This window comes from Salvia splendens, chromosome 21 (assembly GCF_004379255.2).
Source record: "Salvia splendens isolate huo1 chromosome 21, SspV2, whole genome shotgun sequence".
In the NCBI taxonomy this organism is placed as follows: domain Eukaryota; kingdom Viridiplantae; phylum Streptophyta; class Magnoliopsida; order Lamiales; family Lamiaceae; genus Salvia; species Salvia splendens.
Window position 1 is genome coordinate 21334904 of NC_056052.1, and position 143636 is coordinate 21478539.

At 39.5% G+C, this 143636-nt stretch overlaps 10 protein-coding genes and 1 pseudogene across 17 annotated transcripts; 7 read left to right on the forward strand and 4 right to left on the reverse strand.

Annotated features, from left to right (window-relative positions):
- Positions 1–4534: 4534 nt before the first annotated feature.
- Positions 4535–5673, forward strand: LOC121784371 (benzyl alcohol O-benzoyltransferase-like; the record flags this gene model as incomplete). The annotated part of the gene is made up of 1 exon (XM_042182519.1): positions 4535–5673. A coding segment is annotated over one exon (957 nt), but the record flags the coding sequence as incomplete, so codon positions are not given.
- Positions 5674–6168: 495 nt separating this feature from the next.
- LOC121783629 (benzyl alcohol O-benzoyltransferase-like) lies at positions 6169–10027 on the forward strand. The gene is made up of 2 exons (XM_042181763.1): positions 6169–6631; positions 8932–10027. Exons 1-2 carry the CDS (start codon positions 6194–6196, stop codon positions 9835–9837), a joined length of 1344 nt encoding a protein of 447 aa, XP_042037697.1. The 5' UTR covers positions 6169–6193; the 3' UTR covers positions 9838–10027.
- Positions 10028–18066: 8039 nt separating this feature from the next.
- Positions 18067–19750, forward strand: LOC121784373 (annotated as a pseudogene).
- Positions 19751–20567: 817 nt separating this feature from the next.
- Positions 20568–23179, reverse strand: LOC121783195 (glutamate decarboxylase-like). The gene is made up of 6 exons (XM_042181188.1): positions 22944–23179; positions 22613–22817; positions 21801–22216; positions 21467–21720; positions 21305–21357; positions 20568–21224 (listed from the first exon to the last, which is right to left on the reverse strand). The coding sequence occupies exons 1-6, from the start codon at positions 23027–23029 to the stop codon at positions 20739–20741; spliced, it is 1500 nt and encodes a 499-aa protein (XP_042037122.1). The 5' UTR covers positions 23030–23179; the 3' UTR covers positions 20568–20738.
- Positions 23180–29182: 6003 nt separating this feature from the next.
- Positions 29183–30148, forward strand: LOC121784374 (MADS-box protein FLOWERING LOCUS C-like). The gene has a single exon (XM_042182520.1). The coding sequence runs from the start codon at positions 29183–29185 to the stop codon at positions 30146–30148; it is 966 nt and encodes a 321-aa protein (XP_042038454.1).
- A 5667-nt stretch (positions 30149–35815) lies between these two features.
- On the forward strand, positions 35816–41491 carry LOC121785418 (aarF domain-containing protein kinase 1-like). Of its 7 annotated transcripts, none has more exons than XR_006046956.1 (11): positions 35816–36032; positions 36122–36205; positions 38436–38571; positions 38847–38930; positions 39019–39069; positions 39375–39422; positions 39614–39734; positions 39856–40036; positions 40659–40718; positions 40798–40913; positions 41289–41491. XR_006046956.1 is itself a non-coding variant. In XM_042183837.1 (10 exons), the coding sequence occupies exons 2-10, from the start codon at positions 36186–36188 to the stop codon at positions 40826–40828; spliced, it is 732 nt and encodes a 243-aa protein (XP_042039771.1). In that variant the 5' UTR covers positions 35816–36032; positions 36122–36185; the 3' UTR covers positions 40829–41078. The 7 variants fall into 7 exon arrangements, 1 of the variants encoding a protein (XP_042039771.1); XR_006046954.1 differs by lacking the exon at positions 41289–41491 and adding exons at positions 36813–36953; positions 37050–37120 and having other exon boundaries at positions 39856–40718; positions 40798–41078; XR_006046953.1 differs by lacking the exon at positions 41289–41491 and adding an exon at positions 37050–37120 and having other exon boundaries at positions 36122–36953; positions 39856–40718; positions 40798–41078.
- LOC121785417 (isocitrate dehydrogenase [NADP], chloroplastic-like) lies at positions 41387–44906 on the reverse strand. Its single transcript, XM_042183835.1, has 16 exons — positions 44742–44906; positions 44241–44284; positions 44024–44133; positions 43900–43937; positions 43737–43814; positions 43607–43660; positions 43417–43518; positions 43178–43269; positions 42991–43094; positions 42769–42837; positions 42565–42680; positions 42407–42441; positions 42118–42260; positions 41885–42007; positions 41662–41751; positions 41387–41572 (listed from the first exon to the last, which is right to left on the reverse strand). The coding sequence occupies exons 1-15, from the start codon at positions 44788–44790 to the stop codon at positions 41670–41672; spliced, it is 1239 nt and encodes a 412-aa protein (XP_042039769.1). The 5' UTR covers positions 44791–44906; the 3' UTR covers positions 41387–41572; positions 41662–41669.
- A 17990-nt stretch (positions 44907–62896) lies between these two features.
- Positions 62897–66718, forward strand: LOC121783911 (homeobox-leucine zipper protein HDG11-like). Its single transcript, XM_042182097.1, has 11 exons — positions 62897–63038; positions 63180–63299; positions 63394–63511; positions 63635–63826; positions 63897–64310; positions 64410–64502; positions 64566–64775; positions 64851–65034; positions 65108–65373; positions 66188–66277; positions 66348–66718. The coding sequence occupies exons 2-11, from the start codon at positions 63187–63189 to the stop codon at positions 66687–66689; spliced, it is 2022 nt and encodes a 673-aa protein (XP_042038031.1). The 5' UTR covers positions 62897–63038; positions 63180–63186; the 3' UTR covers positions 66690–66718.
- A 6333-nt stretch (positions 66719–73051) lies between these two features.
- On the reverse strand, positions 73052–79143 carry LOC121783173 (UTP--glucose-1-phosphate uridylyltransferase). Its single transcript, XM_042181157.1, has 21 exons — positions 78983–79143; positions 78819–78866; positions 78357–78448; positions 78099–78189; positions 77459–77519; positions 77305–77382; positions 77174–77224; positions 76984–77057; positions 76562–76634; positions 76415–76472; positions 76235–76281; positions 76095–76160; positions 75225–75257; positions 74503–74555; positions 74288–74363; positions 74144–74200; positions 73927–74010; positions 73738–73836; positions 73559–73663; positions 73398–73469; positions 73052–73313 (listed from the first exon to the last, which is right to left on the reverse strand). The coding sequence occupies exons 1-21, from the start codon at positions 79063–79065 to the stop codon at positions 73287–73289; spliced, it is 1428 nt and encodes a 475-aa protein (XP_042037091.1). The 5' UTR covers positions 79066–79143; the 3' UTR covers positions 73052–73286.
- A 2208-nt stretch (positions 79144–81351) lies between these two features.
- Positions 81352–84025, reverse strand: LOC121783447 (protein REVEILLE 1-like). Its single transcript, XM_042181516.1, has 7 exons — positions 83929–84025; positions 83650–83815; positions 83194–83319; positions 82993–83104; positions 82847–82908; positions 82302–82673; positions 81352–82211 (listed from the first exon to the last, which is right to left on the reverse strand). Exons 2-7 carry the CDS (start codon positions 83659–83661, stop codon positions 81645–81647), a joined length of 1251 nt encoding a protein of 416 aa, XP_042037450.1. The 5' UTR covers positions 83662–83815; positions 83929–84025; the 3' UTR covers positions 81352–81644.
- A 48195-nt stretch (positions 84026–132220) lies between these two features.
- On the forward strand, positions 132221–138291 carry LOC121783406 (autophagy protein 5-like). Of its 2 annotated transcripts, XM_042181465.1 has the most exons (8): positions 132222–132513; positions 132762–132886; positions 133533–133599; positions 134307–134396; positions 134896–134983; positions 135846–135977; positions 136798–136926; positions 137807–138291. In XM_042181465.1, the coding sequence occupies exons 1-8, from the start codon at positions 132388–132390 to the stop codon at positions 138130–138132; spliced, it is 1083 nt and encodes a 360-aa protein (XP_042037399.1). In that variant the 5' UTR covers positions 132222–132387; the 3' UTR covers positions 138133–138291. The 2 variants fall into 2 exon arrangements, with proteins under 2 accessions (XP_042037400.1, XP_042037399.1); XM_042181466.1 differs by lacking the exon at positions 135846–135977 and having other exon boundaries at positions 132221–132513.
- The last annotated feature ends 5345 nt before the right edge of the window (positions 138292–143636 follow it).

Consider the following 143636-nt stretch of genomic DNA (forward strand, 5'->3'; position numbering starts at 1 on the left):
CCCACATGTGTTTGATTAGGTCTTCTTGTAGCTGAATGTGGGTTCGGGTATCGCGCATTTTGTGTCTTGTCTCGATCCTCTGGCCAACCGTCGTATGCTCACCTCAGCGTGGGGGAGACCTCGCTGTTGAGCTTCCGGCTTCATCCTCGTCGTAGAAGCTAGCCGCCCTCGACCCTTCGTCGACTATAATCATGTTGTGTAAGATAATACACGTGAACATGATGCTGGCTATATTATTCACGTACCACAGCCGAGCCGGGGCCTTCACAATGTTGAATCGAGCTTGAAGGACCCCGAAGGCTCTTTCGACGTCTTTCCGCGCAGACTCTTGACGCTGCGCAAAAAGAACCCGTCTCGGGTCGTGCGGGTTGCTGAGCGTCTTCACGAAAGTCGACCACCTTGGGTAGATACCATCGGCGAGATAGTAACCCATGTGGTATGTAGTTCCGTTGACGATGAAGTCGATCGCCGGTGGTACACCATTCATCAGATCAAGAGGGGGTGACGAATAGAGCACGTTCAAGTCGTTGTTGGATCCGACAACGCCGAAATATGCATGCCAAATCCATAGGCGGTAGTCGGCGACCGCCTCAAGGATAAGTGTTGGGCCGCCGCCTTTGTGACCGCTTAAGTGTTGCCCCCTCCAAGCAGTCGGGAAATTCTTCCACCTCCAATGCATGCAGTCAATGCTGCCAAACATTCCGGGAAAGCCATGGACTGATTTGTGAAGACGAAGCAACCGTTGGCAATCATCAGTGGTGGGTACCCGAAGGAATTCATCCCCGAAAGCTGAACGAACGCCCTCGCAAAAATTCTTTAGACAAAGGATTCCAGTGGACTCACCGATATGCAAATACTCGTCGAAGATGCCGGCCGTTTGCCCAGTAGCGAGTTGTCGGATGGCACACGTACACTTCTGCAACGGCGTGACACTTATTCAACACGTGCGGACAATGTGTTGACAATTCGCATAAACAAGCGCTTTGACATGCGAAAACGGCGCATGAAGTAATCTGCCGGAAACCGTGGCTGGTCGGCAAAGTAGTCGGCAACGAGCCTTTCGTGGGCTCCCTCCCAGTCACGATGGATGTAGCGGCGAGTTGATCTAGTTCGTTGAGGAGGAGGAGCAGGAGTATTCGCCGCGACATATGCTTCGTAAGCGGCACGATGTTGTTCGTAGTATTCTTGTTCTTCGCGCTCCGCTTCCGCCATAAGATGGGTGAAATCCATTTGAGGTTTTGAGTGAGGGATGAATGTGTTGATAGTTTGTATGAGAATTATGAATGAGAGATGAATGAGAGATTATTTGATGTGATAAATGGATGATGAATGTGTGTATTTATTGATGATTTTGGGGAAAAAAATCAAAAAAAAATCAAAAAAATTCAGAATAACAGGCAAAAAAACAGCCATATTTTTGGGATTTGGAAAATATTTTTTTTAGTTTTTATCATTATTTAAAATTAAATAACGAATTTTAAATAAAAAAAATATTCAAAGGCAACGGCTATGCCGTTGCCCAATCGCGTGCCGCCACGTCGCCTGCTCGCTGACACGGCGCGAGCGCAGCGGCGGCGAGCCTCGTCCTTGCCGTTGGCACGGACGGACGCGGGGCCGGCGTCCACCGTTGTGCATATTTGTTTTACTAAAATTTGATTTTTTTTTCTTGGTTTCTAATTTGATGTCCATATTTCTATTCATCTTTGTTTTGGGTTTGAGCATTTTGTACTTATCAAAATATTTTTATAAATTGTATATTAAAATGTATGTTGTCCATTATTAAACTATTTTTTGGACGAAAGAATAATTTTTTATTGACCACAGTACTCACTTGTGTAACTATCCGTCCCACTTACGCTACCCGAAGCACTTTTTTTTACATTCGTTTTAAGAAGCTGATACAAATAAATAGTTAAAGTAAATAGAGAGTAATGTAGGAGAGAGAATATTCCTATGCTCTATATTATTCTCTCTCTTACTTTACTTTTTCTTTATTTTAATTATCTAGTAATATTATTTTTTTCAAAATGATCGTGAAAATGATTTGTACCAACTAATATAGGACAAATAGGCAATCTGCAACGCTATCTCTTATTCGTCTCTTAACCGTCTCATCTCTTAACTATTCATGGACCCCACTGCACTTTTCACTCCATCTCTTAACTAAGAGACAAAACCTGCAACCCTCCATATCTTATCTGTCTCTTAATCATCTCATCCCTTGACTATTCATTCAATTTCATTTTTTATTTTTATTTCCAACAAATTCAATTAATAAAAGCACACTTCATTAAATAAAATAAAATTACAACTTAAAATCCTAAAAAAATACATAATTAAATTTGTGGCAAAATAAATAAAAAAAGACATAATTTAAAATATAATTTTATAGAAATTATAAAAACTACTCCGCCGGCGAATCATCCCCCGAGAGAGACAGTGGAGGCAGAATACCAAATTGTCCCGCCAGATACACAATGCCGGCATGATGGGCTTGAAATTGGGCAGGCGTCATGCGGGAAGTGTCCGCCATCGTCGCGGTGAAGTACATGGACATTAAGGAGGAGGGCGGCCCTTGGGAGCCCGCCTGGCTTGATTCACCTTGGCCCCTCCTCCCTCTATCCGCCTTCGCCGCCTTGGTCCCTTACGGCCGACGGCGCCCACGGGAGGACCCCCCGGCATCGTCTGTTGTGTCCTCAACCTCCTGCGAGGCAACCTCTTGTGCGGCGCTGCCCGAACTGCCCCCACTAGAAGAGTATTGGGCACCTGCCGTGTGCTTCGTGCGCTTCGAGGTCGAGCCCGAGCTGGACCGGACACCGTCGGCCAACCTTTCCTCGTCTTTGACAGCCTCCCAAACATCGACATGTCTGAATTCTTTACCGGTGTCGTCGAAATAGATTCGCAAAGCCGATCTCAGAATGTCGGCTCCTGTGGCTCCGCTTTGGTAATGAGCCGCTTCGTTCTTGTAGATGCCGCGGAATTTTTTGACCTCTCTGTCGACTCGGTCAAAGTGAGTGCGGAGCATCTTCAATGTGCGGCAGCGGGACCCCTTCGGCTTAATCTCGTTGTAGGCCTCAGTGACCTTTTCCCAAAAAGCACTTCCGGGTTTGTTGATTCCCAACAATGGGATCATACGAGACGCTGATCAAAGCGTTGTACACAGTCATCGTGTCCTTGCGGCTATACGGATAGCGGCCTACATCGTCCTCCTCCTCGACCGCCTCCTCCTCTTCCTCCACGGCGTCGAACGCCCTGGAGTTTCCACCGCCTCGTCCTCCTTCCGGAGTGGGTTCTTCCGGATAATCCTCCCTAATTTGGGATAATCCCTGCGAATACCTCGGGGCAGAGGGACGAGCGTATGCATCAACATCAAAATGGGGTGGTTCGTACCCCGCCGGTGTCGACGAGCCCTAGGTGCCCGGCGTCGACGAACCGGAACCGGAACCACCCAAGACATTGTACATACCCCCCAGTCGCCAAACGCGTTGATGTCAAATCCGCCGGAGCCGCCACCGCCAGAGTTTCCGTCGCCGGACATTTTGTGATGACAATTGGAGAGGTTAGATGAAAATTGGAGAGGAAATGGAGATGATTTGGGAAGAATAGATGTGTATTTGTGTGTGAAATGAGGATGAAATAAGAGTATTTATAGAGTAAAAAAATAAAAAATAAAAAAACTGTCGAAAAAACGGTAATATTACCGTTTTCGTTTTTTTAATTTTTTTTATTAAATTCAATTTTATTTAAAAATATTTATTGCATCAGCGTGACGAAACCCACTCGCTGGCCGGCGAGCGGGCGTCACGCGTGGCGCTAGCTCGCGCCACGTGGTACGTGGCGAGCCAGCCCGCAAGACATCTCGGTGGGACGGGCGTCTCGGCGAGACCGGGACAAGACGGGGCGCTGCCCACGGGACGCGTTGCGGGTGGCCTAAAGTGTTTTGAATGAAATAAGTATCACTCTGATTTTACCTCCCCTGTCTTGTAGGCGTATGGCCAATCAATATCAATATTATTCATAAATGTTTTTAAGTTTAATTAATAACTGTAAGTAAAATTAAAAAATCAGCAGCCACAGCTATCTAATTTGTATTAGTGATAAGATGATTTTGGACCACATCTTGTCGTTTTTCGTACTTACAAATCCATTTCAGTTTTTACTATATTCCTTTTCGAATTACGATTTAATATAGTCTATATATTGCTGTAGTTGATCACTTTCTTCAGTTTTTCTGTTTGGTGAAAATTTTAGGTACAAATTAAATGGATTATTATAATGGAAACAGGGTTACAAAATATCTTTACAAATTATTAACTGTTCTTAATGAACTGCTTAGCGGAAAGGGCATGTGAGCAATTTTTTGTAGGTATATGATAATTTTATGGTTATAGTTGTATTTGATATAGTAATAACTAGTGTAAATTACTTAATTTACACAACACACCATTGATTTTTTTTCTATATACAAACATAAATTTTAAAGTCAAGAGTCAGGAAATTTAAGCTCGAAACTTTTGACCTTAGGCATTAATCATTCTACCACTATCGTTTGCAGGTCACGCGCCTCAAATGTGGAGGCTTTATCGTTGCCCTCCGCCTCAATCACACGATGAGCGACGCCGCCGGCCTAGTCCAATTCATGTCGGCAGTCGGGGAATTCGCCCGCGGCGCAAAAGCCCCATCCATCCCACCCGTGTGGGACAGGCACCTCCTCAACGCGCGCGACCCGCCGAGCGTGACCTGCACGCACCACGAATACGACGACGTTCCCGACACCAAAGGAACTCTAATCCCACTGGACGACATGGTCCACCGCTCCTTCTTCTTCGGCGCCGCCGAATTCTCTGCCCTCCGCAGCCTCCTCCCTCCCCACCTCCGCGGCTGCTCCGCCTTCGAGCTCCTCACCGCTTGCCTCTGGCGCTCCCGCACCATCGCCATCTCCCCCGATCCCGAAGAGGAGGTCAGAATCCTCTGCATCGTCAACTCCCGGAGGCGCTTCAATCCGCCGCTCGCCGCCGGATACTACGGCAACGCTTTTGCCTTCCCCGTCGCGATATCGAGCGCCGGCGATTTATCGAAGAATCCGCTGCCCTACGCGCTGGAGCTCGTTAAAAAGACGAAGGCCGATGTGACGGAGGAGTATATGAGATCGCTGGCGGATCTGATGGTGATTAGGAACCGGCCGCATTTCACGGTGGTGCGGAGCTACCTGGTTTCCGATGTGACGCACGCCGGATTCGGGGAGGTGGATTTCGGGTGGGGAAAGCCGGCGTATGGTGGTCCGGCGAAGGGCGGCGTAGGGGCGATTCCCGGCGTTGCGAGCTTTTATATTCCGTTTAAGAATAGTAAGGGGGAGAATGGGGTGGTGGTTCCGATATGCTTGCCGGCGAATGCTATGGAAGTGTTTGTGAAAGAGCTCGAGGGGATGTTGCGAGGCGGCGAGGAGGTTGCTGATCGGAAAACCGGAGTGTTCATTGCGTCGGCGCTGTGAGGTTGTGCTTTTTGCTGCTTATGTTGTACTATTTCCTTTATCGACCTTTCTATTTTACCAGTAATTATGTAACGTGTTTAAAGGGATTGGGTGGTTGGATAAAATTTTAAGAATGTATTGCAAAAGGATTATATGTATTGTACAAATAAAATAATTTATAATAACATTACTATTCAGTACAATTATCTTCTTTAGTGTACCACACAAGGCAATAGCTAGCTTCTCCATCATCATTAGGAATTGCATTTAGGGTTTAGGAATTGCATTCATCACGATGTTATTGCTTGATTCGATCGGCATCATCAATGTTAGGAATTTTAAGTTGAAGATAAGAGAATCAAAGAGAAAGATAAGGTGAAAATGGATGGAGAGAAGGTGAAAATGAATGATTTAAAAAATAAATACATTTAATTGTCTTTAAGTCGAAATAGGTATTCCGTATTGTAGAGGAAATAAAGTTGACTTTAACTATTCAAAAATTTGTTAGGCATTATTAACGGTACCACTAATTTGTTAGGCATTACATAGATTTATGACTCTGGTTAAGCATTATCCCAAAATAGTTAATTAGCGCCGCTAAATTTAAATTACCCAACTTAGACATGTCATTAATGCATAAACTCAATAAAAACTGAAATATACATCTCCATAACACACTTCACTCTATCACACACGCATGTAAAACAAGCAATACGAAAAGAGATGCAGACAACTATAAACTTCAATGTGGTTAGAAAAAACCCAGAGCTGATCGCTCCGTCAAAGCCAACGCCTCACGAATTCAAGGCCCTCTCCGATATCGACGATCAAGAGGGCCTCCGCTTCCAAATCCCGGCTATTCAATTCTATCGGAGAAGTCTCTCCTCAAAAGAGAAAGACCCCGTGAAGGTGATCCGCGACGCCATAGCCAAAGCCTTGGTTCCCTACTACCCTTTTGCCGGGCGGCTGAGGGAGCATGCTAACCGGAAGCTGGTGGTGGAGTGCAACGGAGAAGGGATAGTTTTTATTGAGGCTGATGCTGACGTGTCACTGCACCAGCTCGGTGATTCCCTCTATCCGCCCTTTCCATATTTGGAAAATCTGCTTCACCATCTCCCAGCCACTGCGGGAATCATCAATTCTCCTTTGTTACTTATTCAGGTAGTTTTTTTTAAACTAGGGTCATGATTTAAACTATATCTGCACATTGCAAATTAAATCTGATTCATTAGATTTCCATATATGTTAGAAATGAGTCATTCTTCCCTTAAAAGGAGAATGGGTTATCTACCGTAGATTAATCAGGATCACCAATGTGTGTATGTGGGACAAGAAGGGAGTTTCAATACGCATCCGCAATGTGTGGGTTGAAATGATCATCAAACTTTCACACTTGCAACAAATAAAACTATCACCTACGTGAATCTACTCTGATATCATATTAGATTGGTCACTCACCCTCATAAATAATGTTATAAGGGAAGAATTATCGACTCATATATAATTTGGTGACGTGGGATAAAAAGGGGTTTCAATAAAGGTCTTCATGTAAAAAATAATGTTAACATAATATCAAATGGATTAAAACAAATAAATATCAACTTGCTTCATAAAAAATATCGATTTGTTTTTATTATTTAATTTGCAATTTATAGTAAACGAAATCTTAAAAATATCAACTTGCTTCATAAAAATATCGATCTATCAAATCTTAAAATATAATAAACGAAATTTAATTTGCAATTTATAGTAAAGATTCGATTTGCAATTAATTACACCTCTTTTTAACTAACAATAGCAACCATTTTTATCATTTCCTATAGCAACCAATTATTTAGAGGCATATCAGACGTGGGATAGAGCCATTATAGGCATGGGGCCAATGGATCCTGGATATGTATCTATTACTCCATTTAGTCTCTCCTAAATACTTCATTTGTTCCGTGAAAATTCAAGTTTTTATTCTCTTAGTTCGTTCTTTAAAAATATAACTTTTAATTTTAGAAAATTTAATTTTCTCTAATAAGATTGAACCTAGTTTCGCTAGCACACTTTTTATCTTTCTCTTAATTTATCAATTTTGCATTAAAACTCATGTCATTCAAATATTTCTATTTTTAGGAGACGAAGATAGTATTTCACATTTTACATTTCACTAATTCATTCTACTCACAATGAACTAATACTCCATCCATCCCCTAAAATAGAAACTCTTTCCTTTTCAGTCCATCCTTAAATATGAAAACTCTTTCCTTTTCGGTCCATCCCTAAAAATAGAAACTTTCTCTTTAAGCAAAAAAATTTTTCTTATAAAGTGAGACTCATTTTCCACTACCACACTTTTTCTTTCTATCTCTCTTTTATTTTCTGGTTTACTTCTTTTTTTTCCTATGAACCTACACACATTCTTTAATTTTCTCTTATTTTTCCTGTGTTACTTCTACTTTAATTATACACCACTTATATTATAAGATTTTCAATTATATTTTTCTACTTTACTTTTATTTTTATTTTACATACCTCAATCATTTATTTTCTAAGTTACATATACTAATTTTTTTTTAATTTCAGGCCCATCTTTTACACATACTTTGAAGAAAAACTTTCAAACGCATAATTTTAATGACAACCATCATATAAATTTCTAAATTCCATCACTCATTCTTGTACTCATTCTGTTCCTTAAAAAGAGAAATTTAGAATCGGCACGAGTTTTAACACAAAATTAGTAAAGTATAGAGAGATAGAAAGAAAAGTGTGTTAGTGGAAAATGAGTCTCATCTCATTACAGAGAGAGAAATTTCCTTAAGTAGAAAATTTTATTTTTTAAGGGACGGACCAAAAAGGAAAGAGTTTCTATTTTTAGGGCTGATGAAGTATTATTTTCTTGTTACTCTTTTCTATTTCACGTTTCCCTATACAATCATATAATAGATACTTTCGACGTTACTAACGCTATTAGACATGGGTCACTCACCCCTTAAAAGGCCTTATTAGGGGGAGGGTTATCCACACTTATATAGAGGAGCTGAGATTATTACCAAGTCGATGTGGGACAAGATTTAAGTATTTTAACACGCCCCCTCACGTGTGGGCCGGAATGACACATCGGACTTCCATCACGTGGGCAGGCAAGAGAAGTGATAAAGAGATAAAATCCATCATCGACTTGGGCATGCTCTGATACCATATTAGACATGGGCCACTCATCCCTTAAAAGGTCTTATAAGGAGGAGGGTTATCCACACTTATATAGAGGAGCTAGGATCATCACCAAGTCGATGTGGGACAAGATTTAAGAGTTTTAACAGACGCCAGAAAATACTCCACAATGTTTGAAAGTGACTTAGGCCAATAGCTTCAAAATTCTGACTCCGTCCCTGACACTGCATAGATTGATTCAAACTTTGATACTTGTGCCTTTAACAATTTTATGATTTATAGATAAATGATGTATGCAGGTGACACGGCTGAAATGCGGGGGGTTCGTGTTTGCCACCCGCCTGAACCATACGATGAGCGACGCCGCCGGACTGGTCCAGTTTATGTCCGCGGTCAGCGAATTTGCCCGCGGACACGCATCGCCTTCAATCCAGCCTATTTGGGAAAGGCATCTCCTCAGCGCTCGTAACCCTCCGGTCGTGACTTGCACGCACCACGAGTATGGTGATAGCACCCCATCTGATGAGATCAACATGGTGGACCGCAGCTTCCTCTTCACTCCCGTCGACATCTCCGCCCTCCGCCGCAGCCTACCACCGCACCTCCGCGACTGCTCCAGCTTCGATATCGCAACAGCATGCACTTGGCGGTGCCGCACAATCTCTCTCTCGCTAAACCCCGAGGAAGAGATCGGACTCTCGTGCATAGTGAATGTTCGGAAGCGACTCAATCCGCTGATCCCGGAGGGATACTACGGCAATGCTATGGTCTACCCCGCCGCCGTCACATCGGCCGGGAGATTATCGACAAGTCCGCTGCAGCACGCTTTAGAGTTGTTGAGAAATGCGAAATCACAAGCAACGTGGGAGTACGTAAAATCAGTTGCGGATTTGATGGTAATGAGAGGGCGACCGTGTTTAAAAACGAGAGGGATTTATCTAGTGTCTGACGTAACGCGAGCTGGGTTTGGCGAAGTGGACTATGGGTGGGGCACGGCGGAGTACGGTGGACCAGCCTTATGTGGTATTGATCTAGTTCCCGGAGTCGTGAGTTTTGCTCTACCATATATGAATGCAAAGGGCGAGAAGGGAATAAGGCTCACCATGTCCTTGCCGCCAAACGTCATGGACAAATTCATAAATCAGGTTCAAAAGGCCTTGGTGGATGCTCGCAAAAGCTTGGTTATTAGAGAATCAGCGTTGTAATGTTACTAAGTCGTATCTTAATTAGTCACAGGGACAGTGCGTCCTCACATAAAATAGGCCGAGACTCCAGATAGTATAGTAGGACCCGTTGTATTATTGAAAGTAAATATTTGTATTTGTATCTGATGCACTGTTTATTACCACTAAAAATACTTGCAAGCATACAACGTAGATCTAGTATAGGTAAAGATGAGTACTGGATATCAAACATATGAAATAAGATTGCAACTTGCTATCATATACTAAGCGTCATATACTATCTAGAGACATGATGTGTTTGGGCTTGATTAATTAAACTAGACATAAATAAATAAACAAATACTCCCTCTGTCCCTGAATAGTATGAACTATTTACTTTTTTAGTATGTTTCCGATTAATTAAACTAGACATATACTTTTTTCTCTCTAATGAGGTTGAACACATTCTCCACTAACAATACTTTAAAAACTTTTTCTTTCTCTCTCTCTTACTTTTCCAATTATGCATTAAAACTCATGCCTAACCAATTGTTCATACTCTTTGGGGACGGGGGGAGTAACAAAAAACATAAAAATAAATAATACGAAGCAGGAGAATGAATGTTGAATTTTAGGATCCAACTACTACGACCTAGTGATGATTAATCGCACAGAACCTTTACCTTTATGTGTCTCTAGGATTATTAGGAAAATCGCTACAATAGAATAAGCCCTCTCGAGAGAGAACCTACCCAGTTGATTAAATTCTAATTATTGAAGTCTCATTCGAATATTTAGAATCCAACTCCCAAAAGCTCCTAAGAACTAAGTCCTCACTAAGGTATCCCATCTCTCGAGTGCAGATAATCTAAGTGTTGATTGTTCTCTTAACCACGAAAAGCTACTTATCTTTGGATTGATATAGCTAAACGATCATTCAATGTCTGTATATTCAATCGTTCGTAAGTTTGCATGCAAATTATAATCAAAATTAACGTAGACTGATCAAGAGGATATCGACCGACTGATCAAGGCGACTCCTAAAGCTCTATCTACGTGTCGTCAGATGTACGAACCAGATAGGGAACTTTCAAAGCCTTAACCCACTATACTATTAACTAGTAAAGGGAAGTAATGGTCGAATCCCACAGAGATTAAGGTTGTTTAGCATGTGTCACGGAAATTTTGGGATGGCTGCTGTCACGCAAACTATGTGGGTTAAAATTTATCCTACTTGACTGGTTGACAAAAGAAAAGGTTCTAACTGATCAACTGGATTTAACTATGTGAACTCATGACGGAACTACTACTACTACTCCTAATTGATCAACTGGACTCGACAAAAGCGGAAGATACACTGCACAAACAGAAAGGTAATGGGGACCACTTTTTATTTAATGCGCTGGCAAATAAAGCTGAAAAGAGAAAAGCAACAGACGCTAAAGGTGACAAAGACCTGCTCTACAAACTAACTACGGATGTCTTCTTTCCCAAACAAACAAGCTAAACTAACAAATCACCATGGCAGATCGAAAACAGAGCATGTAGCATAAAACGGAAAATCAACAATTTAAAACCAAATCCATGCAATTTCAACCGATTAAACATCAGATCAACAGTAACCACTCCATTTCCATGCATATCCAAACACATAAATATAACTCCAACGTAAATCAAACCCCAAACAACTAAATCTAAGAAATCGAACAACGATTAAAACACTACGAACCTAGACCTAAGCAATCTGACGATAATTAAATGGAAAGAAACACATAAAATGCATAATCAAACTCGCCAACATCAGATCTAACCGAAACTCCTACAAATAACTTCATTTCAACAATTCTTTCACAAAAATCTCAGATGCGAACAGCAACTTGACAGCTCAAATAACCACATCCAACTGAAAATGTACTTGCAAAGAGCTTAAACTAAGGAAACTTGAAAATTACAAAAATTTAAGAGCATGTAGCTAAGAAACAGAAATAAAGCGACTAAAGAATAATTGTAACGGCTCCTCGGAGCTTGAGAACATCAAACGAACAGCTGATTCTTGCTAACTAGGCTCTCTTCCTCCAAGTAAGGAGGTAGAGAGTATGCTTCCGGTGGAACTCATTCCTTCTATCCTCCCTTCTCCATGTTCGTATCTCTCCCCGGTGTAGAATCTGGAACTGAGTGTGTGTGTGTCGAGATTTTGAGGCTCTCCCTCCTTCTTTTCCTTCAGGTTCCTCCTCCTTTTATAGGACGGCTGCAGCTCCAATCCCTAGGGCATACCCTCCATAATTTGGCATTAATACGAAGAAGACAACTCTGCATTATCTCTCCTCTTACTCATCATTCGCATCTCCATCATTAGTAGGTCCTCTTGATCAATCAGCACGGCTGCCTGGCATGGTCACTTCATCTTTCGCCCACTTGATCAGTTTGCCCTTCTTTTTGACCATTTTCCACTTATACGTTCACTTAATCAAGGTGCACCTACTGTTCGGTCAACCTGCTATTCTGCACACTAAAGTTTAACTTTTCTTGCATTATCACCCCAAATTCAGCATATCAACCACTATTAAAACTATGCATGAAACGAGTCTTATCAACCATAGATCAAAAGTTGGCCAGAAAAAAGAATAATAAAAGCACAAGACCAATCAAAATAATCACAAGAGCTAGGAAAATGTTCAATTCAATAAATCAAAACGCGTTCGTAATAGTCTTCACCAAAAACCATACAAAAGATGTTTAACTACACATAGACAAGTAATAAAAACAATAAAAGTACTAGACATAAAAGAAATTGATAAAACCCAAGGTTGAATCTTCAATCCTCAGTCTTCTCTTGCCTGGATCTGCAGAGCTCCGCTCCGATGGAAGATGGAAGAGTTATAGTGTGTTGAATATGGATGGAAGAATTTATGTGCGGAGAAGGATACTCTGAAATAAATGTTATGAATTAGGTTATGTGGTATTTATAGGCTAGAAAAAAGGTTTAGACACGGTAAAAATTGTCCTCCAAGTAATAGAAAAGATATTATTTTCGAGTCCTCCACTTAATAGGAGAGATTTGACTTCATAATGCAATAATCTCTTTACTTCCTTGAATTTTCGCTTAAATTCCCGTCAATTTTGACTGCACTGCGCAACGTTCGTAGAATGATCATAACTTTCTCCACAGAACTCGGATTGAGACGTTCAAGGTATCTACGTGAAGATCTTTCTAAGATGAAGAGAATGGCATGCATTAATAACTTATTGACTTCAAAAAATGCTGGGAAAATCGGCTTGAACTGAGGCTACTACACCTTGGCCATTTTGCACCTTTGTCATTGACGAAGCCACACTAGGGTCGGGGCACGGGACGCCCCCCCCCCTCTCCCAAGAAATTTATTTCTACTCCCCCTCCAAAAAAAATTATTTCTACGTACATTCAAACTAGTAAAATTCAATCTCGGAGGTGGAGTTGGCTGTCACAATTGGTTCGTGTTCACGGAGGTCGATTCTCTATTCATAGTGGGATAAGATATCCAATTGCCATAATAATGTTTTATTATATACTTTTACTTCAAAGTTTATTTATAAATAAATAAAAAATATTCCCTCCACCTCTTTAAAATAGATCATATTTGCCATTTTGGGATGTCCCTTAAAAATATACCAATTTTATTTAAGGAAACTTTTTTCTCTTTAATGAGGCGGGTCCCACTCTCCACTAACAATACTCCAATAATTTTTCTTTATATTTCTCTCTTACTTTACCTATTGTGTATTAAAACTTGTGCCGTTTCAAATGTTATCCATTTTTAAGGGACGGAGGGAGTATAAAAATGATAATATCTCCTTCCGTCCCATAAAAAAGTCTTCTTTTTCTATTTTGGTTCGTCCCACAAAAATAGCCATTTTCTATTTTTGGTATGTTTTTTCTCTCTTATAAGGTGGACCCCATTCTTCACTAACATTACTTCAATCATTTTTGCTTTCTACATCTCTTTTACTTCACCAATTTCATATTAAAACTCGTGTCATCCCAAAGTCTCTAGTTTTCTGAGACGGAGGGAGTATTTCTTAGTAAACATATTCTCAGATACTCCCTCCGTTCTCTAATAATTGTCTGGCATGGGTGTTAAGAAATGTAAAGAAAAGTGAATTAAAAAAGTTAGTAGAATACGAGTCTCACTTTTATATATTAATTTTATAATAAAATGTTGTTGAAATGAGTTAGTTTAATGTGTGACTTACTTATTATTTATGGTAAAAAGTGAAAGTGGTCAATTAATAGGGAACGGGTAAAAATGGCAAAATCGAACAATTAATAGGAGACATAAGGAGTATTATATTCCAAGAAATTATAATCCCAAGAATCATAATTTCAAGAATCGTATTATTTTCACAAAATTCATTCTCTTTTACATATCTCGAACAAGTCTACTTATAAATTTTATTTTATTAATTTTTTATTATTTAAAAAATATTTGCATGATTAATACTCTCTTCGCTCACAAAAATATTCTCATTTGTAAACAGCATGATTTAATGAAAAATTAGTAAAGTAAGAGAAGATGAGAAAAAGTAGATAAAGTAAAATAGATGGGGAGAAAAAATAAGTAAAAGTAAGGAAGAGAAAATAAAAACTAGAAAAAGTATGAAAGAGAAACTTTCCAATTTTAAAAATAAAACTATATTTAGCTGATATCCCAAAATGATAAAATATGACTAGTTTTTATAGACGGATGGAGTATTTTTTATATACACGGGTTTTGTATATATTTAAGGCATAGATTTGGTTCGTTTTAAATGTCAATCATGCAAATTATGTTCTTAAATTGCATATGTTATACATTTTGGTATTTTGACGTATTTGTTGATAAATGATAGAAAAAGACAAAAAAAAAAGTTGAATTATGTAGTCTTCAGTCTTCTCTTGCCTGGATCTGCAGAGCTCCGCTCCGCTCCTATGGAAGATGGAAAAATAATATGTGGAATATGGGATGGAAAAAGTATAGAGAGGGGGAGGATTGAACGCTCTAAGATGAATATTATGAATTAGGTTATGGGGTATATATAAGCTTGAAAAAGATTTAGAATTGGTAAAAAGTATCCTCCAAGTAATGGGAAAGATGGTAAATTCGAGCCCTCGAAATAAGAAAAGATTTGGCAACAATTTTTTTCCTTCCTTAGTTTCTGCCTAGTTTTGATTGTATTGTGCGACATTCGTAGAATGGTCATAACTTTTTCCACAAAACTCCGATTTAGATGTTCAAGGTACCAACGGGAAGTTCTTTTGAAAACAAAGAGAATGATATGTATTAAGAACTGATTGGACTTCAAACTCGCTGGCAGAATGGGCTCTAATAGAGGCTGCTGCACCTTGACACTTTAGCACCTTTTTCTGTCTTTTTCTATCATTTATCTACAAACACGTAAAAATACCAAAATGTATAACATATGCAATTTAAGAACATAATTTCCATGATTGACATTTAAAACGAGCCAAATCTAGGCCTTAAAAACATGCAAAACCAGTGTTTATCAATTTTATAAAAAACAATTTAAATATTATTTCCATGTCTCTTGTTGGAATATTGCTTGGTCAAATGACTTTGACTAATAATAAATATTACAAGACATTTAATTTTGTGAAATTAAATACAATAGCGTCGATCTACGTTCCGGGTAGATGACCGTAGTATATTCATTTTCTCAAATCCGATTCCGGGTGAGTGAGAAATAATATATTAAAGTTGGTCACAATAAAGCTAGAAATGAGTTATGGGAAAAACTAAGGGATTAATTAACTAAGTGTTAATTATCCCACATCGGGGATGATAAACATCTTTGATGAAATATTTAATAAGATGAATTATTATGTATAATAATTATAGTGGAATAAGACGGGTGACAGAACCAACACGCGCGCACATGCGCGCGCCGCCGCCCGCCCGCCCGCGAGCTGAGCACCGTGCACCGTGCCCTTTGTGTCTTGGCAATTGGTCTTTGGGTTGTTCTTTGGAGCTAATCGTTGAGCGTGGTTCAAGCCACGCTTGTTCTTTTTAGACCACCCCAAACTCCACGCTATCCCCAACGGATCCTCGTCCATGTCATGGTCCCCGACGCATAGACAAAAGGTCCCCGCTGGCGTGTGCCTTGGATCTTGGCAATTGGTCTTTGGGTTGTTCTTTGGAGCTGGTCGTTGAGCGTGGTTCAAGCCCCGCTTGTTCTTTTTAGACCACCCCAAACTCCACGCTATCCCCGATGGGTCCTGGTCCACGTCATGGATCTCGACGCATAACGGGAGACAAAAGGTCCCCGTTGGACCCCGACGCACAACGGGAGACAAAGGTCCCCGCTGGACCCGGACAAATAACGGGAGACAAAAGGACCTGACGGTCTATGGTGTATCTCGTCGTGTAGTGTGTCCAGATGCGTCGTGTCTCTTCAGCTCCCAACGGCTAGTGCACCAGTCAGTAACCCCGGGCGGTTACGATCAAGGGTCTTGATGACAGACATCATGTCTGTTGACTCCAGCAACCCCTGCGGGTGGATTAGGCCCATAAATAGGCATGCATCCATTACATTCTACACAGAACATACACAAGCATTCTTGCATACACGCTCTCTCCCTCTCTGCATAATCTTCCCCGTTGAAGCTCTGCCCCCGCCTTACTCCCGTTCGCCGGAGCTCTGCTGCTAGCGTTGCTGCTACTTCAGAGACGAAGCCGTTTTATCTTTGGGGACGACACGCCAAACCGAGAGTACTACCGGGGCGTATCTCGTCTTGCGAAAAGAGAACTCCTCGACTCGGCTTACCGCTTTCCACAGAATTTTTTCGTGTAATTTTTCAGTTGTTTCCGTGTAATCTTCATTGTTTGATTTTCCGTGTAATTTTTTCTTCCGCCAAGTTTGTATCTCAAAATTTCAACATCTCCGTCACTGGAGGTTGTGGGCTTTGCTATTTATGTTGTACTATTTCCTTTATGGACCTTTTCATTTTACCAGTATTATGATATGTGATATAAGGAGTGAATGGAATAAGATTCTAATAATGTTTTGGAAAAGGATAATCCAGAGTGAGGGATCACAGATGTACGCATGACGTCTTATTCAGTTTGACTAAATTAATAAATTTTATAGTAATATGTGTACTATAAAATAAAATATGGTATACTATAAATCATAATACTCCCTCCGTCTCAAGATAAGCGACTCACGTTCCTTTTTGGGACGTCCCAAGATAAGTGAGTCATTTCCTTTTTTGGTACTATCTCTCTTACTTTTTCTCTCTACTTTATTCACATTCCACTTACTAACAAAACTCCATTTCCTTAAATTCCGTGCCGAGAAGTTTGTGCTCACTTATCTAGTAATATGTGTACTATAAAATAAAATATGGTATACTATAAATCATAATACTCCCTCCGTCCCAAGATAAGCGACTCACGTTCCTTTTTGGGACGTCCCAAGATAAGTGAGTCATTTCCTTTTTTGGTACTATCTCTCTTACTTTTTCTCTCTACTTTATTCACTTTCCACTTTACTAACAAAACTCCATTTCCTTAAATCTCGTGCCGAGAAGTTTGTGCTCACTTATCTTGGGACGAAAGGAGTAATATATATTAAAAACTCAAAATATTAAAATGTTACACGTACTGTTTTTAAATTTTTTACATATACTAAACGTGTTAATTGCAAAAATATATCGCAAAAGTGTTAGCAGAATATTTTACACCAAAACATTTTGCGAACCCCCTTACTTGCACGTAGCAACTACTCATTCATAGTATTAGTGCTCGCGGTCCCCTCCTCGTTGCCCAAATGCCACGAGAATAGAAAAAATATCGTAAGTTTGCAAGTAATTGAATTTACAATGGTGTTTCGTACTCTTCCATCACACCATAATTCATCCGTAGTATTATTTTTAGGTCATTCCACTCATTTTTATTTATGGAGTATAATATAATTATTTTCTCTTAATTCTCTCTTTGACTCTTAAATTTTTATTCTTTCTCTTACTTATTGTATTCTCTGTTCACTTTGATTTTCTAACATCATTTTGTTAAATTTTGTACCCAAAAAAACGTCGAAGGGCAGATTGTTTTTAATTGATTTTAAATATTAGAAGCAAAGCATTAATAGTTAGTAGAATTTAAATCACATACTCCGTATTTAAAACATGCCATTCATGATTCATCTCTATGCTCTATAAATACTGAAAATATACTTCTCCATAACGCACTTCACTCTCTCACACACACGCATGTAAATCAAGCTACACGTAAAGAGATGCAATCAACTATAAACTTCAATGTGGCTAGGAAAAAACCAGAGATGATCGCTCCGGCAAAGCCATCGCCTCACGAATTCAAGGTCCTCTCTGACATCGACGATCAAGAGGGCCTCCGCTTCCAAATCCCAACGATTCAATTCTATCGGAGAAATCTCTCCTCAAAAGAGAGAGACCCCGTGAAGGTGATCCGCGATGCCATTTCCTACGCTTTGGTTTACTACTACCCTTTTGCCGGGCGGCTGAGGGAGCACACCAACCGGAAGCTGGTGGTGGAGTGCAACGAAGAAGGGGTGGCTTTAATTGAGGCTGATGCCGACGTGGCACTGCAGCAGCTCGGTGATTCCCTCTATCCGCCCTTCCCATATTTGGACAAGCTGCTCCACCACCTCCCGGCCACTGCGGGAATCATCAATTGCCCTTTGTTACTTATTCAGGTACTTCCATGAGTAAGACGCTTTTTTTTTACACAAAATTTAAGAAAATGGTATTTAAAAAGCTAGTAGGAGATAAAAAAAAATAAAAATAAGAGAAAATTATTATTTTGTTAAAAAAGAAAATGGTGTGACAAAGCAATTGTGTAATCGAGATAACCAATGTTGCGTTGGCTACGTCTACGGACAGAAACGGATAACAGATTGTATTTCCAGTTCGGCTAGCGGCAAACTATACAGATTCAAGGCATACTAACAGAAAATGACTTGATAAAACTTTTAAAAATGAGCAACCGTTTATAATTGATGAATGAGGAATGCAGGTGACACGGCTGAAATGCGGGGGGTTTGTGTTAGCCACCCGCCTGAATCATACAATGAGCGACGCGGCTGGGCTGGTCCAGTTTATGTCCGCGGTGGGCGAATTTGCCCGCGGAAACGCATGGCCTTCAATCCAGCCTGTTTGGGAAAGACACCTCCTCAGCGCTCTTAACCCACCGCGTGTGACATGCACGCACCACGAGTACGGCGACAACACTAGTACTAAAGGAAACCACGCCCACCTGACGACAACAACATGGTGGACCGCAGTTTCCTCTTCACTCCGGCGGACATCTCCGCCCTCCGCCGCAGCCTACCACCGCATCTCCGCGGCAGCTCCAGCTTCGAGATTGTGACAGCTTGCACCTGGCGGTGTCGGGCAATCTACCTCTCGCTAAACCTCGAGGAAGAGATCGGACTCTCGTGCTTAGTGAATGTTCGGAAACGATTCAATCCGCCTCTCCCGGAGGGGTACTACGGCAACGCTGTAGTCTACCCCGCCGCTGTCACAACGCTGTAGAAATTAACTACAAGTCTGTTGCAGCACGCTGTGGAGCTGTTGAGAAATGCGAAATCACAAGCAGTGGAGGAGTACGTAAAATCAGTTGCGGATTTGATGGTAACGAGGGGGCGACCCTGTTTCAAAACGAGAGGGATTTATCTAGTGTCGGACGTGACGCGGGCCGGTTTAGGCGAAGTGGACTATGGGTGGGGAACGGCGGAGTACGATGAACCGGCCTTATGTGGTATTGATCTAGTTCCTGGGGTGGTGAGTTTTGCTATACCGTATAAGAATATAAAGGGCGAGAAGGGAATAAGGCTCACCATGTCCTTGCCACCAAATGCCATGGATAAATTCATAAATGAGCCTGAGACGGCCATGGCGGCTGCTTGCATAAGCTTGTTTGTTAGAGAATCGGCTTTGTGATATTACTAAGGTTGTCATTTTAATAACTCACAAGACCAGTGTGTCTCACACAAAATAAGCGGAGACTACAGATAGTAGTATGACTAGTCCCCAGAGCGGATCTCCTACTCCACAATTGCTGCATCATTCCTACTCCACACTCACATGTTTTTAAAATAATCTTATAAACATATAAGTGATGGTTAAGTGATGGTGGGATTATTTTATAAACATGTGAGTGTGGAGTAGGAATGATGCAACAATTGTGGAGTAGGAGATGCTCTCTCGACTAGTCCTACTATTGAAATTAAATCTTTATATTTGTGTGTAAGTTAAATATATAATGATATTGAATTGCATGATGTACTTTTTTGTGTGCAAGGCGAGTTTGGTAGAATTGTAATGAATAAAAAAATTGGGGAAGTTTCGACTTCTTCAACGAGTACTTACACGTCGTTGAGAGTTGAGACCACCGGTTGCAAGTGCTTGAAGTTATTTTGTTCTGTTCTGTTCTATTCAGTTCATCATATTAGGCATATACCATCAGCCACAAATGCTCTCATTTGAAGATAATGCTAGAAGCGGTCGTCGACTTCCGTTTCTGGATCAGGATACATTGTTTGATGTCCCCAGATCAACATCGATATAAACATGCAATCGCTCGATCATATGTTAGTTAGTAGTAGTAAATTTTTCAGATCAGGAAGTAAGGCAATATTCAGAACCACGTGATGTTCTTTCGATTCTTGTAGCTCGATTTCGCGTTCAAGTTCTTAAAATTACAAGTTATTCTGAATTCCGAATTCATCACAGCAAAGGCAGCTAAATGAAAAATATGTATCAAATCAACAAATCGGCGTTTTCATGGTATATTAATCAGAACATAATTGATATAAGTAGATGAAGGGGTACCGCACACACAATTCACGTTACAAAAAAAAAACAAAAAAACAAATAAAATAACTGAAGCAGCCAATTAATAAAATTGTGATTTCTTCAACAGTGCAACTTAGCACACTCCGTTAGTCCTCTTCTTGTCAGCAACAAACTTCCTCCACGCCGCCGTGATCTCCCTCTGCAACTCGATTACATTCTTCTTAACTGTTGGCGCATGGTGGTTGTTCTCCTCCACGGCCACGGCAGTGAGCTTCGCTGTGACCCTGGCGGGGAGGGTGTCGAGCTCATGCAGGACCTTCTCGATGTCCATCACCAGCCTCTCCGCCAGGGTCCTCGAGAAGTCCTCGCGGATCACCACACGCAGCACAGTCACGTGCTGGGCGTCAGCCGGCATGGTATAGGCGGGGACGATCCATCCAAAGCGGCGGAGCATCTCAGAGATCTCAAACTCAGTGTGGCGGCTGCTGTCCTTGAGGCTAAACGCCACCAAGGGCAAGCCCTTGTCCTTCGACACGATGTTGAACCGCCCGGTCTTCTCCAGTCCTTCCTTCAGCACCATTGCATTTTCTTGGCAGTTCTCCATTATATTACGGTACCCCTGTTCACAAATTCCCAATTTTTCAACCATTTTGTGATATATTTTTCATCTTATGTAACAATTTTTGAAAAATGTCCTACCTCATTGCCTAAGCGGATGAGTTGGTAATATTGAGCAATAACTTGACTCGAACCTGAAATACATAACAATCAATATCATACTAACGTGGAGTTCGAATATGCATAATCTAAACCATACAGATATAAATAAATAAATAAATAAATAAAGAAGAAAAAAAATACCTTTGGAGAAATTGAGAGTGAAAGTGGGTTGGTCAGCACCAAGGTAATTAATATGGAAGATAAGTTCCTCAGGTAAATCTTCTTTGCTTCTCCAAATAGCCCACCCAATTCCTGCATAAACAAGCCCATATTTGTGGCCACTCACATTAATACTCTTCACCAATGGCAATCTGAAGTCCCACTCCAATTCTGGGTACAAAAATGGTGCAATAAATCCACCACTAGCTGCATCCACATGGATAGGTGTGTCCCATCTGCATATATATTATTACATCAAACATAAGAATCTTTATTTCCCTATCCTTTTTAGTATGTATAGGTTGCAATAACTTACCCTGTATGTTTGTTCTTCTCAACTAAGAGATCATTTAGGCGCTTGACGTCTTCGAACTCTCCGTTGAGGGTGGAGCCGAGGATGGCGGCCACGCAGATGGTGTTCTCGTCCACCATTTCGACGGCCTTCTCGGGATCCATGACGTAGTAGCCGTCGCTGAGCTTGACTTCCTTGAGCTCGACTTCGAAGTAACGAGCGAATTTCTCCCAGCAGACTTGGACGTTGGCGCCCGTGACGATGTTGGGCTTGTCGAAGGGCTTGCCGAGCTGCTTCATCTTGTTTTGCCATCTCCTCTTGAAGGCGAGTCCCGCGAGCATGATGGCCTCTGATGAACCCACCGTGCCCACGCCCACCGCGGCCTCTCCCTCCCCCAGCGGGGCATTGAACAGGTGCGCTATCATGTTTACGCATCGGTTCTGCCATAAATATTTTACATTTAGCGATACTGGCGGCAGTTTGGTAGGAAAGATAGATAAAACAAACCATGATAACAGAGCATTTTACTACCTAATTAAAGTCAAATAAAAAAATAAAAAAATAAAAAAGTCTAAAGCATAGGTCACGGCCCAATTTTTTCTTCTAATTCACAAGTGTTTGGCATGATTTCTAATATGTTGATTCGCATTTTTCTAATTAGTAGTATACTAAACCTTGCCCATTTTTCTTCTTGTTGATTCCCAAAAAAGTCGAGAATCATTCTTAGTTAATAATAGGTCTAGTTGAACATTTTTAACTCAATATGTAGCTTAGAATCCAACATTTATTTTTTTATATAGAAAAAAAAAGAATAAGTAAAAGATGAAATTACTAACCTGCAACTCAGTTGTGACAGGGTACTCATCCATGTCAACGTAGTTTTTGTTGATGGCATCCATAATAAGCTTGTCACACTCTGGCTCCATCCATGTTGTCACGAACGACGCCAAATTCAGCCTCGGATTCCCATCGAGCATGAGCTCGTCGTTAATGATTTGATACGCTGCCTCCTTTGGGATCGAGTTCTCAGGCATCTGAAACCTACACGCGTCATTCAGTATATAGTCGATCAATATAATAACCTTTGACGTCAGCTTTTGTATTAAACCATGAAGCGCAGTTAAGTTGAAAATACATTATCTGTATAGATATGCACTAATAAGTTACCTAGGGAGGGAGTTGCAGACATATCGGGAGGCGAAGGTGGAGTGGATGGAGACGTCGGTATTCGAGGCTGTCTTTGAGAGAACCATTGTTGAGTAGCAAAATTGAAAACACAGATGGAATAGTATAGATTCTTTTTTTGGTTGTAGAATTGGAATGGTTTTGGAGATGGCGGCAGTTGAGTTTATATAGTGAGAGGAAATGGGCAATTTTGGAAATCACTGCGTTTACTATTCAAATTCAGCTTAAGAATAATTTTCAACCGGTATGTGGGAAAGGGGACAACTTACGCAGCTGCAATACTCCTTAGCATTTTAAACCTCATTTTTTGCTCTTCCTAGTAATACTTTTATTTTCAGTTGACTTTGTTTTGAACCAAGAATATCAAAATAAAAATTAATCTGCACATAAGGAAGATTTTTATTTGATCTAATCATAGCTTAGGAACGTTTACTTTTTATTATTAATAAGATTCATAGTTGACTATTTTTCTTCTTATTGTTATTAATTTTTTAAATCTATCTTCTCAAATATATTAATCGAGTAAAATTAATTCAAACGTAAAAGTCATTTGTGATGTCTCAAAATTTTAATCTTTACTAATAAATAATATTTTTAATATGTATTTAGGGTAATCCTGGAAGTAAATGCTGCTTATAATTTTAGAATTTCAAGTTATGTAAGAAAAATAGAGGTAGTGTAATGTAATTTTGAGATTCTGCAAGTCAGACTTCGTGTTCGTTCAATATAGGTTTTGTGTATTAACCAAAGAAAACGCGTGGTCTTAATTTGAGACCAGTCAAATTGTAATTATATAAGCGACTTTTTTCTTCTTTTCCATGGCAAGAAAGAGGAAACGGTCTAGTCTCTCACATGTATGAAAAGTTTTCTATTTTTATTATACATATATATAGCTTAAAACTGCAATATTAAAATATAAGGAGAAAGCATTAAAATTAAGAATATAAGATTATTAAATATCGCTGGACATAAATATTATTGCACTCTCTCTTTCTAACAACTTTTTTTGTTAGACCAATAAAAAATTTGAATCCCCTTAAAAATTGAATTTTATAGTTGTACATATATTTACGCCTACAACTGTAGACTCAATTAATTATTTAGCCTCTTATTTCAGGTGTGTAATATTTATTAAATTATTTCGAAACTGACTAAGATATGAAATAAAATATAAAAATATAATATACCAATACTTATTACGTAGTAGGTACAAAAAACATACAACTACTACGTGATGATTATTTAAATTGATTTGGGTACAAAAAACATACAACTACTACGCGACGATTATTTAAATTGATTTGGGGACGAAAGTAGAGCATGTCCATAAGATATAACATAAGATACTTTTCGAAAGTAACTTTTTGTTATTAACTTGACATATCTTACAACTTTTGTGTCCAAAAGTATTGTAAAATTAATAGAATTATATGTACAAGTAGGCCTATCTCCAAAGAAAATAGAACACGTCTTTAATTTTAAAACTATGATCATATATCCAAATAAAAACCAACTCCAGTAGTTAAATATTTTTGTTTTGGCGATAATGATCGAGTTCTATATATTTATTAGGTCTCAAAACCTAAATTAGGATCTAATCAGATAGTAATTTTGAGACTTAAACTACAACATAAATAAATAACGTCCACTGCAAAGATTTAACTGTTTGTATATTATTCGTATTTGTTTGTTATTCCAGTAATAGAAAACAACGGATAAAACATAAAGGGCTGGCCGAGGACTCAATTACAATAAAGAAAAAATATTAATAATCCTAGTGCTAAAAGATTATGGCGAACCCAAAAAATGGGCAATTGGCAATGGCGGCCTTTAGCCCATGCCTATAGAAACAAATTAAATACCACTATTCTTATTTATAGTGTAAAGATTTTATCATCAAATTAAATAGTACTGTAGAAAAGTATCTTATCAAAATCTTAAATTACAAATAAATTCTGAAAAAATATAGTCCCTTCAAAAACTTTTACAATTTCGTAAGGTTAGGTAATGTAGAAGGAATAGACGAAAAAAGACCATATAAAGAAAGACGATGGAGAATATGTAAAAAAGGATATAAGTCGGTTTTGTAGAGCAGTTTGATTCTAAATCCATCGAAATGTGGAAATGCAAAAAGAGAAGCATATTTTGTGAGTAAAACAATGGGTGGCTTTCCGCGTGACTTGGCTTGGTGCACAAACTAACAATAAATTGTAGTAGTATATTTATTCAAATTGTATACTAATTTATTATTTTTTATTTATCACCAAGATTTTTCCAACTAAACAAAAATTATCAAAGGATATTGGATTTTTTTAATATCTCAATTCATCTTAGTAAATATTACAAGTAATAAATTAATTTTGATAATAGTTATCTATTTAAGCTAATAAAAAATCCATATGTATTTTTCCCCGGCAGCGGCTGCTCGTTGTCTGATTGAGGAAACGTTCAATTTGATTTGGTATGTGTAAAATAAAAAGTTGATTGCAGACATCAATTTCTGGCGTTATTGGTGGAATCAATTTAAAAGGTGTCAAATTCGGAAGGAGCGCATGGAAAAAGTCGGCAGGGATTTGGACTTGACTTTTGACGAATTGTGGAAGAGAGCATAAATCCAAAGCGTTCCCACGGCCAGGGGATGAGATCATCCACAACGTTGTTCCTGTATCGTTCCTTAATCATTCCTTAAACTATTATTTGTAGGTCTCATTATGCTTTTTTACTTTATTCCTTAACTAAGGGACGGAACCTGCAACACTCCGTTCCTTATCCGTTCCATAACCGTTCCTTAAATTACTATTCATTCAATTTCATTTTTTATTTTTATTTCCAACGCAATTCAACTAAAACAAACACACTTCATTATATAAAATAAACTTACAATATAAAATTAGTAAAAAAACATAATTTAATAATTTCCTAAAAACATTCTTAAACTGACAATCGGTCGTGCAGGAACTGACAATCGGTCGTGCTTGGCCTCTAGAGAAATTCGTCGGTGAAGGCTGCCCGGACGTCTTTGCAGAATTTGAACAAGCACATTCGCCCAGTGGTGTCTCCGATGTGGAGGTATTCGTCGAACATGTCGGTCGTTTGTCTAGTCGCAAGCTGACGGATAGCTGCAGTACATTTCTGCAGCGTCGTGTGGCTAGGACGGCCGACCGCGTCGAACTCTTCCTGGAAGAACTCTTCCCGGGCTGCCAAAGTATTTGCGATGTGGAGAAATAGCGGTTTCCCCATGCGGAAACGGCGACGGAAGTACGTATCTCCCCAAACCGGGTTATCGCAGAAGTAGTCGCGTACTAACCTTGTGGCGGCTTCCTCCCGGTTACGATGGATGTACGTACGGGAGCGTCGTTGGGGCGGCGCGCCTTCCTCCGCCTCCCGTTGTCGATCTTCTTCAAGTGATTGTTCCATTATTTGACACATGTGTTCAAAAGGATCCATTAGTTTGATTAAATTTGGGAGAAGAAAAACAGAGTTGATTTGAGATGAAAATTGGGGTGGAAATAGAGAGGATTTGAGAGGAATATATGTGTGTTTGTGAGTGAAATGAGTATAAAATTGGAGTATTTATAGAGTAAAGAAATATAAAAAAAATTGGCCTGGGAGCTCGCCACGTCGCCTCGGCGCGTGGCGGAACGTTCCGTGCAGCGTCTCGCGGCCGCGAGTCACGGGACGAGCTGGGCACGGGCTGGCGACGGAACGGGTGTCTGCAACGCGTTTCTCCGCGGTTTCGTTCCTCTGGAACGGAACGCGGGCCGGCGGAGAAACGCGTTGTGGATGCTCTGAAAAGTTCATTTCACACCCTATCTCCATTTAATATTTTATATCTTGCTCATTCTTCTATCTCATAGTCCATCCCACAATTCATCTAAATTTCACATCAATATTATTTATATATTTCATTTTAATTATTGGTGTCAAATAAAATAACCAAAAAGATAAATTGAAGACAAAATATATTACTACTTCCGTCCACAAAAAATAGACTAATTTTATCATTTTTGGTCGTCTACTAAAATTAACCAATTCTAAATATAAAAACTTTTAAACAAATACTAACCCTACACATTATTCTAAATGTGGACTTAATAATTCACTAACACTACTTCCACCACTTTTTACTCTCTCTTATTTATCAATTACGCATTAAAACTCGTGCCATTAGTAATCGTAATAATTAGTAGCTAAGAGAATACAGTTATAAGTTTATAGAACAGTGAACGATCTGATATAACTTGTTGGCATTTGAATTAATGATGAATCAGATTTCTGTCGTTTGTTGAGAAACAAAGTAGTGCTGCATCAATTGCTCCATCTGGTATGATTTTCCACGGCGTCGCCACCAACTCCTCCTCAATCTGGCCAGAGGATTCCGCCCATGTCCGCCGCCTCATCGACTCCTACGAGGCATCAGAAATTGATTGCACTTATTTCTTGCAGCCATTCTACCCTATATTGTATGATGTGGCAACTGGTAAATAATTTAGGAGTAGGATTAATATTGGTTGCCACACCAGATTAAATTAAATTATAAATTCAGTATTTATTTTGAAGCAAATCAAAATTTACAACCGGTGTGATACAAGGGCTTTATTTAATCAAATCACTTGTATTTTCTAAATTCTACTGTTTTTTTTACATTGCAACTGAAAAATTACGACAACAAAATTGGCTGTTAATTCACTGATGGATGGACTTTTTAACAACAAAATGCAGCCCTGCATAAGTGAATATAACACTTCTTGATCAAGCGTGATAGGCCTTAAAAAACCTCACACACACACTCCATGCCATCCTCTCTCTGTTTGAGACATAAACTTTAGAAATTCTCTTGTTATAATAAAATTTAAGAAAAAATATAATTTTTTATGACAAACTTTGTCTAAACCTCACCGTTGATTCTAACAACATATGTTACACGTAAGTGAACAAATTATTTTATAGTATTTTATTAGTGTTTTACATGTTAAAATATATTTATATTCTCTTAGACTCGGTTTGGTACACAAAATTGGAATTGGAATTGGAATTGGAATTGGAATTGGAATTGGAATTGGAATTTTGTGGAATTGAATTGGAAGGAATTGAATTCTAACTAAATTCCAAATCCTACGTTTGGTAAATTGAAGTAATTGATATGAAATTGAATTTGAAGAATTTGTGCACACACATTGTACACACACATACTCAAATACACACACTGCACAATCTACACACATTATACACAAAATACACATACTGCACACACAAGCTATACACAAAATACATATACTGCACACATACTATACACAAAATGTGTGTGTAGTGCGTATTGTGTATTGTGTGAAATGTGTGTAGTGTGTGAAATATTTGAAGTATGTGTAGTTTGCGAAGTTCGTGTAGTGTGTGTAGTGTGTGAAATATGTATATTGTGGGAAATGTGTGTATTGTGCTATGAGCATCTCCAACAGTACTGCAAAACTTAAAATGCAGTAGAAAAATACCTACAAACGTACTGCAAAACCAATCCTATTATAGGTTTTTGATGGAAAAAATACCTATCTTTTGGTTTACATTAAAACTATACCAAAAACCATTTTTATCTTTAGATTTTGATTTATTGCATTCAAGTAATTGATAACATCCAAATAAAATATGATAGGGTACATATCATATGAAATTTGTAAATTAATATAATTTTAAACAATTAAATGTGATATAGTAATTAATATCATTATTTCTTAATGTTTTTGCTATTTTCTTAGACTTTATTATAGTGTCATAGCATTATTTTTAAAATCATCATTAATTTCAAATATTAACTTTGTATTTTACTTTATATCATTAAATTTATATTAATTTATCATATACTATTAGTATAAGTATTATTTAATTATTAGTGTAAAACGTGACACTACACTTAAGATATGTACATTAAAAAGAATTTAAATATTTAATTATAATATTATGTTATACTACATTTACTTAATATTTTTAATTCTTTTTATAAATAAAAATCTGAAAAAATAAGAAAAGAAATACTCTAATAAGTATAAAGCGTACTAGTATATTTTATGGAGTACTTAGTTAGTATGGTAAGTAGAGTCAATATTTATGGTAACGGGAAAAGTAAATTTCCGTGTGAAACCCTATATATAAACGACCTCATAGCTTTGGATTTAAGCAGAATTGAAAACCATTCTCTCTGTTTTTCAGAAATCTCAGAAATCAAAACGATGGGACGCGCGAATCTGAAATTGCAGTTTATTGAGAACAAGAAATCACGGCTCCTCGCTTTGAAGAAGAGAAAGGAAGGGTTGGTGAAGAAAGTCGAGCAACTCACAACTCTCTGCGACGTTCCCGCCTGCATGATCATCCGCGACCCCACCACCAACTCCACCTTCATCTGGCCGGATGATTCCGCCCAAATCCTCCGCCTAATCGACTCCTACAAGGCCGATCCCGGCGCCGTTAGGGCTTTCGGGGTGTCCGATTTCTTCAACCAGCGGCAGGGGAATGCCGAGGAGGGACTCGTGAAGAAGAATGCGGAGGCCGAATACGGCACCTGGGACGATCGCCTCGACCGTATGGACGAGTCCCAGTTGCGGGAATTGAGCGGCGCCGTTCGCGCCAAGGCTGAGGCATTGCGGTCAAGAATCGATTTCTTGAAACGGGAGGAGATGATGAAGGAGGAGGAAAACAGCGATGATATGCTTGATTTGGAAGACATTTTTTATCAAGATGAAATCTTGCCGATTGCTAATGCTTTGGCTGCGAACGCCAGTGCTCAACTTCCGGTGCCGGACTTCTACTGCCCGCCGCCTCTGAATCTGGCGATGATGGAAAAGGAGAAGAACAACGACAATGTGGTGCTTGATTTGGTCGGTTTTGAAGGGTTTGTGGATCAAGATGTCAGCTTTTCTATTGCAGATGTTATGGATTTTGCGAGGGCCAATGCGCCTCTGAATCTGCCGCAAGATTACACCTTTTCTGTTGCTGATGTTATGGACAACGGTCAACTTCCGGTGCCGTTCGTTGATCACAATTATCTCAACTACGGCTACTGCTCTTCGATGGATGGGAATCAGAATGTGAATTGGTGTGCCCTAAACATGGATCAAAATCTCAACGGCTCTTCAATGGATGTGAATTGCTCTGCTGGGGATGATGGTGGTGACTTAGCTAGCTATTTTTGGCACTAGATGCTGCTGCTGCTGCTGCTGCTAATTGTGGAATCCCATTTTTTATTTCTTTTCCTTCTGTGGATATTTGCCACTTTGGAATTTTGTCAATTAACTGTATATGATGGAGTTCAATGATAAATGTATGTTGTTGATATTAAACAAGGCAATTGCACTGTGTTTTACATTATCGTTCAACTATATATAAAAAGATCCCAACTTTGAATTTTTGGTTTTAATATCGATGTCAAGTTGACAAGAAAGAATAAACCTTTGCACAAGTACAATACTTGAATCTGTTTATGGTGTGGTTCTCTAAGATTGATCTCTCCGTCTAGAAAGAACGTTCGTCTATGGTGGATACGCGTTGATTGGTGTGATTGTATCGTGCTTGGTCGCCTACAAACTGATCAAGAAAAGGATGTTGCAGAAATAGTCATTGCATCTGAGACTAGAAACTGATCAACACCACTGCTGCTTCCCACACATTGAACTGCATGACTCCGGCCTCGACCAGTCTCTGATCGATGCTCTGCCACTCTTTCACTACAAAGAAAGACATGAAGGAGCCATTTGATTGTGCTGTTGTCTCTCATTTCTTGACAAACTCAAAAGGTGTCAAATTTGGACTTTTGACAATTTGTGGAAGAGGGCAGAAATCCATTGTAATTCAAGTTGAATATCAATTGTTTAAATCACTAACTATATTTCTAGATGTGATACTATTCCCCTCATTCTACCCAAAACAACATTTATATATGCATACAATAATAAATACCTTAAATAATTTCTGTTACTAGTATTTAATAATGTTAAGTAAGGTCAATTACCTTCAACTGCGATTCAATTGGCGGTTAACTGTTAACCTCAAAGTGAGTATGTGAAGAACGAACCTACGGTTGTGATGATCGAAATGCAAATTAATGAAATGACAACATGCAAGGAAGAACACAAGCGAATTACGTGGTTCGGCGTAAGCCTACATCCACGGGCAGAATCTGGTGTGTTTCTTTATTGATCACTCGAGAAATTACAAACATAAGAGCACTCAAAACTCTCAAGAATTTACAAGATGGAAAACCCTCAACTCGCCCGAAAACTTCTTGCTTCGAGAGCTAAAAACGCACAGCTGAAAGATAACACTTCCTCTCTTGAATTCTCTCTCTATCACTTTTGATTTCTGTTGTTGTTGGTTCTGGAATGAATCGCAACTCCCTTAAGAAGTATCGATCAAGAAAACCGCCGAACAGCTTCCTTTGCCGAACAGCTTCCTTTGCCGAACAGCTTCCTTTTGCCGAACAGCTTCCTTTTGCCGAACAGCTTCCTTTGCCGAAAAACGGTTATAACCGTTTCCAACGGCTAGTTCCTGTTTTGGTTCCCAACGGCTATTTCCTGACTTGATTCTTCCACCAGCTCAATCCGATCTTGATGAGCTCAAACACTAACAAATCCTCCACCTTTGAGCAATCTAAGATCCATCACCACCAGTTCCACCTTCCTTCCCATACTTACAAATTTCGGACCACCCCAACCAAATCCAAGCAATGTCGGAACTTGGATCTTGGTAGGGCTTTAGTAAGTGCATCAGCCGCATTGTGCTCGGTGCTGACCTTCTCAATCTTCACCGCACCCTTCTCAACCTCATCTCGAATGAAATGCAGCCTCACGTCTATATGTTTGCTGCGTTCATGATATGTCTGATGTTTCGAGAGACAAATCGCGCTATTGCTGTCGCACTTGATCACAACATTCTCTTGCTTCACCCCAAAATCACCAACTATACCCCTAAGCCAGAAGCTTTCCTTTACTGCCTCAGCAAGAGCTATATACTCTGCCTCCGTCGTCGATAGAGCCACCACGGATTGGAGATTAGACTTCCAGCTCACCGCGGAGCCGAACAAGGTAAATATGTACCCAGATTGTGAGCGCCTATTATCAAGGTTAGCTGCATAATCTGAATCGCAAAACCCAATAATGCTATCCTTATCTCCTTCATTCTCTGATTTGAACATTATTCCCAGATCACTACTTCCTTTGAGATACTTGAGAATCCCTTTCAAAGCCAACCAGTGCTCTCTTCCCGGACAGGACATGTATCTGCTCACCACGCTTACCGCATGAGAAATATCAGGCCTTGTGCATATCATCATATACATCACACTCCCAACTATGTTGGAATAAGGTATCTGGCTCATCTCTCTTTCTTCTTGCTGATTTCTGGGACATTGTGATTTGGACAGCTTAGTCTGTTGTGATAGTGGAACTGAGGTTGCTCTACTCTTGTCAATCTGATATTTGTGCAGTACTTTCTGAATGTAGCCTTCTTGGGACAACCACAACACCCTCTTATCTGCATTTCTGAATATATCCATTCCCAAAATCTTGCTAGCACTCCCCAGATCCTTGATTTCAAATCCCTTTTTCAATAAGGCTTTCACCCTATCTAGCTCCTGTCTATCTGGTCCAGCAAGCAAGATGTCGTCTACATATAATAGCAAATACACAGCAGGTCCCTCAGACTTTGATTTGAAGTAGACACAACTATCATATCTGGAATTTATAAATCCCATACTCTGCATATGTTCATCAAACTTGATATGCCATTGTCTACTTGCTTGCTTCAAACCGTATAGACTTTTCTTTAGTAGACAAACCTTATCTTCACTCCCATGTATCACAAATCCCTCTGGCTGATTCATGTATATAGTTTCCTCAAGCTCTCCATGAAGAAAGGCTGTCTTCACATCAAGTTGGTCCAAAAACCAACTTCTTTGAGCAACTATAGCTAGCAAAATTCTGATTGAGGCATGCTTTACCACTGGAGAAAATACTTCATTATAGTCTATTCCCTCCTCTTGTGTGAACCCCCGAGCTACAAGCCTAGCCTTGAACCTAATCTTGTTCCCAACCTCCAACTTTTTCTTGTATATCCACTTACAACTCACTGGTTTTTGTGTGGAAGGTCTCTTCACAAGCACCCATGTCTTGTTCTTGATCAGGGACTGTATTTCATCTATCATAGCCTCCATCCACTGCTTGCTCTCCTTAGAACTCATAGCTTCCTTGAAGCTTGAAGGCTCTGCATACTCTATGTTTTCTGCAACACATAGTGCATATAGCAAGTATTCTTCTTCACTGTATCTTGTAGATGGTTTAGGGATTCTTCTGACCCTATCTCTGGCTAGAACATAGTCACCCAAATCCTGCTGCTCTTCTTCAGGGTTCAAGACATCAGCATCTGCTTCTTCTTGTTCACTATGATTTCCCATCTGCTGTTCAGGCTCAGCAACTCCATTCTGTTGGGGATTAGATGGAGATGTCCTATGCCTCTTCATACCTTTCTGCTTGCAGAAAGAATCAAACTCCCCACTCAGAAATTCCAGCCCATTATCAGTTCTTAAACACTTCAAAGAACACCCTTTCTCCACCTCCACTTCCCTACACCACTCCTTGAATTTCATGAATGTCTCTGACTTTTCCTTCAAGATAAACACCCATAATTTTCTAGAAAAATCATCAATAATGGATAGAAAGTATCTACCTCCACCCAATGAAGCTGGTGTAGCTGGGCCCCACAAGTCACTGTGGGCATAGTCTAGTGGTGACTTTGAGCTGTGAATTCCTCTTCCATAGGGCAGTTTCTTACTCTTTCCGAGCACACATTGCTCACACAAACCCAACTGCTCATTGGGATTTTCCAGCTTAATCAGCTCCTTCTTGGCCAATTCTTTAATTCCAGTTTCTCCCAAGTGTCCGAGTCTGAGATGCCACATTCTTAAGTCTAATACCTGCACCAGATTCACAGATCCAGTAACCACACTTGCCTTTAGATAGTATAGGCTTCTCTTTCTCTCAGCCATCATAACAACATCACCATTCTTGACGATGTTCATAATCCCATCAGATAATATGCAATTATATCCTGCTGCATCCAACACTCCAATAGAGATCAAATTCCTCTTAATCTCTGGAATAAACCTCACACCAGTGAGTAACCTGATGGAGCCATCATGAAGTCTAAGCCTAATGGACCCAACTCCTCTGATTCTGCATATCTGGTCATTTCCTAACAAAACTGATCCAGCTGCATTCTTGATTTCCTCAAAATGACTTCTAGTTGGACACATGTGGAAGCTACATCCAGAATCCATGATCCATGGAAGTTCTTCCATGTCCTCAGTCACACACAGAGCCTCCGGGACCACCAACTCTTCTGCAATATCAGCATTGTTCTTGCCATTCTCTTCCTCGGCCTGCTTCTTCTTCCAAACCCAACAATTCTTCTTTATGTGGCCTGGTTTCTTGCAGTGATGGCATGATCTGGTCTCTTTCCAGTCAGCTGTCTTGTTTTTCCATGGCTTCTTCTGTGACTTTCTTTTCACATTCTTCTTGTGATCAGCAACACTCAGACTCTCAGACACCATTTCAGTGGACTTTGGATTAGATTTCTGGATTTCCTTGAGCTTTAGAGCAGAGTACACCTCTTCATATCCAATCTTGGACTCTCTACCAAGAAGTATAGCATCCTTGAAATGCTCATAACTTGGTGGCAAGGAATTCAACAACATCAGAGCCTTGTCCTCATCTTTAATCTCTTCATCAATGTTCTCAAGATCATCGATGCATTTCCCAAATTCTTCGAGCTGTTCCAACACACCTTTTCCATCAGCAATCTTGAAAGTGAGAAGTTTCTGCTTCAGGTGCAGCCGATTTGCCAAGGATTTGGCCATGTATAATGACTCCAACTTGGACCAAACTCCAGCCGCTGTCTCCTCCTTTGAAACTTCTCTGAGGACTCTGTCATTGAGGTTGAGTATCAAGGTACTATATGCCTTGTACTCTCTGTCTTGAGCCTTTGCCTTCTCCTTTTCATCAGGCTCGGGCTTCTCCTCCTCATTACTGCCTCCACCATTTAGGGTTTCCCATAAACCCTGTTGCATCAAGATTGCTTTCATCTTCAGCCTCCATAGGCCAAAATCATTTCGGCCTGTGAACTTTTCAACATCAAACCTTGCTGCAGCCATTATTCAAACAGGTTGAGCGCCTTCTTGAGGAAAAAAAACAAAGAAAGAACTCCCAAAACTTTATGCCTTCTCGATCAATTCAGTGGACGAATTTCCCACAGACGGCGCCACGTTGTGAAGAACGAACCTACGGTTGTGATGATCGAAATGCAAATTAATGAAATGACAACATGCAAGGAAGAACACAAGCGAATTACGTGGTTCGGCGTAAGCCTACATCCACGGGCAGAATCTGGTGTGTTTCTTTATTGATCACTCGAGAAATTACAAACATAAGAGCACTCAAAACTCTCAAGAATTTACAAGATGGAAAACCCTCAACTCGCCCGAAAACTTCTTGCTTCGAGAGCTAAAAACGCACAGCTGAAAGATAACACTTCCTCTCTTGAATTCTCTCTCTATCACTTTTGATTTCTGTTGTTGTTGGTTCTGGAATGAATCGCAACTCCCTTAAGAAGTATCGATCAAGAAAACCGCCGAACAGCTTCCTTTGCCGAACAGCTTCCTTTTGCCGAACAGCTTCCTTTTGCCGAACAGCTTCCTTTGCCGAAAAACGGTTATAACCGTTTCCAACGGCTAGTTCCTGTTTTGGTTCCCAACGGCTATTTCCTGACTTGATTCTTCCACCAGCTCAATCCGATCTTGATGAGCTCAAACACTAACAGAGTAAAAATTACTGCTTACTGTTTTCTTCCGCTACGGAAACCAAACCCAGTTTCCAGAGAGGAGGAGACATGGAGGTTTGAAGTTAAGGGCCAAAACCTCGCTTTTTGTGCTCACCGCCGCCGGACTCGCCTCCTACGGCTCCTCCAACTCTGCCAATACAACCAATTTTCCCCTTAGCTTCTTAAACGGCTTCGTTCGCTCCTCCCCTCTTTACCGTGAGGATCTGCTTCACTTCCTTCTCGATTTCTCCTGGTTATCACTTTCATTTTCTCGATTAATGCTGCTACAAATTTCAATTTTTCAGATCACCTGTTGCGTGCTTTACTACAAGTACTCATTGCACGGTTTACCAGCTGATTCCGACGAGTATGGATACACACTATCTCAGGTCTTTAAATCTACCGCTATTTTAGGCGAATGTTTAGCCCTGTTTCTTGATTTTCATCCTATATTTTTATTTTACTTTCAAGTTAACTCCGTTTGATCATGTGATGCTAATAGTTCAGTATAAAATTTTGCTATTATCATCTAGCCATGGGGTTTAAGTTGCAGTGATATCAACTCGTGTTGCCAATCAATATCCGTAGAGCATGAAAATGTTGAGAGGGATTTCTCTGAAGCATTCCAATGCAACTCTAATCTATCATCTTCCATTTACCCGTCTTTACTTTTGGCAATACTGTGCTGTTCCTGTCATATTTACATCCCGTGCTGAATTCAATGTTATATACCGGCAGTCATGTCATGTTCCTCGTCATTAAGTATACTTCGTGGCGCTATTTCTGCTCTTGGTAGTTCCCCTATTACTGTTGTCCGATGTTTTCTGCTTCCTGGTTTTGTATCTGTTTTTTTCCAATGAAAATGATGGTGGAAAAAATAAATAATTAGAGTGTATCTGCATAGTTTTTAATGTTTTAAATTTAATTTCATCATTGTTATCATTTGCATTGAGGAAAGTTTCTTGTGTTTGATTAATGTTTTGTGGCAATTTAAAGATCCATCTAAGATCAGCTAGAAGGATCCAAAACTTATGTGACACCAACAAAGGTTTCTATGTAAAGGCTGGCCAGTTTGTTGCTGCAGCACGACAAGTTCCTAGAGAATATTCGTCTACACTTTCATCTTTACAAGATCAGGTTTTTAATTGTCATATTTCAGTTCTTTTAACCAACTTTTGTGGTCTTCTGACTGTTTAATTGGAATTTATGGTAATTCTCATACTGATGCTTCAGGCAGTTCCATGTAATTTTGAAGATGTCTAGGAAGTTATAGTAAAGAGTCTGGGGAAGGACATGTCAGAGATGTAAGTTTAATTTACTTATAAACCATTTAATGTCCTGGCCAGGGTGTGGGTCTAAAATTTTTGACACTTCTTGTACCTGTTTCTTCTTGGTATATCCATTGTTGGATCTAAAATTTAAGCATATCATGTAAAGTAGATCATACGCAGCTTTCGTTAATTAAGTTTGATTAAAATTCATCATTGGTTGCTAAATGATTAATTCTTCTAATCTAAGACTTTCTCAATAGTCTTGAATTGTCATTGAATATATTTATGTCCAGTCACAAGTTTTCTGTACAGTGAACAATCTATTGTTTCCTTTTTCTTGTTGTAATGTACACGAAACTATTAGTCTGAGGGTTATTGTACAAGTAAAAAGTGCACTTCAATTCAACTCTTGAAATTACTGTTTCATTATGTGGCAATTATTCCCCCTGGTAGTCTATTTGGTCTTAAAGCCTTCTTACAAGCCCCCCCCCCCCCCCCCCCCCCCCCCCCGGCGCGCGCGTCTGTTTTTGTAATGGAAAATGTAGAGAGCGTTGCAGAAAAAAGAGAGAAAAAGGGGAAAGGGGCCCTTTAAATTATAGTACCAAGTTTCTAATCATCACCATTTCTTTTCTTTCCCCTGTCTTCCCCATCACTTTTAATCACCAATTACCATCACTCTCAATGGATGAACTGCTACATGGTGTTCAACACCTGCAGCGGATGATCAGAGCTCTTCAAAACTGGTTCATCTCAATTATATTAGCCACAACTTTTTCAATATGATAATGAGCTGTGCCCTCAGTTTTATTTTCTCTGGCTTTACATAAATCTCCACTTGTATAACTCAATAATTCTTCGAAACTGTTTTAAGTCTATAATCCAAGCCACAACCAAAGAAGTTTTTTGATGTGTCAGACTTCATGCGGCAAGATAGCAAAAACAAACCTGATAAAATTCAACATAAAAAAATATGCCCACCTAACTATATTTGCACCAGCTCGACAGCAATCTTCGCTAGTGTCACTGGTTACCAAGAATAGTTGATCATTAATTTACTGGTACAGTCATTCTGTAAGTTTTGATAGAAAATCCAGACGAAAGAGACTCATCCCTGTTGTCGTTAGACTTGTAGATTCATCGCATTGTGTAATAGAAAATAGCTTTATGCCGTGACCTCTTAGGTTATTACACTAAAGTTTATGTAGTTCTGTTCCTTTCTTAATCATAAATTTTCCTTAGGCAAATTAGAGAGGAGTGCTCATATATGTGCAGAGAGGAAAAGAGTAAAGACATCATTTATCATAAATGAAGATACTTAAAGACAGCTATCCAATTGGAACGAATGCAGAATTTGGTGGCAAAATGAGCCAGTTCTCTGGGCAGTGTGGTCTAAAACATTAGTTACTGCATTTTCTAGTTGTTCCCGGAGTACAGGTTCTAGTGGATGGTATCAGAATTTACAAAGTCTATTGCGTCTGAACTTGGTGAGTGTACTATCATGGTGAATTTTGTCATCAGGCATGCTCTGTGATTCTTCTTGGATTATTTTAATTTCTTATAAACTTAGCTTAGTATCACCATCTTTATGTTTGTTCTTTTTATTGGACTATGCCGTATCTAGCCATTTTCATTTTTAACTTAACGCTATCAAAACTTGTTCCATCACAAGTTTTGGGGCCTTCAAAATGCGTGCTTGAAATATTTTGCACCCTCGTTGCGCTTAAATGATTGAATGGTTTTCATTTCTTGTGTTCTATAGATTTCATTCAAGAGGCTAAAAACTCAGAGAGCAGCAAATAATTTTAAAAGCAACAAGCTGGCCAAGTTCCCTTATGTTTATTGGGTAAAATATATGCATTTCTTTCTTGAGTTAATCAATGCAAAAGTTCCTTCTTTCATCTTAGATCTCACTGTCATGGTTATAATGACAGGATTTCGCATGCAAGAAGGTGTTGACAATGGAATTTTGTGAAGGACATAAGGTATAGCTACCAGGCTAACTTTTTTAGATCCCCCCACCCCACCCAAAAAAGAATGTTTAAAACGTGAAAACTAGGAGGAAACAGTCAGCTAAAGAACTTCACTTGTAATGATTCAGTATCCTCATAAAATCTGTCGAATGCATAAACATTTAAAGACAGATCTATTTGTGCTGGTTCGACTACTTTCTTTTTATTAATAATGGGAATCTCTGCATAATATGTGAGTAAGTATATTTCACATGCACTGAAGCATGATGTGCTGATTACTGTGAAGCTACTGGTAACTTGAATTTCATTGGTTTCAGATTGATGATTTGGAATATTTGAAGCGAATGGGAATCAATCCACTTGAGGTTGGTTTGTGGGAGACATGTCATTTGACATAGTTATTTTCCTTGACTCCTGGGCATGCCTTATGACTGTTATTTCTATATAGCTGACTGATTAGACTTATAAGAAAATACCTGTTGATCAGTTTTAAGAAGCTGGTATCTTCAATGAATAAGAGACTCTCATTCTTTTATTCTGTTTTGCTCGACATTAGGTAGCCAAAACCCTCATAGATGTCTTTGCTGAGATGATATTTGTTCATGGTTTCCTCCATGGGGACCCGCATCCTGGAAACATATTAGTTTCTCCAGATAGGCACAATGGCTTTTCTTTGGGTACAATTAAGCACTTCTACTTGAAACCTTTCTTTTTGTAGGAGTGTTATTTTATCATATATGTTCTTAGTTTAAAAGTTGACTTTGCATTTGCTTAATAAATACATATATGTACATGTAGTCATTCTGGATCATGGGATCTATAAACAGTTACCTGAAGAATTCAGAAAGAGCTATTGCCATCTCTGGGAGGCCTTAATTAGACTTGATTCACAAAAAATACAGCATCTGGGTGAAACCTTTGGTGTTGGGAAGTATGCCAGATATTTTCCTGTTATATTTACTGGAAGAACCATTAATAGGTACTCTCTATGGCTTCCTCCTTTCATTTGTTTTTTTCTGCCAGGGATGAGAGTTCTGCTTCTAAGTTATTGTCACCATTTCCTCTTTGCATTGGATGATGGATTTATCCTTACATACCTAAATGCTCATGTTCTGAACTAATTGAAATAAGTTGAAACTGTCTTTTTATGGCTTTCTTGCTTTTGCTTCCAATGCTAAGTGCACTGATTATATGTGGATGTAATGCTGATTCTGTTTAAATAACTGAAGTAAATCAGTTCTTGGGAGAGGAATGTCGCCTGAAGAGAAGGAACATTTAAGGGACAAAGTGAAATCTTTAAAAATGGAGTACATCAATTAGATCAATTGGGTGAACTAATATTCCGGTTGGATATTTGACAGCTTATTTTGATTGCGACCTTCATTTTGTCTCTCATTCATCGACAATAAATGACATCTGATGGCATCTAGTTATAAGACCTAGAAGGATATTTGTGTACTTGATTATGAAAGTTGCAATTTTTTAAAACTCAAGTCCAAAGATGCTGATACTGCAACAATGTTTATGAGCTCTTCTGCACTTGATTCAATCATTATATATCTTGTAACTCGTGGTGAATGAGTAAGTTTGAGATTGTGCAGTGTACGTTGCATCCAGATTGAAGACGAGTATCAGATACATTCAGCTGAGGGTAATTCTGGGTAAGGCAGTTTAGAATCATTATGTAGTTTGCTTAATATTGGGAAGACAGACATATAGTAAGATGCTGTTGAACCTCAGGTATTATGGAGTTCATAAGCTACGTGGATGAAAGAGGACGCTCGTTGGCTACAAAACTGAGGCGGTTGATGTATCAAATATGGAGTTTAGCTCCCATTCCCTTGTCAAATTGAGAGGTGACTGTAATTTATCACATTCCTTATAGAATTTGTAGCATCGAATGATGTTGGTGGTGGTGGTGATTATGGGTAGATGCTAAATCTTGTTGGACGCCAATTTTGGTTCATAATATTTTTGGGCAAAAAGTGGGGAAACATCAATTCATTATGATTTACTAGTAATCTTTGTATTAGATTAATATGAATAATACAAAAAAAAATGCAAACAAAGTGTATTTGATTTAGCCAATAGTATGCACACGTACGTACAAGGTGGCATATGCAACATTTAGTGGTCCTAAGAAAATCCAAAATTCACTTTCAATGAAATGGCATGTCTAAAAAGGCTAATCTTTTATTTGGATAAGAACTTGCTAACAGATATTTATGCAGGAAGGAGCACATATTTCTGAGAACAGATGAACATGCAGTGATTTTTGCCAATCTGAGTTTAAACTATCACAATTATACCAGAAAAGACATGCCAAGAATTTAAACAAGTTCTCTCGAGGTTTTCCAATTGATGAAGTGTAATGAGCTGTTTTGATGTGTTTGGAAATACATCTGAACAATAAAAACCCAGTGCAGCATGAAAAGTACAACTCTTACATAAAATGGAAGATAAATTATTGAAAAGTAGCTGCTGGTTAGATGCGTCCCGGATGGTCAATCTAGACCTGCAGTAACATACAACGTCAACAAAATGTGAGGCTTGGCATTGAGTAATCATTAAAAACATATCAAGATGTGGCAATCATGAACATACAACAGTGCTTAGGATGAAAGTTTAGCTTTAAGCTCATCAGCGACTGCATCAATGAACTCTTCAGTGTTGAGATAATGGTTTCTCGCCAACCTAAATTGTTTGGGGGATACCAAGGAGTGAGCAAATTGTTTGGGGATACCAAGGAGTGAGCAATATGATATGATAATCTTGAAATGAGGCAGCTTTATGATTTGAAATGTGATGTGTGAACATCAATGCTTACTTGGATCCATGGATGATGAGGGCAAGATCCTTTGTCATCTTTCCAGATTCAACAACACCGATACATGCTGCTTCTAGCTTCTCAGTGAACTCCAAGAGTTTTGCGTTGTCATCCAACTTGGCCCTACCAAATTTGGTTACTTATTATACTCCAGAATTCAGAAAAGAACTGTTGTAACAAGTAAATTCATGGACAAGAACTAGAGTGGAAAAGAAAGAATAAACTTAAATCACCTGTGTGCAAGACCACGAGTCCAAGCAAAGATTGAAGCAATGCTATTTGTACTGGTTTCACCTCCTTTTTGGTGAACCCTGTAGTGGCGTGTGACAGTTCCATGGGCTGCTTCAGCCTCAATAGTCTTGCCATCAGGGCACATCTGGAATGAGTGTGACACAATATCTTCTCAGTATACAAACTTGCAACAAATACACAATAAAATGCATGCCAACTAATGTGGTTTGCTAATGCAAAAGGCTAAGACTTGAAAATAGATAGCAACTAATAGAAGAGATCTAAACATACCAAGACTGAGGTCATCAGCCCAAGGGATCCAAAGCCTGTGAAATGTGATCAAATAAAGTGTAAATGGCTTGCAGAGTGATACATACTATAGAAGAAGAAAACATCTGTGTAATCTATATGTCCACATTGATAATATTTCAGGTTTCTGATTTACACACCTTGTGCTAAGAAGTCACTCTGCACATCTCCATCATAGTTCTTGCAGGCCCACACGTAACCTCCATCACTCTTCAGAGCATACGCAACCATATCATCAATGAGACGGTGCTCATACCTTAAGGTGTTGCATTAAACAAACTAACAAATCAGTTGCAAAAAAAAATGTTAGAATCATATGATAAGAATTAAGCAGAGATGCCCACCATATTCCAGCCTCCTCGTACTTTGATCTCCATTTTGATTCATAAACTTCTTGAAATATGTCCTTGAATCTTTTTCAAGCCAGGGAATAACAATTAAAACATCAAACTGGTAATATATATGACAAGTTTCTAGTTTGGAATGGTAGTGTACAGTTTGAAAGAATGAAACACAAGGACATATGGTAGAAACCATTCACAATATTGAATAATTCAATTCCTTACCTGCCATCATATTTCTTAAGAATGGTGTTCTTGGTGCTAAGATATAATGGCCACTTTTTCAGGTATGCGGTGTTCATTGAAGCCTCGGCAAAAGACCGAATTGACTAATCAACAATCTTACAAGTCAGTCACCAATAACAGCGCCGTTCTAAATCAAAACTGCATCAACAAATCTGGTAAAACAAACCTCATCAGTGTTGTACATTGACAAAGCAACTCCGCCTTCACCAGTGAAATTGTAGACCTCTAGTTCAGTCGTTTCACCAGACCCTTCTGGCACTGCATATGGACCAAATGTAATTTATATTGACTGACAAAGAGAAGCATAAAAAATTACAAAGGTAAAAGACATTTTTTAGCATAATATGGACAAAGAATACATTAGCGATAGAGATTAAATGTAAAATCAATAAGAAAGGGGCATACCAAACACCATTTTAAGCTTTCCAGGTCCTTTAAATACAGCATCAGTGGCCTTGTACTGATCTCCGAAAGCATGCCTCCCAATGCATATCGGCTTCGTCCACCCTTAAGCCAGTCCCAAGTATATTAGCGCAACCAAGTCACAAACTAAAAAACTGCTGAAAAACAGAATAAAAAGATTTCAGCTGTGTACCTGGGATGAGTCTGGGAACATTTTTGCAGAGAATTGGTTCTCTAAAGACCGTGCCTGCATGGAGGTCAATCAAAATCATCAAAAGTTCAAAAACATAGTTAAAAGTAAACATTGATTCAAATTTACTCACCATTCAAAATATTCCTGATTGTACCGTTTGGACTCCTCCACATCTGCTTTAAGCCAAACTCCTTAACACGAGCTTCATCTGCAAACATAATGCTTATAGTATGATTTTCTGAACAAATCTAGATTCTACAACAAAGGATCTAAACAACTTCAACCCTACTTACCAGGAGTGATCGTTGCACACTTGATCGCCACATTGTACCTGCAAATTAGAACACATAGACAGCTGAAAACCTAGTAACAAAACACCGCATCATCCAAAAAGGACATATCATATAGATCACATACTTAAGAGTAGCTTCTGCACTCTCAACGGTAACTTTATCATCGGTGGCATCACGGTGAGTAACTCCAAGGTCAAAGTACTTGATATCCAACTCCACGAATGGGAAAATCAACTACAGTGAACATATAAAACGAGATTATGCTACCAAACTATCAGATTTTTAGTCACAAATAAAAATGTATGACAAATTGAAGATAAAGATGAAATCTTTTTCCACACCTTGTCTTTGATAAATTGCCAAATAACCCTTGTCATCTCATCTCCTGAAAACGCACAGATCACAAAAGAAAACAATCAATTGTTTCAGCATGGTATAAGAACAACAGTCACATCATATCAAATCCGAAGAATCACAAGACATAGTTCCAGGAAAAAACACCAACAACGGCGGATACTCAAAATATCTAAAGTTTGAAAACAAGTTTTTTACTCATAAAATCAATTGATAAAAACATAGATTCTCATAGCAGATTTCAAAAGTTAATATCTTTGGTTAAAAATTTCCTTCTGCTTCACATTACAAATCAAAATGGAGATGATCTTGATCTGTAACACAGTCAAGCATCGCCCCACCCCTCACCTCACACACACATGTATAAACCTTCTGGAAACAGTAATAAACTAATAATCGATTAACATAAGCATAAATCTTGCAACAAAACTAACTCCAAGCAACAGATCGAGAAAAAGAAAGAGAGGGAGCAAAGATCTGAATCTAACCGTCCATCTCAACTATGGGGTTGGACACCTTGATCTTCCCGATCGCCATGGCTTATCTGTTTCAGTAGTTTTTGTTAATCTGATTTTATCTTGGTCGACAGAGAAGGAGAAGCACGGTGACAGCAGCCTACTGGAAAATCAATTATATACTGCAAGAGAGAGGGGGAGTTGGTGAAGTGGGTATTTCGCCTCAAGGGTTTTTGAAATCGCACGATAAAAATAAAATCGAAAATAAAAATATTTAGTTGATGTATATTTTAATTAAACAATTATGGATAAATATAATCGTATAAGAATGAGTCACACACAATAATCTTATAATCTAATCCTATATCAATAATTGTATGATACTAAGTCATACACACCTTTAGAGCATCCACAATAATGCCAAATGAGATGAGATAGTGCCAAATGGTACAATCTCATTGATAAATATTTTATTTAAAATTTAAATATCTTTTACATGTTACGTTAAAAAATTATAAAAATTATATCAAAATTTATAATTTTTCATCCTTTACAAATAGAGACCACATTTGCTATACTGTTACATACGAAATTTTTTTCATGTTTCTCCATATATAATCCTTCTTCTTTCATATAATTTCTTGTTCTTTTGTATAGTTTATTTTTCCCCATATGTTTTGAGCACCAATTACATATCTTCAATTGTGTATTTTAATATAATAATTTTAATTTTTTATTTGTTTATTTTTATACTTTTTAATTTGTCATTTATTGTATTTTTTATTTGTTCACAAAGCTCTGCTAAACGATTTAGTTGAGCATATATGGGTAAAATTCGGCAATTGCAATTGAATGTCTAGTTTTCATCTTATCTATGAGCATCAATTATGTATTTTCGATTTAGTATTTCAATGATTGTAATTTATGTTTTTCATTTGTTTCTTTTTATAATTTTTAGTTTGTCATTTATTACGTTTTTCGATAAATTTACAATAATAAGTATTTCATGTAATAATAATAGTATTAAAAATAATATAAAAATAAATATATAATAGTGTGGTTGGGTGGTCATTGATAAACCATGAAAATATGTGTGGTTGAGTTGGATGAATATTAATGATGTGGAAGATGATGTGGAGGAGATAGAAATGAATTAAATATTGAAAAAGTGGATGGTTGGGTTAGTTTGGGGGGTTGCTGATAAACATGGTCTAAAGGTTTTTGAAATCGCACAATAAAAATAAAATCAAAAATAAAAATATTTAGTTGATGCATATTTTAATTAAATAATTATGGATAAATATAATCATATAACAATGAGTCACACCCACCCTCTTGTTTAACTAAAATAATCTTATAATCTAATCATATATCAATAATTGTATAATACTAAGTCATACACACCTTTAGAGCATCCACAATAGTGGACTAAAATGGCTAGTGATAGTAGTGAGAGTGGTAGTGGTGGAGATGTTGACGAATCGCGACGAATTAACGAACAATTGCGGGCCGACATGTTTGATGAGTACCTCCACACGTGCGAGTACGACTGCCCGTGAGTATCTGCAGAATTTAATTTTTGCCAGGGCGCCATTCACATATTCGGGGAGAGAGGTATCTTCGAAAGCCTACCCCCGAAGACTGCCAGGCTCTGACGGATATGCATGGGACGGTGCACGGGTTTCCCAGCATGTTGGGTAGCATAGATTGTATGCATTGGAAATGGAAGAACTGCCCCACCGCCTGGAAAGGGATGTACACGACCGGCTTCAAAGCCAAGAATCCTACGATAATCCTCGAAGCCGTAGCTGATTACCAGCTATGGATTTGGCATTCGTATTTTAGGGTAGCCGGGTCGAACAACAACATCAACATCCTCCAGTCGTCGTCCCTTTTCAACGAGCAGTGCATGGGCGTTGGTCCGGCCATCAGTTTCGTCGCCAATGGCAACCAACACGATATGAGCTACTATTTGGCGGATGGGATATACCCTAGGTGGCCCGTCTTTGTGAAGACGATCAGATGGCCAACAGATCCAAAGAAGATCTACTTTGCGCAACGACAGGAGGCGTCGCGCAAGGATGTGGAGCGGGCATTTGGTGTGCTCCAGGCTCGATGGACGGCAGTGAAGGGTCCAACACTGTTGTGGTATCACGACTGCAATGCTGGTGTCATGTACGCATGTATTATCATGCACAACATGACCGTCAAAAATGAAGGTCCAGAACTGACTGATTGGGCCAATGAAGATGCAGCCGATCTTAGCCACGGCGTGGCCACCGCCAATGTACGAATAAGGATACCTCATGGGGATGCCGAAAGGGTCCGTGCATTTGCCGATCTTTAACAACAACAAGCTCATATTCGACTCCAGCAAGATATAATTGAAGAGTTATGGGTGGGGAGGAGTGAACGTTGATATCTGTAACGTACTTTGTTTGAATCATTTTTTTTAATTGTACTATGTTAATTTTTTTAATAAAATTATTATTGCACTTTCTTCGTCTGTATTCGTGTCAAAATTTTAATTCCGTATTATGAATTTGTAAATTTGTTTTATTGGCTAGGCTGTTGGTTAGTCCTAGTGCAAGGCTATTATTGTGCAGTGGTTAGTCCTAGTGATGTGGCAGTGCAGTGGTTAGTCATAGTGACGTGGTAGGAGATGTTTTTGGTTAGTCCTAGTGCTAGGCTATTGGTTAGTCCGCCTTATTGTGGATGCTCTAACGCCCGCCCTAGCCATCAGCTAGCGGTTCGAGCGTGGCGTTAGTCCACTATTGCGCTAGGATAACGCCACGGATGAGAGGTCGGGCGGAGACTAGCATGGTTAGCCGATCGCTAGTCCACTATTGTGTGGACGAGTGATCGGCTAGCTAATTTTTTAATTTTTTTTAATATCCTATTCCCATATTATTATTTTTCTATTTTTTTCTCCAATTCTTTTTGTTGTTGTTGTTTTTGGTTTTTTTTTCTTGGGAGGATTAGGGCATTGGCTAGGCTATTGCTAGCCTATTGTTAGGTTGTTGTTTAGTTAGCCCATTGCTAGGCTGTGAGAATGGCATGATGATGTGACAGGAGGAGATTTTGGCTAGGCTATTGCGAAGCTATTGCTAACTTATGGCTATTGTGGTATCTTTTACTTCTTCTCTCCACAAAAAATAATCTCATTTTGGATGGTACGAGTTTTAATGAAAAATTGGTAAAGTAAGAAAAAATAAAGAAAAAGTAGGTACCGTCAGGGGCGGACACACATGGTGAGAGGGTAGGGCTTAAGCCCTTACCCAATTTTCATTTTTTGTAATTTTCTACTTCTAAATTTTTTAAAATTTTGGAAATTGATGTTAAGCCCTTACCAAATAATGCTACTGAAGAACAAATTCTCTTGGAACGAATGATTGTAAGGGGCTGAAAATTTAAAGAAGGAAAAGGTGAAAAATTGCAGAGAAAATGTATAACAATAGCGTTGCTGGATGTGAGAAAGAAGATGAGTAACTTAAAATTAAATTAACTAATATATTTAAAAAGTCAAATTGATCCACATTAATAACTTTGACATGTATTTTACTTTTTGAAAAGAGGCTTCAAACTTATAGAGTGCTATCAATTTCGTTCTTTTTTCAATTAAATTTGTCTTCTTAATAAAATTTAAGTATTCTACTTGTATATTGCAATTTAAAAAAAGTAAAGGGTTTAGAGCAGCGGCATACAATACCGTGAAAATGAGGGATTTTAGCCTTTTCAGACGTTAGAGAATTAAATTTCAAATTCTACACTGTGGGGTAAAGAATTTATTAAATTTGTTAATTTTGTATTCCATCTCTTATTTTTAAAATTTTGAGAGAATAGTTGCAAGCTTGTAAAACAATTATAACAATGGTTATTTTGAAGTTGAGTTTTATTTTTTTTAGTTAATGATATAGTTTTTTTGTTATTTTTATTAGATATATTTTGGACTAGTTTGTAAATATATATGCATTTTTTTATACAGTAGTTGTTAGGATTGCGATTGACGATTTTTTTCTCCTTCTCTTTTACTTTATTATTTATAGGTTCCACTATCTATTTATTATTTATAGGTTCCACTATCTATGACACAGTTTCAACAATTTTTTCTCTCTGTCTCTTACTTTATTAATTACGCGTTAAAACCCTTGTCAATTATAAATGACTTATTTATATGGGACGTAGGGAGTACATGTATAGTGCAGCCCAGCCCCTATAGCCAATTTTTTCTGCGTCCGCCCCTGGGTACCGTACGAGAGATATGGAGAAAAGTAAGTATAGTATTGGAGAGATGAGAAAAAGTGGATAAAGTATGAAAGAAAACTTTCTACTATTATATTTATAAATGAGACTATTTTTTGTATACATCTCAAAATTGTAAAATGAGACTATTTTTCGTGGATGGAGGGAACAATTTTTTACATTTTTTCATTTCTTCTCTTTTACAATTTATCTTTTCTGAAATCGTATTTTAATTTAATTTATAGTAACTTTTTATTTAAATTAATTTACGGCATACTTATAAGTTCTGAAAACTCACATTCAAATCGAACCAATATTTTATAATTCAATTTAGTTGCCACGTAAAATTTTTAAAATGAAGTTTATAGATAGAGATGGCAACTTTCGTCATCGTAATATCTATGTTGGGTTGCGATGTCGCTGATCTCACACACGTAATCGAGAAAATAAAGCACGCAAACGATATAACGTGGTTCGGTGATGAACCACCTACGTCCACGGAGAAGAAGACCGGAATCTTATTGATGAACTCTTTACAATTACAACGAACTCACACTCACACTCTACCGCTCACAACCGCTCGCTATCTTGAGAATTAATCTCTCTGAGTGTGTGTGTATATGGTGTAATTCTGCTACTTCACTACTGAGCTCTATCGAGCTATTTATACAAGATGCAATCAAGAAATAAAATCCAACTAACTCTATTTCCCAAAGTTAGTTATAACCGCTACTCGGCTCAAAACCGAACAGCCTTCTCGGCTCAAAACCGAACTCTTCCTTCTCGGCTAGTTCCAGCTCAAAGCCGAGCTTCCTTCTTCTGCCTTCTTCTTCTCGGCTAGTTCCAGGCTAGTTCCAGCTCGGTAAGCCGAGCTTACCGAACTCCTTTCTAGCCGAGCTAGCTCAAAACCGAGCTTCATTTCTTGATCTCTTCTTTGAGCTGCAGAGGCTCCACCACTCGATCAAATCAGTAGTTTGCATGGACACACTTTCACAAATCTCCACCTTGTCCTTGCAAAACTCCATCAATATCTAGATTCCCTTCTCAATCCTGTTCCATACTTCAACATTCCACAATTTCCACCAACTTCAAGCAATGCTTGAACTTCAAAGTTGGCAGTGACTTGGTCAACATGTCTGAGGCATTTTCTTCAGTGGGAACCTTCACCACATTGATCTTCCCACTCTGAATTTCGTCTCTGATGAAGTGCCTCCTTACATCGATATGTTTAGATCTCTCATGGAACATTTGGTGCTTGGCTAAGCATATGGCTGAATTGCTGTCACAATTAATCATTACTGCTCCCAGCTCTATCCCCAGATCTTGTAAGATTCCTTGTAGCCATTTTCCCTCCTTTGCGGCCTCTGTTAGTGCAATATATTCTGCCTCAGTTGTGGACAATGCGACCACCGGTTGTAGATTCGACTTCCAACTAATGGCTGTACCAAACAAAGTGAATATGTAGCCGCTTTGGGACTTCCTATTATCCAAGTTGGCCGCATAATCAGAATCACAGTAGCCTACAAGAATCTCATCTTTCTCAGACCATGCTTTTCCACCAAATCTCAAACCAGTCATAACAGATCCTCCCAAATATTTCAAGATCCATTTCAGAGCTATCCAGTGTTCTCTACCCGGATCAGCCATGTACCTGCTAGCCACGCTTATAGCATGAGCCACATCCGGCCTTGTACATATCATCAAGTACATTATGCTTCCCACTATATTCGCATATGGTATCGCACTCATTTCCCTTCTGATTTCATCGGTTTTAGGCGCCTGTTCTTTGCTCAACTTAAAATGGCCTGCTAATGGAGTAGAGACTGCCTTTGCATTTGTCACCTGATATTTCCTTATCACTTTCTTGATGTACTCAGCTTGCACAAGCCTCAGTTCCTTCTTCTTCCTATTTCTGACAATGTCCATGCCTAGGATTCGTTTTGCCTCCCCAAGATCCTTCATCTCAAACTTTTGTTTGAGCTCATCTTTTACAATCTGCAATTCACTCAAGCTTGATCCAGCTAGTAGAATATCATCTACATACAGTAACAGGTAGGCTATTATCAAATCTCCACTTCTCTTGACATATACACAGCTATCAAAGCTGGATCTCTCAAACTCCATCAGCTCCATTTGCTCATGGAACTTCTTGTTCCACTGCCTACTGCTCTGCTTGAGCCCGTATAGGCTTTTCTTAAGTAAGCAAACCTTCTTTTCTTCTCCAGGCCTTTCAAAACCCTTAGGCTGCATCATATAGATCGTCTCCTCTAGATCCCCATGCAAAAAAGCTGTTTTTACATCGAGTTGATGCAGCTCCCAATCAAAATGAGCTGTCAAGGCCAATAAGATCCGAATGGAGGTGTGTTTTACCACTGGAGAGAACACCTCAGTGTAGTCAATACCTTCTACTTGTGTGAATCCTCTAGCTACCAACCTTGCCTTAAAACGTATGCTTTCAACTTCCCCAACTTCAACCTTCTTCTTAAATAGCCACTTGCAACTTATGAGTTTCTGAGTCCCTGGGTCATTCACCAAAATCCAAGTCCCATTTCTCAACAAGGACTCTATTTCTTCTTCCATGGCTCTGATCCACTTCTGACTTTCCTTGCAATTTATGGCTTCTTCATAGGTTGAAGGCTCTGAGAACATGAGCACCTCTGCTACACAAAGAGCAAAGAAGCTCATATCATAATCTGAAAACCTGCTGGGCAAGCCTGCATTCCTCCTTGGATTTCTTCTGTTTCCTTGATTTGATGGATCTCCACCTCTTGTGTTTTCATCTGACTGAGAACTGGAAGCTCCACCTTCTTCTTGGTGTTCAGAGATTTCAACATCCTCATCAGCATCAGACCAAGCAGATTTCCCATCAAACTCAAACTCTTGTATGCTAGAGCTACTGTCACCACCAGGGGGTGCTCTACTTTTCTTGAATGGCATTTCTCCTTCATCGAACACTACATCTCTACTCACAATGATATTCTGACCCCCTTCATCCATATTCCATAACCTATACCCCTTCACTCCATCTTGGTATCCCAACATCACACATTTTCTTGCTCTTGGTTCCAACTTATTCTGCTTGATATGTGCATAAGCCGCACACCCAAAAATCTTCAAGCCTGAGTAGTCTCCCAAAGTTCCATACCATCTCTGATCAGGAGTCTCATTAGAAATTGATGAAGAGGGGCATTTGTTAATCAGATCAGCTGCAGTTGAAACAGCCTCTGCCCAAAATTTCTTTGGCATTCCAGAGTAGAACAACATGCATCTCACTCTTTCCACAGACGGCGCCACCTGTTGGGTTGCGATGTCGCTGATCTCACACTTTCCAGCAACGTCCTGTTCATCCTCTCTGCCAGCCCGTTCTGTTGAGGGTTCCTTGGCACGGTCCTATGCCTTCTTATCCCTTTCATTTTACAGAAGCTATCAAACTCAGTAGATAAGAACTCCATCCCATTATCAGTTCTTAAGTACTTCAGCACTGACCCCCTCTCATTTTCATATCTAGTATGCCATTCTCTAAACCTCTCAAATGCTTGAGACTTCTCTTTGAGGATGTAAACCCATACCTTTCTTGAATAGTCATCTATAATAGATATGAAATACTTACCTCCACCTATGGATTCTGCTGGAGAAGGCCCCCATAAGTCACTGTGAGCATATACAAAGGGAGCTGTTGTAGTGTGCTTTCCACCAGAGAATGGTAGCCTTTTTGCCTTTCCAAGAATACAAGACTCACATTTGTTGAGCCTCTCTGATGTCCCCAGCCTCATTACACCCAGCTTAGCAAGCTCCTTGATGCCCTTTTCCCCCACATGCCCAAGTCTAGCATGCCACAGATCCAGGCTCTCTGACTGAGTAACATTTGCTGCATTGATCACGGTTTCACCCACCAAGTAATACAGGGTATTCTTTCTTTTGGCCTCCATGACTATTCTGGGACCCTTTGTCACCCTGAGCACTCCGTTACTGGACTCAAACCTGTAGCCCTTGGACTCCAGCAGCCCTAAAGAAATCAAGTTTCTCTTGATCTGAGGTATGAACCTCACTTCTGTGAGAGTTTTTACACTACCATCACTCACCTTCAGCTTGATTTCTACAATCCCTCTAACATCACATGTCTGATCATTCCCCAACATTACTGATCCTGTGTGTGCTGTCAACTTTTGAAACCAGGATCTGTGGGAGCATATATGAAAGGAGCAACCCGAGTCCATGATCCAAGATTCTTCAATTCTTGCCCCTGAGAGTATATTCAAGGCCTCATTGGCCTCCACTTCCTGAGCAAGATCTGCAGTATTTGAACCTGCATTGATCGCTTGTTCTTGCTTCCTTTTCCAAGCAAAACATGCCTTCTTCAAGTGACCCGGCTTTCTGCAATAGTAGCAGCTTCTAGTCTCCCTCTCTCCCTCAGCCTTTTCTTTGTTTTGTTTCTTCTTGTTGAAAACTTTCTTGTTCTGACCCTTCTTCAAGAAAAGACTCTCAGCCACTGGATCATTTTGTCTAGTAGAAGTGGAATAATCATTCTTATGCGATTCCTTCATTTTCAGAGCAGAATGAATTTCTTCATATGTAACCTTGGACTCTCTTCCAAGTAACACCGCATCCTTGAAGTGTTCAAAACTCTTAGGAAGCGAATTCAGCAGCATCAAGGCTTTATCTTCATCCTTGATCATTTCATCGATATTTTCCAAATCATCTACACACTTACCAAATTCTTCAAGTTGCTCTGTAATTCCTCTCGCATCTGAGAATCTGAATGCAAGGAGCTTCTGCTTCAGGTGTAAACGATTTGTAATGGACTTGGTCATGTACAATGACTCAAGTTTTGTCCATACTCCCGCAGCTGTCTCCTCTTTGGAGACTTCCCTCAGAACCCTATCTGACAAATTCAAGATTAGGGTGCTGTAGGCTCTATACTGCATATCCTGAAGCTTTCCTTTCTCTTTTTCATCGACCTCCGCTTCTTTCTCGGCATCGACTTCATTCTTCAAGATATTCCATAGGCCCTGCTGCATCAAGATGGCCTTTATCTTCAACCTCCACAGCCCAAAGTCATTTTTCCCGGTGAACTTCTCCACCTCAAACTTAGCTGTAGACATTTCTCAAACAGACGGTGGGCAATCGCCAAGATCAGCTCAAGTACCGGAATTCTTGGACCCTAACTATCCCAGAAAGCAATCAAGAACTCCTTTGGGAAATTCCCACAGACGGCGCCACCTATTGGGTTGCGATGTCGCTGATCTCACACACGTAATCGAGAAAATAAAGCACGCAAACGATATAACGTGGTTCGGTGATGAACCACCTACGTCCACGGAGAAGATGACCGGAATCTTATTGATGAACTCTTTACAATTACAACGAACTCACACTCACACTCTACCGCTCACAACCGCTCGCTATCTTGAGAATTAATCTCTCTGAGTGTGTGTGTATATGGTGTAATTCTGCTACTTCACTACTGAGCTCTATCGAGCTATTTATACAAGATGCAATCAAGAAATAAAATCCAACTAACTCTATTTCCCAAAGTTAGTTATAACCGCTACTCGGCTCAAAACCGAACAGCCTTCTCGGCTCAAAACCGAACTCTTCCTTCTCGGCTAGTTCCAGCTCAAAGCCGAGCTTCCTTCTTCTGCCTTCTTCTTCTCGGCTAGTTCCAGGCTAGTTCCAGCTCGGTAAGCCGAGCTTACCGAACTCCTTTCTAGCCGAGCTTACCGAACTCCTTTCTAGCCGAACTCCTTTCTAGCCGAGCTAGCTCAAAACCGAGCTTCATTTCTTGATCTCTTCTTTGAGCTGCAGAGGCTCCACCACTCGATCAAATCAGTAGTTTGCATGGATACACTTTCACAATCTATTTAAGCTATATCTGAATATTAATGACTTCCACGGGGTCACATTGTTTATGTCATCCAATTGACCAATTAATATGATTAGATATGGCAGCTAATTAATGAGATATTTTCGATATATAAATCGTTAAACATTATAACATAAATTACTATAGTAGTGCTTATTAATTATGAATAAGGTAAATAGTAGTAATATTTAAACTAAAGTAATTAATATCATGCGAATCTAATTTCAAAACCTTGTTTAAATTAAATTAAATTAAATTAAATTAAATTCGAATACACTTATGAGCCAGACCAATTTATTTAGTAAATAAAATATTAAGTTCGACTTGAAATAATACTCGACCTGGCTCAGTTCGATCGCACCCTTAGATTTATACACAATACAACCAATATTTAGTAAATAAAATATTAAGTTCGACTTGAAATAATACTCGACCTGGCTCAGTTCGATCGCACCCTTAGATTTATACACAATACAACCAACACACTCTTATAATAAATTGTTCAACATTTTAATGACATTCTTACATTGCTTTAAAAAAAATTACACAAATCGTCATATTGGACGTATAACTTACGTGGGAGATTTATGATTGATTTTGTGAACATCAAGGTTAGTCTTTTTAATTATATATAGGTTTTAACATATTTTTAGAAATAGTTATCTACAAATGACTAGTTAAATAATACTAGTACAAATTAAAAAATGTAAGTATAATTGGTAACTTGAAAAACTCAATATAGAATTGATACAAATCATACAATTAGTACTACCGATTGAAAAATGTTTAATAAATTTCAAAATTTTGAGGTATAATTGAAAAAAGTATTAAAAATTGTGATAGACTCGTTATTTAATTCTACATTAAAAAAAAAGAATGGTGTGTAGTATAATACTTCATATGGATGTCACTAAATGTACCACACTTACTTACTCGCATGTCTGCATAAAATTATTATATAAATCTAAATTTCATAAACTAATTCAATTTACTTTTTCTATATATTAAAATAAATTTTGAAAAATCGCTGTAATCCAATAAGTAATATTTAACCCTTGATAGAGGGTAAGAGCACCCACAACGCATCTCGTGGGTGTCTCTTATCTCGTCCCTCCGAGACGAGACGGACGCGGGACGCGTTGCACCGAGACAGATGGCAAGCCGTCTCGTCACGCGCCCGAGCGACGTGGCCCGCGCTGGCGCCACGCGTGACGCTCACTCGCCGACCAGCGAGTGGGCTTCGTCACGCTGACGCAATAAATCATTTTTTAAAAAAAATCGAATTTAATAAAAATAATAAAAAATCAAACTGTAATATTACCGTTTTCGACCATTTTTTTTCTTTTTTATATATATATATTTATTTTTTTACTCTATAAATACTCTTATTCCATCCTCATTACACACACAAATACACATCTATTCTTCCCAAATCATCTCCATTTCCTCTTCAATTTTCATCTAACCTCTCCAATTTTCATCACAAAATGTCTGGCGACGGAAACTCTGGCGGTGGCGGTAGCGGCTCCGGCAGGTTTGACATCAACGCGTTTGGCGACTGGGGGCATGTACAATGTATTGGGTGGTTCGGGTTCTGGTTCGTCGACGCCAGGCACCCAAGGCTCGTCGACACCGGCGGGGTACCAACCACCCCATTTTGATGTGGATGCATACCCTCGTCCCTCAGCCCCGAGGTATTCGCAGGGATTATCCCAAATTATGGAGGATTATCCGGATGAACCCACTCTGTAAGGAGAACGAGGCGGTGGAAGCTCCAGGGCATTCGACGCCGTGGAGGAAGAGGCGGAAGCGGCCAAGGAGGAGGAGGATGTAGGCCGACATCCGTACAGCCGCAAGGACATGATGGCTGTGTACAACGCCTGGATCAGCGTCTCGTACGATCCCATTGTCGGGAATCAACAAACCCGGAAGTGCTTCTGGGAAAAGGTCACCGAGGCCTACAACAAGATTAAGCCGAAGGGGTCCCGCTGCCGCACATTGAAGATGCTCCGCGCTCACTTTGACCGAGTCGACAGAGAGGTCAAAAAATTCTGCGGCATCTACAAGACTAAAGAGGCTCATTACCAAAGCGGAGCTACGGGAGCCGACATTCTGAGATTGGCTTTGCGAGTCTATTTCAACGACACCGACAAAGAATTCAAACATGTCGATGTTTAGGAGGTCGTCAAAGACGAGGCAAGGTGGGCCGGCGGTGTCCAGTCCAGCACGGGCTCGACCTCGAAGCGCACGAAGCACACGGTGGGTGGCCAATACTCGTCTAGTGGGGGCGGTTCAGGCAGCGCCGCACAAGAGGTTGTCTCGCTGGAGGTTGAGGGCACGGCGGACAATGCAGGGGGTTCCTCCCGTGGGCGCCGTCGGCTGCAAGGGACCAAGGCGGCTAGAGGGAGGAGGGGCCAAGGCGAATCAAGCCAGGCGGGCTCCCAAGGGCCGCCCTCCTCCTTAATGTCCATGTACTTCACCGCCACGATGGCGGACACTTCCCGCATGACGCCTGCCCAATTTCAAGCCCATAATGCCGGCATTGTGTATCTGGCGGGAAAACTTGGTATTCCGCCTCCACCGCCTCCGGGGGATGATTCGTCGGCGGAGTAGTTTTTATAATTTCTATAAAATTATATTTTAAATTATGTATTTTTTTATTTATTTGCCACGAATTTAATTATGTATTTTTTTAGGATTTTAAGTTGTAAATTTTATTTTATTTAATGAAGTGTGTTTTTATTAATTGAATTTGTTGGAAATAAAAATAAAAAATGAAATTGAATGAATAGTTAAAGGATGAGATGATTAAGAGATGTAGGGTTGCAGGTTCTGTCTATTAGTTAAGAGATGGAGTGAAAAGTACAGTGGGGGCCATGAATAGTTAAGAGATGAGACGGTTAAGAGACGGATAATAGATAGTGTTGCGGATGACCAAGTAGATTAATTTCAACTATAAAGTAATTACATCAATTTTTCTTGTTAAGAAAAATATAGTTTGGTGACAGTCTTACTCTGCAACTTCAAAGCAAAAATAGACATTGGAATTATGAACGAATAATAACTGCCACATTAATAATTTAATCTTTAAACTTAAAATATTGTTTGTGTGGCAAAGTGGCGCAGACAGCCAACTAATACATTTATTTGATCTTTTACCTGCTTAAATAAATATTCTCAAGATCCATCCGTCCCTAATAATTACACAACTTCACTTTTTCTTTAAAATTAACTCCTATCCTATATATGGGAGGAAAAATATATATTCTAATAATTACAGAACTTAATTTGGCATACTTTATAGGATGAATATTCCCTAAAAAGAGATAATTATATACTCCAAATATTGAAAGTTTTATTCCCTAAAAAGAGATAATTATATACTCCAAATATTGAAAGTTTTAGTAAGAGCACCTGCATCGGTGCTCTACGCATCGAGGTCGTTGTGCCGCTGGCACGGTGAAGCTCTGCTCGCTGATGTGCTCTTGCCAGCGGCACGACCAGTTAGGCTTGGTATACTGAAAAGCATGTTTCGAGCAAGTTCGCGCGAATAGAATCTTGTTTGAATACGGAAAACTATACAATCCACTTTTAACCCGATTCAGTATTATTCGAGCAGTATCGCACGAATAGGATCAGTATATTATTACATTGTGTTTGCTTGTGTATTTATAAGATGTTTTATAAACATTTAAATGTATAAAAAGTAAACAAAGTCTAAGTCATTTGCTTAGTAGACTGGTTGTGAGCGTCGTCCACTTTAAGGTAACACAGTCAGTTCTATGCAATGCTTTGCAAAAGAAAAAGAAGAATTTCACAACCCAAATAGGCTTAGACTACCTATCGTGAAAGGTTGCAATGTCAGTCCGATTATTTCTAAGCCTTTCTGAAATAAGATGCCGTTGGTGTGGTATAGCACTGAATGGATCTAACAGCAAGACGTGTCTTTATGCTATCTACTGAAAGACTAGGTCTTGATAAAATACTATTTCTTAATCTACATATGTTAGCATTGAACATACGGTATTGATTATGCACTACTTTGACTTATCAAATGGTGCGAGTTTTTGCAACCCAATAATCTTGATATATTGGGTTGTGGTGATTAATATCTAACGGTGCTAGAATTGCTATTATGTTGAATCGTGCGCGAGGTGAGTCTCGTTTGATAATGTCCTCAAGAGGAGCTTGAACAAGGTTTTTATTATTCGGAAACTGTCCAGTTGGAATTTAATTATTCCATGAATAATAAATAAGTGTTTAAGTCCACTCTTGAAATTAATAAGATGTTAATTAATTAAGTCCATATCAGACTTCAATTAATTAATGGACATTTGTATCTTAAGCGCGAGAAATAAACAATAAACAAAACGGAAACCTGGATTACTTGTAATTTCGGATTTGGATGGGCAGTGCAATATTACTTCTGTAGTGGCTCCTCGTAATATTCCAATATAAGCTTATATTAAATTGTGTGTTCAATTTAATTAGTAAAAAGTTAATTGGGTGAGACCATATCCAAAACCTTCTATAGATCCCTGACTGGACCCAATATGAACTTAATATAAATAGGAGAATAAATGAGACAGAAAATATAATTATCATTATGGAAAATTTTCGTCCCCTCTCTAATTAGGAGAGGACGATTTTTCTTCAGCTCTCATCCGTGAGAAAGTTCTGTCTTCTTTATTCGAGTCCTAGTATTTTGATAAGATTATCCCACACTGATTTCGGAATACAGTTCGGGAACTAGTTAGAAGATTCGTGGTCTAGTATTGAAGATCATCACGTGGAAAAGACGCAAGCAATCGTCGATTCTTTGGAGAATCTAAATCGGTAACTCTAAACTGTAGAAATCATGTTTAGGATTTACATTTTTTAAGCTTGAATTATTTGCGTTCTAGCATGCAATTATCTGTTTAACATGTGAATAGATTAATCTCATAATTGGTCAAATAGATCATTATCTGATTTATTTGTTTTGTACAAGTCTTCCGCTGTGCAAGGGGATTCAAACCCCAGCACGACCCTGCTTGATGCATAGAGCACCGCTGAGCAGGGTGACGTGGCGGCATTTCATTGGCCAATGGTAATTCCGTTGGATATATTTTAAAAAAAAAATCGAAAATAATACCAAAAATTAAGAAAAATATTTTCGGATTCCCAAAAATATGGCCTTTTTTCTACCTTTTTTGATTTTTTAAAATTTTTTAATCCCAAAATCATCTATAATTACACACATTCATTATCCATTTTATGAATTTAATTATGTAATTTTTAATTTTTAGGACTTTAATTATGTAATTTCTAGTTTTTTTAGTAATTTGTAATAGTATTTCGAGTATTTTTAATGCATTTTTATATTGTGAAAATGTTTTTATTTAAATTGAATAATAGAATGGTGTGACCATTGAGCATGCTCTTGCCAAAGAGTATAGAGTAAAAGTGGATACGGGCCCACTTCCATGATCTTGCCAAAGAGTATGGAGTAAAAGTGGGTCCGGGCCCACTTCCATGTTCTTGCCAAAGAGCATAGACGTAACGTAAATGCTCGGGATTTGTTTGATTTGGTGGGTTAGGAGATAATCAAGCTTTTCATATGATGTAGTGTCTTTTCATTTGAAATTATATACCACTACTATTATATTATCGATAATAACAGAACAGTCCATACTTTAATCTTTAATATAGTATTTACCTATTTATTATATCCAACAATTTTAATTTATTTATAAAAAAAATTTAATTAAAATAAAAGAACTATGCACCGGATGAGTTCATTGCCAATTGGGACACTCAACTGTCACCAAAGGAATAAAAGATCAATCCAACAACTATTTTGACAAAAATGCTTCTCCATTTTCAAATAATGGAAAATTCACCCCATATATAAAAAGAAAGTTAAAAAGGAGCAGCTGCGGATAAGATCACAAGAAATGTCCACGCCCTATTACTTAATTCATTCATCCACCAAAATCATTTTTAATATATTTTTCATATTTAGAAAACGAATATTAATAATGAATTTTCTAAATTCAATTTAATTTGTTGACATGTGACTCCAGTCTCTGGCGTTCATTATTTTATGACTAGGGAAGGTACCGTGTTTACTGTTAAGGATGTTATTTGGTCCAATCTAAACGAATTTTTAAGCTATTCGAATACAAGTAATTTGGATTATAATTTTTTCATGATATAAACTTTCCATCCTAGCCCTCTATTTATTCTCTTACAACATTATTCTTCATATATTTGTGAAATTGTGGTCCAAGGCTCATAACTACTTTGAATTATAAATTTGATAGTTTTGAACTATCTATCAGCATCTGCAATGTATGTAGTGTACATGACGCCGATTCAAAGCCCCTACATCACTCTCACATAATATCTTTGTTTTAATTGAAAATAAATTTAAATTTAAATGTTGTGATGAACTTAAAGTCCGAGATTAAAGTTTATAGGTTGCATCATGACCCATGATAAACTTGAATTTAAGACCTTTGGTCTTGTACATTATCTCTCTATCACTGGGCCAAGTGGCAAACTCACACAAACTTTCACATAAGACCAATGGTGGATCCAGAAACCGGAATTCGTGGGGTCGGACATAGTGAACAATATTTTTATTATTTCCTAATTTTATGGCGTCTTTTCGTTGCTTCCTCCTTCGCCGTCGTCCTCATACACCCTACTAAAGTAATCAAACAACGTGTCGTAAATATCATCGTCGTCGTAAATACATTTTCATGCTTGAATACGTTGTCGAAATAAGTAGCTTAGAAATCACAATGGCCGTAAACAATATGCATCCCTTTTTTTTTACTTCATTTACAAAAATTTAAATTGTCAAATTCCATGATTTGATAATAAGTCTTTTAGACAAAAAAAGCAATAAAAGTGATAAATATTTCGTTATTGAAAATAGATATTTTACATTTAATTAAAATCAGATATAAATACTACTCCCGATGGTCTCATAATTAATTAAAAAGTTATGAAATTATTTAGCACAACTTTTTATATTTTGAAATTATCTATTTTTATTACTTTATTAAAATAAGATAGATATGTATATATAGTTACCAATCCATTATTTTTGAAAAAAATAGTTACAGAATTAAATTGTATAGGTATTAATTTAATATTGGTAGCCATTACAGTTAATTACTTACTTTAATTAGTAGAAGTATTCATTTATTAGTGATCACACAGTGAAAAGTTAATTAAGTGAATTATCAAAATTGAAAATTAAAACTATTATATTAATTTCCAGTAATTTAATACGCAATAAAAAAAATGGAGTAAAACGTTATTCAAATAACCATCTTCTTCTTTTCCTCTTCTCGCCTGTAACTCTATTTTCATTCTCTGCATTTCAATTTTTTTTCAAATTCTTCCTCTCATTTATTCGAACTACTTATATAAGAACAGTGACAACTGACAAACTCTCTTTCCCGTGGGGTCGACGTTGACTTCAAAGGGCAGAACTAATGGAGTTACGTTGGCCGGCGGTGGGGTCGGTCGACCCCGCTCGACCCCACCTGGATCCGCCAGTGCATGAGACGGAGTATCTTTTATTTCGTCAATTCATCCAGCATAAACTAATTAAATTATCTCATTTTCTTATTTTAGTTATCTTTAAAAAAACATCATTTACTTTTTTCTCATTTTAAATAACTAAATCTCAAACTTTATTACATATATATATTATGAAATAAATAAAAGAAATAAGTTTCATATTTTATTAATTTTATTAATTATTTTTTATACTATTTCTTAAAATACTGACCAAATCTGAAAATGGCGTGGTGTCGCGGATGTAGTAAATACAACCAATGGCCCAACGCATATTGAATTTCTTTAATTCCAAAGATTGATGTATCATCTAAATTTTAAATATCTGCCACTTATTGCAATTGCCAAGCTGTAAAAGGGAATATCTCCTACTCCAACGTTAAAAAGTTGTTACCTTTAACATTATAATCGACAGTAAATGTACGGACCTCATCATCAATAAAATTGGCAAATTTTGAATAAATAGGCGTATTCAAAGTTAGATTCATATAAGCTAATGCAAATAATAGGAAACTAATGAATTGTTGCAATTCATTTTATTTTCCTTGCACACAACTAAAATCCACATGAATCTCTCAAATAGAGAATTAAATGAATTGTATATGCCGTTTTTATTCCCCACAATCTTCATTTGATTGATTGCACATTTGGTATGTATACCTCACCCTCTTAGTTGTTTATTCCAATTGTACAACAAGATGTTATTTTGTTCACTCCTCTCAAAATAAGACCAACTTTGTGTCGTGTATAATGTTCTCAACTTTCTTGGTGTATATTCTGAATTTGTGAAGAGAGGAAATGAATTCAACAAATTGTGGAAATGGATCTGCTGAAGAGGAAGTGTACAATGCTCAAAGGGTGAAGAAGCAATACCATCGTCACTCCTCCCAACAAATTCAGCAACTTGAAGAGTAGTTATACTATTCCTTCATCTTCTTCAATTCATTTTGCATGTTTATGTTTGTCTTGACAAAGCATTCTTCTTCTTCTTTTTTTGTGGTGCAGTTTCTATAAGGAATACCCTCACCCTGATCGGAACCAAAGGCAGCAATTGAGCCGGGAATTAGGCCTCGACCAGAAGCAGATCAAGTTCTGGTTTCAGAATAAGAGAACTCAGATTAAGGTGTTGTCTAATCTGTGATGCGACCTTTAAATTTATGTTCATTTATATATTATAATTAAAAAAAAAAGAATTAGTGTCTAACCTCACCTGGCCTAATTCCTTTCTTTCAATATATATCTTCAGGCTCAGAATGAAAAGGCAGACAACAACGTTCTCCGGTCCCAAAACGAGAAGATTCATTTTGAGAATCTCGCGATGCAAGAAGCGTTAAGGACCGTTGTTTGTCCAGCATGTAACGCTACATCTCTCGCCGATGAAGATAAATCCCACATTTTGCACGCACTCAGGATGGAAAACGCGCGCTTGAAACAAGAGGTCATTAATGATTTTCATGTAATGAGTTACATACATATGCTTTCTTTCTAACAGCTACTGCCTATGACAGTATCAGCAAACAATGGACTACTTTTCCAACTACGCAGTGGACTCTCTTAAGAAACACTCTCTAGGAGAAGGGGTGGGAGTTAGTCCTCAAGAAGATTATGGGCATATGCCTCCACATTCCGAGAATCTCGTACCACCACATGACTCGACTGGAACGCAGGATCTGGACAAATCTAGCCTCATTGAGGCAGCATGTGGTGCCATGAATGAGCTTATTGAACTTTTTCATGTGAACGAGCCACTGTGGATCAAGTCCATGGGAGAAGGGAGGTATACTCTGCATCGTGACAGTTACGATAAGCTTTTTCCCAGATCAAGTCACTTGAAAACTACAAGTGCTCGGTTTGAATCGTCCAAGGATTCAGCTGAGGTGGACATGGCTGCAATACATTTAACTGAAAGGCTTCTTGATGTGGTAAAGTAAAACTCTAGTAGTATATGCTAACACTTTTTTCCTTGAAAATGGACTACTTGTTTGTTTTCAATTCAAATTCTTGTTTTGTTGCTGTTGCAGGATAAATGGAAGGACATGTTTCCAACTATTGTCATCAAGGCGAGGATCATTAAATCGATCGATACAGGGATCATGGGTGGCTTGTTGCACCTGGTACACACCTACCTATACATGTCCTTGCTATATGTGAAAAATCTAACTAATTTTGATATACAGATGTATGAAAAGAGGCACATTTTGTCACCTCTTGTGGCTCCTCGAGAATTCTTCTTCATTCGCTACTGTCGACAGCTTAACTCAAGCACTTGGATGATGGTAGATGTATCTTATGATTTTATCAAAGAGCTCCAAGACGTTGATCCTATGCGTTCATGGAAGCTTCCTTCAGGATGTATGATTCAAGATATGTCAAACGGAAAATCAGCTGTGAGTTGCATATAATTACTTGAACAATGATGAAGCAATGCACAATCATTCATTAGCTGCTTCTTTTTTTTATAGGTTACATGGATTGAACATGTTCAAGTGGACGACAAATCATTGACTCATCGTATGTATAGAGACTTGGTGTGCAACGGCCAAGCATACGGAGCCAAAAGGTGGACTACTTCACTCAAGAGGATGTGTGAGAGATTTGCATTCTCGATGGGAATAACTACGAAGCCTAAACATGAACTTGAAGGGGGTATGGCATTAACTTGTTTCTTCCTATATACTATTACAATGCTTGTCGTAATCGGTTTTTCTTCTTCACACAGTCATTAGCTCACTAGAAGGAAAACAAAACGTAATGAAGCTCTGTCATAGAATGGAGAAGAGCTTCTGTGAAGTATTGAGCATGTCAGACAAACTTGATTTCCCACAGCTGTCTGATCAAAGTAGTGGAGTTCGAGTCTCGCTTAGGAGAAGTAATGGAGCCGGCCAACCTGAGGGCTTCATCGTCAGTGCAGCAACCTCGCTCTGGCTTCCCCTTTCGAAAGAGAATCTCTTTAACTTCTTCAAAGATGAGAACAAAAGAGCTGAGGTTTATTATATACCAAGTTACTAATGCATCTTTATGAGATATATGTAGATAGGGACGTCAATTTAGCCCGTAACCCGTGGGCTGGCCCGAATAGCCCGCCAAATCTATAGGGTTAGGGTTGAAAATTTTCAGCCCGATAAAATTACAGCCCGATTAGCCCGCACCCGATTAACCCTCAACCCGTTAGGGCCAGACCCGAAAACCCGATGGGCTGGCCCGGAAACCCGATAAAATTTCTATTGTTCTATTTGTTTGACTCTAATTCGACACTTTATTGATTATTTTATAATATAGATTACTGAAAAAATAACTTTCCATTTTATATATTAAATATATAAATTATATATATTAAGTTTTATTAATATAACAATAGATAAATGGATTAGAAACTTCAAATTCACTAAAAAATATATTTAAATTTCTAAACATGCTTTAAAATTTCTTAATGTTTATGTTTTATTTTGCATAAATCTCAAATATTAGTATTTGATCATGTTTATGTTTGAGTTTAAACATATATCTCAAATTTATCATAATTAAATATTTTACATTTTATAAATATAACTAATTTTAATCATTATTTATTAGATTGATCGCTTGTTAATTTTATCGGTAGCAACCCGATTAACCCGATGGGCTAGCCCGAAACCCGAGCTTTTAGGGTTAGGGTTGAACTTTTATAACCCGGAAAAATCACAGCCCGACTAGCCCGCACCCGATTGACCCGCAACCCGAATAGGGTTGGCCCGAAACCCGGTGGGCTGGCCCGATTGACATCCCTATATGTAGAAGGACTAATGCATTTTCTATGCAGTGGGATGTGTTATCGAGTGGGAATCCTGTGCATGCCGTGGCTTGCATCCCAACCGGGATAAATCCCGGAAATTGCATCTCCATCATCCAGGTTATATTCTAAATCATTCCAACACTTAATGATACATAGTCTCATTTCCTACCCTGATAATGTATGACAGCCTTTTGTTCCGGAAGAAACGAAGATGTTGATGTTGCAAGAGAGTAGCATGGACACACTGGGAGGAACAATGATCTATACCCCAATAGATTTAGCAGCTATGATATCGGTGGTGAATGGCGAGGAGGCGATGCAAGTTCCAATCCTGCCGTCGGGATTTATCATCTCCGACGATGGCCGTGCTAGCAAAGGAGTTGGATCACTCCTTACAGTTGCATTTCAAATACTGGTGTGTCGCAACACATTAACAAAGCAACTAAATATGGAGTCTGTGGCGACGGTGCACACTCTTATAAGCTCCACAGTTCAGAAGATTAAATTGGCACTTGATTATTCTGATTAGATTTATCAACTAATTAGGTGTTTCGCTTGTTTTGGCCTCTCAGACTGTTACATTATCATAACAAGATCGTTTCATCTTTTTATATTTCTGTTTTCAACATTAGATATACATAAATCATGTATTTAGGATGGTAGAAGAATAGTTCTTTTGTCCTTGAACATTATTTATGAGCCTTATACTGAATTTAGTGAATTGATGTCTTTACTTCTTTATTTTTTTTTATGAATAAATAAATTAAGAAAAACTGAAACTCTTGTTTACATCATACACTCGGGTATACCCGAGGAAAGTACAAGTGAAAAGCCACAAGTCAGCTAGAATGAAAAAACATGGTAGAGACCAAGAATCAAAAAGCAAGGAGCAAGGCCCCAACAAGAACGACCTCAATTCACGTCACCCATCGAAACCCAGAGTGGGTGGGCCTCGTTAAAACCCCTTGGGGATAAAACCCTATGGGATAAAACTCCCCAAGGGAAAAAAGAGTACCCTGATGAGTGACTCAAAGTGCGTCGAAGACCAAAATCATCCGAAAGAAGTGAACACCATCATCTGTCTGGAAGGTGGAGAAGGACCTGCTCGTGTGGGAAATGTAAATACAATATGTTGTAGGTAGCTTCTTTGATCTCAAAGATGACTATAACTGCATCACATGCCTTCCCATCAAAGATAATCTTGTTTCGCGTTCTCCAAATGATCGCCACTGAAGCCATGAGTGCAATCCTCTTCGCTATCTGAACAATCTGTGAACCTCTGATCTGCCGTCCTACCCGTTTGATGACACTCCTGATCGTCGTCGATCTCCTCGCGATGCCAAGCCACATCATGATCTTTCCCCAAATAGCCCAAGTCTTCGGCCATTTGAAAAAGAGATGGTCTGCTGATTCCTCCTCCCAACGACAAAGCTGACAAGTAGGGTCCAAGTTCTCCAAGAAGTGGAGGCGATCCCGTGTGGAAAGGCGTCCTCAAAGTGCGAGCCAAGTAATGAACGAGTACTTAGGATGGACAAAGTCCTTCCAAACATACTTAGCCCAGAATCATCTCTCACCTCTAGGCCTAAACCACTCATATGCCTAGTGAACCCCTTTCCCCGCGAACCAAGTACTCCAGAGTGTTGTGATCTCATCTCGGGTGCATCTGTCCAACATCTCATCCCGGATGGACAAGAGCTTCTTTATGAGCATAGAGTCGTTCTTCTTGTGCGCCGTCCAATCCCAGATAGAATTATTCCTGATGTATTCTGCATGAATCCATCGAATCCAGAGGGAGTCCTTCTTCGAGTGAATGTTCCAGAGGGTCTTGACATGAAGTGCCGAATTCCAAGCCTTGAGGTTTCTGACTCCCAAACCCCCTTCATTCTTCAGCTTGCAAACATCATCCCAAGCAACTTGACCATACTTCTTCCCCCAAAGGAAAGTACGGGCAATCCCAATGAGCTTCTCAATGACTGTCCCAGGAATCGGAAAGGCTTGGAGCCAGTATGCTTCCACGCCCTGCACGACAGATGTAATCAGTTCCAAGCGCCCAGCAAAAGAAAGAGTCTTACTTGGCCATTTTTTGATTTTGTCTGAAAGCTTGTCGATTAGTTGGCCATAGTCTGAAGAATGAAGTCTCTTCAATGCGAGTGGAATGCCCAAATACTTGATTGGAAGGGTGCCTTCTGGGAAGCCAAACACTTGCAGCAAAGTCTCCTTGGGAACTTTGATGGTGCCTGCAATGAACATGTTAGACTTTCCCTGATTGATCCCAAGTCCTGAGCATGCCGAAAATTCCTCCATGGTATCTGCCAAAATCTGCATAGAAATCAAGTCTCTCCTGCCGAACAGAAGGAGATCATCTGCAAAAGCAAGGTGAGTAATGCCCGCTTTCCCGCATCTTTTATGGAAAGAGAATTCTCTAGTAGTGCGGGTAAGGAGCAAACGAGACAGATATTCCATGCATAAAATGAACAGAGAAAGGGACATGGGGTCTCCCTGCCTAAGACCCCTTTTACCTCTGAAGTAGCCGTGGTGGCTACCGTTCACCGTGATCGTGTACGAAGGTGAAGTAACGTACTCCATGATCAAGTGGATAAAGAAAGGATGGAAGTTGAGGCCTTGAAGCACGCCCCTCAAGAAACTCCAGTCAACTGTGTCGTAAGCTTTCCGGAGATCAATCTTGATAGTGCCTCTCGGTGGCCCTCTCTTGACTGTGTAACCTCTCATGATCTCCTCCGCAAGGTAGATATTGTCCATGATACTCCTCCCCGTGATGAAAGCCGACTGAGCTGGGCTAACTATCTTAGGGAGGAGCATCTCAAGTTGCTTCGAAAAGATTTTTGTGATCACCTTGTAGACCACATTGCAACAGGCAATCGGTCTGAAGTCACTGACTTTGGGGTTCGTGGAGGTCTTCGGGATAAGAGAAATGGCTGTCGTATTGAGGCTTTTCAGAAGCTTTCCTGTGGTAAAAAACTCCTTAAATGCATTGACTAAGTCTCCCCTAATGAACTCACAGTGCCTCCTGAAGAAGGCTGAGGTGTACCCGTCCGGTCCCGGTGACTTATCAATACTGATGTTGAAAAGTGCTTCCTTGATCTCCTCTGTGGTCACCTCACGGATGAGGCCTTCGTTGTCTTCATTATCAAGTCTGTATCCTCTGTTAAGCACCTCTGTTCTCAGTGGCTGAACTACTCCTTCGGTTCCCAGGAGTCCCTTGTAGTATTGTACGAAGCTGTCGATGATTTCATCTTGATCCTTTGACACTGAACCATCTTCTCTCCAGAGGAAGGTGATCATGTTTCTCGAGTTGTTCCTCTTGACAAGAGAGTGGAAAAAAGCTATATTCTTGTCGCTCTGCAGAAGGTGCTTTAGGCGTGATTTCTGTCCGTAGAAAGCCTTCTCTGACATGCTGTAGAAGAGAACTTTCGGTCTGATATCCCTGATACGGTCCTGAATCTCTGCATTCCCAGTATCTCTGTATGCTTCCAACTGAAGGTCTTCCAATTCCTTGGCGTAATCCTTGACTCTTTGCGAAAGATTACTGAACTCCTTGAAATTGAAAGACTTGAGAATCTTCTTAAATTCCTTTCCCCTTTCCATAAGAACGAATTGCTTGCATCCTTAGATAGGAGTCCTCCAGTGATCTCTCAAAAGTGGCTCGAAACCTGCTTGTGTTAGCCAAAAATTGAAAATTTTGAAGGGTTTAGGAAAGGACCTCAATTCTCCTAAGAGGGTAGTGATGGCCAGCGAGTGGTCTGTTCTAGCACCCGGTGGAGGAAAGCGAGCTGAGATGAGGTAGCCTGCATTGTGCCATCCCTCGTTCACCATGATTCTATCAATCTAGCTAAAAACCCGACCATTCGTCCAAGTGAACTCACAGCCTGTGGCTGTAACATCCTGCAGTCCAAGCAACGCACATGTAGCAACCAACTCTTTGGATTCTTTGTTCGGTGTGCGTCTTGTTCCCCCGGTTATTTCCTCCGGAGACATGATACAGTTGAAGTCACCACTGATGAGGAAGGGATTCACCTGTCCACAAAAATCAATAACCGAGCTCTAAATCTGGTCTCGTTCCTTGTCAGTGTAGAGGCCATAAACAATAGACTAGTTGAACTCATTCAAAGTACGAGTGCACCTAATTCTTGTGTGAATAACCTGTTTTTCTGTTTTCACAATGTCAACCTTTGTCGTTTGAGGGTTCTAGATGAGAAGCATCCTTCCACCTGTGAGCTGTGAAAGGTTGTGTGTAAACTGCCATGAAGGAAAAAACTTTCCCATGAAGGTCTTCATGCTGTCGGCATCCATCTTTGTTTCAAGGAGGCCGATGACATCCACTTTGTTTTGTTTAATGAAGTCTACAACTGACGATTGTTTCTTGGGGCGCTTCATACCCCTCACATTCCAGGTTGTAACTATCATCAACATTTCTTAGATCCGGATTCACCCTTCCTGTTCTTTTTCTTGTTGGAAGTTTGATGACCATGCTTTTGATTCCTTCCATTTTTAGCATGTATAATTTTCTGAATCGCTTGTGCAGCCACCTCTTCAACAGAGTTTGAGGATTTAGGCTTTGCTGCTTTACCCCCTTTAGGAAGTGGGGTAACAGCCTGGTCTTGCTCTTCAAAAGATGGAGTTGCCTCTTTCAGCTGGGGCGTGTCTTTCACTCTTTCTGAAACAAAGGAAACAGCATTAGAAGAACCGAAAGGGGAAGAAAGATCAGAGTTACCTTTCACTCCAAGAGGCGAGTCAGGAATGACATGAGATTCCCAATTGTCCACCACCATCTCTTGTATCCCAGGCCCATCCACTAGCTGCTCTTTGGAAGAGTCATAGACTTGTCGAACTACTGTGTCCGAGCCGTGATAGGAGGAAGATTCATCTGAACTCTTAGGCTGTTGTTCCCTGGAGTCTGGTTCTTTCAGTTGCTTGTCCTCAATTCCTTCATTTTCTTCTTGATTCACTTTGGAGAGAGGCTCAAAACGGTTTGGAGAAGCAGGCCGTGCAACCGGCTGACCTTGTTGCTGTTGTCGTGGCTGCCATTTTTTCTCTTTTGGATTACAATGATTATGAATTATAAGGGTGTCCACAATAAGGCGGACACCCCAATAGCCCCGCCCCAGTTTTTGTCCATAGCCCCAGTTTTTTTGTCCATAGCCCCAAAATTTTGTTTCCGCCCACTATGGTAGACACTTCCAATAGCCCCCAAATTTTATAATCAATTTTCAATTTAAAATATTTTTAGTTTTTATCAGGTATAATTAAAATCATCGCAGTGTAAATAATTAGAAAACGAGGTAATTGGGGTCTAATATTCGTTGTATTGCAAACGGGTAAAATAATACAACGAATAATTAAACTAAAATACAACTAAAAACTCCGCCACTGTCTACTCGGTGTCGGAGTCGGCTTCCTCGTCTTCTTCTTCTTCTTCTTCTTCTTCCCCTCCTCCTCCCTCGTTGCCGCCGGCCGCGGTTTCCCCAGGAGCATCATCTACCAACCCCAACCGATTCTCAATCCGAGTGATGAGCCTCTTGTAGACGTTCCTGACGTACGGGTCAGATTCCGCTGCGTATTTGCTGCATACGTCTTGCAGTTGTTGCATCAACTGTACATCTATGGTATCTCTCAAGACCTCGTGGGGTTGCACCATGTACTGTGGGATTGGGACGGGCGGGGGATGTGAGATCCGAACGCGGCCGCCGATAGGCGGGAGGCACTTCTAGCCCCTCTGGCGCTGCGGATAGAGGTCTGTTGTCCCGGGGGCCGTCGTCGCCTAGTGTGAGTAGCGGCTGGCTCTTCGACTTGCTCTTCGGGCTGCTCGAACTAGTGCGAGCCGCTTCCGCTGCTGTAGTCCCCGGCAAGGTTGTGAAGGATTGATTCCAAAACCAAGGCTGGGACGGAGCCCCGCCAAAGCCGGATGGCTGAGAAGCATAGGCGCTAAATCCCAATGGCTGTGAAGGATAGCCCGTCGACGGCTGTGAAGGATTGCTTCCATAACCCGATTCCTGTGAGCTGGGTGATTCATCGTCTCGACCGTGCATTTTTAGAGAGTGAAAGTGTAGATAGTGAATGTAGGGATTGTGTGAAAATTGTGAAAAAATAAGGGATGGTGAGTGGTATTTATAGAGGTAAATAAAAAAAATGACAAAATTGACAAAATGTCAACCGCCGCGCCGATCGCCGGCCGCTATGGGAGGCGCGGCTATAGCCGCGGCGCACAGGGGAGCAGCCGCGTCCTCGCCCCCCCGTCGTCCGCCGCCCACCGCCCCAAATTTATCGTCCGCCCCGTGGGCGGACACCTCCGCCACTATGGACCGCCCCGAGCTAGTCGCGAGGCGCGGCTATAGCCGCGCCTAACCATTATGGTTGCTCTAACTATGAGCCTTATATTGAATTACATATCAATTTCAAGTTGAAATAGTACTCATTTGATTGTATACTTATATTACTTATTAATAGAAATATGACGTATATTACTTAAAAAACTTATGAAACCTTTTGAGCCTCATTGACCCAACGGTTAGTCCGAAAGTTTATAGGTATTATTGAAAATTTATAACCCGAATGACATATATCCGGAAAACTCAACAATTCAAGCAGAACGGCCCGATTGACATCTTAAAGTGAGATATGGCCGCAAACTTACATACGAGTATATATAATGAATGTTTTGTGGTAAAAAGCCATATGATAGGGTTCGGCCTGTATTGTCAAATTATAGTTCTTGACTGAAAATTGGAAGATTTACTTTGTATTCAGATTAAAATTTTGGATTAGAGAAGACCAAACAAATTTTTTTGGAATCATAACGTATAAAAGTTATTTCCAACTGGGGTTGAACACTGGAATAATTAAGGCAAATAGGTCTTTTCAACAAGCGACACAAACAATAAAAAGATGATTATATTACTCCTCCCATTACAAGAAGCAGCAGCAACCTACTGGGGGACAAAAGCAGTAGTGCAACTACAATATCATGTAGCACATATGAAATCCCACTTATTCTTCATTTTACATAATACAAACAAAAAAAAAGAAACACCTCAAAAAAAAAAGAAACACCTCCAAGAACTCGTCGATTCCTTGAACTCAGCTGAGCCTCTCATCTCTTATGACTTCTTTAGATATCTTCGGGTCCATTGATTTCCTGCACAAAGGTTTAACGGACAAGAAAGCAATATAATCATTTTCCAAACTGTTATCAATTGCATTGCAAAGTGAAAGGTGTTACCTTGTTTTCGATCACCTTTCCATCAGGAATTTCTAGCTTCGCGCCAGACTTGGCAGTAATAGTCACTTTCCCCTGAAATGACCCAAAAAACGAAAATCCAAGCTCAGAAATTGAATGAAGTTGCTAAAGATGAAGGATTCAAGTTCTAATGTCTGAGCTACCTTTAAGGTAACACCAGCTCCAAACCATACGTCGCCTGTCACCTTTAAGCTATCCAGCTCAATGATGCTGGGGATGGACTTGAACCGACTCAAGAAGTTACTAACCTGCAGATCAAGTCACAGTTAGATTCAAGAATCAGGCCCATAAAGTGAAAATAATAGTGCAGATGAATCTCAACCTTCTTGAACTCAGGTCCCAAATCAATAGATGGGTTAGCTGGATTGGCCCTTGCTGGGTTCCGAGTAACAAAGCCATCACTCAAGGTATATAGATCAGACTGTAAAATCAATGGTTTGAATTTACTTCTCTTATTAAACAGCATCAGATGTAGTCCCAATGAACAATTTCGACATTTGACAAGACTTACTTGGACCAGAAGCAAATCAGACGTCGCCTTTACAGGCAGGAAGCGAGAACGAGGCACATTTATTCCAATAGCATGATCAAAGAACTTGAGCAAGTTCGAAAGGAAAGAGAGTCAGACAAAGAGATTAGATCAGTTTCAGAGGCAACCAAACACCAACGGACCATGACAAGAAAATAATACTAAAGGATAATTTGAAGGAGAATAAGTGTTCTCATACCCTTATCGCAGCACCTGCGGCAGTCTCAAGTTGAAGAACTTTGATCCCATCCACCTCCTAGAAAGTAATTAGAGACTAGGTTAAAAAAAGATCCCCTTATTAGCAATAACGCAGGAACCATTTACAAAAAAATAAAGGGGATACCTTAGGGTTGGGAATAATTTCCATCTTCAGTGATTCTGCTTGAACAAGTCTGTTGATAGCCTGCAAGTTAATCCACCTGCATGATTTTTGTTGAATGAATTGTCAAGTGTAGCTTTACAAAATTTGCATACATAAATTGACAGAGATCCCTGCCATAGCGTGTGCAATAGGTAATCGCTGAACAAAATTAGCCTGAGTCTAGGTCTACGACTCACAAGTTGTTTGTGTTGAAAATTTTGAACTTCTCTATTGACTTGAATTCATTGACCTGTATCAAAAAAAAATATCAGCATTTACATCCAAAGCTAACTGGATTGAAATGTAAATCGATACTCAAGACAGGAGTTGCTTTGTAGCAAAATGTACTTTCCTGCTGCAATCCATCTTTGAGAACCAGATCAGCATTATTAGAAGGATATAGATGCAAGATGACCCTTTATTGTGCTCTATCTCAACTATGATGCCACAATTTTGTGCTTAATTTCAATAATTCATGCATCTAAACTAGCCTTCTCTACAAAATTTGGTTTGCCTATTATATCTCTGTTATATACTAATTCTCATTATCTTATGCTTGATTTACTGCAATAAACATATGTTATATTCCAAGTGTATCTATCTAATCCTCATGACAACCTGGGCCAGCATCTCATCAGGTGTTGATGATTCACCCATTATTTGATTCCATATCTATATCCACCAAAGCCCTTTCTATCGTAACTAAAGAAATGGGGCAAGAAATAAAACTGAAAACTTGTATATCAACTAGTAACAGCTACTTTTCTCACTAAGTAAGATCCGCTAAGAAAACAACTATTTTCCAATATTCCAAAGGGAGCAAGTTCATCATGTTGATATGTATCGGTTACCTACAATATGAAATGTACTTTTAATATGTTTGGAGAGAGAGGAGTGAGTGAGAGAGAATAAAGCTCACATGTTCATCAGCGACTTGAGCTATTTCCAGAAGCTGCACCAATAAGAAGAAATACAGTTACTTCAACTAACAATATATCACTGAACATTGCAAACCCGATAGCAGACAAGAAGAAATGGCATGAAGCACCAATCAATTAAGAGACCAACTCCATAAACTCATTATGTACATTTTCCAATAATGACCCTAAGTTAGCACAAATATATAGTACTAGTAAACATCTCATTCAAATGTTCAGAATACGCAAACATCTCTCTAGAGGAAAAGTTGCAAGGGCAGCCAAATCATATAGACTATGCATTAATGTCAAAGATGCAGAGATGAATATGATTAAAAAAAATTATGTTTTCAGGTAAATTAATAAGAACATAGCACTCAATTTACTTAATGTAAATTAGCCTATCACATGTCAACAAGCATTGAAACCCGATAGCAGACAAGAAGAAATGGCATGAAGCACCAATCAATTAAGAGACCAACTCCATAAACTCATTATGTACATTTTCCAATAATGCCCCTAAGTTAGCACATATATATAGTAGTAGTAAACATCTCATTCAAATGTTCAGAATACGCAAACATCTCTCTAGTGGAAAAGTTGCAAGGGCAGCCAAATCATATAGACTATGCATTAATGTCAAAGATGCAGAGATGAATATGATTAAAAAAAATTATGTTTTCAGGTAAATTAATAAGAACATAGCACTCAATTTACTTAATGTAAATTAGCTTATCACATGTCAACAAGCATTGAAATCTGGCTATCAAAATGAGCATTTCTTATGAAATCCAGGCCCTTGCCAAGTCAAAAGGCTCCACTTTGATTTAAGACTAATAAGCAAGAGTAGCAAACTCATTTGAGAAAGATACCTGTACTTTCCCTTCATAAGAGATTAAAGTACCACCTTTCACATCAGCCAATGTTTTAGGTGTGACCTGCAATATTTCATCACTTTAAGCTACAAAGTTCACTTCGAATGAACCAAAACTGAAGGAACGATTTTGGTTACCTCCATGCAGTATTCATTCTTATTATTGATCAAATGTTTGAGAATTTCTGTAACAGTAAATTAAGGATACAGATCTGTGAATCGTTGAATTGCTAAAAAAGAAGTAACTAAGAAAAAAAGTATCAAAAACACCAGTGCATAGTGCAATTATTTAAAAGCAATTTCATCAACCAAGGATACTCAGATCAACAATGGCACCCAAGTTATCTGAATTGGCAACAAAGACGTATTCTTTTCCCTGAGAAGAAAAAACACAATAAGACAAAAATAGGGGTAAATATATGTGCACCACAATGCACATCAAAGGGGTAGCATGTAGGGCTAGACCTTTGACAGCAATGCATCAAGCTTCCCACTATTCTTCAAAGACGGAAAGACATCTCCATGACCAGGAGGGTACCTGTACTAGCAAAATGCATACATTAAGTGAAACATAAAAAGTTGCAAACAAAAGCTGAGTACACTGCATGTAAAGCTGAAAGAAAAGGAATGTATATAGAAGTAGTATACAGTCACGGGTATATTGTACAGAACAAATCTAGCTAATGGTGTAAGGACACACAACTTTAAAGTTACACACACAAAAATGCAACATCACAGCTGCCAAGGTTGAAGAATGAACGAATCATCTATTACGAACCCGACTTCAGAAAACCAAAAATTTCCCATCAAAAGGTCATACACAACTAACGCACTATAACATAAGTTAAATTTAGGTTCAGAACAGAGAGTAAAATAACATAGCATACCATGCATCCTTTCCGGTGTTTCCTTTGGAGGGAAGTGGCCTGAAATCTTCAACAACCAGGCGAGGGTATTGGCTCTGGAAAATGCAGAGGCCAAAAAGTATGAATAATTAAATATCATTGTTAAATATTGCCACGTATTAAAGTTGCACATAATCATTGAATTAGTCAGAATGGAGATAACTATATATACCTGGTTAAATGTATGAATCTCAATGTTGGAGTTGGCATACTTCTCAATAATCTAAAGATTTGCAGAAAAGAAAAATCAGCGAATGACTTAAAATGCACGTGACAATCCTTCCCTAAAATTTCAAATTTCACCTTTGATGTATCATCATGAGTGTTGAATGAGTTCATTAAAAGCAGGGGTACACTGCATCCATATTTCTTATTGAGGCTCTGCACAAGACTGAATATTTCAGTTGCAGGTTATTTGATGAGACCAGGCAAAGAATATCGAGAAGTGGCACAATACCTCAATTTGGATGACAATCAGATCAAGAAACGTCAGGCCGTTACGAACTTCAATAACAGACCTGATCACAGTACCATGTCAATTACATATTCAAATAATGTAGTAAAAGTTAAGGAGATACGTATACTGTAATCTGTATGCAGAGGTTCAATTACAAAACCATGAATCCACAATTATGTCAAAAATATAATGAATCCAGATACAAAGGTAGTCTAAAACAAGCTAAAAGGCTACAAAATAATTTACAGGCAATATGCAAGTGACTCTAAACTTGCAAAATAGTATTCTTATTTTCTAATAGAATCTGAAAAGCACCATAGTGGAACACAGTCCTAGAAAACTGTTTTAAGATCATCCATGTCGAACAAATAAAGGAAGACAGTCTGCAAATGGTGAAATATATAGTAAACTTTTTGCTACAACAGATGTTATTATCTGTCATCTCCAGCCACAATGTCATACTATTATTCATTTAAAAAGCTAATATCAAAACAACTGCAGTAAGATGCAAATGTAAACCTATATAAATAGTCTTTACAATAATGACAGATCACTACGTAATGCCACTTAAATTGATTAGTTGAAAATGAAAAATGCCACTCAAATTTATTAATTGAAAATGTAAACGGTAAATACATACTTTGGACCAGTGCATCCCATTGTAGTTCCCAAGCCTCCATTGAGCTTTAACACCACAAGTTTGTCTAGAAGGCTTTTGGTCTCAGCAGCATCTGCAATAATAAACTAAGCTAATCAAACTAGGAAAAAAGTTTTAATTGTTTTGTCATTATTCTAAAACCAGCCAATCAACACCAGTTTGGTAAATCCACACTAAAATCTTCGTAATGAACTTAGGATTGGTAAATAAATCTAATAAAATTTTAAAACTCGCAAGCACCTTCAGACACAGGGGCTAAGGTATCATAAGGCACCACAACCTCGTCAGTTGGTGTCTGGATCTTACTCCAGTCAACATGTTGAGCTTCGCCACTTCAAAATCCATACACAGAAACAAAAGGCCAGAACAAATTAGCTTCATATAAACCACAATCCAGTTATAGTGCAATTAGATTTTCATAATTCAGCTCGCGTCATGGAAGTCTGTAAAACCTTTCACGAAGATTACAGATAAAAACATCTACAATTTGATACTCCTACATACTGAATGTTATTATGCAACGTCTTGCAATCGCTAAAACATGAGATCTGGAACTCAAGTTGCCAACCGAAGCAAATTTCACATGAATTCAACAAGATTCCAAGAAATCACTTCCTCATTTCGCATTACGCAGCATTTATTTTATATTTTTATGAAAAAAAAACTATAAAAGCAAGTGCATAATCCAGGAAGACACCGTACCTCAGATAGCGAGCTACGAGATTGATGAATCCAGATTTCTCGTTTTCACTAGAGCAAAATAAAACATCAAAATCGATTAATACAAGTCACCAGTGAGATGAACACAAATCAACAAGCCAAAATGCCTCAATCGAGGTAGATGTAATCAGGTAAAGGAGGGGAACCTGATCTGGCTGAGAGAGGCAACATCGGATTTGAGCTTGTTGATCTTCTCGGCATCGGTAGCGTTGAGAGTAGCGGTCGCCATTTCCTCGAATAAACGATCAGTCGGTTATCACTGAGGAGAGGGAAGGTGGTGAAGGAAACCAGAAGGGAAATGAAAAGAGGTGTGGGTGGATTTATAATTAAGAGGAGGGGCTCCGGAGTAATTTTAGGGAATCGAAACGTGGCACTTTCCTTTCTTCTTTTATTTTCTTCCGCTTTTTCAATTTTTGGTGCCCACAGAATTAGTAAAAGGCATAGAGAGAATATCCAGGGAATAGCACTTGGAATAGGTGGTCAGAATTTATTAATGCCTTTTAGTAGCATTGTCGCCGGTCCGGTCCGGCCCGGAGATGGAATCATAACCGGCTCAGCAACTGGGTAGACCTTTCCGATATTGGACCGAAAACTGACAATTTCATGATTTTCTATTTTATTTTTATTATATTCGAAGATATAAAAATAAAATACTATAATTAAATATAAAATTGTAGTAGTAACTAATAAGTGAAAGAGAATATTTGTACTGAAATTGATTTAGCAGTGAAACATTTGCATCTACGTTTGTTACACAACTTAAGAGTGTTTCAGCTAAAGCACTTGATATTTTTCAAGCTTCTTAACTTCGATCTATGTTTTTGTGACTCTCACTAGAGCCACGTTCCAATCCATCGATCTTCTCCCTTATTACATATAAATAAAATCTGTAATTAAAGTACTCATTTGTTGATCATCTTTGTTTTTGCTAATTTTATATTCAAGGATGGAGGCAACAACATCCTGAAATATATATGGTTGCGTGTGAGGTTGATTCCCACTAGAGCAGGAGCTATGCACGTTCAACTTCTTGAATTGTTTGAGTCGATGTGATCAGTTGATAAACATAGTGGTAAATATGTAATGTTGTTGACTTTATGGTTTTCAGCTTTGTCTCATACAATTTGGTTAATGTGTCTCAAATTTCTTGCTCGTGTCAAGTTTATATGAGCTCCTCTCAGATATGAACACCAATAAACTACTAACTTGGACACTACCAACCAACCAAGTCTAAGAGCATCTCCAATAACCGGCGTCACCACCGCGACGCCGATTTTTCGCCGACGCCGGTTTGACGCCGAACCATTGGAACCGGCGTCGGCGAAATCGGCGTCAAAATCGGCGTCGCCATGCCGATTCCCGCGCTGACGCCGGTTCCGACGCCGATCCTCACGGGCGCCATTGTGCGTCCCGGATCGGCGCCAAACCGGCGTCGGATTTAAAATTTTTTTTTTTTTTCGAAAACACTATATATACGCGCGTTGAACCCAGTCAAACCGGCGTCGGCGCGAAAGGACGTGGAGCCCGCATTTGGTGTGCTTCAAGCTCGATGGGCTGCAGTTAAGGGACCAACGCGTTTGTGGCATGTCGACTGCATTGCTGATATAATGTACGCCTGTATTATCATGCACAACATGATCGTCGAAGATGAAGGTGTACAACTGACTGATTGGGCCACCGACGATAATGAAGCAGGTCCAAGCCACGGCGTCACCACCGCCAACGTACGAGGTGGGGTACCGCACGATGAAGAAGCCCTCCTCCAAGCACATGCCGACATGCGTCAGACGGAGGCTCATATTCGACTGCAAAAGGATTTAGTTGAAGAGTTGTGGGCGCGGAGGATTGCAAGGCGTTAGTTTTTATGCAAATTTATGTAATTTTTTTAATGTAATTTTTTTAATGTAATTTTTTTAATTATTGTACTTTTTTTTTAAAATTAATGTACTTTTTAAATTTTAATATTATTATTCGAATTTTCCGTATTTGTCTCGTAAATTAAATTCCGTATGTTGATACGAGTGTAAATTAAATTATATAATTGTTATTAGTGATGTGGATAGGTAGTGTGAAGGCTATGTGAGGGCTATTTGATGTCCAGTTGATGTGGCAAGCTGATGTGGCAGGAGAATTGAAGTGCTGATGATGTGGCAGTGTGAAGGTTATTTAAGGGCTATTTGACGTCCTAACCTATTGGAGATGCTCTAATGGACTATCATAGTAGAACTATTGTTTATTTTTTGAGTGAGATCTATTGTTATTCACGCAACGTGCACGGTGCATCGCTGCAGCAAAGAATGATGTGAAACAAAATATCTCAGCGCATGTATTTCTTTTTAAAAAGGTTGAAAGATGCCAAAATTTGAAAATATATTTAATTTACTATTGCTTTTATAAGTTTTCTATCGTGGCTGTATAAATTTACATAGTACAAGTAGTATTTAGATATGTAACGAGCACACGAGCTTGAATATATAGGACGAAAATGGTTCAATTATACATACGAGTGCATAAAGTCGAAGAGAATCGATAAACAAAGGGTAAAGATTCGTGTGTCTGCAAACGATCGAGGAATAGAATCATTAAAGTTTTACAAAATTACAAATAGAGGTACCTAAATTATTGGTAACCTTTAATATTGCGGTGCACCTCTATATTCAAAGCCATTTACAGAGAAACCTGAGTAACTACCATACATACATTGCGCAGTTAGGCTGAGACTTCTTGCACACGAGGAACAAAAAATTGACTCAAATAGTCACCAACACCAGACACTAACCGAACCGAACCTACTTACCTTGGCCTTCACTACAAGCAGAGGCGGATCCTTTGTTTCTCCCTCTCTTGAACAGTTTCTGCTGTGGAATCCTGCTCCGTCAAACATCGTTTGTATGGCACGAACCCCCTCCCGCAGTTTGCTGGACTCCTCTTGCTCAATTTGTTGTAACAAGTGAAGGCCGATGTCTCCTCCCTTCCCACTGCTGCACCAGTATTCGAATTAGAGGAGGACCCCTCACTAGACTGAGCTCTGATTGGGGTTGGGCTATGCACTTCCCCACTTGTCTGTGATGCAAGACTCAGCCATGGAAAAGGAGCTGCATACGACGACTCGCCTCTATATTGTATGTACAAAAGATCACTCTTCATCTCACTACTGTGCACTTGCATCAATGATCTCCATCCCTCCTCATAACTATTATTAGTAGGCACTACCCTCAAAAGATATGAACAACTTTCCACTCTTTTATCATCATCATCATCTGATGTTTCGGGCTTGCAAGTAGAATCCACCACTAGTAACGTCTTTCCAAACAGCTTCAAGCTCTGTGCAGCTGCTTCGTTTGCACATGTCTTTCTGGGAGAAAGGTCCAATTCCTACCATTAGTAAACAGAGTTAGTTAAGAACTAAGTGATTTATACCAAATGCATTGTAATTTGTAAAAAGTGAATCAAGCTAGTAACTACCAGTGCTTTTTCTTCATCTGTACTCGAATTTTCATCTTCACGGTCAGACTGAGACAATAACACACCATCCTCCTGCAGAAGCTTCGGGGCCTCAGAACCAAAAACATGAGCAGCAAGAGATGACACTGGAGACACACTTCCATTAGGCATACACGAATCAGCTCCACCAGATTGTTTCGAACCCACCACAGATAACACAGATTTAGGAGACTGGTTTGGAGATACCGATCTTTCAGGTATCAAGATCCCCGTCTTGACCGGGGAAACCAGCTTACGAGGATAAGGGTGCATCGGTTTCCTCTTAGGCCTAGGAGGCGGGATCTCAACCGGCTCCACACAATCTCCATCGCCCACATTAGCCTCACGAGCAACCTAAACACACAAAACAACATCCAACTATCAATACAGTCAACTTGCTACGAGAAGTCTCCAATAACTAGAGATTAAGATTTGCTCGCCTTTATGCCATAGAGATATGACTTACTTCAAAGACCGCGTAAATATATATAGAATGTCAATGTTTATAACTTATAAGAGCATTGAACCTTGGAGAAAAATTTCTGAGCATGACTGCGAATCTGCACTGCAGTTTTGCTACCTACATGCTCTGCGAAAAACGAACGCACACATATCCTCAGAAAACATCCAACATCAACAAGATACAACGTCATACACTCGATTGGATTAGTACCTTCGATTCTCCTCCATGCTCGGCCATAAAGCTTCAACGCCTCGAGAAACTTATTGTGCTCTTCTTCTGTCCATCTTTCTCTTTGTTTGGTAATTGTGTACGGCTTCCTTACCTACACAACCAGAATATGAAAAAGAAAGAGATAAGATACACGATCACATCTACGCTACCAAAAAATTAAGAACTATTCACCATTCAAACCTTGGGAGCAAAGTCATCCCCACCAGCAAACTGCGCATTTAGTTGGACATCCTTCACGTCTTGCCCATCTAAATCGAGTGAAAGCTCTTCTCTCGTAGGCAGAGGTGAGCCTGAATCGATGCATGCCTACAAAGAAAGAACGTTCAAAATTAACAAGCAGATTCAAGAAATAACCGTCAAAGTGTACATGAACAGAACAGATATAGAAAGAAAAGCACAATTCCCCTATTTCTCCCTCAAAATTTACCAGATTGGAATTGATCGTCGTTAACCTCGAATTTCAAAAGTCAACCAAAAATATTACTCCATCAAATTACAGTTAACGTAAATTTTACTTACTCAAATTTTCATCATAACATAAACACGAAACATAAATTTTTCTGGCATCTTCGCCAGTCATCCCTTACATTTCACATCAACAGATCAAGCACTAAAATCAACAGCTAAAAAACTCACCTTTACAACCATAGCGGCAGAAACAATCACTCCCTCCAAATTCCCCCAATTCTTAACAGCTCACAGATCCACCAACTTTTTGATCGCAGAAAAACCAAATATGTCCATCAACAATTTCAACAGGACAATAGACAATTCTGCTCTCTTCGACCAAATACAAACCTCACTAAAATTGTCGATTCACACACAAAAAGGAGGTTGAGATGTGCAGAAACACATTTAAAATCGGATCTTTATCCAATAAAAAATCAGTATAACACAGATATAGGAGCGCCTTACAAAGAAAGAAGATCGAGAGTGAAAGAGCAGAGGCTCAATTTTATCGCTGTAGCTAACAAGAAAGCTGAGAAATGGAAGAGACAGTTGCAAAGGGATAAGAGTGTTAGGTGTGTAGCAGAGAAAAATGACGCTCTTTTTGGGTCAGATTTAAGAGGAGGGAAAGGAGCAGAGCAGCGGAGAGGGAAGCCACGTCATTGGGGTCGAATCGTAAATAACAAAATGTTGGGGGTGGATTGGGTAGAACGATCGAGAAATCCGTGGAAACTTGTGGCTCAGATTGAAAGAGAGGCTGAGACACGTGGCGAGTCGATGTCAGCTCGCTTTTTCTTTCGCTTTTTCCTTCCCTGCTGTACCCTACTCGCGCGTATAAGAAGGGCTTTACGTACTCGCCATACGTTGTTTGCCACGCGGTGAGATGTTAATGGTGATATAACCTAGGAATGGGAATTTGCAGATGAATGGTGAAGTTGACTATTTGTGGCATAAATTTTAGTAACGATATATTTTGGGATATTTTGAGGTAGTAAACTGCCTTCGACATTTTGAGATATCGTAATTCAAAGCATCCACAATGGGTACCCTGTATAACTACTATTTTGTACTCCCTCCGTCTCGGGCTACTCGCTCATTTCCTTTTCGGCTCGGAGATTAAGGAATGAGTGTATAGGAAAGTAAAAAATGACGGCTGTAGCTGAAATTTTTTACTAAAAATGGAAAGAGTGCAAGTAACTTGGGACGCCAAAAAATGAAAAATAAGTGCGAGTAGTGCGGGACGGAGGGAGTATTTTATTTTTTACTTTTTATGTTTGTAAATATGTCAATTATTAGTAAAATAAATATAAAAACATCAAATTAAAAGTAAACCTTATATTTATTTAATTAAAAAAAGTACAACCAATGGAAGATAGGAAGAGTGAAAATTGAGATGAGTAAGAGAGTGGAGTGAAAGATGTGAAATGAAATAAATATGTGGTGATATATATATAAAAGAAATTTAAAAAATAATAAAAATGAAAAATGAAAAATGAAAAATGTTTTGCATCGTCCGGACCTATCTTCCGGACCCCGCAATGGTGCGGAGGATAGGCCGGAGGATGCATAGGGCACGGAGGATAAGGGGAGCATCCTCCGCCCACCTGCAGAGGCGGAGGATAGTGAGAAGAATGCATCGAGCGGGCTATCATCCGCCCCATTGGGAATGCTCTAATACGCCCTTTCTAAATTACTAACCTAAAATAAATTTTGAATGTATCTTATTCCTCAAAAAATTGTAAAAATAACAAAAGCATAGTATAAATGAACTATTGAGATTTTGGTTTTGAAATTTTGATCTCTATTTAATTTATACGAATTAGAACTGTTTTTACCTTCTAAAACTCGTTGATACGTGATGCTTCACTCCTCTAGGAACAAGGAGTATAACTGTATACATTATAATTAAGAAAATTTGCTTTCAATCAGAATCTCAAATAATTATAAAGAAATTAGCTAGAATTTCAGATAATCGTAAAGGAATCAACCAGAATCTCATATAATCATAAAGGAAAAGAAACTGAAAGTAAAAAAACATAATTTGTATAATCTATTGACCATAATATAGTTAGTTAATGTTAAAATGGGTAGTGATAAAATGCAAACTCATATATTATATAAATTCCAAATTTTTCAATACTGTATCAATACAACGTCAACGCAATGTCAACACAGTGTAAAATTTGATATCAACACAAAGTCTATACAATGTCAACACAATTTCAACACAGCATCAACCGTTAACATTATGTTGACATTTTTAGTTGCTATTATTTTATCATCTGATGATATTTTTTAACGGTCCAGGTCATAGTTTGAAATTTGTACAATATTCAGAGATTGCATTTGATCACATTCCATGTTAAAATAATGAAACTATTACTTCTCTTTATACCTTATGATTTTTTGAAGAGTAGTGATAAATATATAATTCGGATGTTTCATATTTTTTACAATTTCTAAAAGTTAGGGATTGTACTTATTATTTAAGTAATACTAACGCATCTATAATTCGGATATTTAGATTTTTTTACAATTTATAAAAGTTAGAGAATGTACTCCTCCATAAAAACTACACCATATTGTGAATTGCATGGATTTTAATGTGAAATTGATAAAGTAAGATAGAAGGAAAAAAAAGTAAAAGAGAAATAATGTTAGTGGAATGTGAGGTGGGGTTCATATTATTAGTGGTGCTTAATTATGATAGGTAGCAAATGTGAGGTCATTTTCCAAATTTGGTCTATTTTTTATGGACAATCATAAATGATAAATGTGGTATATTTTTTGTGGACTAAGGGAATACTATTATTTTAAGTAAAACTAACATACATCTTCCACAGATTTAATTTACCCAAACGATATTTATAAGAAAAGGCCAAAAGATCTACTGCCTTAAAAACAAGAGAGAGAAAGAGTGTAGATTAAAACAGGTGGTTGAAGGAAATGTAACGTCTCTCTCTATATATTAAAACAGGTGGGCCACCCAGGTGGTGGCGACTCCTTCTTTTTGCACTTTTTCAGCCACGTCACCACCATTCGCCGCCCCCACAAATTTTAAATTGCAGCCACATGTATTTAAGGTCATCCACGACGCTGTCACTATATCGTCTTTTAACCGTCTCTTAAATTACTATTTACGGACCTTATTGTATTTTTTTACTCCATCCCTTAACTAATTGACGAAACCTGCAACCATCCGTCCCTTAAACCGTCTCTTAAATTACTATTCATTCAATTTCATTTTTTATTTTTATTTCCAACCAAATTCAATTAAAAAAAAACACACTTCATTAAAAATAAAATAAAATAAAATTACAACATAAAAAAAATACAACTTAAAATTCAAAAAAATAAAAAAAGACATAATTAAAATCCTAAAAAAATAAAAATGTCATAATTTAAAATACAATTTTATAGAAAATAAAAAAACTACTCCGCCGGCGAATCATCCCCCGGAGGAGGCGGTTGAGGTGCACCGAAGCCTAGAGGAGGCGAAATGCCAAGTTGTGCCGCCATAAACGTAACTCCGTTAAGCCAGGCTTGGTATTGGGTGGGCATAAAGCAGGAAGTGTCTGCCATTGTGGCGGTCATGTACATGGACATATGGGAGTTCGAGGGTCCCCCGAGCCCGAGCCCGAGCCCGCTTGGCTTGATTCGGCTTGGCCCCTCCTCCCTCTAGCCGCCTTCGCCGCATTTCTCCCTTGCGGCCGACGGCGCCCTCGGGAGGACCCCCGGCATCGTCTGCCGGGGGCTCCTCCTGTGAGGCAAACTCTTGTGGCTCGCTACCCGAACCGCCCTCACCAGACGAGTATTGGCCACTCGCCGTGTGCTTCGTACGCTTCGAGGTCGAGCCCGAGCTGGACCGCACATCGCCGGCCCACCTTTCCTCGTCCCTGACGACCTCCCAAACATCGGCATATTTGAATTATTTGTCGGTGTCTTCGAAGTAGACCCACAAATCCGACCTCAGAATGTCGGCTCCCGTGGCTCCGCTTTGGTACTGAGCCGCTTCATGCTTGTAGATGGCGCAGAATCGTTTGACCTCTCTGTCGACTCGGTCAAAGTGAGCGCGGAGCATCTTATATGTGCGGCGGCGGGTCTTTTTTGGCTTAATCTCGTGGTAGGCCTTGATAACCTTTTCCCAGAAGCACTTCCGGGGTTGTTGATTCCGGACTATGGGATCGTACGAGACGCTGATCCAGGCGTTGTACACCGCCAGCGTTTCTTTGTGGCCGTAGGGATGCCGGCCTAGATCATCCTCCGCCTCCGCCCTGGAACTTCCCCCGCCTCGGCCTTCTTCCGAAGTGGGTTGAACCAGATAATCCTCCCGAATCTGGGAGAGTCCTTGCGAATACCGCGGGGCGGAGGGACGAGTGTATGCATCCACATCAAAATTGGGTGATTGGTACCACTACTAGAAAATTGGCTTGTAATGACACTTAAAATTGTCACTAGAAAATTACTGTGCTGACACTTCATCTATAATGGCACTTATGCAAGTGCAGCACCGGGTACCTGTAGTAAGAGGTAGTGTGTAGATAGTACATCTATGATGACACTTTTTATGTTGAAGTGCAGTAACAATATATTATAAAGTGCAGTGAAAAGCTAGTGTGTAGATAGTACATCTATGCTGGCACTTTTTATAAAGTGTGATAAAAAAAGTGTAGTGAGAAGCAATTTTTCTAGTAGTGTACCCCCCGGCGTCGACGAACCCTGGGTGCCCAACGTCGACAAACCGGAACCACCCAATGTGTTGTACATGTTCCTCCAGTCGCCAAACGCGTTGAGATCCTACGAGCCGGAGCCGCCACCGCCAGAGTTTCCGTCGCCGGACATTTTGTGATGAGATGTTAGATGAAAATTGGAGAGGAAATGAAGATGATTTGGGAAGAATAGATGTGTAGTTGTGTGTGAAATGAGGATGAATTAGGAGTATTTATAGAGTAAAAAAAAGGAAAAACGGCTATTAACGGTAATATTACCGTTTTTCACATTATTTATTTATTATTTATTTTTTTATTTAATCTGAATTTTAAAAAAATGAATTATTGCGTCAGCGTGACGATGCCCACTCGCGGGACGACGAGTAGACATCACGCATGGCCTGGGAGTGCGCCACGTCGCCTCAGCGCGTGGCGAGCCGTCCCGCGTTTCGTCACGTCGGAACGGGACTGGTGACGGGCTGGGGGCGGGCTGGTGACGGGACGAGACGCTGCAACGCGTCCCGCTCCGGTTCCGTCACGCAGGAACGGAATACTGGCCACCCGCGTAACGCGTTGCGGGTTGCTTAACTTATGTGAGGAAAGCTACAAATACAACCTGTGCATTGTTATGCATTAAATATATACATCTACAAATTGGACAGTTGTAACTTGTTATTAGTTTCCCTTCCAAATTCTTTTTAATATGAAATTTAAAATAAATTATTTAACAAATTAATTAAATGAAATATAAAAAATACTTAGAATATAGTATCTCTACTTTAAAAATCAACTATAAAAATGATCCCTATATTTTGGCTTTTGATATATACAATCTCTCGACTTTAAAAAAATTATATGCTTGCGGTTTTTTGTTCGGGTCCAATTCTTGGTGAGGACGAATCTTTATTTTCCATTGAATTTTACTTGGTTAGACAACAATATTAATTATATGGAGGTAAAAACAATAAATTGAAAACATGTCTAAAACAGTCTAAAAAAAACTAAACAGTTGACAAATTCATTGACAAATTTAGATTTAAATATTAAAAATATAATTACATTTTTTACTATTATAAGAAATTAAATAAAAATAAGTATTACAATCAGTGCATCTAATCATCTTTTAAATCTGTTATTAGTTTACGTAAAGTACTGAACACTCGTATTTCTTTTTCAAAATACAAAAGAAAAACTGCAACACGAATTAGTAATTTTTAAACAGTCGTACTTATTGTGTGATGCGATTCAAATAGATTAATTAAATGTTACCAAATATTATTACTATTTCGTCACACCTATTTTCCTCAAGAGTAATATTACTTTTGTGTTACTTTATTGTATGACGCTTTTTCCATTAATCGTAATTGATGCGAAGATCTCCTAAAATATTATGGATTGATTCTCCACAATTGTCGTTATATGGAGTATTTAATAATTTAATACATGTTCAGTGCTTAAAAAAGTCACATGAATCAATACATCCGCCAAAATTCGGGTACGAACTTGTGGCCACAAAATATCATGAAACAGTTGGAAATATTAAAATAAAATAAGGTGGGAATATATACATATACACGTGGTGGAGAATGTTGTACTATAGTTTTCCCCTTCCAATGTCCATAATAGATAGAGTTTTGTCACTACCAACTAGGTGAAAACAATCTACATGAGAAAATTGTATTGTATTCCTTCCATTATATGTTTAAACAAAACAGAAATTAAATCATAACTAAAAAAAATATTCAATTAAAAAGTTAGTTTGTATACTAGTACTATTTACTAATTTATTCAAATACTCATGATCTTTATAAAATTTTAATTTAATAGCTTGAATTCTTGTCAATAAGTAAAAGGTAAAATTAGTACTCCTTTTGTTCTACAAGAATATACACTTTTGGTTGAGTGTGAGTTTTAATGCACAATGAGTAAAATAAGAGAGAAATATAAGGAAAAAGTAATTAAAGTATTATTAGTGAAGAATGGGTCCCACGTCAATACAAAGTAAAAAAATTAAAGGGATAGACCTAAAGGGAAATAGTGCATATTCTTATGGGATCGAGGAAGTACAAAATATTAATTTGAAATTAGAGCATGCGCAGCGGTGGCGTCCGTCGCCGCCACCGCCGTCCGCGCCGCTGGCACGGACGCCATCCGCCGCCGCTGCGCTCGCGCCGCTGGCACGACGCTGCTCGATGTATCGAGCACGTCCGTGCCAGCGGACGCACACGTGGCGGCCTCCCATTCGTCAACGGCTCGACCGTTGTGTTTAAAAAAAATCGGTTTTTTATTAAAAAAACCGATAAAAAATAAAAAAAAATAATTTTCACTTCCCCAAAAAAATATATCCGTTTATAACCGTTTTTTACACCTTTTTAATTTTTTTTTCATTTTTTTTACCCCAAAAATACACACTTTCATCTATAAATACCCCCAATTTCACCCCAAGAATTCACATCAAACTACTCAACTCTCATCATCATTCTCCAATATCCATTCTCATCTCCATTCTCTCATATCCATTTTCATCTTCATTCTCTCATACCCTACAACATCACTATGTCCGGCCAAGACGATAACCCTTCGGGCTCCCACGGTTGGAACCCCGAATGGTTCGGTTCACAACCGTTTCCTAGTCCGGAAACGGAATATTCAGCCCCTCCTCAAACCCAAGATTCGGCCGTTCCGGGTGGCTACCGTCCATACCCAATCGACGACCAAGGTGCCTCCGAAGGGCGCTACGGGTGGACACCGGAGCCTAGGCATCGCGCCCCTTCCCAAATGCCGATTCCTCCATCTCGCGCTGGTGTCCGCACACCGTACTCACCGGCGGAGATGGAAAGATTGTTCAAGGCGTACTTGGAAATCTCCGAAGATGCGGTGGTTGGAACGAACCAATCCGGCGATCACTTTTGGTGGCGCGTCTCTAGCCGGTACAATGCAAACCGGCCGCCCGGAACGATCGAGCGCAACGAGAGTATGGTGCGCAACTGCATCGGCCGAGCCAACGAAGAAATTGGCAAGTTCAACGGCTATTTCATCCAGGAGTCCCGGAATGCCGGGAGCGGCCGAAGCGAGGTCGACATCATCACCGCCGCGCTGAGCACCTACCAATCCATGAACGGTAAGTCGTTCAAATATCTTAACGTTTGGCAGGAGACGCGGACGCACCCGAAGTATAAGGGAGGCATAACATCCTCCTCTAGCGGCTCCTCCAAACGATCAAGGTCGGTAGCCCTATCCGACTCCAGCTCGGAAGAAGTGGCTAGCCAACTCGCCGGAGCTAACTTGGGTAGCCCCGACGCCGGACCGAGCGGTTCCCAACGCCGCCCCCAAGGAAGGAAGAAGGCGGCGGCCAACCGTCGTCGCGGCTCGACTCCCGAAGCCACTCCCGAAGCCGCTCCCGCTCCCTATGTGCCACCTCCACCCCCGAACAACTCGCTGTGGATGCTCTTAAGCCAACTCAATATGGCCGATAGGTCATCTATGACCCCCACGCAACTTGAAACACACGAGACCATGATAAAAGGTCTCCAAAAACAATTGGGGTTGTTGCCGCCGGATGAGTAGTCTTCCTCGGGTAATATTAGCCAATAATTATGTAATTTTTAATTTTTAGTATTTTAATTATGTAATTTTTAATTTTTAGGATTTTAATTATGTCTTTTTTATTTTATTTGTATTTTGTAATATTTATTGTGATTTTTTAATGAATTTTAGTATTATGGAAATGTTTATGTTTAATTGAATATTAAATTAATTGTGCTCGTCCTTGCGGAAGAGCACAGTTGTGGGTGTTGTGCTCTTGCCAGAGAGCAGGCATGAATAGTACCGCCCGGGCCCACAACCGTGCCGCTGGCAAGAGCACGGTTGTGGATGCTCTTAAGATTAAGTTTGTTGGAGAAGTTGATGTGTAAATTAGGTGTCTACTTCTATATTTAAAGATGAATCAAGTTTAATTTAAATCTTTAATATTACAACTTAGTTGCAAGATTACCATCGTAATCGTAGTATTTTTGGGTCGATCTTTAAGGAGACTAAAGATGTTTTAACTTGTTGCTAGTAAAAACATAGTAATAGTTGTTTTGGTTTTGATGATTTAAAACAACAAAGTCAAACACAGCTTAAACTTAAAGTAAAAACTAAGATGAGATATTATTGCTCCCTGATACGCTCGGATTTGTTGTTTTGAGGTCATTATTTGGTTCGTTTTGAGTGTTAAAATTGCATTACATGTCTATTATTTGCATATTTGATCTATTTTAGTATTTTGACGTGTTTTGTGAGAAATGTGCAAAATATAGTCTAGAAAAGATAGGAAAAAGTCAAAGTTGGAAATCTGGAGTTTTTGAGCCAGCTAGCGGTCCGCTGGAGCTTAGCCAACGACCGCTGCCCTTGTAGCGGTCCGCTTCAAAAAATAGAGCTGAAAAGAAGAACACACCCAGCGACTGCGGGAGTGTGCACAACAATCGCTGATTTAGATCTAGAAGCTACAGAATGATGGACAGTGACCGCTAAACATTGTGCAGCGACAGCTGATTTATATGTTATCAACTTAAACAACATGATCGAGATGTAAGAAATGCTTTCTTGTGCTAACGCTGAACATGCTTACACGGTGCAAACTCTCAAATAGTTGAACATTTATCTTTGAGTCTATCTTCCCTGATTTTAATACATGCTGAAGCACGAAGCAATTAAAATAAACCACTGTTCAATTATCTTAATTAATCTACTACTCCCCCGTCCCCTAAAAATAGAAACTATTTCATTTTTGGTCCGTCCCATTTTCCACTAGCACACTTTTCTTTCTATATCTCTCTTACTTTACTAATTCTACATTAAAACCCATACCATTTCAAAAGTTCTTATTTTTAGGGGACGGATGAAATATTATTCTATCATCGGAACATCTCTAAATTATATTTCCATCTAAACCTATGTTAAAGGGACAATAGGAAAGATTACAAGAAACATCAATAAAATGATAACGTAAAACAAAGATTCACAAACTAAAGCCAAGATGATAACAAATGTACTGATAAGGAAAAATATAACACAAACATCCCTAAAACATTCACTACATTTTAAGATCAACAATGGAGAATTTAACCTAACATAATAGAAAGCACAACAAAAAGCTTAGGTGTCATGCCCTCTTGGAATGGAAAAGTGGCTTTGACTTGGATCGTTGGAATTACTTCCTTCTTCTTCTCCTACTCTTTATCTCTTTTTCTCCTCTCTTTTTCTCGCTATCTCACGTGGCCAGAGTATGATTTTTTCTCTTTTTCCCACAGAAGAACTCCGAAAAACCGCGCAACAACTATTTCTTAAATTCGACGTCAATTCCAGCGAGACGATGGGTGTATATCCAGCAACTCGCTGGAAACTCCAATCTCAACGAGGCGCTGAGTGTACATTCAGCGACTCGTTGAAAAGTCTTTGTACTAAGATGATTTCCCAAGGGTCATTGAGTTGGCAGGTTACATAACCCAATGACCCGCTAGAACTGTTCTGTACTTCAATGCATCCTTTACTTCTTTCGAGCTCCTTTTCACCTCCCATTTCACCTTCTACAGTGAGAATAATGCATTTTTGTAAGTCCAAAATCCACAAAACCACTTAACATTACGAAGTAAACATCGTATATTTGATTCATATCAAATACCTCCAAACTTAAATACTTACTTGTCCTCGAGCAAGGTAATCCATATGCCCAGGGGCCAGGGCTGGTTCGAGTCGACTGTACTCCTGACGGGTCTCAGTTTGAGGGGAGGTTTAGGATCCATGTTCGAGTCGACTGTATTCCCGACGTGGTCTCGGTTTGAAGGGAGATTTGTTGGGTGTAAACTCATCCCACACCAGAGAATGGAGGGAAGAGGTTTGTCGGGTGCAAACCCATCCCACATTAGAGAATAGAGGTAAGTTTGAAGATGTATATAATTGTTGTCCAACCCCAATCAGTTTGAGGCCTTTGGGAGTGACCTAAAAGCAAATTCGCGCGCCTTAGCCCAAAGCGGACAATATCAAACTAATGTGTAGTCGACTGATCCTAACAAATGGTATCAGAGCCCAAGTGGCTTTGGGTCGAGTTTGGATGAGCCATAGTTAGGTTCCGACCCTGAAAGACTTAAGTTAGAGTCGGGCCCAGAATGACCCAAAGGCCAGGGCTGGAACGACTCATGTTCGAGTCTACTGTATTCCCAATGTAGTCTAGGTTTGAGGGAAGGTTTGTAGGTGCACACCCATCCCACGTCAGAAAATGGAGGGAAGTTGAAATTTATATACCCCAGTCCCATCATCTTATTCAAGCGGCCGATCATTTGGTCGAAATTTGTTATAGTTTCGCCCGAGTTTAATTTTCTAAGATTGTTGATTTAATCATACTCTTGTTCAAGCGACATTTGTAATAGTTTCGTAAGAGTTTGACCTAATATTACTTTTACAAGGTTGTGATGCTTGCATGATGCTGATGTTGATATGGAATTAGCTAATAATCATCTTTTTCAGGCGGCCGATCATCTGGTCGAAATTTGTCATAGTTTCAAGGAGTTAAATATTCTGAAACCGTTTATTTAATCATACTCTTGTTCAAGCGGCATTTGTAATAATCTTAGTATTGCATTGCTCATGTCTTTTGAGAATGCTTACCTTGGCATCTTGATGTTTTTATTATTTGAAAATATTTGTGGGAATGCTATAATTTTAATTGTTTTGTTGTTTTTATAAGAGGTGATCTTCTAGATTATTGATGTATCCGATTAGCCTGCATCCCGAGTGGGCCAGACCCGAAATCCGATGGGTGTAACACCCCCTACACTACAAAAAATTGCTAATTAGTGGCAAAAATATCCGCCACTAAATCTCATATTTCCGCCAAAACAATATTGTAACATTGAATGAAATCCCCCGACACATCCATCACATCCAGTACTTTATCCTCTATGAACTGGACTGGGAGGCAGAGTTTGCGTGCTAAGCTAAACTCCACACTAAATTTGCGGTTTCCCATGGCAGGATAATCGTTAAGCTCGACCAAAATGTATTTGCTGAATCAAATACGTTGGTAGCCGCAAAGCAAATTGTTCTCCCGTCATTAGGGTTGGACAAAAATACCGAAATACCGTACTTATCGTACCGAAAAAATATCAAAAATACCAGTTTTTCGGTATACCGTAATTTTTTGGTACGGTATGATATCGTTACCTTTCGGTAACGGTATCAATTTTCATGTACTTCGGTATACCGTGATATAACAAATATTTGGTATATAACGTAGAATCGGTATATCGTATCCTCGGTGCATACCAAAAAATCGGTACATGTTGAAATATTATACTACTCCCTCCGTCCCACTCAAGATGGCCACATTCTTGAGTGACACGAGATTTTAGGAAGTGTTGCTAGGTGGAATAAAGTAACGAGAAAAAAAGTAGTTGAATATTTTAATGAGGAGAGAGGAGAGAGAAGGTTTCCAAAATTAGAAAGTGGCCATCTTAATTGGGACAAACGAAAAAAGAAAGGTGGTCATCTTGAATGGGACGGAGGGAGTATATATTACTCCCCCCATCCCTCTTTAGTAGAGGCGTTTCAATTTCAGCACTCGTTTTGAAAAAATGATAATAAATAATTAAAATAGAGAAAATGTAAAATAAGAGAAAGATTAATATAGAGAAGACTCTTAACTATATTATTCTCTTTTTTACTTGACTATCTCTGCACTTTAACTATTTATTATAATTTTTCCAAAATGAGTGCTCAAAATGAAACGCCTCTACTACAGAGGGACGGAGGGAGTACATTATATTTAATATATTTATATAATATAAAATAGAATTAAAAAGAAAAAACTCTGAAAATCCTACTTTTAAATATTTTGTGTATAAAAGAGATTTTTTTGCATAACGGTACTACGGTATACCGTACCGTAGTACCATTATGCAAAAACTAACAGTATAAAAAACTAACGATACCGAATTTTCGGTATACCGCAATGCGGTATGTCGAAACTTCGGTATGTATCGGTGTGATATTTTGTCATATCGCAGTTTTCGGTAAGGTATGCGGTATGGCATTCTCGGTACAGTATACCATACCGATCCATCCCTACCCGTCATAAGAAAACATCTTGTTTCCGTGAGTGTCCTTATTTGGAGGATATGAGCTCTCCCATGATTAACATACTCAATTTCTCATAAGTCACAACATGTTTTATAGAAACCTGCAAAATGAAAGCAAAAAGATCCATATTGATAGATTTCTGGCTCTCTGTTTTGGATTCGAGTGAAAATTGAAAGGAAAAAAGAGCGACTCACGTGATACTGACATAGATGAAGCTCTTTGTTTTGAATTTGGGTGAGGAAGTGATTCGCCTTCACCTTTACGCTAGGGCTGGGGGTTTCATGCCCACGCCTCCTAGGCAATTTGTGATCAACCGCTGGAAGGTTTTCCTTCGTCTCTAGAGACAGAGACGTTGCCGGCTCCGGCTTAGAGGGAGCCGAGTGCGGTGGGGCATTGTATACAGTTTTTTTTGCATTATAGACAATAATGCAATACTCTACAATCTACACTGCAATCCACCTATTACTATCATACAAACTGTAAATCCATCTAAAACGTCTACTAATAAATATTGCAGGATACGCCCATAATATTGCAGAATAACATGCCGCGTGGCAGCACGAGGTTGGTGATACGTTGTAATTCAAAAATTGGTGTCACCATAATTCACCCCTATGTATATATAGGGATGTAGGGTTTTGATCTATGCAAACCCATTCTTAATAAAAAAAATACAGAACCAAGCATACGAAGGGCATTTGTAGGTCATTGGTAGCTTATTTTTAGGTCATTTTTATAAGGATGACATAAAATGATCTTAGCATGACCTCAAACCCGAATTTTATAATATGACATAAAACTGCTTTATAATGACCCTCCGTGTTTTTGTTTAATTATTTACCATTAGATTGTCAAATCTGATGGTCAGGATTTGGTCTTGATTTTGTATTGATCATTTTCCTAGGGATGTATTCATATCCTTATGCTAAATAATGCTAAAACAGAAAACACTTCCCAACCATTCAAAGTTTATAATCTAATGGTCTCTTGTTTTGCCGTGTATAATTTAAATTAATATTTATAAAAGCTGAAAATGGCATAGCTGGGAGTTAATATTTTAAATAATTAATGTCATTACTTGTTTCACTCCTTTATGGTCGCATAATATATTTGATTGATTTTTTCCTTAATTAAAAAACAATCAAAATCACGATGCTTCAATTCGTAATATGTTTTCCACAATAGATTTTCATTTTGCAAAAAATTTCCATGATTCATTCCACTTAAGTAACACGATTTCGACGATTATGATTGTTCACAATACTTTTTTGGCTTCCATAAATGTGAAGCATATGAGTTCTTCATTCGTAATGTCTAATAATGTACAGTCCGAATTTAAATAATGTACGTATTTCAGGGAATAATGTTTATGCCAAGTAGAACTAAATAATGTACGCCAATTGGCCTTTAATGTATATGTGTAATACTAAATGATATACTTGTGTATGTATTTATTGTTTGGCAAGAGTTGAATCCATACCCTTTGGGTTTAGCAATCCATGGGGCTATGTTGTATTACCTACTCATAAACGAAACCATCACCAAGGGCAGGGAGTTTGAATCATTTCTCATGGATTTAGCAACCCATGCGGATAAGGTTAGTACCACCACATGAATTAAATTAAGTTTTTTAATGTGAGTTTTAGATTTGTACCAATAGTATCTAATAATGTACATTCGTAACAGTGAATAATGTAGAGATTGAAGAGAATAATGTTGAAAGAAACTTGAATTCATACCTTTTGGGTTTAGCAATCCATGTGGCTAGGGTGTAGTACCCACTCACAAACGAAACCATCACCAAGGGCATAGAGTTTAAATCATTCCCCTTCGGTTTAGCAACCCATGGGGCTAGGATATAACATCACCACATGAATTAAATTTTATTTTTTAATGTGTTTAAGATTTGGTACAGTAAGTAATGTACAAATAGTATCTAATAATGTACATTCAGACTAGTTAATAATGTTCAGATTGAAGAGAATAATGTTGAAAGAAACTCAAATTCACACCCTTTGGGTTTAGCAATCCATGTGGCTAGGTTGTAGTACCCACTCACAAATGAAACCATCACCAAGGGCAGAAAGTTTGATTCATTCCCCTAGGTTTTATCAATCTATGGGCTAGGGTATAGTACCACTACTTGAATTAAATATTATTTTTTATGTGTTTTAGATTTTGTACAGTAAATAATGTAGAAATATTATCTAATAATGTACATTCATAACAGTGAATAATGTACAGATTGCAGAGAATAATGTTGAGCGTGTTACCGCGCCAAAACATTTACATTGTTTATAATATTTATGTTTTAATGTACAATTTGACTTTTGTACAATAATGATAGCATTGTGTGCATTAAACAATTGTACACGATATGAACAATACATTAATTGTATAAGAACACGTACATTATTTATCAAGTTTGTTGGTAATGTACATGTAAAGAACAATAATGTAACGCATCATAACATAGTAATGTACCATTGTAATAGAATAATTTGAAGATGTACCTACAAGTCATACCTAATGTAGTCATTCACTTATAAATAATGTACGAAAACTCATTATTAATAATGTAGTCATTCAATAGTAAATAATGTAGTCATTCACTGCCTAAACGAACGATGTGCATAAAATACATAACTAATGTAGTCATTCACTAGTGAATAATGTACGAAAACTCATTAATATAGATGTCAAAGCAGCTATAAAAAATAATATGTTTGGACAAAAAATATCAACATTTCTTCTTCCCCTTATGCTTCTCTTTGCCTATATCCGTATCTTTTTCTGGACATGATCTCGAATCATGATGGCACATCGCACCACATGTCCTACACTTTCGAAGTGGTCTGTTCGCCTCCTTTATAGCCTTTTCCATCCAAGAGGTCATAAGACTAGCATCTGTACACAAAAAACAAATATAACTATTACCAAACATAATCTAAAATAGTATACATTATACGATTACTTTTGTATTTTATTCATTGTTAGGCATGTAGTTAGGTACTGATAAGGCTAATTTCATGCATAGGTCTAGGGGATAAATTCGTGAATTTGCTGGGTCTAACACATGTTTTATTCCAGGTGTATAGAAGAAATTCGCCAGGTCCAGGAAAAGAAGGAGGCAATCACACGCCCGAGGAAACTGGCGAATAAGTGAACATTGTGAAAGAAATTGCAAGACGGAGTAAATCTCAGAACTGAAGGGTAGAATGGAGATTTCTACGAAGGTTCTAGAAGATTATGTCCGTGTCTATAAAAGGAAGGCTGCATGCATTCTGGAGGGATCTTCTCGGTGGAGGCCTCACTAACAGTCTGCAGCTAGTTCACTTTTCTATACACTTGGGTTCTTAAAGGGAAATTCAGGGGTTTCGCACTTGGTTTCACCTTTAGCTTTCATACATTCGTTGTTGGGTTGTAACACCGTCCTGTTGAGGGCGAAGAAACAAGCTCCACTTTACTGCTTTCGTATTCCGTATTTCACCGAGCTTCGCTGTTCGAAGTTCGGCCTTCCGATTTCGCTGAATATTTCTGTGTTTAATGCAAGTTTCACTTTCTATTATGACGTTGGTATTGATTTCTGATTTGGTTGTCGAGATTTTCTGGAGTTTGCGTTAGTTTGCCTGTGTTGGATGTGTTTCGCAATTGTTTTTTGGACTTATGCAGGTTAATGGTTGAATCTGGGTGATCGGAGTTTGCTGGTGGTTGAATCGGAGACTTAAGTTTGATGTTGTTGCTAAGTTGTGTGCAATTGCTGGAAATTGGAGTTGATCGGAGTAGATCTGTTAGATCGGAAGTTATGGAGTGGAATCTAGTTGTTGTTGGTTTCGGATTGCTTGGATCCGGAGTGGATTAAGCGTTCAACGTGAGATCTGAGCAGAGTTGGTTTATTTTGATGCCTAGTCTTCGTGTTTTCATTTCACTTCGTCTAGTATATGTAGATCTGAGTTATTTCCGGTTTGTCGTAAGTTTCCGACGACCAAACTTTTACATTCTGTTCGAATCTGGGTATGTGCTCTGTTTACTTCATCTTCGTGTTTAAATCCGTTGAAGAAAAGCATGCCGTAGTTAGTTATTTTCTCAGTCAGTTATTTGCAGCTTTTCTGCCGTACTCGCTATTTCTGGGTCATGGTCCCCACTGTTAGTTGTTTCCTGTCTAGCTAAATTAGGTAGTCGTTTACACGGTCTAGGAAGTGAATTTAATATATCGAAGTCTTGATGATGTTTGGTCTCAGCATGTTTACAGCTTTCTAGGTCTAGTGTTTACATTTCCTGTCTAGGTCTAGTAGTGGTTATACCTCAACCCTGTTTGCGTGGCAGCAGCCGCCTTTGTCAAGAGTCTCTAAATGCTTTCTTACGTATCCATCTTCGTGGGATCGACCCCTGCTTCTCTATACTAATCCATAGTATTCGGGTTGAGGGATCTTTGAAGGAGAGTTTGTGTGTACAACGACAGAGTATTCCTTGTTACATTGAGTTCCTAGACCAAGTGATCTAGTGGATTCATAGGACTTGGTGTCTCGACCTAGCATCGCATTTTCACAACAAACAAAAACACATAACAAACTCTGTGACTTCAAATGGCGCCATTGCCGGGGATGGATGACGTATTTTGTGATTGTTTTTAGAGATTTTTGGCGTACATAGTTTTGATTTATTTTTCTTTTCTTTTCAGTTTATGAGCAGAGGCTCGCGGACTGGATTCTGGAGTAACTCATCTGGGTGGAGGGACGATAGATTTATTTGGCAGATCAAGGATACAGCATCCACGATCACTACCAGATCAGGGTTATCTACGGGAGATCCATTTCCGTTCGGTTCGAAAAGTGAAGAGGATTGGAGTTCATCCGGAAGGGAGGATCCCAAGTCACCAACAGAGTCGGAAACAGAGTCAGAAACATAGGAAGTAGTCATGGCGCAAGTAGTAGATCCAGATCCAGAGATCGGTTCGTTAACCGCCCATTTAGATGGAGAACCAGCTCAAGCTATAGTGATGAATTCACGCCAGAGGACTATTGAGATCAAGACAAACGTACTCGGCATTTTGCCAACGTTCTCTGGGCGTAGAAATGAGTGTCCGTACGAGTTCCTAAATGAATTCAGTAAGTTGTGTGGTATTCAGAAGAGGCCGAATGATGCAACAGAGGAGGATTATCGGCTACATGCAATTCCGTTTGCCTTGAAGGGGGAGGCCAACACGTGGTTATTGAGATTGCCCCCAGATTCTATCCGCACATGGAGAATTTCAAGTTAGAACTCTTAGATTATTTCTTCCCATCCAACAAGACGAATGCACTGAAAAAAGAAATATTAGAGTGTAAACAGGATTACGACGAATCTTTTGAGTCAGTATTGGTCGAGATTCAAGGGGTTGTTGGATGCATGCCCGAATCACCAAATGATAGAGGCAGAGACCTGCTCTCTGTTTTACGAAGGGGCGACTCCTGAGTCGAAGGACTTAATGAATTCCTCGAGTGGGGGGAATTTCACAAGAAAGATGGGAAGTGAAGCAAGAGAAATCCTGGGGAAGTTGATCGACACTAAGAAGGCATACGATAACCCTAGGAATGCAGAGAGGAGAGGATCTGTGAATGCCATAAGAGAGCAAGAAGATGATAAAGTAGAAGCAAGGATTGACAGGCTCGAGAATGCTCTTTTAAACGCGATTGAAAAGACAATTTCACTAGCTTCACAAGGGAAGGGGAAATCTCCTGGTCCAGGAGATAATCAAATTCAACAATATTACGGGACCCAGGAAGGAGATTATCAAGCCCAAGTCAATGCAATGAGAAGTTGGAATTCCGATGGGAGCTGGAATCCAGTGAGACAGAGAGACGCACCATGGAGGAACCATCCAAATTTCAGATGGACCGACAACGAACAGAACCAGCCAGCACCACAACAGAATCAGCAGTTTGCACCTCAGCCCGAGAGACAAGGTAACTGGTCAGGAAGGAACCAAGAGGGGCAGGGCAACTGGATCAATCAGAACCAAGGAGACCACTCGAGCTGGGGAAATAGAAATCAGAACAATCAAGGGAACACTTATGTACCATCGCACCAAAGGAATTTTCAAGACGCTCAGCATGAGCAAAAGGCAGCAATGGATATGCTGGCAAAGCAATTATCTCAGATAACCACTTCTTTGAGTGATATGAGGGGGAATGAATGAAAGATTCCCGCCTCAGTAAGGCCACCTGATAGATCGAATATAAGTCAGATTACCTTGAGATCCGGGAAAGGTTATGAGGGGCCAGTGGTAAGAACGAAGGAAGAGACAGATCTCAAGGAAGGCAACAGGAACTTGGAGGGCGATAATTCCTTGCTCAAGGATGACCTTAAGGCACGAGACTTGGAGAGATCCTTGGGTAGGTCAACTAACCATTCTTCCTAGATCCAGAGCCGGAGTTGGAGAACGATGCAGTAGGGGAGGAAACTGGAGAGTTCTCGGCTGAAAGTTCTACAGGAGCGGGGAAGCGACTGAAGCCTTTCCCAAGCCGGGGGGAAGCCAAGAAGAAGAAGGAAGAGCCGATAGACTTCATGGATATTTTTGGGAAATTGGAGATCAATCTACCATTCTTACAGGCTTTGAAATTGCCGGTGTTTAGCAAGTTCATCAAGGAATTTATAGCTGGGAAGGCTAGACCTAGTGGAAAAATTTTGATAGGCGAGAACGTCTTCGCAGTGATTCAAAAACGAAGGATGCCTTCGAAGTGCAATGATCCACGTATGTTTACTTTGCCCATCTCTATTGGTGATGTAAAAATCGAGCATGCTATGTGTGACTTGGGTGCATCCATAAATGTGTTACCACTGTCTATATACAAGTAGGGATGTCAATCGGGTCGGCCCATCGGGTTTCGGGCCGGCCCTACTCGGGTTGCGGGTCAATCGGGTGCGGGCTAATCGGGTTGTGAATTTTTTCGGATTGTAAAAGTTCAACCCTAACCCTAAAAGCTCGGGTTTCGCGCTAGCCCAGCGGGTTAATCGGGTTGCTACCGATAAGATTTACATGCAATCAATCCAATAAATAACGATGAAAATTAGTTATATTCATAAAATGTAAAATATTTAATTATGATACATTTGAGATATATGGTCAAACTCAATCATAAACATGATCAAATACTAATATTTGAGATATTTCGAGAAATTTTAATGCATGTTGTAGAAATTTAAATATTTTTTAAGTGAATTTGAAGTTTTTAATTTATTTATCAATTATTATATTAATAAAAATTCAATATATAATTTGTATATTTAATATAAAATTGAAAGTTATTTTTTTAGTTATCTATATTATAAAATTAATCAATAAAATGTCGAATTATGAGTAAAAATAGAATAATAGAAATTTTATCGGGTTTTCGGGCCAGCCCATCGGGTTTTCGGGTCTAGCCCTAACGGGTCGTGGGTTAATCGGGTGCGGGCTAATCGGGTTTTAATTTTATCGAGCTAGAAATTTCCAGCCCTAACCCTATAAATTTGGCGGGCTATTCGGGTCAGCCCACGGGTTGCGGGCTACATTGACATCCCTATATACAAGAAGTTAGTAGGGGTAGGCATGGTGGACACAAAAGTTGTGATCCAATTGGCAGACATGTCATGCATTTGTCCGGAAGGAGTGCTTGAAAACATGATAGTGAAGGTACATGACTTCTTGTACCCAGCTGATTTTCATGTGATTAAAATGAGTGATAGTGAGTCTGCAGAGTCTGGCGGAGTACTTTTAGGGAGACCTTTCCTATGTACCGCTGAGACTATCATTGATGTCTTTGATGGCACCATCTACCTTGATTACAATGGGGAGAAATATACATTCAGCATCGATGAGGCGATGAAGAAACCTCTTGACGTTGAAAATTTGCATGCTATATTGATGTTATTATCCCCTTGGTCTAGGAGCATCTTGAGACCGAATTAATGCATGTACAGATCGAGAATTCTGAGATGAGTCAGGCCATTGATAGAGAAGTAGCCAGTTGGTGTGAAGCCATGAAGACGAGTGAGTTATCAGATGAAGAACTAGCTGAAGCGATTCTGGAATTCTGCACGAAACCGGAGCTAGCTAGATCAAGGAGGACACTGATGTGAATCAAATTGTACATTTTTATTCCCCTAACTTTACATGATTTATTTAATTTGATGCTTGCAAAAGTATGTTTTGTGGTGTAGGAAGAGGAATAAATGGTGAAACAAAGAATGAATCTCGGATTGTGAAAAAGCTGTCCAGAAAGCTCTCAAAATCAGCCACCCGGCCGGGTGTATTTTATTCCTAATAATTCACCCGGCAGGGTATGATGTGCAGAATACGAAACTTCCAGCAAGTCCTCAAAATTGTCCACCCGGCCGGGTGAATTTTATGCCCAATAATGCACCCGGCCGGGTGAATGTTATGTATATTGCAGTTTCGTGATAAGAAAAGGGGGAGAAGTGACGGTTTGGCAGAGGGGACGTGGGAGAGAAAAGGCTGGGGGAGTTTTGGGCAGAGAAAAGAAAAAGTCAAAAAAAGGGGGCTGAAGTGACGTCTTGGAGGGGGGACGAATTGAGGGGAAAAAACAGAGAAGAAAGGAGAGGAAGAGAGGAGGAAGAAGAGAAGGAAGAAATTCCGACCAACATTCCGACGATCCATCTCCATATCTCCATTCCACTCAACAAGAGCAAGCTTCCTACGGTTTTAATTGTTATTATTACCATGTGCTTAGGCTAAGCTCTTCATGTTGCTCCAAGTTATGATTTAGACTTGTATGAACATATCTGCACCTTTGAATTCACGTTTTGACATCGTTGATGTGTTTAATGTTAGATTCTATCACTTTAGAGGCCTCTATCGTTATAGATTTTTTTTAATCCTTGTTTATCGTCTCTTTAACATGAACTTGGATGGACTAATCAATTGATGTGTTGTTGAATTTGAATTGTTCAGAGGATAATTTGACAATGGATTAGGTAAGTTCTTATAGTAGATGATATTTTATTCCCGCGCTTTCGCAGGAATTTAATATCGTTGAAAGTTAATTCATGGAACAAGTGTTCAGCTGACTGTGAATTATTCGTCGCAAACATGTTCAGTGCACGCGATTAGGTTGATTAATTAATCCCAAATGTGTGCTTCCGATATAGGTGTAGAATGATTCAAGTCTAATGAGCAACTTGGAGTGACATGTTTCTCCCATCTGATTAGTCTTTTCTTAGTTAACTTGCAGCTTAATTTTATCATTAGCTTATAGATATCAAAACCTTCAAAACAAAGCCCTTTTTAATTTGTCTTTTGTTTGTTTTCGAATTAAATAATCTACGCCTCCATGTGGTTCGACACTCGAAGTACTACTATCAACTCTGTACTCTTGCAGATGGATTGTAATATTAGAGCTATTTTATTAAACTTGTGTGTTCTAAATCCATTAATATAAAAGCTCGAAAATTACACATCAAGTTTTGGCGCCGTTGCCGGGGAGGCAACTGGTTATTTAATTTAGGATTCTTTTTGTATAGTTTTCTAACATTTTATTTTTTGTTTCAGAGTTGTAGCTAGAAGACTAAGTCGAGCCAACAACTTTAAACAAAGGCGCTAGTTGGGAGGCAACCCAATGAGTTTTTAGTTTTCTTTTTATTTTCTCTTAATAAATCGAGGGTTTTGTTCGCTCAATTCTTTCCTTCGATGTATTTTTATGAATTGAGTATTTTGTTTTCTTTTTGTTGTTTTAATTTTTCTTTTTGTAGGAGCAACGTGGAGATAGGATTCACATTCAAGCTTATGAGGAAGCACACCTACAAAGGAAAATACAACCACCCACCCACCTGAATGCACTTTGGATATCACGCCAAGTTTGGGGGAGTCTTCTTTCCCTTTACTTTTTATGTTCTCTTTTGCATACATTGAGGACAATGAAGCATTCAAGTTTGGGGGGGTTGTGAATGATTTGATGCATGTTTTTGGGTGTATTGTATGATAAAAGTGTTTTGAATCATGTAATATGACATAAAACTGCTTTATAATGACCCTCCGTGTTTTTGTTTAATTATTTACCATTAGATTGTCAAATCTGATGGTCAGGATTTGGTCTTGATTTTGTATTGATCATTTTCCTAGGGATGTATTCATATCATTATGCTAAATAATGCTAAAACAGAAAACACTTCCCAACCATTCAAAGTTTATAATCTAATGGTCTCTTGTTTTGCCGTATATAATTTAAATTAATATTTATAAAAACTGAAAATGGCATAGCTGGGAGTTAATATTTTAAATAATTAATGTCATTCCTTGTTTCACTCCTTTATGGTCGCATAATATATTTGATTGATTTTTTCCTTAATTAAAAAACAATCAAAATCACGATGCTTCAATTCGTAATATGTTTTCCACAATAGATTTTCATTTTGCAAAAAATTTCCATGATTCATTCCACTTAAGTAACACGATTTCGACGATTATGATTGTTCACAATACTTTTTTGGCTTCCATAAATGTGAAGCATATGAGTTCTTCATTCGTAATGTCTAATAATGTACAGTCCGAATTTAAATAATGTACGTATTTCAGGGAATAATGTTTATGCCAAGTAGAACTAAATAATGTACGCCAATTGGCCTTTAATGTATATGTGTAATACTAAATGATATACTTGTGTATGTATTTATTGTTTGGCAAGAGTTGAATCCATACCCTTTGGGTTTAGCAATCCATGGGGCTAGGTTGTATTACCTACTCATAAACGAAACCATCACCAAGGGCAGGGAGTTTGAATCATTTCTCATGGATTTAGCAACCCATGCGGATAAGGTTAGTACCACCACATGAATTAAATTAAGTTTTTTAATGTGAGTTTTAGATTTGTACCAATAGTATCTAATAATGTACATTCGTAACAGTGAATAATGTAGAGATTGAAGAGAATAATGTTGAAAGAAACTTGAATTCATACCTTTTGGGTTTAGCAATCCATGTGGCTAGGGTGTAGTACCCACTCACAAACGAAACCATCACCAAGGGCATAGAGTCTAAATCATTCCCCTTCGGTTTAGCAACCTATGGGGCTAGGATATTACATCACCACATGAATTAAATTTTATTTTTTAATGTGTTTAAGATTTGGTACAGTAAGTAATGTACAAATAGTATCTAATAATGTACATTCAGACTAGTTAATAATGTTCAGATTGAAGAGAATAATGTTGAAAGAAACTCAAATTCACACCCTTTGGGTTTAGCAATCCATGTGGCTAGGTTGTAGTACCCACTCACAAATGAAACCATCACCAAGGGCAGAAAGTTTGATTCATTCCCCTAGGTTTTATCAATCTATGGGCTAGGGTATAGTACCACTACTTGAATTAAATATTATTTTTTATGTGTTTTAGATTTTGTACAGTAAATAATGTAGAAATATTATCTAATAATGTACATTCATAACAGTGAATAATGTACAGATTGCAGAGAATAATGTTGAGCGTGTTACCGCGCCAAAACATTTACATTGTTTATAATATTTATGTTTTAATGTACAATTTGACTTTTGTACAATAATGATAGCATTGTGTGCATTAAACAATTGTACACGATATGAACAATACATTAATTGTATAAGAACACGTACATTATTTATCAAGTTTGTTGGTAATGTACATGTAAAGAACAATAATGTAACGCATCATAACATAGTAATGTACCATTGTAATAGAATAATTTGAAGATGTACCTACAAGTCATACCTAATGTAGTCATTCACTTATAAATAATGTACGAAAACTCATTATTAATAATGTAGTCATTCAATAGTAAATAATGTAGTCATTCACTGCCTAAACGAACGATGTGCATAAAATACATAACTAATGTAGTCATTCACTAGTGAATAATGTACGAAAACTCATTAATATAGATGTCAAAGCAGCTATAAAAAATAATATGTTTGGACAAAAAATATCAACATTTCTTCTTCCCCTTATGCTTCTCTTTGCCTATATCCGTATCTTTTTCTGGACATGATCTCGAATCATGATGGCACATCGCACCACATGTCCTACACTTTCGAAGTGGTCTGTTCGCCTCCTTTATAGCCTTTTCCATTCAAGAGGTCATAAGACTAGCATCTGTACACAAAAAACAAATATAACTATTACCAAACATAATCTAAAATAGTATACATTATACGATTACTTTTGTATTTTATTCATTGTTAGGCATGTAGTTAGGTACTGATAAGGCTAATTTCATGCATAGGTCTAGGGGATAAATTCGTGAATTTGCTGGGTCTAACACATGTTTTATTCCAGGTGTATAGAAGAAATTCGCCAGGTCCAGGAAAAGAAGGAGACAATCACACGCCCGAGGAAACTGGCGAATAAGTGAACATTGTGAAAGAAATTGCAAGACGGAGTAAATCTCAGAACTGGAGGGTAGAATGGAGATTTCTACGAAGGTTCTAGAAGATTATGTCCGTGTCTATAAAAGGAAGGCTGCATGCATTCTGGAGGGATCTTCTCGGTGGAGGCCTCACTAACAGTCTGCAGCTAGTTCACTTTTCTATACACTTGGGTTCTTAAAGGGAAATTCAGGGGTTTCGCACTTGGTTTCACCTTTAGCTTTCATACATTCGTTGTTGGGTTGTAACACCGTCCTGTTGAGGGCGAAGAAACAAGCTCCACTTTACTGCTTTCGTATTCCGTATTTCACCGAGCTTCGCTGTTCGAAGTTCGGCCTTCCGATTTCGCCGAATATTTCTGTGTTTAATGCAAGTTTCACTTTCTATTATGACGTTGGTGTTGATTTCTGATTTGGTTGTCGAGATTTTCTGGAGTTTGCGTTAGTTTGCCTGTGTTGGATGTGTTTCACAATTGTTTTCTGGACTTATGCAGGTTAATGGTTGAATCTGGGTGATCGGAGTTTGCTGGTGGTTGAATCGGAGACTTAAGTTTGATGTTGTTGCTAAGTTGTGTGCAATTGCTGGAAATTGGAGTTGATCGGAGTAGATCTGTTAGATCGGAAGTTATGGAGTGGAATCTAGTTGTTGTTGGTTTCGGATTGCTTGGATCCGGAGTGGATTAAGCGTTCAACGTGAGATCTGAGCAGAGTTGGTTTATTTTGATGCCTAGTCTTCGTGTTTTCATTTCGCTTCGTCTAGTATATGTAGATCTGAGTTATTTCCGGTTTGTCGTAAGTTTCCGACGACCAAACTTTTACATTCTGTTCGAATCTGGGTATGTGCTCTGTTTACTTCATCTTCGTGTTTAAATCCGTTGAAGAAAAGCATGTCGTAGTTAGTTATTTTCTCAGTCAGTTATTTGCAGCTTTTCTGCCGTACTCGCTATTTCTGGGTCATGGTCCCCACTGTTAGTTGTTTCCTGTCTAGCTAAATTAGGTAGTCGTTTACACGGTCTAGGAAGTGAATTTAATATATCGAAGTCTTGATGATGTTTGGTCTCAGCATGTTTACAGCTTTCTAGGTCTAGTGTTTACATTTCCTGTCTAGGTCTAGTAGTGGTTATACCTCAACCCTGTTTGCGTGGCAGCAGCCGCCTTTGTCAAGAGTCTCTAAATGCTTTCTTACGTATCCATCTTCGTGGGATCGACCCCTGCTTCTCTATACTAATCCATAGTATTCGGGTTGAGGGATCTTTGAAGGAGAGTTTGTGTGTACAACGACAGAGTATTCCTTGTTACATTGAGTTCCTAGACCAAGTGATCTAGTGGATTCATAGGACTTGGTGTCTCGACCTAGCATCGCATTTTCACAACAAACGAAAACACATAACAAACTCTGTGACTTCAAATGGCGCCATTGCCGGGGATGGATGACGTATTTTGTGATTGTTTTTAGAGATTTTTGGCGTACATAGTTTTGATTTATTTTTCTTTTCTTTTCAGTTTATGAGCAGAGGCTCGCGGACTGGATTCTGGAGTAACTCATCTGGGTGGAGGGACGATAGATTTATTTGGCAGATCAAGGATACAGCATCCACGATCACTACCAGATCAGGGTTATCTACGGGAGATCCATTTCCGTTCGGTTCGAAAAGTGAAGAGGATTGGAGTTCATCCGGAAGGGAGGATCCCAAGTCACCAACAGAGTCGGAAAAAGAGTCAGAAACATAGGAAGTAGTCATGGCGCAAGTAGTAGATCCAGATCCAGAGATCGGTTCGTTAACCGCCCATTTAGATGGAGAACCAGCTCAAGCTATAGTGATGAATCCACGCCAGAGGACTATTGAGATCAAGACAAACGTACTCGGCATTTTGCCAACGTTCTCTGGGCGTAGAAATGAGTGTCCGTACGAGTTCCTAAATGAATTCAGTAAGTTGTGTGGTATTCAGAAGAGGCCGAATGATGCAACAGAGGAGGATTATCGGCTACATGCAATTCCGTTTGCCTTGAAGGGGGAGGCCAACACGTGGTTATTGAGATTGCCCCCAGATTCTATCCGCACATGGAGAATTTCAAGTTAGAACTCTTAGATTATTTCTTCCCATCCAACAAGACGAATGCACTGAAAAAAGAAATATTAGAGTGTAAACAGGATTACGACGAATCTTTTGAGTCAGTATTGGTCGAGATTCAAGGGGTTGTTGGATGCATGCCCGAATCACCAAATGATAGAGGCAGAGACCTGCTCTCTGTTTTACGAAGGGGCGACTCCTGAGTCGAAGGACTTAATGAATTCCTCGAGTGGGGGGAATTTCACAAGAAAGATGGGAAGTGAAGCAAGAGAAATCCTGGGGAAGTTGATCGACACTAAGAAGGCATACGATAACCCTAGGAATGCAGAGAGGAGAGGATCTGTGAATGCCATAAGAGAGCAAGAAGATGATAAAGTAGAAGCAAGGATTGACAGGCTCGAGAATGCTCTTTTAAACGCGATTGAAAAGACAATTTCACTAGCTTCACAAGGGAAGGGGAAATCTCCTGGTCCAGGAGATAATCAAATTCAACAATATTACGGGACCCAGGAAGGAGATTATCAAGCCCAAGTCAATGCAATGAGAAGTTGGAATTCCGATGGGAGCTGGAATCCAGTGAGACAGAGAGACGCACCATGGAGGAACCATCCAAATTTCAGATGGACCGACAACGAACAGAACCAGCCAGCACCACAACAGAATCAGCAGTTTGCACCTCAGCCCGAGAGACAAGGTAACTGGTCAGGAAGGAACCAAGAGGGGCAGGGCAACTGGATCAATCAGAACCAAGGAGACCACTCGAGCTGGGGAAATAGAAATCAGAACAATCAAGGGAACACTTATGTACCATCGCACCAAAGGAATTTTCAAGACGCTCAGCATGAGCAAAAGGCAGCAATGGATATGCTGGCAAAGCAATTATCCCAGATAACCACTTCTTTGAGTGATATGAGGGGGAATGAAGGAAAGATTCCCGCCTCAGTAAGGCCACCTGATAGATCGAATATAAGTCAGATTACCTTGAGATCCGGGAAAGGTTATGAGGGGCCAGTGGTAAGAACGAAGGAAGAGACAGATCTCAAGGAAGGCAACAGGAACTTGGAGGGCGATAATTCCTTGCTCAAGGATGACCTTAAGGCACGAGACTTGGAGAGATCCTTGGGTAGGTCAACTAACCATTCTTCCTAGATCCAGAGCCGGAGTTGGAGAACGATGCAGTAGGGGAGGAAACTGGAGAGTTCTCGGCTGAAAGTTCTACAGGAGCGGGGAAGCGACTGAAGCCTTTCCCAAGCCGGGGGGAAGCCAAGAAGAAGAAGGAAGAGCCGATAGACTTCATGGATATTTTTGGGAAATTGGAGATCAATCTACCATTCTTACAGGCTTTGAAATTGCCGGTGTTTAGCAAGTTCATCAAGGAATTTATAGCTGGGAAGGCTAGACCTAGTGGAAAAATTTTGATAGGCGAGAACGTCTTCGCAGTGATTCAAAAACGAAGGATGCCTTCGAAGTGCAATGATCCACGTATGTTTACTTTGCCCATCTCTATTGGTGATGTAAAAATCGAGCATGCTATGTGTGACTTGGGTGCATCCATAAATGTGTTACCACTGTCTATATACAAGTAGGGATGTCAATCGGGTCGGCCCATCGGGTTTCGGGCCGGCCCTACTCGGGTTGCGGGTCAATCGGGTGCGGGCTAATCGGGTTGTGAATTTTTTCGGGTTGTAAAAGTTCAACCCTAACCCTAAAAGCTCGGGTTTCGCGCTAGCCCAGCGGGTTAATCGGGTTGCTACCGATAAGATTTACATGCAATCAATCCAATAAATAACGATGAAAATTAGTTATATTCATAAAATGTAAAATATTTAATTATGATACATTTGAGATATATGGTCAAACTCAATCATAAACATGATCAAATACTAATATTTGAGATATTTCGAGAAATTTTAATGCATGTTGTAGAAATTTAAATATTTTTTTAAGTGAATTTGAAGTTTTTAATTTATTTATCAATTATTATATTAATAAAAATTCAATATATAATTTGTATATTTAATATAAAATTGAAAGTTATTTTTTTAGTTATCTATATTATAAAATTAATCAATAAAATGTCGAATTATGAGTAAAAATAGAATAATAGAAATTTTATCGGGTTTTCGGGCCAGCCCATCGGGTTTTCGGGTCTAGCCCTAACGGGTCGTGGGTTAATCGGGTGCGGGCTAATCGGGTTTTAATTTTATCGAGCTAGAAATTTTCAGCCCTAACCCTATAAATTTGGCGGGCTATTCGGGTCAGCCCACGGGTTGCGGGCTACATTGACATCCCTATATACAAGAAGTTAGTAGGGGTAGGCATGGTGGACACAAAAGTTGTGATCCAATTGGCAGACATGTCATGCATTTGTCCGGAAGGAGTGCTTGAAAACGTGATAGTGAAGGTACATGACTTCTTGTACCCAGCTGATTTTCATGTGATTAAAATGAGTGATAGTGAGTCTGCAGAGTCTGGCGGAGTACTTTTAGGGAGACCTTTCCTATGTACCGCTGAGACTATCATTGATGTCTTTGATGGCACCATCTACCTTGATTACAATGGGGAGAAATATACATTTAGCATCGATGAGGCGATGAAGAAACCTCTTGACGTTGAAAATTTGCATGCTATTGATGTTATTATCCCCTTGGTCTAGGAGCATCTTGAGACCGAATTAATGCATGTACAGATCGAGAATTCTGAGATGAGTCAGGCCATTGATAGAGAAGTAGCCAGTTGGTGTGAAGCCATGAAGACGAGTGAGTTATCAGATGAAGAACTAGCTGAAGCGATTCTGGAATTCTGCACGAAACCGGAGCTAGCTAGATCAAGGAGGACACTGATGTGAATCAAATTGTACATTTTTATTCCCCTAACTTTACATGATTTATTTAATTTGATGCTTGCAAAAGTATGTTTTGTGGTGTAGGAAGAGGAATAAATGGTGAAACAAAGAATGAATCTCGGATTGTGAAAAAGCTGTCCAGAAAGCTCTCAAAATCAGCCACCCGGCCGGGTGTATTTTATTCCTAATAATTCACCCGGCAGGGTATGATGTGCAGAATACGAAACTTCCAGCAAGTCCTCAAAATTGTCCACCCGGCCGGGTGAATTTTATGCCCAATAATGCACCCGGCCGGGTGAATGTTATGTATATTGCAGTTTCGTGATAAGAAAAGGGGGAGAAGTGACGGTTTGGCAGAGGGGACGTGGGAGAGAAAAGGCTGGGGGAGTTTTGGGCAGAGAAAAGAAAAAGTCAAAAAAAGGGGGCTGAAGTGACGTCTTGGAGGGGGGACGAATTGAGGGGAAAAAACAGAGAAGAAAGGAGAGGAAGAGAGGAGGAAGAAGAGAAGGAAGAAATTCCGACCAACATTCCGACGATCCATCTCCATATCTCCATTCCACTCAACAAGAGCAAGCTTCCTACGGTTTTAATTGTTATTATTACCATGTGCTTAGGCTAAGCTCTTCATGTTGCTCCAAGTTATGATTTAGACTTGTATGAACATATCTGCACCTTTGAATTCACGTTTTGACATCGTTGATGTGTTTAATGTTAGATTCTATCACTTTAGAGGCCTCTATCGTTATAGATTTTTTTTAATCCTTGTTTATCGTCTCTTTAACATGAACTTGGATGGACTAATCAATTGATGTGTTGTTGAATTTGAATTGTTCAGAGGATAATTTGACAATGGATTAGGTAAGTTCTTATAGTAGATGATATTTTATTCCCGCGCTTTCGCAGGAATTTAATATCGTTGAAAGTTAATTCATGGAACAAGTGTTCAGCTGACTGTGAATTATTCGTCGCAAACATGTTCAGTGCACGCGATTAGGTTGATTAATTAATCCCAAATGTGTGCTTCCGATATAGGTGTAGAATGATTCAAGTCTAATGAGCAACTTGGAGTGACATGTTTCTCCCATCTGATTAGTCTTTTCTTAGTTAACTTGCAGCTTAATTTTATCATTAGCTTATAGATATCAAAACCTTCAAAACAAAGCCCTTTTTAATTTGTCTTTTGTTTGTTTTCGAATTAAATAATCTACGCCTCCATGTGGTTCGACACTCGAAGTACTACTATCAACTCTGTACTCTTGCAGATGGATTGTAATATTAGAGCTATTTTATTAAACTTGTGTGTTCTAAATCCATTAATATAAAAGCTCGAAAATTACACATCAAGTTTTGGCGCCGTTGCCGGGGAGGCAACTGGTTATTTAATTTAGGATTCTTTTTGTATAGTTTTCTAACATTTTATTTTTTGTTTCAGAGTTGTAGCTAGAAGACTAAGTCGAGCCAACAACTTTAAACAAAGGCGCTAGTTGGGAGGCAACCCAATGAGTTTTTAGTTTTCTTTTTATTTTCTCTTAATAAATCGAGGGTTTTGTTCGCTCAATTCTTTCCTTCGATGTATTTTTATGAATTGAGTATTTTGTTTTCTTTTTGTTGTTTTAATTTTTCTTTTTGTAGGAGCAACGTGGAGATAGGATTCACATTCAAGCTTATGAGGAAGCACACCTACAAAGGAAAATACACCCACCCACCCACCCGAATGCACTTTGGATATCACGCCAAGTTTGGGGGAGTCTTCTTTCCCTTTACTTTTTATGTTCTCTTTTGCATACATTGAGGACAATGAAGCATTCAAGTTTGGGGGGGTTGTGAATGATTTGATGCATGTTTTTGGGTGTATTGTATGATAAAAGTGTTTTGAATCATGTAATATGGCATAAAACTGCTTTATAATGACCCTCCGTGTTTTTGTTTAATTATTTACCATTAGATTGTCAAATCTGATGGTCAGGATTTGGTCTTGATTTTGTATTGATCATTTTCCTAGGGATGTATTCATATCATTATGCTAAATAATGCTAAAACAGAAAACACTTCCCAACCATTCAAAGTTTATAATCTAATGGTCTCTTGTTTTGCCGTATATAATTTAAATTAATATTTATAAAAACTGAAAATGGCATAGCTGGGAGTTAATATTTTAAATAATTAATGTCATTCCTTGTTTCACTCCTTTATGGTCGCATAATATATTTGATTGATTTTTTCCTTAATTAAAAAACAATCAAAATCACGATGCTTCAATTCGTAATATGTTTTCCACAATAGATTTTCATTTTGCAAAAAATTTCCATGATTCATTCCACTTAAGTAACACGATTTCGACGATTATGATTGTTCACAATACTTTTTTGGCTTCCATAAATGTGAAGCATATGAGTTCTTCATTCGTAATGTCTAATAATGTACAGTCCGAATTTAAATAATGTACGTATTTCAGGGAATAATGTTTATGCCAAGTAGAACTAAATAATGTACGCCAATTGGCCTTTAATGTATATGTGTAATACTAAATGATATACTTGTGTATGTATTTATTGTTTGGCAAGAGTTGAATCCATACCCTTTGGGTTTAGCAATCCATGGGGCTAGGTTGTATTACCTACTCATAAACGAAACCATCACCAAGGGCAGGGAGTTTGAATCATTTCTCATGGATTTAGCAACCCATGCGGATAAGGTTAGTACCACCACATGAATTAAATTAAGTTTTTTAATGTGAGTTTTAGATTTGTACCAATAGTATCTAATAATGTACATTCGTAACAGTGAATAATGTAGAGATTGAAGAGAATAATGTTGAAAGAAACTTGAATTCATACCTTTTGGGTTTAGCAATCCATGTGGCTAGGGTGTAGTACCCACTCACAAACGAAACCATCACCAAGGGCATAGAGTCTAAATCATTCCCCTTCGGTTTAGCAACCTATGGGGCTAGGATATTACATCACCACATGAATTAAATTTTATTTTTTAATGTGTTTAAGATTTGGTACAGTAAGTAATGTACAAATAGTATCTAATAATGTACATTCAGACTAGTTAATAATGTTCAGATTGAAGAGAATAATGTTGAAAGAAACTCAAATTCACACCCTTTGGGTTTAGCAATCCATGTGGCTAGGTTGTAGTACCCACTCACAAATGAAACCATCACCAAGGGCAGAAAGTTTGATTCATTCCCCTAGGTTTTATCAATCTATGGGCTAGGGTATAGTACCACTACTTGAATTAAATATTATTTTTTATGTGTTTTAGATTTTGTACAGTAAATAATGTAGAAATATTATCTAATAATGTACATTCATAACAGTGAATAATGTACAGATTGCAGAGAATAATGTTGAGCGTGTTACCGCGCCAAAACATTTACATTGTTTATAATATTTATGTTTTAATGTACAATTTGACTTTTGTACAATAATGATAGCATTGTGTGCATTAAACAATTGTACACGATATGAACAATACATTAATTGTATAAGAACACGTACATTATTTATCAAGTTTGTTGGTAATGTACATGTAAAGAACAATAATGTAACGCATCATAACATAGTAATGTACCATTCTAATAGAATAATTTGAAGATGTACCTACAAGTCATACCTAATGTAGTCATTCACTTATAAATAATGTACGAAAACTCATTATTAATAATGTAGTCATTCAATAGTAAATAATGTAGTCATTCACTGCCTAAACGAACGATGTGCATAAAATACATAACTAATGTAGTCATTCACTAGTGAATAATGTACGAAAACTCATTAATATAGATGTCAAAGCAGCTATAAAAAATAATATGTTTGGACAAAAAATATCAACATTTCTTCTTCCCCTTATGCTTCTCTTTGCCTATATCCGTATCTTTTTCTGGACATGATCTCGAATCATCATGGCACATCGCACCACATGTCCTACACTTTCGAAGTGGTCTGTTCGCCTCCTTTATAGCCTTTTCCATTCAAGAGGTCATAAGACTAGCATCTGTACACAAAAAACAAATATAACTATTACCAAACATAATCTAAAATAGTATACATTATACGATTACTTTTGTATTTTATTCATTGTTAGGCATGTAGTTAGGTACTGATAAGGCTAATTTCATGCATAGGTCTAGGGGATAAATTCGTGAATTTGCTGGGTCTAACACATGTTTTATTCCAGGTGTATAGAAGAAATTCGCCAGGTCCAGGAAAAGAAGGAGGCAATCACACGCCCGAGGAAACTGGCGAATAAGTGAACATTGTGAAAGAAATTGCAAGACGGAGTAAATCTCAGAACTGAAGGGTAGAATGGAGATTTCTACGAAGGTTCTAGAAGATTATGTCCGTGTCTATAAAAGGAAGGCTGCATGCATTCTGGAGGGATCTTCTCGGTGGAGGCCTCACTAACAGTCTGCAGCTAGTTCACTTTTCTATACACTTGGGTTCTTAAAGGGAAATTCAGGGGTTTCGCACTTGGTTTCACCTTTAGCTTTCATACATTCGTTGTTGGGTTGTAACACCGTCCTGTTGAGGGCGAAGAAACAAGCTCCACTTTACTGCTTTCGTATTCCGTATTTCACCGAGCTTCGCTGTTCGAAGTTCGGCCTTCCGATTTCGCCGAATATTTCTGTGTTTAATGCAAGTTTCACTTTCTATTATGACGTTGGTGTTGATTTCTGATTTGGTTGTCGAGATTTTCTGGAGTTTGCGTTAGTTTGCCTGTGTTGGATGTGTTTCGCAATTGTTTTCTGGACTTATGCAGGTTAATGGTTGAATCTGGGTGATCGGAGTTTGCTGGTGGTTGAATCGGAGACTTAAGTTTGATGTTGTTGCTAAGTTGTGTGCAATTGCTGGAAATTGGAGTTGATCGGAGTAGATCTGTTAGATCGGAAGTTATGGAGTGGAATCTAGTTGTTGTTGGTTTCGGATTGCTTGGATCCGGAGTGGATTAAGCGTTCAACGTGAGATCTGAGCAGAGTTGGTTTATTTTGATGCCTAGTCTTCGTGTTTTCATTTCGCTTCGTCTAGTATATGTAGATCTGAGTTATTTCCGGTTTGTCGTAAGTTTCCGACGACCAAACTTTTACATTCTGTTCGAATCTGGGTATGTGCTCTGTTTACTTCATCTTCGTGTTTAAATCCGTTGAAGAAAAGCATGCCGTAGTTAGTTATTTTCTCAGTCAGTTATTTGCAGCTTTTCTGCCGTACTCGCTATTTCTGGGTCATGGTCCCCACTGTTAGTTGTTTCCTGTCTAGCTAAATTAGGTAGTCGTTTACACGGTCTAGGAAGTGAATTTAATATATCGAAGTCTTGATGATGTTTGGTCTCAGCATGTTTACAGCTTTCTAGGTCTAGTGTTTACATTTCCTGTCTAGGTCTAGTAGTGGTTATACCTCAACCCTGTTTGCGTGGCAGCAGCCGCCTTTGTCAAGAGTCTCTAAATGCTTTCTTACGTATCCATCTTCGTGGGATCGACCCCTGCTTCTCTATACTAATCCATAGTATTCGGGTTGAGGGATCTTTGAAGGAGAGTTTGTGTGTACAACGACAGAGTATTCCTTGTTACATTGAGTTCCTAGACCAAGTGATCTAGTGGATTCATAGGACTTGGTGTCTCGACCTAGCATCGCATTTTCACAACAAACGAAAACACATAACAAACTCTGTGACTTCAAATGGCGCCATTGCCGGGGATGGATGACGTATTTTGTGATTGTTTTTAGAGATTTTTGGCGTACATAGTTTTGATTTATTTTTCTTTTCTTTTCAGTTTATGAGCAGAGGCTCGCGGACTGGATTCTGGAGTAACTCATCTGGGTGGAGGGACGATAGATTTATTTGGCAGATCAAGGATACAGCATCCACGATCACTACCAGATCAGGGTTATCTACGGGAGATCCATTTCCGTTCGGTTGGGAATTCCTGCTTGATTTTTCTTGATCTTTGAATCTTAGGATGAATGGAATTTGTGCATGATTTATTTGAAAGAGCATGTTGTGATTATAATCGATTTCTTGAGTTGAGGAGAGTATGAAAATTACATGTCTTGTGGAGATTATCTTGGATTGATTTGCTTTATCGAGTGAACCGCTTGTATTCATTTGTGTCAATGATTTGGGAGGATAAGGCACTAGGATGAACTCCATGGCCAAATGATCACATGCCCAGTTCTACACATGATCTCCTAGAAGCCACTTTGAGCTTAATTCCCTATTATTTGTGTAAACACTCAGCCAATCACTTAGCTACTTAAATAAGCCTCATTTTAGCCTCATCAATAGACATTGCTACTATTTGGGTGCTAAATACAAGTTTGAGCTTTGTGGTTTGAGTTTTGAGTGTTGGGTGGTGTCTTGTAAAAGTGTAGACATTTTTTAGACTTGATGTAATGTATAAGTGAAAAGAATGAAGTTCTTAGAGAAAAAAAAGGAAACAAAAAGAAAGAAAAAGACTACCTCCAAATTTGCAAAAGTCGAGGTCTTTTCTAGAAAAAAAAAGAAAGAAAAAAAAGTTTGATGAAATAAAGTTAGAGCTTCTATATTTGTGTAATATGTAATCTTGTCTAGATTTGATCTCAAGCTAGGGGGAGTGAGAATTTGGTTGTAATATTTTGTTGTTTGATCTTTGGAAGGAAGTTGTAGGAGGGAAGAATTTGGCACTCAAATGTGTAGTCTTTGTAGCCCCATTACAACCTTCAATTAAGACCTTGGACCTTATTGTTGATGCTTGTGGATGTTTTGTAAATAACTTGGTAGAGTTGTTGAAGTTTGATTTGAAATCCGAGAGTTTATGTGGTAAGTAATGCTTGACGAGTCAATGATGACGGTTTGAGTTGTTTGATCACATGTTTGAACTTACTTTGAAATGCACCTTGACTTGAAGTTCTAGGTTGATAAGTGATGGTTCATGAGAGTGGGAAATCTTGAGTGGAATTGTTGGGGGTTTAGATCTTGTCATTCATGTCTCTACGTGATTCACTCTTATGAAAACTTTTGGAATAACTTTTGTGAGCTGAGCTTTAAAGTTTTGTGTTTATTGTGATCTTGCTCGAGGACGAGCAAGCAAATAAGTTTGGGGGTATTTGATGTGAATCAAATTGTACATTTTTATTCCCCTAACTTTACATGATTTATATAATTTGATGCTTGCAAAAGTATGTTTTGTGGTGTAGGAAGAGGAATAAATGGTGAAACAAAGAATGAAGCTCGGATTGTGAAAAAGCTGTCCAGAAAGCTCTCAAAATCAGCCACCCGGCCGGGTGTATTTTATTCCTAATAATTCACCCGGCCGGGTATGATGTGCAGAATACGAAACTTCCAGCATGTCCTCAAAATTGTCCACCCGGCCGGGTGAATGTTATGTGTATTGCAGTTTCGTGAGAAGAAAAGGGGGAGAAGTGACGGTTTGGCAGAGGGGACGTGGGAGAGAAAAGGCTGGGGGAGTTTTGGGCAGAGAAAAGAAAAAGTTAAAAAAAGGGGGCTGAAGTGACGTCTTGGAGGGGGGACGAATTGAGGGGAAAAAAATAGAGAAGAAAGGAGAGGAAGAGAGGAGGAAGAAGAGAAGGAAGAAATTCCGACCAACATTCCAACGATCCATCTCCATATCTCCATTTCACTCAACAAGAGCAAGCTTCCTACGGTTTTAATTGTTATTATTACCATGTGCTTAGGCTAAGCTCTTCATGTTGCTCCAAGTTATGATTTAGACTTGTATGAACATATCTGCACCTTTGAATTCACGTTTTGACATCGTTGATGTGTTTAATGTTAGATTCTATCACTTTAGAGGCCTCTATCGTTATAGATTTTTTTAATCCTTGTTTATCGTCTCTTTAACATGAACTTGGATGGACTAATCAATTGATGTGTTGTTGAATTTGAATTGTTCAGAGGATAATTTGACAATGGATTAGGTAAGTTCTTATAGTAGATGATATTTTATTCCCGCGCTTTCGCAGGAATTTAATATCGTTGAAAGTTAATTCATGGAACAAGTGTTCAGCTGACTGTGAATTATTCGTCGCAAACATGTTCAGTGCACGCGATTAGGTTGATTAATTAATCCCAAATGTGTGCTTCCGATATAGGTGTAGAATGATTCAAGTCTAATGAGCAACTTGGAGTGACATGTTTCTCCCATCTGATTTGTCTTTTCTTAGTTAACTTGCAGCTTAATTTTATCATTAGCTTATAGATATCAAAACCTTCAAAACAAAGCCCTTTTTAATTTGTCTTTTGTTTGTTTTCGAATTAAATAATCTACGCCTCCCTGTGGTTCGACACTCGACGTACTACTATCGACTCTGTACTCTTGCAGATGGATTGTAATATTAGAGCTATTTTATTAAACTTGTGTGTTCTAAATCCATTAATATAAAAGCTCGAAAATTACACATCAGACACCTTATGTGGCGAGCATGGAAAATTCTACTAAGTCTACGAAGGGAATAACAACTGTGTCGACAGAGAAAAATCCCTTACCCCAGGAAAAGGATGTCCCCAAGAAAGAGTTGAAAACACTTCCACCCGGGCTCAAGTATGCGTATCTAGAGGAGAATAAAAATTTTCCGGTGATTATTAACAGCAGCTTGACCGAGGGACAGGAAGAGGAATTGTTGAAGGTAATTCGAAGGAACAAGAAGGCTATTGGGTGGACACTATCTGACTTGGTAGAAATCAGTCCAGATCTGTGCATGCATCATATTAGGCTAGAAGAAGGAGCAAAAGCCTGTAGGGACCCGCAACGCAAGTTGAATCCGAACATGAGGGAAGGGGTGCTGAAGGAAGTATTAAAGCTACTATCCCTAGGAATCATTTATTCCATACCAGACAGTGAATGGGTTAGTCCAGTACATATGGTACCAAAGAAGTCGGGAATACAGGTGGTCAAGAACGATAAGAATGAGTTGGTCCCCACTCGACTTGTTACTGGGTGGAGGATGTGTATTGACTACCGGAAGCTGAACGAGGCTACTAAGAAGGATCACTTCCCGTTACCTTTCATTGACCAGATGTTGGAGAGGTTGGCAGGCAAGCAATATTTCTGTTTCCTGGACGGATATAGTGGGTATTTTCAAATCTACGTGGATCCCGAGGACCAGGAGAAGACAACTTTCACGTGTCCCTTTGGAACGTATACTTACAGAAGAATGCCGTTTGGTCTGTGCAATGCGCCAGGCACTTTTCAGCGGTGTATGATGAGTATCTTCTCGGACCTCCTAGAGGATTGCATCGAGATTTTTATGGATGACTTCACTGTGTACGGGAATTCATTTGACTCATGTTTGGCAAGTTTGGATATAGTGCTGAGGAGGTGCTAGGAAAAGCATTTGGTTTTGAATTTCGAGAAATGCCACTTTATGGTCCCTGAGGGAATTGTCCTAGGGCATGTGGTATCAGAAAGAGGAATACAGGTAGATCGAGCAAAGGTTGATGTGATCTCAAAACTGCCTTACCCGACGAATAAGAAAGAAGTGAGAGGATTCCTAGGGCACGCAGGATTCTATAGGAGGTTTATAAAGGATTTCGCAAGGATTGCTCAACCACTCACTCACTTGTTGCATAACGATGTTGATTTTGTATTCGATGAGGAGTGCAAGAAAGTTTTTCAGTTGTTGAAGGATCAATTAGTTTCTGCTCCCATTATCAGAGCATCAGATTGGAGTTTGCCATTTGAAATAATGTGCGACGCAAGTGACTACGCAGTGGGAGCAGTGCTAGGTCAAAGAGTGGATGGGAAAAGCTACGTGATTTTCTATGCTTCGAAAACGCTCAATCAAGCCCAGAAGAACTACGACACCACTAAAAAGGAGATGTTGGTGGTAGTGTACTCATTTGAGAAGTTTCGCCCGTACTTGCTGGGGTCGAAAGTGATCGTTTTCCCAGACCACGCAGCTATTAAGTACCTGCTAGCAAAGAAGGAGTCTAAACCGAGGTTAATCCGTTGGGTGTTACTTTTACAATAATTTGATTGGGAGGTTAAAGACAAGAAAGGGACTCAGAACAAGGTGGCTGACCACCTGAGTTGTATTTTTCAAGGTGAGACCGACGAAGCTATACCTGATGCGTTTCCAGAAGAGCATCTGTACTATGTAGGGAAATTTCCTAGACCTATTAGTTGGGAAAAGATCACGGTGTTAACAGGTCTAGGAGATTCTGAGAAGGGAAAATGTCATCTAAACGATGAGCCATGGTTCGCAGACCTGACAAATTACTTGGTCACTGGAGAGGTGCCCAGTTCGCAGGAAATTTCCCGGGCCCAGAAGATGAAGCTCAAGAGCGAAACCAAGTATTATTTCTGGGACGACCCGTATTTGTGGAGAATGGGAGCTGGCCAGGTAATCCGGAGGTGTATCCCAGAGTGAGAACAGAGGGATGTGCTGAATCATTGCCATGCCCTAGCTTGTGGAGGTCATTTTGGACCTAGGAAAACTGCAAGAAAAGTGTTAGATAGTGGTTTTTACTGGCCTACATTGCATAAGATGCTTTCGAGTTTTGTCAGAACTGTGAGAGGTGCCAACAGACAGGGGGAATATCCAGGAGAGACGAAATGCCGCAAGTCCCAGTGTTTGTCTATGAGATCTTCGATGTCTGGGGGATGGACTTCATGGGTCCATTTCCATCTTCATACGGGAATACATACATACTTGTGGCAGTTGATTATGTTTCAAAATGGATATAGGCCAAAGCGACCACATCTTGTGAAGCTAAAGAGGTAGCGAAATTTCTTAGAGCTAACATCTTTAACAGGTACGGAGTGCCCAGAGCGATAATATCTGATAATGGGACGCATTTCCTTAACCGGACTATTGAAGCTCTAATGAGAAAATACGGAGTTCACCACCGCCTTTCCACACCGTACCATCCTCAATCAAATGGGCAAGCGGAGGTCTCCAACAGGGAGATAAAGGCGATACTGGAGAAGACGGTTAATCCGTCTAGGAAGGACTGGAGAAAGAGGCTTGGAGATGCACTATGGGCTTACAGGACAGCATACAAGACGCCTATTGGGATGTTACCTTACAGGCTTATGTTTGGCAAAATGTGCCACTTGCCCGTGGGAGTAGAACACCAAGCATATTTGGCGGTCAAGGAGATCAACATGAGACCCCAATCCTGCGAAGAAGAGAGAAATTGCAGCTACAGGAGTTGGAGGAGCTAAGGCTGGAGTCATATGAATCGGCAATGTGGTATAAAGAAAAGACGAGACTCTGGCATGATAAGAATCTCCGGACCAAGGAACTGCAAGTTGGGCAGAAAGTTCTCCTGTTCCAATCCCGGCTCAAGTTAATGCCTGGTAAGCTGAAGTCCAAATGGATTGGACCATACACTATTGAGTCTTCGTGCAAATGGAGCAGTAGAGATCCAGGGAAGTGCTTCAAACTCTACTCCTTTTCTTGTCAATGGTCATAGGGTGAATGTATTTAGGGATAACTCGGAGATGTGTGTAGTGGACGAAGTGCTGCTACGCGCACTCCCTGATATCGCCTAACCGGTCTGGGAAGGAAGTGTTCTCAGAGAATTCCTGGGTCAGGTGACTAAGAAGGTTTTATATATACCTTGACCTAGGGAATCTTGAGGGCACTTGGAAATAAAATTTGTAAATATTTAATCACTTTCTTTAAATCAAGGAAACCCAAACAAATCAGAAAAAAATAATCTTCCAAAAATATTTTTTCGAAATGCCAGACTCCTTAGGGGAATTTTTATACTGTCATATCCTTGACCTGGGAGTCTGGCGTTTCATTTTTAGTTTGACGTTTTTCTAAGTATGATATTGCAGAGATATTCACATGGGGCAGGGAGTTGAGGAGTAAAATTTTGGAGGGAGTTAGCACCGGTTCAAATTTCACAAGGTAACTTTATGGGTAGGCGTACGGTTGCTAGCGTCACACCTGCAACTGCCTGCAAACCGTCCTCTCCCATACCCACAGGCTATAACCGTGCTTTAGCTTTTATTTCCCACATCATATTCACTCTCTCTACAAAAATTCCCCAAATTTCTCTCTCAAATCATATTTTTCTCTAACCCTAATCGGAGAAATTTTCTTAAAATTCTATAGAATCTGCCATGGACAACACAAAGGACACAGGAAGCACCTCTGGAACCGCCGAATCTAACACGGCGGCGTTCATGGCCGACCTATTACAGAAGCTTGGGGGGCCAAAGGAGGCGATGAAGGCGTTCGCCATGTTCACCACTATGATGGGGACGACTACCACTGCACCACCGCCACAAGTTACAGAGACGGAGAGACCCCAACCGGAGGCCATACATTCGAAGGCCGAACCAGCCACCAGCGTAGCAAAAACAACCGCCGCGGACAAACCTGAAGAGGAGACAGATCTGGCAGCGGGTTTGGAACTCTTGGCTGTAAGCGAACTGAGGTTAGACTCTGTTGTTGAGGGGGAAACCTCTATTTTGGCTGATAAATTAGTTGGTGTGTCTGTGGGGGAAACCCCGGTGGATGTTATTTCTGGGGTTATTGCTAGTATTTCTGAGGGGGAAACCCCTGTTACTGAGGAGTAAGGAGAGGGGACAGCCCCTGGTGTTTGTGAGAATGTTGTGGGAGGAGAAAGCCTAGAAGAATTTGGGGGCGATGAGGCCCAAGTTTCTGAGAAGAATGTTGGTGAGGGGAAGACCCCTGAAAGAGCTGTGGGTACTGAAGCCAACAATGAAGGAGATTTGGCTGGGGTGGAAACCCCTGTTTATATCACAGGGGCAACCCCTTTGATGTCTGAGAAGGGAGAAGCCCTCGTTACTGAAAATGTACAAGAGCCTGTTGGTGACAGGGTAAAGTTAATCGTGGATTTGACAGATGTCCCAGAGGGGACAATTTCACCGGTAATGCAAGGGATGCCCGTAGACGAGCCCGCCGGAGCTTGTTAGATGAAGTTGACGATACGGGAAGGGAAGCGCTGGGTCAAGAGGCCGCAGCGGAAGAAAAAGACAACTCTCCCAGACCCGGTGGTGGGGAGGGTGACGAAGAAGGACGCCGCCAGGCGGCCGAGAGAAAGAGGAAGGGAAAACAGGTTGTTTCTTCCTCGACCAAGAAAGCAAAAGGGAAGTCCGTTGAACCCTCTCTTCCTCCACCTGCTAAGGTACCATACGCTGCTGGGTCCAGAGACTCCGAAGATGAACAAGAAGAGGAGCTCAATTTTGAGCCTACAGAAATTTGGATTACCAAGGAATTACTGGACGCGGTGAGAAAGTTCACTGACCCAAAACGTGCAGCGACGTACAAAGAGAAGAGTGCCGTGGGAAAGTATGCTAAGTTAGGGAAGATGTATGACCCAGAGGAGCTCAAGGAGATTGCGTCCAACGACGAATTTTGGGAATAAGTAGATGCAATCGGTTTTGACTGGCTGCTCAAGCACAGCACCTTTGAGGTTCCGATAGCTTTAGCACGGGAATTCTTTTCGACCTTCTAGTTTAAGTCCACCACTGACTTGGATGCTGACTCCATTAACTTCCGCCTCTTCAATGAAGAGCACGAGATGAGCATCAGAGAGTGGACTCTCCGGATGGGTTTGCTGACACGTACACAGGATGACGAAGGTTTGTGGAACGAGAGAATGGTAGGTCCACCTAAATTCACACCCGGTTTCAAGACGCAGAGTGCTTGAGAGTTTGTTACCCACCCAAGGGTGGGTCAGTTTAAGACCAGCTTTTCGAAAGCCCACCACATCGAGGATAGAATCCTGCGATTTGCCCAGACGTTCATTAGCTATAACCTGATGGGCACCGCCAACAACGCCTTGACAACCCCCGACCTTTATTTTACTTGGTGTATGGCCTAGGGGGTCCGTGTCCATCTAGGCTATTGGCTTGCCCAAGCTTGTCACCAAGTAACTGCCAACCCTTCCAGGCACCTATACACATGCCATCTCCTAGGTGCTTATCTGCAGCGCAACGTGATCATGAAGATCAACAAAGCTTGCCGAGATGTGGAAATGTGTCTACCCTTGGAGGTTTTCAATATGGATTACTTCTTCAACAAGGGGCTGCTAATCACGCATGGAAATGAGGTATGTTTTTACGATATTGGCAAGTCAGAGGCGCAGGTGAAATAGGAGCCGGATGTGGTGGACGTAAAAGCAAGTATGGAGGCAGGAGCCCAGATTGAAGTGAAAGAAATGAGGAAGGAGGTAGGATGGATGAGGTTAGAAATTAAAATGGTTAGAGAGGAAATTCTGGCCCTACGGGGCAAAGGAAGGGACAGCGTCGAGGTTGAGAGAGTACGGAAAGAGGTCGTAGGAGTGAGAACGGAGGTAGACGAGATGAGAATGGAAGTCGGGAAGGTCAGGGAGGAGGTCGTGGCCCTCAAGGGAAGTCTCACCGACCTTGTGGCAACGTCGTCCCGGCACACTGATAGGATGGCAGAAGCCGTCTCACTAATGATGATGATGACGAAGTGGTTTCGTGAGAGATTCCCTGACGCACCGAAGTCGCTTTCTGGACCTGGCAGCGTTTCCAAATCACCGGCTCCAGGAAGTATATCTGTTCAGAAACCCCTTCAGGTGTCGAAGCCCTTGACTATCCCATCCTCTACTAGACCGATGATCGTGAAGAAGACAGTCCCCGGACCGAGTGAGACAGAGAAGGAGACGCCAGAATCTCCGGCAATGAAGAAAGCTAAAGTGACCCAACCGTCCGCCCCGCTCAAGGCTGGCTCCCGCGGGGGCCAGACCCCGAATTGATTCCCCCAAACCAAGTAACTTTTTCTTTGTCTTTTCTTTTCTTTTTCGTTTTTTGTTTGTGTTTATGTGTGCCAGCATGCTTCGTTTTTGTTTATATGTGTTGTACCTTCCCACACTTAGTCCAATCTTTGGTCTAAGTGTGAGAAGGGGTTTTCTGTTTTTGCATGCCTTGGTTTTGTATGTTGCGCCTTCTCCCACTTAGCCCGATGTTCGGTCTAAGTGTGAGAAGTTTGTTTTGTCTGTGCGTTTTGTTTGTGTTTAATGTTTATGTCTGCTGTTCATACTTCCCTTTTCCCCCCTTCACAAGGATAGCTTGGGGCAAGCTTGAGTGAAGTGGGAGGGGGTGGGAGTAAGTACTGTGTCTGTTTTTGTGTCTTAGAGTCTTTAGGTATAGCTTAGGTGTAATGGTTGTTTTTGTGTTTGTATGTTGCATGAGCTAGTGGAGATAATAAGGCAAAATTCCCTTAGCTAGAGCGATTGAAGAAAGGATACACGTCAACTTTGATGCCTTTTTCCTTAATAAACTAAAAGCGGTCTGAATGAAGTAAGGACGATAGAAAATGCCCTAGATAACTTATCTGTGCAGCCCTACTATAAAAGCGAGTTATAAGCCTAAACACTTTGAGCTAACTGGACTGCCACTTGATGCTTAGGGAGTAGAGTCTAAAGGAGAAAAAATGGGTTATGGAGGAATAAGCTGGACGAAGTCCAGAACTGGTGGTATAAGCTGGACGAAGTCCAAGAAAAGGAGGTATAAGCTGGACGAAGTCCAGGGGAGGAATAAAATAACAAATAAGAGGTATAAGCTGGATGAAGTCCAGGGAGAAAATAGAAAAAAGAGGGAAAAAGAAGATTAATTACCTAAGGGCAGGAAGTAAAAATTACCTGACATAGGAATGAAAAAATATATAGAAAAAAAGGGAGACGATAGAAAGGGGAAACTCTCATAACCCGACGCATCAGTGGTGTAACTTTAACTTTGGAGCGTTTCGATCCTAACATCCCTGGTGAGGCATGAGTGATCGAGCGAACCTAACCGCTGGGAAATCAATAAGCTATCTTGACGAACTGACAGTCCGTTTAGGTAGAAGAAGGAAGGGGGAGGAATTGAAGACTGCAGACGATCGGAGAGAACTTAAGCTTGTGGGGACAGTCGCCTAAAAGTTGAAGCTAGTGCATGCTTATCTGTTGCGTTTTGTTGCTCTTTGTGTGATGTTTTCTTTCATGAGTCTGTAGTTGTCTAGGTCTAAAAGTCTGTTTTTGTGTTAGTGTTTTGTTTGTAGAGTCGTTCTTGGGAACCGTGCATTGAAATTCGCCTTATTCCTTTTTCTTGTCTTTCATGCTTGAGGACAAGCATGGTTTAAGTGTGAGCAGTTTGATAAGGCTAATTTCATGCATAGGTCTAGGGGATAAATTCGTGAATTTGCTGGGTTTAACACATGTTTTAAGCCAGGTGTATAGAAGAAATTCGCCAAGTCCAGGAAAAGAAGGAGGCAATCACACGCCCGAGGAAACTGGCGAATAAGTGAACATTGTGAAAGAAATTGCAAGACGGAGTAAATCTCAGAACTGAAGGGTAGAATGGAGATTTCTACGAAGGTTCTAGAAGATTATGTCCGTGTCTATAAAAGGAAGGTTGCATGCATTCTGGAGGGATCTTCTCGGTGGAGGCCTCACTAACAGTCTGCAGCTAGTTCACTTTTCTGTACACTTGGGTTCTTAAATGGAAATTCTTGGTTTCAGCTTTAGCTTTCATACATTCGTTGTTGGGTTGTAACACCGTCCTGTTGAGGGCGAAGAAACAAGCTCCACTTTACTGCTTTCGTATTCCATATTTCACCGAGCTTCGCTGTTCGAAGCTCGGCCTTCCGATTTAGCCGAATATTTCTGTGTTTAATGCAAGTTTCATTTTCTATTATGACGTTGGTGTTGATTTCTGATTTGGTTGTCGAGATTTTCTGGAGTTTGCGTTAGTTTGCCTGTGTTGGATGTGTTTCGCAATTGTTTTCTGGACTTATGCAGGTTAATGGTTGAATCTGGGTGATCGGAGTTTGCTGGTGGTTGAATCGGAGACTTAAGTTTGATGTTGTTGCTAAGTTGTGTGCAATTGCTGGAAATTGGAGTTGATCGGAGTAGATCTGTTAGATCGGAAGTTATGGAGTGGAATCTAGTTGTTGTTGGTTTCGGATTGCTTGGATCCGGAGTGGATTAAGCGTTCGACGTGAGATCTGAGCAGAGTTGGTTTATTTTGATGCCTAGTCTTCGTGTTTTCATTTCGCTTCGTCTAGTATACGTAGATCTGAGTTATTTCCGGTTTGTCGTAAGTTTTCGACGACCAAACATTTACATTCTGTTCGAATCTGGGTATGTGCTCTGTTTACTTCATCTTCGTGTTTAAATCCGTTGAAGAAAAGTATGCCGTAGTTAGTTATTTTCTCAGTCAGTTATTTGCAGTTTTTCTGCCTACTTGCTATTTCTGGGTCATGGTCCCCACAGTTAGTTATTTCCTGTCTAGCTAAATTAGGTAGTCGTTTACACGGTCTAGGAAGTGAATTTAATATATCGAAGTCTTGATGATGTTTGGTCTCAGCATGTTTACAGCTTTCTAGGTCTAGTGTTTACATTTCCTATCTAGGTCTAGTAGTGGTTATACCTCAACCCTGTTTGCGTGGCAGCAGCCGCCTTTGTCAAGAGTCTCTAAATGCTTTCTTACGTATCCATCTTCGTGGGATCGACCCCTGCTTCTCTATACTAATCCATAGTATTCGGGTTGAGGGATCTTTGAAGGAGAGTTTGTGTGTACAACGACAGAGTATTCCTTGTTACATTGAGTTCCTAGACCAAGTGATCTAGTGGATTCATAGGACTTGGTGTCTCGACCTAGCATCGCATTTTCACAACAAACGAAAACACATAACAAACTCTGCGACTTCAGGTACATCATTTAGTATTAAGCATGTACCTTAAAGGCCAATTTTCGTACATTATTTATTGTTGAAAATCCAAAACACGTAAAAAAGTGAAATTCAATGTATATAGTGGTATTATACCGTAGCCTCATGCATTGCTAAACCCTAGGGGAATAATTCAAACTCCCTACCCTTAGTGATTGTTTCGTTTGCGAGTGGGTAACACATCCTAACCCCACGGATTGCTAAACCCAAAGAGTATGAATTTAACTCTCGCCAAACATTATACTCCCTCCGTCCCGCACTACTCGCACCTTTCTTTTTGGGCACGAAGATTAAGGAATGAGTGATAGATAAAGTCAACAATTACGGCGGTAGGTATAAATTGTTACTAAAAATGGAAAGAGTGCAAATAACTTGGGACGCCCAAAAAGGAAATAAGTGCAAGTAGTGCGGGACGGAGGGAGTATAATGTAACAAATATGACAACGAATGAAAGCAAAATCTAACAAAATTGTATACATAATGTCACAAATGAATAATGTAACGTACACATTCACCTAAATAATGTAAAATTCAAAAGATTACATTATCGAACAACATATTCCTACAACACATAATGTACAACACTTACGATTATAATGTAACAAACAACATGGTAACACATCATACTTTATCCAATTTTTTTTTCTCAAATACAGATTCATGGACAAAACCGAACGAATTCCCAATTATCAAAAATCGACAACATCTCGATTTTGGCGCCAAAACAAAGGGTGGACATAAGAGCATCCACAATAGTGTACTAGCGCACGCCCTAGCCCGCTAGCTGGCGGATAGTGCGTGCGCTAGTCCACTATTGCAATCGGCGAACGAGACGGATGAGCAGGCGACGGACGAAAGACGTTAACCGTTCGCTAGTCCACTATTATGTGGACGAGCGATCGGCTAGCTGATTTTTAAAAAATACCCAAGAATTAAGACTTGAATGAAAAATACTAGTACTTATTATATTCAATGGTGAAATATCTAATTAAAAAAAAGGAAAAACTGTTTCTTCACTCTTTCGACTTCAGGACTGTCGCAAATTCAGTCGGTGAAGTAAAGAAGAAAAGAGAAAAGAAATAGTAAAAGGAAAAAGAGATCTGCGACACCCGATTTGCGGAATCCAATTCATTAGGTGAAAGAGGAATGATAACGGATAGCAAAGGCGCAGCAACGGAGGCGCAGCAGTATGTGTGGGGCGGCGCGATACCGCTTCAGATTCATCTCCACGAATCCGAAGTCACTACGCTTCCTCCCCCTCCCCCTGCTTTGGTAATCCTCTTCGTTGATTTTCATCATATTTGACTTTTATGTAACAACTCTGAGATTTATGTTGTCCTTTTACGTATCCTTGGCGTGGGTTTGGGGTTTTTCTGTGTTGGCGCGTGTTTTTTTTTCCAATCTAGGGTTTTCACTTGTTTGATTAATTGTGTTTTAGTAGGTACTGCTGCTTCTGTATGTGATGTATTTGTGAATGGACGATTGTTGAATTTTGACATTCTTTTTATATTGGATTATAGATATTGGCCCCCCGTGTGGGCTATTTGCCGCTGTTAGTGCCACAGATCAAGCCATTCTTTAGCAGTTCTCTACCTCCTGGTGTTGACACTGTGTGGTTTGAGTATAAAGGCTTGCCGCTGAAGTGGTATGTTATAGGCGGTTTGACTTGATCTATTATATGCAAATGCTAGATTTTGTACACCATGTCAGTATAGAGTTAAAGTATTCAAATATATATGACGGAATGTATTAAATTGAAATGCCGATGAAACTTTTTGTATGATTAATACAAACTTCAAACATTTTGTAGTAGTACAAAATAAAGGTGAAACATTTTACGTATGAATTATGTAATTACCCCCAATAATATTACTAGTTCAGTACTAAACTTCTGCTTATAGTTTTTCTGGATAGTAATGTTTTGCTACAGTCGATGGTATATTATTATGTGCTTGATCACACATTTCATGCACATGTTAGAGGGGAATTTACTAAACTTGGAAAAGTCTCAAACTTTTTTAGTAGATGCAGCAGTTGGCAATGCTGAATGCTAAAAAACTGGCTAAATTAATGTCCAGTTATTGATTGCATTAACTAGGTGTAGTTCTTTAGTTTTTTGCTTTTCTTTTTCTATTTTGATAACTCCCATTTAATCACATTGTGTGGTAAAAATGTGAATTCCGTCCTACATAACACACTCACATGAGAAAAAAATTGGATCTTACTATGTAGTAATTTGATAATTTTTCTTCTGATTTTATTTGTCTTGATTATGTTTGCATCAATGGCAGGTATATTCCTACTGGGACGCTTTTTGATCTTCTCTGCTCAGAACCAGAGAGACCTTGGAACTTGACTGTATGATCTCTCTTTAGCTTACTCTGGACTCTTACTATGACTTGTAAAACCAGTACCGGTAAATTAGTCATATCATACATGGCATGAGATTTTATGTCGGACTGGTAGATTGAGGCAAAGCTGTATTTTTTCAAAAATCTTATGTTTATGCCCGCTGCTTTCCTAATTATAAAATGCAATTGTTGAAAGTAATTTATATGATGTGGACTGCTTAATTGTTCTATTCGATAAACTCAGTGTCTTGCTAAATTATCCAGTACTATTTCTCAAATGTGTTCAAAACATAATTTCATACAGTCTCAAAAGTTCTCTTCACAAAAGGTAGTCATTTATATAATCTTTTGAAGGTCAGTAATTATATACATGCTGAAAGAATGGTATTGTCATGTTTTTGAACTAGAATAAGCAAATATATATTGTTTGCTGGATAAAGAAATGGAAAAATAAACATGTTTTGTAATATAGTTAATGTCTCTGTGCCTTTTCGCCATGACTCTTATAAATTGGTGTAATATTTATATCTTATAGAACACAAAACCAACATATTGCAATTTCAGAATCATTTTTTGCATCCCTGCATTTTATATCAATAGAAATAATCTGAGTCCCAGACCTGAATTCTGAGACCTCAAAACAATATATGTATTCTATTTGTCTTTATATGCTTTTGTCACCTTTACTGAGTATACTATCAAAGCTTCTTGCAGATACATTTTAGAGGGTATCCAGCAAATCTGTTGATCCCTTGCGAAGGAGAAGACAGTGTAAAGTGGAGCTTTATTAATGCCCTGAAAGAGGTTAGGTATAAATTCCTATACACTTGTGTAACCTTGGTCTTGATTCTTGACTATAGAATTCATTTTCTTATATAGATGGTTTCCTTTCTTGGTTTGAAATCATGAAGAAGAAATTGGATATTTTTATTAAATTAAGCTGCTATCACTTTTCTGGGGATATCTTATCCCTTTATAACTATATATCATTTTTCTAATAAAATTCCTTTTATCTTTAATAAATAAAAGTCTCTGATGCTTTCCTCTTTTGGCCACGAGTTGTTTTGGGGTTCGGGATTAAGGTCCAACTTCATGAGTGTAAGAATGGGCAGACATACTGCTTTGGTTGCTTTCCCATCTCCTAATCTATACTACTTTCTCGTTGTCTAAATGTCTAGGTTTTGAGCTTCATTCTTTTTTCCCTTCATTAAATATTCCTGTGTTACCTACTATCTTTTTTATTGTGGAACTTTCAAAGTGAGAATGTTGAATATCTGTCTTGAATGGCTTATGTGAACTACAGGCAGCGTATATAATCAATGGAAACTGCAAGAATATTATGAATATGTCTCAGTCTGATCAAACAGAACTTTGGCGGTCTGTCTTGAATGGTATGCTACTATTTCTTAAGTGATTTGATTGATACTTGTTTCCCTATATCTTTGGATTCTTCTCATTGATGTTTTGAATTCTTACTACATTTTTGTTGGATATTGAATTTATAACCTAACAAGTATCATAACTAAAAAGAACCTGTTTATTCCTGCTAATTTACGTGAGTGTAATCAGATTGAAGGTCAGTCAAGAAAGCAGTTCTGTATTTGATGTCCTTACTGATAAAATGAAAAGAAATGACTATATGAATTCAAGGGATCTAGATGAGATGGAAAATGTTATTATCTTCGGCTTTGCTTGGGTTGGGAAGAAGTGTATGGCTTCATAAATAATGAGATAGCAATCTATTGGTATATTTAGCAACTGATGTTTTATTTTAACCAATGGTCCTTAGTGTTTTGACCCTTAACAGAGTGTTAGGAAATGTGGGCTGCCTAGGTAGTGTTGCTCCTTTGAACTATGGTTTTCCCACCAAAAGTTAAGGGCAACCTGATATATTGTAAATATTAGTAACATTGTCTTTTTGCTAAACATTCACCTGCTTCTCGTCATCTTTTAGAAATTAGAACCTTACATTTTGCACGATATTGTGGTACATTCACCTGTTTCTTGACTTAAATATGGATTTGTTACTCCCTTTTATCAGTCTTAACACAGGCAGAGTCCTGGCGTACTTATAATGCATAGTATCGCCCTTGTTCATTTTCAGATCTATGGTGATTTGAGTAGTAGGTTTCTATCAGTTGAAAGTCTTTCCCTTGTTTCTATCTTGTGGGAATGTTGGTTTCTTCTAAAACTCTACTCTGAATCACAGTTCAAATATATGTATGATCCTAAACTTCATTAACTTTATGACAGGCCAGCTTGAAGCATACCTTCGGGTTTATTCTAAACTTAAACTCGATATTGTTGGAGATAACTTTTCCCTCAAATTGAACACTTCTCGCCAAACCAATTCTGAAAACGAAGCTACTGGAACAACCAAATCAGGCGAGATACAGAAATTTATGATGCTTGTAGCTTCAAGAGAATCAGAAGTTCAATCAGGATGTTCTATTTTGTGTTTGCATCTCGAAGGCATTAAAAAAGATATTTTCAATGCCCAACACTTAATCATTTACTTGCATACGACGTGATTTTGCATTTTAGTAAGTTTTCAGCTTAAAATGAGTGTATAGCTCCAAAAAGAATCCTATTTTTTAAAGCATCATATGGGGTTGGGCCATAAGAATTCAGTTGGACTGGGTTAGATTCAGGAAGGCAAGCTATAGATACAGGCACAATCAAGGTTGGCATGGTTGGCTGGTTCCTTTATGGGTTATGTGAAGTCAACAGAAGCAAAAAAGGGGGAAGGGTAGGTTTTATCCAGTGGGTGGGGCTAATGAAGCCTTTTCTTCTTGTAGAGTGAAAGTTCAATATACTTTTCTGCTGTTAAAATACACCATTGGATTAAAAGGAGAAGGAAAACACAATGGTGTGACTTGGTTGGCCATTTAGCTTTCATCAATGGATACAATTAACTAAGAATTGCTACAACTATTTTCTCCTCTGTTTGGTCTTGTGCTGAACAACATACAGAGTTGAAGAACATGTGATAAATTGAAAAGGAGAATTATCTCTCGCAATTGATTGATGATATCCCAAAACTAAAATACAGATGTATAACTTGTGATCTTGCAATTATACCAAACAATCAGGTTTTATTGTTAAGTTATTTATATTGGTAGTTGGTATTATCGTTATCTGTTTGTGAACCTACACTTGGCCACTTTTTATTCTTGTCTGTATTGAACTTGGCCACTTTCATCAGGTAAAATTCCTGTTCGATTGTATGTGCGTACTATCGACGAAGATGTTGATGAATTAGAAGATGCCCCTATTGTTGATAGCTGGGAAAATATTTATTACATAAATTGTCCTGTTGAGATTCACGGCGAAGGTAAAGTTGAAAGCATTTTCTTAAATTGTAACTGATGCTAATTGAGCTAGCATTGCTACTTGTGACTGTGTTAAATATAGCAGCGAATTAGCTTGTGCCCTTGGGAATAGATCAAACACATGTTGTGCTAAAGAATAATTTGGGAATTGAGGATACACTGCTTAACTTGCTTAACTCGTATAAAACTTATGTGTCACTGGCATCTACACTGCATCTATACTTCACTTCCTTGCGGCGAAAGTATCCATTTATATGTTTTGCTGATATGCTGTTACGGACTCAATTCCCACATCGGTCGTGAGAACAACTGATGTGGGGTATATAGACTAAATGAGCTCTCTCTCCTAACAGGCTAGTCTTTTGGGATGAGTTCTCCCGTTTGGTCTGTATCAATTGGTGCTCTCATTGAGAGCCCAAACGGCTCGGAGTGGTGGCTGGGCAACGAACTCGCCGTGACCAACGAGTGCGTTTGGGACCGCTCGGAGTGGTGACCCACGGAGTGGTGGCCGGGCAAAGAACCAGCCGTGACCAACGTGGCCGTGACCAACGAGAACGTTGGCCCTTATAGGAGGGTCGAATGTTACGGACTCAATTCCCACATCGGTCGTGAGAACAACTGATGTGGGGTATATAGACTAAATGGGCTCTCTCTCCTAACAGGCTAGTCTTTTGGGATGAGTTCTCCCCGTTTGGTCTGTATCATATGCATAGAGAAATATCTAAACTCTAGGCCACGCAAATAACGAGTGGAAGACTCAGTGCTTGGTTTCATTTGGCTATCTTCAGTGTGTAGTTTATTTAATACTATAAGACTATTCTTGACGAAGTTTTGTACATTGGCTTGCATGAGTTATTAACATTTCAAGTCTTGATTCCTCAGGGAAGGCCTTCAGTTTGAATGATGCCATAAAAGCTCTATTGCCCATGCTGTTTACAGAGGAAGCCTCGGTAGATGTAGACTCACAGGCACCGGAATCTGAAAGTGGAGAAGTATCAGATGGAGGCAGCTCAAGAGGCTCCCAGAAAAATGAGGAATCATTAAGTGCGCACACAGGTATATTTAAAGATGGTGCAGAAATCAAGCTAGTCCGCATTCAGGGGATCGAGCCGAGGCTGGATATACCGTTTGGGTGGGTGGCGAAAAACTTGATGAACCCAGAGCAATACCTCCATATCTGTATCTATGTCAAAGCTGTCCAACCATAGTCCCCATTCACAATTTGTTAAACTAAATTCATATCACTGCATCACATCCTAGTCAATTCTTTTAACCTGCGATGAAGCTTATTTTCAAATATGTAAATGTGAATGAATTTCTAGGTTGATCTCCTTCTCCGTTGATATAGTTGAATTCAAGTTTTTTAATACTGATGTACAAATGTCTCTATCTTTACAGCTGGAAATTTATAATCTGTTAGAAGAGCATCCCCATCGCTGCTCGATGGGGCGGACCGCGTCCGTGCCGACGGCGCGACACACCCGTGTCCGCTGTTGTGCTTGCGCCGACGGCACGGCGCTGCTCTCGATATATCGAGCACGTCTGTGCCGTTGAGCAGGGCGACGTGGCCGTTGGCTTTTTCTATTTTTTTAAAATGCGAATTTAATTTAAAAATCGTTTTAAAATTAAAAAAAAATTCCCACTTCCCAATAAATTATATCCGTTTCAATTTGGCCGATAGGTCTCGGATGACTCCCGAGCAACTTGATTTACATTTGGCAATGATACGGGGTCTCGATAGGGCCAGAGGACTAGTCTTCCACGGAGCTATTTTTAATTATGTAATTTTTAATTTGTAGGATTTTAATTATGTAATTTTTATTTTTTAGGATTATAAGTATGTAATTTTTAATTTTTAGGACTTTAATTATGTAATTTTAAATTTTTTTGTAATTTGTAATAGTATTCCGGGTATTTTTAATGCATTTTAATATTGTGGAAATGTTTTTATTTAAATTAAATAATAGAATGGTGGGACCTTTGAGCATGTCCTTGCGGAAGAGCATATATGTGGGTGTCGTGTTCTTGGGAAGAGCATGGAGTAATAAATGAATAAAAGTGGGTTCAGGCTCACTTCTTGATCTTGCCAAATAGTATGGATGGGGAGATGCTCTAACTGTTGTAGGTCCCAATCATTTCCTTGAGTGGACACGCTGAGTGTATCAAATATAGAAAAATATATTCTCATAATTATTATTTTGAAATATTGATAATTGTCTCTGTTATACACAAACTATTTAAAAATTAAAACTGAAATAATTGAACTGCGGCAACTGCCTACAAACTCGACACCATTTAATAAATGTCAATTGAAAAAAGTTTAGTCTTATAAATTGCATGCTGGAGATGGAGGATAATAAGAACACATTAGAAATCAAGCAACGGAAATTGACATTCTTAAAATATTAAAAAAAGTCAATTCTTGATAATTCCTTTGAATTAAATTATTTTTTCACATACCTTATAATTAAATTCCTAACTGAAAATTTTCATATGAAGATATTTGCATAAAAATGTAGTCTGCGTAAGTATTTTTTGTCAATGATCAGTACAAGGAAGTAACGTCAATGTTATGATGACGTAAATCAGTAGATGTACTGTTATGAATGAAGTAATTAATTCAATCTTATAATAAAGAAATGTGTTTTCCGATTTTGTAATTGTATCGGTGACTGATGGATCCGCGAATTTCTGATGTTAGTAAATGCTGGTAGAGAAAGAAGACTACGACACAAAGAATTTACGTGGTTCGATTTACTGAAGTAAATCTACGTCCACGGGAAGAAGGGAGGGCAAGATTGTATTGCTTGATCTGGGATTACAGCTTACAACACAGACTTGCTATATGATATCGTATCTCTAGAGAGCTTAACCTTTTTCTATCTGATCTAAGTTCTATTTATACATTGAACTAAGATCGTGGCTTGCATCACCACTAAGTCGTGGATGTCGTGTAGGTCATGGCCTAAGATCGTGGATGTAGTGTAGGTCATGGCCTACGATCGTGGCCTGAGTTGACACCACGTGGTAGTGGGTGTGTTGGAAGTTGTGGAAATCCAGTATGGGTCCAATAACTCCTTGTTCGGTCGAATGCCGAGACCAAACTGCTTTGGTTGCCGATCTGAGAGTAGAGCTTGATGCCGACCTGATAGCAGAGCTTGATTGGTTGGCTTTTACCGAGCAGTAGGCTGAGGCCGAACTCTAGCTTGATGCCGACCTGAGAGCAGAGCTTGATTGGTTGGCTTTTACCGAGCTGTAGGCTGAGGCCGAACTCCTTGGTAATGCCGAACTCATACTCTTCCTTGGGCTTTGGGCTGATGGGCCGTCATTGCTGTTGGGCTTGTTTGGTACGCACCCCATCACTACCCCCCCGAAGGGCGAAGTGATTCACTTCGGCAAAGTGAGTCACTTCGGCATTCTGGATAAAGGCAAGGGGGAGGCTGATGTCAGGGGACGTGCCTTGCATTAAATGCGACAGTAAAATCCGGCCGTTGAATCCTGAAAAGGTGGGATTCGAAACGGTGCGACGATTTTGAAATCTTCGCCGAATCTGATAAATACCTCCTTTCTTCATCATTGAAGCACTTTTGCGACTGCTTCTTCTGCACTCTCTCTTTTTTGCGAAAATTCTCTCTCCGCTTTCAAGAATTTCTTCAGACTTTCTTCACCTTCAAAAAGTAAGAAAAATGTCTTCTTCTTCTTCTTCGGAGTCGGGTAGCGTTAGGAGAGGCGGTAAGGGGTCTTCTGGCCGGAAAGAGTCCGGGGAGAAGACCGTAGAGTATTTCCATAGTATTTTGAGTAAGGATACTGTGATATCCCTACCCGAAAAATACTTTTTTCCTGGGGGGAAGGCGGTGGTACCTGACGGTGATCATAGGGCTGACTCCCCGCCGGAGGGTTACGCCACCGTGTACGAGGCCTGCTTAGAATGCGGGCTTCGTTTCCCCCTCCCTTCTGCCTTTATAGATTTACTAGATTTTTTTCAGCTTCCTTTAGGCCAGGTGACTCCGAACTCTTGGAGGCACTTGTCGGCCTTCGCTGCCGAACTCCGTAGGTTAGGAAGGGATTTGTCTTTGAAGGCGATCCTTAAATTCTTTCAATTTAAGAGGAAGGGGTCTTGGTTTTACTTGATCCCTGTACAGCCCTTTAGGGCCTTTTGTAAAACGAAGTGGCCGAAGTGGCAAAACCGCTTCTTCTACTATGATAGGACCGCGGCTCCTAGTTTTCCCTGGAGAGGGCCGAAGTCCGTTATCCGTCATCCTCGGCCTGAACCGTTGGACGAGCTCGATGGCGAGCTCAACAAGATTCCCATAGTTAGGAAACAATACACGGAGTCTGAGCTCGTCAAGGGCGACGTCGTGTTCGACATCTCGTCTTCGGACGAAGAGGCCGAGGGTGAGGATTTCTCTTTATCTTTATGCTCTACTGCTTTAACGAAGAAAACTAACCTTGCTTTCTTGCTTTTTGGCAGTGTACATGCTGAATAAGGCTATCCGAAAGTCCTCCGAGCTTGTGGAGCCGGAGAGGCAGAGAGCACCTCGCTCGGCGTCTGAAGCCGAGAAGAATCCGAAGAGGCAAAAAACCTCTTCTTCGGATCCGAAAGTGCCGGAGTCGTGTTCGGCTAAAGGGAAGGGGAAATTTCATGAGTCCCCAAGAGTGCCGGGGGAAGACCTGGTCATCTCCGAGGTGGTTGCAGACATCCCGGAACACGTCCCTGAGCCCTTTCAATGGCCGACGAATTTTGTGGAGGTAAGCTTTCTGACTTGGCTTCTTTTCCACATTTTTTGATGGCCATTCTGTTGAGTTTTTTCCTTGTTCATCTTCAGAGAGCTAAGCTCGTCTCCGTGGAGCTCTCCAAAGCATCCCACGACTACGAGGAGATGCAGAAGGAGTTGCATCTTGCTCGTAGTGTGGCCGAACAGGCTGAGGCCAAATTTGAGATGGCCCGAGCTGCTAGGATCTCGGCTCAGGATGAAGCCCGGTCAGCCAAAAACCAGCTCATCATCCTGCAAGAGCAGACGAAGCACCGGGAAGCTCAGAAGGAGGCTGCCGCCGTGGCTGCCCAGGGGGAGGCTCTCCGTGTTTACACGGAGAAACTCTTTTTGAGCAGCCAGTTCTCGGCCATTGTCGGTAGTCTGGTAAGGCTAATTACCGATAAGGGCGAGCAAGGGGCCGACGTCGTGCTGCCTCTGTACAGCCGAGAGATAGCAGCTCGGCTTCAGAATCTGCCGCTCCTTGAGGAGCTCGCTTCATCCTCGGTCCTGCTTTCTGCAGACCGAGTCCGGAGTTGTCGAGCTGATCGGGACGAGAACCTGGAGGCTATCTTTGCCTCCGTGGGACCCGTTTCACCCGCTTCGACTTACAACGGAGAGGGTGAGGCCGAGTCGCTGGAGCTGGAGGCCGAAGTCGAGCGGGCCGGGCATCCGGAGAAGGAAGCCGATCAGGAGGCGGAGGCGAGCCCGGCAGGATGCGAGGCCGAGGCTGAGGTAGCTCAGGAGAAAGAAGCTGAACCAGACCAAGGAGCCGGAGACGAAGCTGGCGGAGTATGATTTCGTCTCCCTTCTCTTAGTCTAGTTTCTTCCTTGTAAAATGGCCTTGAAGCCCTCCTAGTGTAAAAATTTTCCTTGTGAGTGAAAAATTTTCTACACTTGTCTTCGTATAGCTTTTCGTACTCGCCTTTATTCTTGTTGTATTTTACTATCTGCTCGGTACAGCTGCCGAACTAATATAGCTGCTTTGTACTCAAGGAGATGGAGATACTTCACTGGAAACGGCTGTACTCTTCGGCTTTAGACGAAGCTGAGAAAAGAGCTATAGCCGATCAGACGAAGAATGACGAGCTTCTGGCTCGTTTAGTGAAGCTGGAGGCCGATAATAAGGACTTAGAGTCCGATAAGAAGGATCTGGAGGCCGAGCTGAATACGACTATTGCTGAGAGGACTGCGTACGAGGATTACATCCGTGTGCGCGGGGGAGTGACCATATCAGATGTTCAGAGTCGAGTTGACGAACTGTGGGAGGAATATCATGTACTCCGGAGGAACAATGCGCTGGAGAGCTCGGCTTGCCAACAAGTTGTGAAATCCTTACGGCGCTGGGCTTCTCGGTACGACATCATTCTTTCCCGGCGTCCCGCAATCGAGAGATTCCTTAGGCATTTCCCGCCAACAGATGCTCGCACTCCAGATCAAGCCTCTGGTTCCCTTGTTCAAAATCCTACTCCAAGTCAACAACGAACTCCGGAACAGCCGGAAACGTCAAGACGAGAACGGGCTCAGGAGCAACCGGAATCGTCAAGACAGGGACGGACTGAAATTCGCCGAGGAGTTGTGACTATGAGCGAGCAAGATCAGCAGATGCTTATTGCAGAGACTCTTCATCGCCGAGGGGTTAGAGCTTCTGGGGCTCGCGGAAGAGGTGTTGGGTCGAGGATAGCATCTCGTCGACCTGCTTATTCTTCATCTGCTCGGAACAACCGAACTCGGCTTCCAGAGGATTTTGCAGATAGGTGGCTTAACTTCAGCAACCCTGGACAGTAGAATAGTCCTTTGTAATAGCGTAACGCCATTTTGTAGGGTAGCTGAGTTGTATGCCGAACAAGATTTGAAAAATGAAATTTTGTTTTCGCTTCTAATACTGTATTTACAGCTTAGCGAAAAAATTTCATCGTACTCGTCCTCGGTCTTATGAAGTAAACTTCTTTGACCGGACT

Coding starts and splice junctions, on each gene's coding strand:
- LOC121783629 (XM_042181763.1), top strand. CDS start 6,194: ATGCAGACAACTATAAACTTCAATGTGGTTAGAAAAAACCCAGAGCTG. Junction 6,632..8,931: donor CTCCTTTGTTACTTATTCAG/GTAGTTTTTTTT, acceptor TGATGTATGCAG/GTGACACGGCTGAAATGCGG.
- LOC121783195 (XM_042181188.1), bottom strand. CDS start 23,029: ATGGTTCTCTCAAAGACAGCCTCGAATACCGACGTCTCCATCCACTCC. Junction 21,358..21,466: donor CACTCTCAATTTCTCCAAAG/GTATTTTTTTTC, acceptor TATGTATTTCAG/GTTCGAGTCAAGTTATTGCT. Junction 21,225..21,304: donor TCATCCGCTTAGGCAATGAG/GTAGGACATTTT, acceptor ATTTGTGAACAG/GGGTACCGTAATATAATGGA.
- LOC121784374 (XM_042182520.1), top strand. CDS start 29,183: ATGGGACGCGCGAATCTGAAATTGCAGTTTATTGAGAACAAGAAATCA.
- LOC121785418 (XM_042183837.1), top strand. CDS start 36,186: ATGGATACACACTATCTCAG. Junction 38,572..38,846: donor GTCTATTGCGTCTGAACTTG/GTGAGTGTACTA, acceptor TGTGTTCTATAG/ATTTCATTCAAGAGGCTAAA. Junction 39,735..39,855: donor GCACAATGGCTTTTCTTTGG/GTACAATTAAGC, acceptor ATGTACATGTAG/TCATTCTGGATCATGGGATC.
- LOC121785417 (XM_042183835.1), bottom strand. CDS start 44,790: ATGGCGATCGGGAAGATCAAGGTGTCCAACCCCATAGTTGAGATGGAC. Junction 43,095..43,177: donor CAATGTACAACACTGATGAG/GTTTGTTTTACC, acceptor ATTGTTGATTAG/TCAATTCGGTCTTTTGCCGA. Junction 41,752..41,884: donor CTCATCATCCATGGATCCAA/GTAAGCATTGAT, acceptor CAAACAATTTAG/GTTGGCGAGAAACCATTATC.
- LOC121783911 (XM_042182097.1), top strand. CDS start 63,187: ATGAATTCAACAAATTGTGGAAATGGATCTGCTGAAGAGGAAGTGTAC. Junction 64,311..64,409: donor CTGAAAGGCTTCTTGATGTG/GTAAAGTAAAAC, acceptor TTGCTGTTGCAG/GATAAATGGAAGGACATGTT. Junction 65,374..66,187: donor ATGAGAACAAAAGAGCTGAG/GTTTATTATATA, acceptor TTTTCTATGCAG/TGGGATGTGTTATCGAGTGG.
- LOC121783173 (XM_042181157.1), bottom strand. CDS start 79,065: ATGGCGACCGCTACTCTCAACGCTACCGATGCCGAGAAGATCAACAAG. Junction 77,225..77,304: donor CTCATGATGATACATCAAAG/GTGAAATTTGAA, acceptor GCAAATCTTTAG/ATTATTGAGAAGTATGCCAA. Junction 74,556..75,224: donor CTCAAGTCGCTGATGAACAT/GTGAGCTTTATT, acceptor TTTTTGATACAG/GTCAATGAATTCAAGTCAAT.
- LOC121783447 (XM_042181516.1), bottom strand. Junction 83,105..83,193: donor GGGATGACTTTGCTCCCAAG/GTTTGAATGGTG, acceptor CTGGTTGTGTAG/GTAAGGAAGCCGTACACAAT. Junction 82,674..82,846: donor CTCAGAAATTTTTCTCCAAG/GTTCAATGCTCT, acceptor TTGTGTGTTTAG/GTTGCTCGTGAGGCTAATGT.
- LOC121783406 (XM_042181465.1), top strand. CDS start 132,388: ATGATAACGGATAGCAAAGGCGCAGCAACGGAGGCGCAGCAGTATGTG. Junction 134,397..134,895: donor TTATTAATGCCCTGAAAGAG/GTTAGGTATAAA, acceptor TGTGAACTACAG/GCAGCGTATATAATCAATGG. Junction 134,984..135,845: donor TTGGCGGTCTGTCTTGAATG/GTATGCTACTAT, acceptor ACTTTATGACAG/GCCAGCTTGAAGCATACCTT.